At 46.4% G+C, this 139,720-nt stretch overlaps 9 protein-coding genes across 22 annotated transcripts; 5 read left to right on the forward strand and 4 right to left on the reverse strand.

The window, feature by feature from the left end:
* Positions 1–9,099: 9,099 nt before the first annotated feature.
* On the forward strand, positions 9,100–13,426 carry npy8br (neuropeptide Y receptor Y8b). Its single transcript, XM_046386692.1, has 3 exons — positions 9,100–9,375; positions 9,728–9,804; positions 11,119–13,426. The coding sequence occupies exon 3, from the start codon at positions 11,254–11,256 to the stop codon at positions 12,355–12,357; it is 1,104 nt and encodes a 367-aa protein (XP_046242648.1). The 5' UTR covers positions 9,100–9,375; positions 9,728–9,804; positions 11,119–11,253; the 3' UTR covers positions 12,358–13,426.
* Positions 13,427–19,911: 6,485 nt separating this feature from the next.
* On the reverse strand, positions 19,912–20,536 carry LOC124057964 (progonadoliberin-1-like). Its single transcript, XM_046386696.1, has 3 exons — positions 20,350–20,536; positions 20,071–20,172; positions 19,912–19,994 (listed from the first exon to the last, which is right to left on the reverse strand). The coding sequence occupies exons 1-3, from the start codon at positions 20,485–20,487 to the stop codon at positions 19,947–19,949; spliced, it is 288 nt and encodes a 95-aa protein (XP_046242652.1). The 5' UTR covers positions 20,488–20,536; the 3' UTR covers positions 19,912–19,946.
* A 1,042-nt stretch (positions 20,537–21,578) lies between these two features.
* On the reverse strand, positions 21,579–26,128 carry kctd9a (potassium channel tetramerization domain containing 9a). Its single transcript, XM_046386693.1, has 12 exons — positions 25,921–26,128; positions 25,554–25,675; positions 25,424–25,467; positions 25,232–25,328; positions 25,067–25,125; positions 24,858–24,986; positions 24,663–24,730; positions 24,471–24,566; positions 24,232–24,381; positions 23,988–24,093; positions 23,319–23,452; positions 21,579–22,921 (listed from the first exon to the last, which is right to left on the reverse strand). Exons 1-12 carry the CDS (start codon positions 25,966–25,968, stop codon positions 22,805–22,807), a joined length of 1,170 nt encoding a protein of 389 aa, XP_046242649.1. The 5' UTR covers positions 25,969–26,128; the 3' UTR covers positions 21,579–22,804.
* A 381-nt stretch (positions 26,129–26,509) lies between these two features.
* On the forward strand, positions 26,510–28,672 carry ankrd39 (ankyrin repeat domain 39). The gene is made up of 4 exons (XM_046386695.1): positions 26,510–26,922; positions 27,086–27,189; positions 27,283–27,486; positions 27,579–28,672. Exons 1-4 carry the CDS (start codon positions 26,829–26,831, stop codon positions 27,723–27,725), a joined length of 549 nt encoding a protein of 182 aa, XP_046242651.1. The 5' UTR covers positions 26,510–26,828; the 3' UTR covers positions 27,726–28,672.
* A 3,251-nt stretch (positions 28,673–31,923) lies between these two features.
* Positions 31,924–35,596, reverse strand: LOC124057962 (fibroblast growth factor receptor 1-A-like). The gene is made up of 8 exons (XM_046386694.1): positions 35,429–35,596; positions 34,994–35,144; positions 34,114–34,304; positions 33,800–33,944; positions 32,929–33,048; positions 32,472–32,662; positions 32,158–32,302; positions 31,924–32,032 (listed from the first exon to the last, which is right to left on the reverse strand). The coding sequence occupies exons 2-8, from the start codon at positions 35,079–35,081 to the stop codon at positions 32,010–32,012; spliced, it is 903 nt and encodes a 300-aa protein (XP_046242650.1). The 5' UTR covers positions 35,082–35,144; positions 35,429–35,596; the 3' UTR covers positions 31,924–32,009.
* A 10,399-nt stretch (positions 35,597–45,995) lies between these two features.
* On the forward strand, positions 45,996–69,150 carry LOC124057966 (fibroblast growth factor receptor 1-A-like). 4 transcript variants are annotated; one of them, XM_046386698.1, is made up of 18 exons: positions 45,996–46,660; positions 50,385–50,565; positions 55,693–55,935; positions 56,184–56,273; positions 57,041–57,213; positions 59,098–59,221; positions 60,520–60,710; positions 60,894–61,044; positions 63,781–63,971; positions 64,251–64,396; positions 64,509–64,630; positions 65,049–65,159; positions 65,913–66,103; positions 66,213–66,335; positions 66,483–66,553; positions 66,738–66,875; positions 67,677–67,782; positions 67,870–69,150. In XM_046386698.1, exons 2-18 carry the CDS (start codon positions 50,412–50,414, stop codon positions 68,044–68,046), a joined length of 2,502 nt encoding a protein of 833 aa, XP_046242654.1. In that variant the 5' UTR covers positions 45,996–46,660; positions 50,385–50,411; the 3' UTR covers positions 68,047–69,150. The 4 variants fall into 4 exon arrangements, with proteins under 4 accessions (XP_046242654.1, XP_046242653.1, XP_046242655.1 ...); XM_046386697.1 differs by having other exon boundaries at positions 45,997–46,660; positions 63,781–63,977; XM_046386699.1 differs by lacking the exon at positions 60,894–61,044 and adding an exon at positions 61,822–61,966 and having other exon boundaries at positions 46,001–46,660; positions 63,781–63,977.
* A 2,543-nt stretch (positions 69,151–71,693) lies between these two features.
* Positions 71,694–86,133, forward strand: lgi3 (leucine-rich repeat LGI family, member 3). Of its 9 annotated transcripts, none has more exons than XM_046386707.1 (12): positions 71,694–72,135; positions 73,033–73,186; positions 73,281–74,063; positions 79,493–80,015; positions 80,662–80,733; positions 81,701–81,772; positions 82,794–82,865; positions 82,994–83,065; positions 83,278–83,447; positions 83,529–83,693; positions 83,790–83,880; positions 84,454–86,133. In XM_046386707.1, exons 4-12 carry the CDS (start codon positions 79,819–79,821, stop codon positions 85,181–85,183), a joined length of 1,641 nt encoding a protein of 546 aa, XP_046242663.1. In that variant the 5' UTR covers positions 71,694–72,135; positions 73,033–73,186; positions 73,281–74,063; positions 79,493–79,818; the 3' UTR covers positions 85,184–86,133. The 9 variants fall into 9 exon arrangements, with proteins under 9 accessions (XP_046242663.1, XP_046242660.1, XP_046242665.1 ...); XM_046386704.1 differs by having other exon boundaries at positions 73,112–73,186; XM_046386709.1 differs by having other exon boundaries at positions 71,694–72,078; positions 73,112–73,186.
* Positions 86,134–86,553: 420 nt separating this feature from the next.
* chmp7 (charged multivesicular body protein 7) lies at positions 86,554–90,933 on the forward strand. The gene is made up of 10 exons (XM_046386712.1): positions 86,554–87,182; positions 87,262–87,433; positions 87,628–87,813; positions 87,924–88,057; positions 88,262–88,310; positions 88,396–88,515; positions 88,610–88,708; positions 89,369–89,426; positions 89,626–89,859; positions 89,948–90,933. Exons 1-10 carry the CDS (start codon positions 86,929–86,931, stop codon positions 89,983–89,985), a joined length of 1,344 nt encoding a protein of 447 aa, XP_046242668.1. The 5' UTR covers positions 86,554–86,928; the 3' UTR covers positions 89,986–90,933.
* Positions 90,934–91,570: 637 nt separating this feature from the next.
* On the reverse strand, positions 91,571–99,333 carry ccdc92 (coiled-coil domain containing 92). Of its 3 annotated transcripts, XM_046386713.1 has the most exons (5): positions 99,299–99,333; positions 99,030–99,207; positions 95,507–95,674; positions 94,821–94,862; positions 91,571–93,788 (listed from the first exon to the last, which is right to left on the reverse strand). In XM_046386713.1, exons 3-5 carry the CDS (start codon positions 95,640–95,642, stop codon positions 92,980–92,982), a joined length of 987 nt encoding a protein of 328 aa, XP_046242669.1. In that variant the 5' UTR covers positions 95,643–95,674; positions 99,030–99,207; positions 99,299–99,333; the 3' UTR covers positions 91,571–92,979. The 3 variants fall into 3 exon arrangements, with proteins under 3 accessions (XP_046242669.1, XP_046242670.1, XP_046242671.1); XM_046386714.1 differs by lacking the exon at positions 99,299–99,333 and having other exon boundaries at positions 98,911–99,044; XM_046386715.1 differs by lacking the exons at positions 99,030–99,207; positions 99,299–99,333 and adding an exon at positions 98,268–98,898.
* Positions 99,334–139,720: the final 40,387 nt, after the last annotated feature.

Consider the following 139,720-nt stretch of genomic DNA (forward strand, 5'->3'; position numbering starts at 1 on the left):
TGATTTATTTTCCAGTCTAATGTACACTGCTGTGTGGTGCCCAGGGGGGCTGAAGGAGGGAAGGCTCCCCGGGCTCTTTGTCTGGAGTACAGAAATGCCCTTTTCAGATAATAAGCAATAACTTCTGTCCCCTCCCACTCGTCGGCTGTATCCGTCATGTGGCTGAGCAAATGCCTCACAACAGTTCCTGCCACTAATGGAGCTCCTTGAACAGCAAACACAGACTGCATACGCACTGTGAGGCCATGAGATAATTTTAGGAAATTGTGATGGGCCTTTTTCATTATTTTACCGGACGATCAAATGGTTGACGAGAAAAATCATAATAATATAAAATAAAGTTGATTGTTAGTTGTAGCCTGAGTCACAACCTGTGCTTTGCAATCATCCATATGCTGAACAGTCTGGAGTCACAACCAAGAAAAATAAATGGCTCATTAGTCACACAATAAACTCTTAACATTTAATCAGTAAGTGATTCAGTTTTCACTTGTGGAAATGACATTTAAATCTGTAAAACAGTTTTCAGATGTTTTAATTACATGTACAGAAGGTGTCTGAGCCGTGAATGTCACACGCTCCACGTCACTGATTTTCACACATCACCTGCCGAATGGGCTGACGAAATCACAGGTGCACCGCGAGCGCTCCTGTTCTGATGTCCCAGAAGGTCAGAGTCTGACAGCAGGGTTTTAGCTGGACCTGAGAGGAGAGCATCCCGGTCCATCAGCAGCCGACCGTCTCCTCTCATCAGGAAAAAGCTGTGCAGCAGTCGCGCCGCAGACTGGAGGACGAGCTGACAAAGAAATGAGAACAAAGTGGGCTGCATTTACTGAATTACCTGTCAGTCTGCACTGCAAACAGACCTGAGACTCTGTTGGCTACGGCAGTTACTGAGACATGAAATAATTCTCAGTCTTGAGCTTTTATTAGAGTCACTGCTACACAAATCACTTAACCTTCATTCGGATAATTGCTGAAGGAGACCATCCCAGTGGCTTTGCTATGATGGGGAGAGCCGGTGAATAGTGAGGAGGGTTATGTGTGCTCTGGGCACAGTAGACTCCATCGAGGAACGTTGCAGTGCAGCAGGTTGCTGGAAAAAACCAGAATGCAGCAGCCATCGCCATCGGCAGACCAGAGGACAATACAAGTGATTAGTTTGGGACAGCAGAGCTCCAGCGCTGCCATTCATTCTGCACCCCATCTAAGGTGGTTTCCATGCCAACTACCCGCCATCTTTAGTGAGACACTGGAGATCTGACTGGCAAAGTTTGGCACCAAAAAGAAACTGTGCCGAAATCTAATTAACAACGTCTCTTCACACAATCATTTCTTCAGTTGATATATGGCTGTAGAGTGAGAGGCAGGCAGGCGTGTCAAAACTCAGAAGGTCAGTATCGTACGCACTTCCTGCTCTGTGATTCACATGTCGTGAAGTGACTGAGGTGCAGCCCTGGCAGGTGTAATTTTTGCTGAGGCTGCTCGCTGTGAAGCAAGTAATCAATTTTCCTCTGAACCAAAATCCTGTAACAAAACAACTTCCAGCACTGCTGTTTGGTGAAGCCTGCCAAATGATTCTCCTCAAACGATTAACAGCAGGGGTCATTTTCACGGCCACAGATCTGCCTCGGTATATTTAGCTGTGATCATGACTCATTTTGAATAGTCCACCACAGTGGGAAAATGCCTGTCTTCAATAAGGAACCAGGATAATTAAAATTACATGGGAAAATACTGACATTTATTGTTTGGCCGTAAAGAAAATTCCCCAGTCAGTGAAAGTGGTGTCTCTTTCTTGCCTGGGTTTGGATCCCACTGAGGTCAGAGTTGATGGTTACTGCTCGCCTGGGAGAAATCAAGAAAAAGTTACTGAAATATTTAAGCATCCACCAGTTTGTGCTGCACTACAGGATGCAAAGAAGAAAACATGAAGGAAAACTGTCAGGCTTGCGTATACAACATATAGAAGCGAGACGGAAGCTGAAGTGTCAAAAGCAGGTGAACAAATTCAGAAAACAGGAACAAAAACTAAAGGGCCAAACTCACAAGGCACAGAAGGTATAAAGACAAACTGACAAAAAGACTTTGCTGATTTTCAACCAGCTTTGTATCGTTACACTATACAGACAAAAGTATTGGGACACAGCTTTGCAGCTCTAACAGCTTCCACTCTTCTGTGAAGGCTTTCCACAACATGTTGGAGTGTTTCTGTGGGAATTTGTGCCCATTCATGCAGTAGAGCATTTGTGAGGTCACACACTGATGTTGGACCAAAAGGCCTGGCTCACAATCTCCGTTCCAGTTCATCCCAAAGGTGTTGGATGGGGTTGACGTCAGGGCTCTGTGTGGGCCAGTCAAGTTCTTCCACACCAAACTCATCCAACCATGTCTTTATGGAGCTTTGCTTTGTGCACTGGGGCACAGTCATGCTGGAATAGAAAAGGGCCTTCAACAAACTGTTGCCACAAAGTTGGAAGCATAGCATTGTCCAAAATGTCTTGGTATGCTGAAGCATTAAGATTTCCCTTCACTGGAAGTCAGGGGCCGAGCCCAAACCCTGAGGAACAGCCCCATAGAGAGGGGTGTCTGGATACTTTTGACCATGTAGTGTCTGTACAAATGAACACTGTTGAAGCCACACACAGAGCCTCAAGCACAAGCCTGCCAGGTGACGCGTTTACTTTTGCTGCATCTGTGGTTTGAAATACAGATTGTAAGTCTGCATTTTGACTTGTCCGCCTCCACAAACACAAGAAGTAACTACAGAAGATTTTAGTTTTCTGTTTAGCTTTAATGTGAGATAATTTCTTCCAGCCGACTGCCATCATGTTTCCAAAGCCAAGTTCTGGAATGTTTCTTGGCATTTTCTGTCTGTCGGTTATATAAAATATTTGTGTCCTTCTGCAGCCCAGACAGCCCAGTCGTATGCGAGCTCATCCTTCTTTATATTGACTCGGGAGGGAAGGCCAACGAGGAATAGACAAAACTATTCAGGGCAGTCATACACAATGACAGGAAGGGTCAAACAGAGCACAAACATGAGATAAAAACCTTTAGAATGAAGCACGAATCAATCGCACTAAAACCCACAGCAGGAACAAAAACCCAGTTTCAACAAGTTTTATCCATGCTTATGCAAGACTGATCTTTAAAAGGCTGGAAAACGACTTGATGGAGGGTGTATTGTCGTTTCTTCACCCTCACATGTTCCATATGTAGGAGGCTGGCATTTCCCAGAGGAAAGCGTTACACAAGGACCTCTCAGGCGGACTGACAGCTGCTCTGACAGGGGAAGTTTGGTCTGCATCTCATACAGTCTGCACTCACCGCTGATGTCAGAGGCGATGGAAATATCTTTATGTCCCTACTTTTACATCAGATGATTAATTTACACAAAGCTCCTCCAAGTCTGATCAGTTTCCTGTAAGCATTTCAGGAAAATAAAAACGTACAGTAACCGTGGTAACTGCCATCCTCTCCGACACTCGCAATGAGGTCAAGCGAGTTGGGACTGGGAGGTGGATCAAATTTTAATTGGGATAAAGCTAAACAGTGGCCAAGAGCCTGAGTGGGTGGTTGGTCATATCTGCCATGTGTCAGTCAGATCTGCACTCATATTGAACAAGGCCTCTGCGGATCAATAACAGCTCGCCGTCCTCCCTCTATCACGTTAAGCTGCCTCTGAATCCAGTTTTCACCTCTTGCTTTTGGGACGAGAGCTATTTTGGGGTGCGACATCCACCGTCTTATTCGCCGTGACAACGTTAGTGTAAAGTCTGCATCGTATGCCGACACAGAGGAGGACAGAAGTAAAAGCGAGGCAGGAGTGAGTGGAGCTGAGCAGAATACTTATGTGGCTTTGGAAAGCAGCAGGGACATGCAGAACATTTGTATGAATTAAAGGAGGGCGGGTCAGCAGGCCTGCTGCACACTGGATTGATTCTACCTATTGGTCTGCTAATGCAATTTTGTTTTAATAAACCCCAATCTCAGGCTCCTCTCCAGTCCATTTCTCACTCTCACTCTTTTCTTTCCTTCAAATTGCTAAACCTAATGTAATTCTTGAAGTAGCAAAAATGAAATCCGTTTATTTTTGGGTTTGTTTCATTTCATACTTGGCAGACTTTATGGTCTGAAAGCAGAAGTGCCTCGACGTTTTCATCCGTGTGTCTCCAGACTCGTGTAATAAACGTAGTGACTGATGGAGAGTTTTGTCACAAGGTGTAACAACAGTCTGTCAGTTATGATATTTCAGCCACTTTTTATAGCCCCAAATGACTAATTAAAACCAAACTGATCAGAAAAATGAACACTTAAACAAACACTGAGAACTACCTAAAATGACAGAAACCATGTTTGGTGAAGAAGGATTAGCTGACGTACTTGGAGTTTTTAGTTTGGCTCGTGCCTAATTACCTAATTATTACCACCTGTTCATAATGCCTCCCTATTTATCTGTACACAAGTAATTTACCACAAACTGCACTACTGATTAGATGATAAACCACATTTCGTTGCCCTGTATTGTGTAATGACAATGAAGTTGAATCTAACCTAATCTAATGTCTCATCTGCTAACATGGAGGGGGAGGAGTTTATGAGCTGTACTGCAGCCAGCCACCAGGGGGCGCCCAGATGTTTTGACTTCATTTTTGTTGAGTTCTCTCCAGTGTCTTTTTATAATGTCTTTATATTGTCCTCTAATTCCTGAATGAAATGCCTGGATCTTTAGCAGCTAGATGCTTCGCTGTGTTCGCCTGCTAGCTGTTAGCTTTGTCAGTAGCACGTCGTGCTGATGAGAGCTGTGAGACTGTGGGAGGCAAAACGTTGAGCTGAAACATGATGTAAACCCTGCCGGAGGGTTGGAGGGTGATCATTCTCTGTGGGTTTGTCACTCAGTACATGAACTGTGTTTTTCTGTAATACTCTGCAGTATGTGCTGCTCCCAAAAGTCACATTTAAACAGAAGAGCACCAGGGTGAGCCTCGGTGTCACATGTGATCTGTGAAACTGATGGGGGTTGTTTGTCATCCGCGAGTACCCGAGGCACTGTGGCATTTGTTCTTGGCCGGGGTTATTTAAAGCCTCAGGGGATTTATAGGACTGTGTTGCGGTGATGGTGTCAAGGATCACTTGAGCTTGGTTCTTGTTCTCTGGTACTGCAGAGGGAGATGGTCTGCCCGTCCTTCGCTCACTGAGTCACACAATGCGTATGGATTTAAGGTTGCTACGACAGAGGAGTTAAAGGAAAAATCAAAGCACATGATCAATACAGTTTGTGTGTTTGTTCTCGGATGATGAATTACACTTCATATTCAGATTTGTATTGTTAGCTTTTCTTCCTTGCACAAGATCATTGATACCAAACAGAATAAATATCACGTCACATAAATCGTAAATCACACGCACATTCACACCACAGTAAACGCCCATTTTTCAACATGTGCAAACACACTCCTGTAACATCACCGCCACGTGTGCAGCTTTTGATTGGTTTATTAGTTTGATTAATTAGTTCATCAATTATCTCACTCTCTGCTCCGTTCAGTCTGCATGTACAGTACATGCATGCATTAGGATCCTTATCGCAGCCTGACACGTGGGATTTACACGATCTAATATAAGGCCAGTGCTGAAAAGTGTCGGCACAGACTGACCTCCTCACAGCCGGAAGGTTCAGGTTCGTCCCTGTAAATCTTTGTTTTCACACTGGCAGCCCAGGGGAGCCGAAGACACGAGCATCCAGACACATCCTGTCCTGATCCCACTGTAACGCACTGGAAGTTTACATAGAAATGTGGCAGGCTGCGTTGTTGTTCACCTTACGCTGTAAAAACTCAGGAAGTAGTCCTTCTCTGCTCTCGTTATTGATAGAATTATTGTTACATAACTTAAATGCTCATCTCTATCCTACAGTCAGACATCTTTTATCTTTCATTACAGGACTAAGCTGATATTAGCACAATACCAAATTAACTACAAGTAACAAGAAGAACATCATTTATTTTAGCATAATTCATTCATGCAGCCTGGTTGTTATGTTGACTTTCTTCTGCCTCTTATTTTATTTCATGTCCTCTAGCTTTTGTTCAGGCCTCTGAATAATATAAATATGGCCAAAAAACGTTATCCAAGTGGCCCTGTTTTGTTCTGGTGATGTCATTTGGAGCCAGAGTCTGTGCAGTGTTGATTGGTGGGTGGACAGGTACATAAGTCCTGTAAATGATTCATTTCATAAACTGCCTGTTGAAGTCTTTCACACTGGATTTCATCTGCGTTCCTCACCATCAGGGCTAAAAGTTAAAAAGGTTCCATTTCTGACTCTGACTTCTTTCCACAACTCTTTATAAAAAATAATTTAGCAATTTTTGGGAAGCCTCAGACGTTCACACACCATAAAGTATTCATTTCAGCCAGGTTTAATAATGCACAAAAGCCAGTGTTTCTCGCGTGTCGTCTTTCTTTCTTTACTTCCTTTAAAACCCGACTTAACAAACTGTGAAGCTACAGCGAGTCACCGTTTCTTTCTTTGCTTTGGCTGGCGGGTCTTAAGATCCAATGTGAGGCCTTGCTGTCGCTCTCCAAACACTCAGCCTGCACATGTGGGGCTCCAGCAGGGGAACAATTCCTTGTTAATGGGGCACAGTACTGTATTGATTTACACTGGCAATGACACGTAAAATCGTTAACTATTTTCCCACAAGAACAAGCGCTTCTCTCTCAAAGTCTCTTTCCGAATCCAAATATGGAGACGCATATGAATGCGGTTACATTATATATTATTATATATTGTGTACATGGACGTGAGATGGGAGTCTAAACAGTTGATGGGGTGTGCTGTGATGAAGAAAAGCAGAGCGATTAAACATTTCGAGATAATGTTTCAGAAATGTTTGGAACATGTTATCTGGCCTTGTCCCACCTTATCACAAAACAAGAAGCGTCTGCTTTCTGTTTGCTTGTGCTCTTTAGAAATATTAGTTTTATCAGGCGTGTTCCCTTTTCCGCGACAGGATTCTTCCTTTCCAGATTGCACAAGCTCCTTTGGACGCTGACTTCACTGTGCTGAACGTCCTTGAGCCCAATAATAAGCTTGTCACTTATCAATCACGAATAAACGGCCGGACACGCTGTCAACAAAACAATTTCATGTCTCCACAGTGCTTTCTTGTCCACGCTTGCTGTAAGAAACGTTTTCCTCGCTCCCTCTGTCACAATGACGCCATGTTGAAAGAAAAATCAGAAGGTGTGTGACAGAAGTGGAGATTGCACAATAGGCAGAGGTACAAAAGCCATTCGATGTCTCGACAAATCGAATGGCCGCTCATGAGACGCAAGAAAAATGCAGTCCAGCAGCACAATGTCAGCATCCCTGCTTCTCTCTGAGAAACATGGACGTGGATTAATCGTCTTGAGTGACTTGACACCCGCGTGTCTGTGTCGAGTAAACACCCACAGAGCCGTTGTTGTTGGTGGCAAGTCGCTGCACCGTTCTGCCTCTCAGACAAACAGCTATTACTGTTCTCTCACACAGCCTCCGCCTGAAACAGGAGTGTGTGGGGACAGTGTGAAGAAGCAGTTAACAATCTGTTGTACAAGCCAGAGAGGTGCAAAAAATGGGTTTAAAATAGTGCTAGGTGTGATCTGCGGAGGGATCTGGGCAAGGATTTTCATCCTGATGATGTTTTAATTTGAGGAGAATTAGTCATGCTGCTCATACACAGAATAAGACACCTGTGATTTAGTCAGTCTGAGACACTTCAGTGCTGTGGTCTGCACTGTAGCATCACAGCAAGAAGGTCCTGGGTTCAAACCCTCCACTCTGCCAGGCCTTTCGGTGTCCTCATGTCTGTGTGGGTTTCCTCCTGGTGGTCCTACTTCCTCCCACAGTCCTTTGTTTGAACGGGTGACTTGTCCATGGAGAACACTTGTCCTTGTCCCCACCTCTCATCCAATGCGATGGATGAACGACACGGTTAATGGTAACAGACTTTATAACAGATAGAGAAGTCTGTTTATGGCCTTACTAAAATTCACATACATATTAATCAATAGCCGTCACCGTCCATCAATTTTCATTACTGAATTGTGCCAGCCAAATGGTTTTTATTTACTAATTCTAATGTTGGTTAATGGTTTCTAAATGTGATGTCACAGTGGTGCAGTGGTGCACTGTAGCATCGCAGCAAGTAGGCTCTGGGTTTGCATGTTCTCCCTCTGCCTGCATCGGTTCCCTCTGGGTCATTAGGACGTGGGTTCGGTCCCCTCTGGGTTATAACGATGTGGGTTCGGTTTCCTCTGGGTCATAATGACGTGGGTTCGGTTCTCTCTGGGTCGTTAGGACATAGGTTCGGTTCCCTCTGGGTCATAACGATGTGGATTCGGTTCCCTCTGGGTCATAACGATGTGGATTCGGTTCCCTCTTGGTGCACAGAGTTTTATGGTAAAACATGATCTTTTGTTATGAATTTTTTGTGCCTAAACTTGACCAGACCTCACACACACGTGAATCGTACAGTGTCAACATTATCCCTGATGTGCCGAGACGTGCCGTGCCAACATTTGTTCTGCAGACTGGGTTGCAGTTTTTTGGGTGAAAAGATGAAAGGAAGCAGGACCACCAGATGATGTCTGTCCCTCTGTAACTGACCGTCTGTGTTTGTTTGCACACACACACGCACACACACACACACACACACACACACGCACACACACACACACTATGAGTTCTTCACCCTCACACTTTGACAGGATGTGATAAAAAATCAGAGTCTGAATTCCTCTGAGCAGCATTGTTTGTGTTTATCACACTCACACTGCAGTCTCCGTTTGATAATGTTCCCCGCGTGGACACAGGAACACGGTACAATAGAGTTTACAGGCATCGTGCCGCGGCCACGCGAGCCCTATAGGAATTTTAAACATTTCAGCCCCAACACGCAGCATTATTAAATTACTGCGATATTACAGTGATTTCTCATGTGAAACTCGCCTCATTATGTGAACGCTCAGCACATCCGGGAGACTTCATCTAAGGTCACTATAAATACATCTCTGTGAAACAGACTAAATTTCAAAAAACTCTAATGTTCCCCCATTGGCCGCTCTGTGGGCGCGTGCCTGCGTGCGTGCGTGCGTGCGTGCGAGGCTCGGAGAGTTTATTATGTAACATGTTCCCAATCACATCCCAGCCGGAGTCTGAGGCATAAGGTCGCTTTAAGAGCTATCTGAGCTCCTATCAGTGATCCCGGCAGGACACCTCCTCTGGACACACTGCTACACCTCCTGCTACACCTCCTGCTACACCTCAAACTCTGCTGGGCTCACCTGATGCAAGGCAGGGCTCGGACCTCAGGAAAGAGGAACATTTCGGTAAGAAACCAGGGCTGATTTCACACACAGCCTCATTAAAACACGGCTCTTTGTTTTTCAGATGGAGGAGGTTTACCTGGAAGGAAGAAATTAGATTTTTCCTTTATGTTTTCTTGCTGACGTGCTAAGACAAGCTGTGTGATGTCTGTAATATTTCACTCTGACATTTCTTTTCCGGCTCTTTGAAGGCACGTGCAGTTGAGTTTTTAATTCGAGTTTCCTGTGCAGTCAGGAGCTTTAGATTTCACACACGAACACTTGTCTTCTTGTCTGTGGATTCAAAGTGTGAGTAGCGCCGTTTTTTCCGGGCTGGTCTTGAGGCTGACATGTGTGCTGGGTCTCCCACCCGCAGGAGGACGGAGGAGTCTGCTCCACCTGTCCGGAGCCGCAGACAGACGGTGGGTCCGGGTGAAGCTGCAGACTCACAAGGTAGGAACCACTCGCACTTTTCCTGTGTGTTCGTGTCTGTCATGTGTGTTGCGTGAATCCGGACTTGTGGCTGTTTTGTGAGATGATGTGAAGGATGGATTTTAAAAATGTATTTGCAAGTCACAGACGGATCAGTTCAGAGATAAATTCACGTGAACTGTGATTCATCCGGCTGGCCTCTCTGCAGGGACTTCACACTTCCTCCCATACAGTATATTTTTAATTTTTCTGCAGGACGTGTGGTGTGCAGATACTGTGTCTCTTATCAAATATGAATAATGACAGCATACAGAAAGCGTCGCTTTGAGTGTCCAGACTCTGCCACACATAATGAGCATCAAGGCTGCAGTGTGAGGCTGACACCCAGACTGTGCTGCAGGTACGAGTGTTCACTCTGGCTTTGTCAGTGGTCACCACTGATGAAGCGGCACATTATAAAAAGGAATTTCATGCTCACAGCAGAGGCGGCCACGAGCAATTAATGTGTCGGCGTTCATCCTCGTTCAGGAGTCCTCAGTTTAAACTGATTAGTCCTGTGAATCCTCTACGTTTGTTTTAGTTTAGCTGCGTTCCAAAACAGATTTCTTGGGAACTGAGCCGCAGGCCCAACATTCAGTTAATCAGTAATGTTTTCACTGCTGGGTGCATGCGTCCACACACACCGTTCAGATGTTCAGATGTTCAGATGTGCGTCTGCTCTGCCTTTTTCCCAGTACGCTCATTTGATTTAGGCGGCGAGGACCACATTAGAGTCGGAGCAGCTTTGTGGATGCTCAGTGACGACGAGGCGCGTCTGCTCCTCTGCACACAGAAACAGAATCAATTCCCGCTGTCAAACGGGGGGCGAACAGTGAGAGGGAGTGATTGTGTCTGAAGGAGCAGTCATTATCACCCTTATTGTGATGGAAATTTGAATCAGCATGCCATTATAGCGATGCCACCAAGTTTGGATCTTTTCTGGCGTCTTGATGATGTGCCATCAGCGCTTCATTTAGTCTTATAGCCGGTCCTCGAGGAGATGGAAAACGTGGCAGCAGCCTCACAGTATCTGCATGCCAACATTAATTACTCCCTTCGTAAACCTCTGCTGTTGTGGTGTTGAATCCAGTGTGTGCGAAGGTGAAGGTGGACCATTAGAATACGTCTCAGGGCGGACAATCAGTCTCTGCTACCTCATTTAACAGGAGCAGCACAGATTTGCTTTCATCAGAGCTACTTTTCAATTTGAGTAATAAAGCAATCACCTCTCAAAGAGTTCAGAACTTTAAAAATAAACTTTTCATAACCGGAAATTTCTTCTTCTCTTTTTTCCAGGGAGCACACGGAGAGTGCAGACAAGGGCTGAGGATGAGGGAGAGCAGTAAAATAATATTATTCATGAAGTAATCACAGCAGGTGAGACCCAACAAATTAGTTCAATTAGTCTCTCGGTCTTTGAAGTGAGCCGTCATGGAGCTGCAGCACAACACCAATCACAACCAGGCCCTGTGGAAGGAGATACCGTGGGATATCACCGAGGACTGCTCGCTCTCGGTCAGCGGCCCCACTTTTCTCATCGTGGCGTACAGCACGGTTATGGCAGTGGGTCTCATTGGGAACTCTTGCCTCGTGTTTGTCATCACACGGCAAAAGGAGATGCGTAACGTCACCAACATCTTCATCGCCAACCTGTCCTGCTCCGACATCCTCATGTGCATCGTGTGCCTGCCGGTCACTATTATCTACACGCTGATGGACCGCTGGATCCTCGGAGACGCCCTCTGCAAGCTCACGCCCTTCATCCAGTGCATATCAGTCACTGTGTCCATCTTCTCCCTCGTCCTCATCGCCATGGAGCGCTACCAGCTCATTGTCCACCCGACGGGATGGAAGCCTGTGGTGGGCCAGTCCTACTTGGCCGTGGCCGTCACCTGGGTCGTGGCCTGCTTGATCTCGGTGCCTTTCCTCTCGTACAGTGTGCTCACCTTGCCGTTCCAGAACCTGAGTGTCCCCTTCCCGGTCAGCGAGCACCTGGTTTGCATGGAGAGGTGGCCGTCGCTCCAGCAACGGCGCGCTTACACCACCTCGCTGCTCATCTTCCAGTATTTCCTTCCTCTCGCCCTCATCATGGTCTGCTACCTGCACATCTACCTGCGCCTCAGAAGGAGGAAGGACATGGTGGAGCGCGGCAGGAACGCCACTCAGAAGAAAAACAAGGGCACCACGAGGATCAACGTCATGTTAATCTCCATCGTGGTGGCTTTCGCTGTCTCCTGGCTCCCCCTCAACGTCTTCAACACGGTCTTTGACTGGAACCACGAGGCCATCCCGTCCTGCGGCCACGACATTATCTTCTCGTTCTGCCACCTCACGGCCATGGCGTCCACCTGCGTCAACCCCATCATCTACGGGTTCCTCAACAGCAACTTCCAGAAGCAGCTCAAGTCCACCCTGTTGCGATGTCGCTGCTGGGGGGTGGAAGAGAGGTACGAGAGCGTCCCGCTCTCCACCGTCAGCACCGAGGTCACCAAGGGGTCAATCCTGAGCAATGGATCTATCAGCGTCAACACTTAGATCCAAGCCTTTTCATTCAAAGACAAAGAAGCTATGGGGGCCTCTTCCGTCCTCATTGTGTCATCCTCTGGATCTTTTCTTGCTTCATTGCGTCCAAAAGCAAGGTTGACATTTACAAAGTTATAAAGCTCACAATAGCAGTCCAGAGGGAGTCAGTGAAGACACTTAACCAGCGTGGCGCTGTGCCCTCGATTCAATACGAGTTCACATGTAAGAGGAAGCAGATAGCAAACTGATGGTACAAAGGTTGGACAAGTTTAAGTGTTGTTGGGCGACTGAAGGCACTTTACATGAGCACTTTTGTAGTGTGGGTAGTAAATTCCCCGTGTGCTGTGGACACATGCTAACAAAGAGACAGCATTTAATCTGCTACACGTCTGTACTGTTTTCTGTCAAAAGCTACTCAGAAGCCACATTTAAATAGAGACGTTTAGTGTTTGCTTTGCACATGTTTACCTGTGAGCAGCAGAGCCACCAGGAGGTACAGAAAGGCTTTGGGGAGCTGCTTTTCACTTTTTGCTGTTTTATGACATTAGTGTTGATGAAAATATTATGGGACTGTGAACTGTGATGTGTTAATGATTATCAGCAGAGCAGCTCGTCACATACCTGAAAGGAGAGGACATTAAATGTGGCTCCAGGTGTTCATTCGGTCAATTTACTGGCATCTTCGTAATGTGTTTCTTATTACCTGAAGTCACCACAAACAACATAATGATCTTTTACAGAAAACCTTGGCAACAGCTGTGTACATTTCATGCTGCGTGCCAAGGTCTGCGCTTCAGTATATTGTGGGTGTGGGATGTTTTTTTTCTCATAAAATGTGCCATACAGTAACCATATATCAAGTGCCATAAAACAAAATAAAAGTGGCAGTAAAGGACTTTGTGAGAGCTGCTGTATATAACGTCACTAAATGCACGTACAGCCTGTAAAAGATGTGACACAGTTACAGTTTATGGTGTGGTGGGGAATGAAGAGCACCGTGTAGCATAGCAGATGTCTGTCGTGGGTCACTTTGTGCTATTGAACTGAATTAAAACATTTACACTATTGTGTTTAATGATAACGTCTGTTACTGCATTTTTTTGTTGAATCTTTATCGAGCCTCACTTCCCGGGCATGTGTTAAACCAACACACTTTACAGCAGTTTGTCCAATAGTCACAAAATATGATTTATAGGACTTGTGGACACAACAGTCTTTTGTGACTTGCAGCACGACCGTCTTTTCTGTGCCTGTACCACATTTCCTTGATGGATGAAATAAACTTGAGCTGAAGTCTGAGAGCGTCCGTCTGTGGGTGGGTTTAAAGGAATAGTTCACCCAAAAATGAAAATTCAGTCTTTATCTCCTCGCCCCTCGTGCTGATGGAAAGCCGGGTGAAGTTCCTGGAGCTTCACAGAAAGACAGCAGCAGTCTGCTGAACAAGCGAAGGAGCTGGGGACTTGTTTTAAAATAGAAAAACATAAAATGGCTCCATACAGTTTGTCTGGCGTGATCCAAGTCCCAAAAGCCCTGGGATCTCAAACCGAATCGAAAGATGTTACTTACAAGCGTTAGCATTTATTCTCAGTTCTCTTTATAAATATTCGTTTAGATGTTAATAAAAGAACAGTTTTTGTAGTATCACCAACATTTAATCGTTTGCATATGGACACAGATTTTCCATTTTTGGGTCTTGCTTCCTGTCACCAGTTTGTGCACATGTACACGACGCCTTTAGACTGAATTTCCTCACTGTGACACGAGCGCCGCCGCGTCGGTTATACTCAGAGTGTATGCCTCTCTGCCGTCCACATGCCTCTCAGCTTTTAACACATAATTGATTGGCCCCAAGTCTTCTGTTAGAGGCAAAATGGCACACTGAGACCAGACTGCACCACTTGAGGACACAGTGTGGGATCCTGATTCCACAGAGATTACAGCACTGATGTGTTTGAGTCAGCCAGCACGGCTGCAGTATGTGGGGAACAGGAAAAATCCCTCTTCTGAACAGAGAAGGTTTTAAAATCTGTCCGAGGTCAAATTCAGCGTGCTGCCTCTGTGTGTGCATTATTCAGGGGGAAGTCTGAGATCACAACACATTTTTGATGTGCTTGTAGCGTTGAATAAATCAGCGTTGTGTTTGGTGCCTCAGATGTTAAACAGCGTGGGGAAGGGGGAAGACTGTCATACTGTTCAGACCACGGGTTCGGTTAGAGAAGAAGTAAACCCACGAAGAGGGAAGACGAGGGCGAGGGTGTTGCTGCCGACGGCGTTTTGGCTGTGGCGATAATGTCGGGAGGTCAAGTGGGGCATGGTTTTACACCTCTCAGAGAGCCAGAGCTGTTTACGAGTCCGACAGCATCTCAGACAACACGCCACACTGTGCTCCAGCGGCGGTTCGGCCCTTCAGAGAGGTCCCTGTTGACATAAGTCCGGTTCCTTGGCCTGGGCCGACCCTTCACAGGCCATCTTCTCCTTTGTTTTCCTTCTTCTCGTCTGTCTTTTGTTTTAAAGCGTGGAGTGGCAGTGTTCACTTTGTTTGGGAGAAAGGCCTGAGATGACGGAGGTGCTGACGTACGCCAGCGCGACACTCGATGATGAGTGGAACTTAAATGGTGCCGCTTTAGAGCGTTAAGGGGCTGTGGGCACATTACTGCACTAGGAAATGAAGCTCAGCCAGAGACAAACGCTTGATGAGTACACAGGACCAGACTCTCCTTGTCTGTGGAGCCGTTCCAGAAAGATTTGCATCTTGGCTCTCTGCATTTTAATTTAGAGAGATTCTCATATAAGCACAGGAATCACAGGAACAACATGAACCTCGTAGTTGGCCAGAATATTCCCCAAGCTGTTGTTCTGAACATTTAAATTCCCTGTGGTCACATTTTCTGCCTGCCTCACTACTGTAAGAATAAGTCATAACTCATCCTGTTTCACTGATTTTTCGTGTTATTGGTTTCCTGCTGCTTTGTGGAAGAAAGTCGTCCTTCGGTGTGTGAATAATTCTCTTTTAAAGAGCAGGAGGCTGCAAAATGTTAAAAGATGCATGCAGGAGAGTAGGATCCATACTTCCATACTCACAATATAGACATGTTACAAGGTGGGTAGACAGTGATGTCAGACAAAGCCCCAATTGCTCCTTTGATCCCTCATGAGAAGGAAGTAATCGTTTTGTTTGGCAGATGAAAATGTCAGAGGGAGTCGGGCCGCCGCCTCTGGAATCTTAATCGTGGTGTTATACATGTACGAACATCTGTAGGACACGTCGAAAACAGACAGGTAGCTCATTCAAGGGTCAAACACACAGATCATCTCCGTCAATATTTCCTCGTTCTCTTATCTTTCTGCTGAATTGCCCTAATGGTTCAGATGAGGTGCTTCCTGATTCATCAGATCTGCGAGGTGCGGTTTGTTTTGCGCTTTTGTCTGTTCATTAGTTTGGATATCATAACAGCGTGAAGGCTGCGTCAGTACTGGGTTACGTACGCTCTGAGAGATGAATTCAAGGCAAAACAGTCCTGCAGAAATATCCAGGATATACTGCAAGATATTTCTAGGCCTCTATTTCCTCTGTGTCTTCTGTAGTATTAATAACACACACACACACACACACACACACACAGCAGTTTTGTCTTGCATAATACAAGCAGACTTGACAGCCGGGAATAGCAACCCCCTGATTGGTGTCGGCCAGTTTTTCCTCAGGATTGGTTTTGTTGCATGCGTGTGCAGGCTTCACAAAAAGGAAATGAGATTAGAAAGTAAGTGTAGCTGGCTAGAAAGATTTTTTACAACAGAAGACAAAGAAATTCTTTCAGCTCTCTTACCGTGCCCTGATAATTTAGGATGTGGCCTCTGCATCTGACCTTCCATTTTCTTTGGTCAGAAGAGAAAGAGGTAGACTACAGCCTGCTTTAGTTGCCTGGTTACAGTTTTCTCAGGGATTTCAATGGGTTTCCTTCAAGCTGACACAGAGCACAGAGCTATTAAAGGCACTTTATTAAACACTGACAGGGGAGCTACACCAGGGCGAAGCAGTTCCAATGGAACCAGCCCAGTCAGATGGTTCGCTCGAGCACGAAGGAGTGAGGCACAACATTAATTGATAACACATACAGTATGCGTCCGTTTTACTAAGAACACCAAGGTGGCATAATTGGAAGCAGTCACTCTAATAGTGATAGGAACTTTATTAAAGGAACAGTTAAACATGCAAAACATAGCTTATCTAATGTTAGATGGGAAGGCTGATGTCACTCATGTCTGTACAGCAGTAGTTTGGAGCCAGGAGATGTTAGTTTAGCAGAAAATCTGGGAAATAATAAGCTGCTAGCTGTTGCATCAAGCTGAAAGGAAGGGTTTGACTCTCTGAGAAATACAGAACATTTGTCTGCTTTTTTGCTTAGAGTTAGATAATAAGATCAACAGCACTCACATATGTATGGTAACCATAAGCCATCAAATGATTAGCTTAGCATAGAGACAGTTAGCCTAGCTTGGTCCTACTCACTGGATAAAGTAGGGCTAGCTAAGCTAACCAGCTGCTGCTGTAGCTTAATATTTATTGTACAGAAAAATTCTGGTTTGTTTTGTTGCTGAGAGTGAGAGAAGATCCATACCACTCTCAGAAAATATCAAACTACATCCAGAAGCTGTTAAGCTTAGCATAAATACTAAAAATGGGGTAAACAGATAGCTTTTTCAAAAGATTAGTGTACAAAGCTAGTTCAGCTAATCAGCTGCTAGCAGAAGCTTCATATTTATTCTACGGACAACACAGTGATGTGGAAAGGAAGACAGAGTTGACGGAGTTTCAGAGGATCATCACCGCTCTGGGTCTGCGTAGTAAATATAAAGTTACAGCCTTCAGCTGGTTAGCTTAGCATAGGAAGGGTTAGCCTGGCTTTATCCAAGGACCTGGGTTACCACCAGCTGACGTAGACGTAGTGACGTAGTAGACGTATCAGTCTACTTGTGCAAATCTCGATCTCGAAGCACATTTCCCAGAAATGTGGGGTTGTTCCTTAAATGTAATTAGCTACACCTGCTTTCCCTGATACGATAAGTCAGATTGTCTGTCGTTAAAAAGGCTCATTGTTGATTCATCCTCACAGGTTGACGAGGCTGCGTTAAACACACATGAACATTTATTTAGACTTATTTAGGCTTCCATCAACACTGAGATCCCGGCCTCATGTCCTCTTTCATTAGTTCAGTCAGTTTCAGACGGGTCTTAGTGAGACTAATTAGAGGTAACCTGGTAGACTTTGCAGCTGTGGGACTACAGGCTCAGCAGGGTCTGTGTTTCCAACGGGTATTTGCATGATTACAGCAGTGTTACAAACCATCAGGCCACTCTACTCTTCTCTAAATATTCTTTAATAATTGGGGCTGCTTTGATGTTTCCACTTTTAAAAAATGTAAATGCTGTTCCTCGCTCAAGTGTTTCTGATATGCGGTCTTTTCAAAAAGGAGGGCAGATGGGCACTGAGAGTTACTGTCCACTGTTATTGATCTTGAGTAAATATTTTATGTCCTTTTTCATATATTTATCCCTTATCAAATCACTTTCATTGAAGGACAATACTTGACCCATACAGCGTCAACAAAAGTCGTTTCAATCTCATCAACACGGTGAAACCATGAAACCCGCGGAAGTCCCATGTGTTTGCTGAGTAACAGCAGAGTGACAGACAGATTGACTGACTCTGGAAAACACACTTTCCACTGAAGATAAGAGCGTGACCACGGCGTTCGCCTGTCAGCAGGATATTACAGGCTGTTGTATCGCTGTCACATCTCCATGATAAATTAACTTCGATTTGTTATTCACTTTGTTTAAATTCCATACACTATTGGCAAACACACACCTGATCAAATAATTTTCATGTTGTCCATCCAGCCGTGAACAAGCACTTTCATAATCCGAAGGAGATTGTGGAGTGTACGTGAAACAAGCCGAGCAAGCTATTACAACACAATAAATTGGCTTCAGACACATGTTCTCATGGAGAACAAACACAGTAAAGTACAGTAAATTATAGTATTGACAGGATACTGTCGATGTTAAGTGACATGTCAGCAGCAGAGAGAGTGTGTAGCCTCTACAAAATGTATGTTTTATGTCAGATTGTTTTATGAATCAGACAGACATTAAAATACAATACAACAATGACACAGTGGTAACTTCAAGGAGGATGTTTTGTTGTTTTCTGGCGCCACCTGCTGGCTTAATGCTGAGCCTCAGATCATTTGTCATCAACATGTCATCAAGCACAGGTGTAATCAATAACATTGATTACAGGTGCGTTCCATTTCGCTGAGCTTGTTCCAGGCTCACTGGCGTGGTTAATGGATCAGAGCCATCGTTAATTTCATCTGTGTAACTTCAAAATGTCTTCTGCTAAATGTCTCCTGTAAGTAACCTACACACTCACTCTGTTGGTTGGTGTTGGACATGACAAGTGGTGGGAGAAGTATTCAGACCCTGATGTAAAATACATCAGGGTCTGAATACTTTATTCACAAGTATTCAATCTGCAGAGGATTCTGCATTCACTGAATGTAAATGAGATTTTTTTTTTATTTCTGAGTTGTAAGCTGGTCCTTCCAGACCATCAGTTTGATGTGGAACATTGTTTTAAAATGAAAATGAAAATATTTCTTTAAGTTGTTCAGACTTCAGACAGATGACAAAGTGTTGAGTGTTTTGCTTTGGTCACATGAGAAACCCTCATCATGTTTCTTCTGCTGTGTTTGCTGTAGAAATCACCTGAACACAGGTGGAGAACAGTGAAGCCTGAAGGAACAGGTGCCTGTGCAGCAGTTCCCCCTCAAGAGCTTCTCAAGGTCAAGGTGAGTTACCGGAATCTTAAACCGAGGAGCTTGTTTTCCGTTCGCCCGTGAACATCTCAGGAGCTGGTCGAGGGAGTTCCTTTAAACTTGGCACAAATGTCCACTCGAGCTCAAAGATGAACTGATGAAAATTTTATGATAAATGATGATAAATTTTATCCAAATGTCCGACCAGGATAAAATGATTAAGTGATTCAAAGGTCAGCTTCACTGCTTCACATCATGTCGACATTCAGCAGCAGAACTGAGGAACTGAACGGCACACTGGGACCAGATTCCACATGTGCTCACAGACTGAACTGGTGACTCTGATCTCAGGTGTCCACCTTCAAACTGTGCTGACTGTAGAGATCAGGAGCCTCCATGTTTCAGAGTCTGTAGCTTCTCTGCAGTAACGTCCAGATGTGAAGCTTTGTAGCCCACCACAAGTTCACAGGTTTGGTGGTGCTGAGGTTCAGGTGGTTGTTGTTGTGCACCAGGTAACGAAGGTTTCTGTCAGTCACTGTGGATGCAAACTGCAGCTCGACTGCATGGAGAATATAGCCGTTTAGCTTCTACACAGTTAATGTTTAGGTCGATGAAGGAGTGGAAACTTCAAGGTGGATGTTTTGTTGTTTTTGGCCGTCAGGAGGTTTGCGGGTTTAAATCCTCCACAACATTAAGGTGAACAGAGCAGTAAACGTGACACAGTAACCACAAACTTCTGATATGCTAACATTGTAATTTATTGTAGAATCAAAGAGTCATCATTTCTTATACGTTCTGCGTCCAGCGTCCCTGTCGGCGACTCGGTCCTACAAGACAACCAGAGATTAAATCTGTGAGAATGAAGTGAACCCAAGTGAGTAAAGCATCAAGAGGAAAACTCACTAGGAATCCTTTCATCCTGTACATTCTGGGGAGGGACGCGTCCTCTGCACAGCCCAGGACACTGCAGGGCGTCTCCACGTGTGGAAAGCCCTCATCTATCTGCTGAAGGAAAGAAATCACAGGCAGTTTGTGTCCACAAAACTGTCTAAACAACATCATCAAATTAAAGGAACAATCTGAAAACATGTTGTTCACACCCTCCTTCAGGTGTAAATAATCACACATATCTGAATCATGAATAACTGTTCACTGCGGAGCCACGAGGCTGACGGTGCTCACGTTTCCCAGTGAGTCTGAAAGGCCGTCCAGGTCCCTCTTCCCTCCTGGGCTCAGTCCGTAAGACCAGTGCTGACAGCAGCCCTGGGACAGCAGCGTCCCCAGCAGCAGCAGCCTCAGCGCCAGGCTCCACGCAGCCATTCTGAGGGGGACAAAAACCTTCAGACCGCACACAGAACCACATCACCGACCCCTGAAAACCTTCCTTTAGATTCACTTCAGCTCTGAGCCCTTCAGGACAGATTTTACAGGACGTTTTACCTTCAGTGCGGGCAGGCTTCTCTGCTGCGTTCTCGTCTGTGAGTCGTGCTGCCAACTGTTTTCCAGGGTTTATATAAGCCCCGGCTGCTTCCCTCTCAGCCCAAGTCTTCACTGCAGGGGCTCACAAAGTGGGATTAAGCAACACTTAGTGGTGACCTGCAGAGCTGTTTAAAAGATTACACCTGATGTGTGATTTCTGCCCAAAAGAGCAAGTTAGACTGCAAACACCTACAGATTCTACAGAAGGTGAACCGTGTGAAATCATCCAACAGGACGTTTGTTCTTACCAGGCACTTTTTAATGTTGGAGCTTTTCCAGCTGTTAGCCTTGAATCTTTGCAAGGTATTAGAGCTTGTTGCTGGAATTTTGTTTTAATGATTCTGAGCAACTTGATGCTTTAAATCAGAATTAGCAGGACTTTAAAGCTGTTTGAGAAGTAGTTCTGTTCATGTCGTGGTGATCAAAGTCAGAATGTTCATTTCAAGCATATTAACAACAGAAATGTGTGTAAAGATGGAGGCCATGATTTAGTACTTAGTATATTCCGGAGCATTCAGCCTAATTTTGAGCCGATCTTTTGAGTCACGTCCACAGATGGTAATGCAGCAGTGGTTGGCCGCGTCGCCTCGCTGTGAGGAGGTCGTGGGTGTCGGGTGTACGTGGTGACCCGTTCAGGGCGTAGCCGATTCTGAAATTTCCTCTTTGACCTTTTGGTCATCACTGCACCATTTTATCCTGTTAGATATTTATGTGAAATGTTGTGACCTTTGACCTCCAAAATCTGATCAGTTCATCTTTGAGTCCGAGTGGACGTTTGCGCTAAACTTGAAGAACTTTCCTCAAGACGTTCCTGAGATACGACGTTCATGACAAAGAGACGAACAAACGGAAACTCAACAGCAGTCAGGGCAGGACACCTTAGATTTCATGTACAAAACACCTGAGACACAACAAATGATTAACACAATCGCTTTTTCTTCTTCATAGCAGTTTATTTATAACAGTCATTTACGGAAAAAGATTTCCACGGTCGAGTGCAATAATCACAGACAGGGAGGCCTCGGCTGCTCCTCCGTCTCAAACACAAGCCGACTTTTGCTCCGTATTGCATTCGGTGAGATGCATCAAAATAAATAAGCGGAACTCGTCCATCGATTCCCACACTCAGTCGCACAGTATGATTGCCTTCATGGTTCGTCCTCACAGACTGGGTACCTAGTGTTGAACTGAGCGAACAGTATTGCATCAGAGCTGCAGCTCTTCACACATGCAGACGTCCAGCAGAGAGCTCAGGTGACAGCACCTGCCCGCTCTAACGACCATTCGTTTACAGAAGATTACGAGCACCAAACATTTTTGGTGATAAGGTATAAACAAGTTAACGTATGCTTGTGCAAATAAGTTCAAAGCACGATTAAGTGACATTACTTCGATACGTGGGAGTTACGCTGCCAGGCAAACCCGCTTCAACACGTGAAAATGGCTTCCTGTTAGAAGTCGGGGTCGGAGTGATGAGTAACACAGAAGCATTACGATAAAACGGGGCCACAGTCGCATGCATGTGGATCACTCTCACACAACAAAAGAGGTAGATTCACAGAAAAACAAGGGAAAGCTTTTGGAAGAAGACAATAATTCAGAGGAGGAAGGTCACAGCTGTGAATCCTGTATTGCATACCCCAGCTGTGTTTCAGACGAGCCTGTCGCATAGTTTTATGGTGCACTCGCAGCACTGCCTCACACTCTGTGCTGCTGTTATGGCTTTGGCTTGCATCACTTCCTTTGCAGGAGGTCGAATCCAGCAGAATTAAGTTCAAGAGTAACATAGAAGTTATTGGTAAGTGACCTTCTGTTTCTGCTACGGCAGCATTCAGCGAAGCTCTGAACTTTACTGCACACAGATCACCGACACATCAAGTCATTTGAATGGTGTCGAACACGAAACGAGTACAGTCATCTACAAACACTGAGAACATTGTGTTGTTTTGGTGATGTACGCAGATGAACATTTAAAATCAACCTACCGTACAAACATACAGAGACAACCCTGAATAAAGTCTAGTGCAAGGTAGTTAAAGCTAACATAATATCGGTGGAATGGCAGGGGTGTGCATACAGCTACCTGCACCGCAGACAGGTAAAGAGAGAGAGGAAGGAGGGGGAAACGCTGGAGGAGAAGAGCAACAGAGGAGCCGAGTTATCTGACGCTCTGCGACATGTGCAGAGGGGTCAGCATCTCTTCAAAAATGGCTCCCTTCACGTTGGAGCCTCTCAGGTTGGCTTCTTGAAGGTCGCAGCCGGACAGGTCACAGTTCTGCAAAAGACGCAGCAGCGACAAAAACCACAAGACGGGAGGATTAAAATGACTCGGGTGAAAACATTCACATCAAGGTGTGACATCAGGCTGCAGCTGACTGGGCCACACTGGTCCAGCAGGTGTCACCTTTGTGCTTTGGCTCATGTACAGTACAGAGAGGAACACAAACAACCAAAACCAGAGGAAACGTTAAGCTGCAGTCACTTGCTGTGCCCAACAAAACGCGGGGGTTCTGCCGCTGGGCTGTCAGCGATGAAGCCGATTTAGGACGCAGCAGTAATATTCAGCATGTTAATCTAGAAAGCTTTTGTTGGTCCTGCAGAGCTGCTGTAAATAAGTGTGCCAGCTGAGCCAACATGAAGGTCTTTAACCCCCCCCGACGGCCCTGACGCACCTCCAGATCGGTCCCTGCTAAAGTGGCTCCCCGCAGGTTGCAGTTCTTCAGCTTTGCATTCTTCAGAGTGGCCACCCGCAGGTTGATGCCCGTCATCTGGCTTCCTTCCATGTCGACTCCTTTCAGGTTAGCACCTGCTTACCAGAACGTTTGGTTAAAACACGACCACCATCACGTTTCAACATTTCTGTTGGCGTGACACGTCCACACGCTGAGTCCTTTACATCCTCACTTACAACCAGCCTGTCGACTCGTTTCACATCTCAGCGCAGTAAAACCTTCCAACGTTATGGATTTGGATCGGGATGGTTTGTTATTTTACTCGCACACAACACATTCGCTCTCATTTTGCATGTTTATTGTATAAATTTATCTGCTTTTCGCCTGAGGAGGAGCAGAGTGTGCTGCCCTCCGAACAGTCAGCCCCACACACACACACACACACACACACACACCTTTTTTACACCAAGTCTGATGAAAGCCGGACTGAACAGTTTAAGTTTACGGTTACAACAAACTAGTGCCAACAGAAAAATTGCCAAAGGTTTGATAGGGCAGACAGGCCCGTAGAACTGAGCTGAACGGACTGGACAGATCCAGCTATCCGAGTCCAGTCCGGACCAGCATCTAACATGGCACTACAGATTCTGAGCAGCTGTGGTGGATTACCTTCCAGGTTGGCCTTCAGTCCAGATGGATCTTCAAAATTGCACCCTTTTAGAGAAGCTCCCTCAGCATTGGAGCAGAGCATCTTCACCCCTTGCAGGTTAGCACCCTTCAAAGCACAAACATCAGAAGTATTCAGAACACTCTCGTAGGTTCACGCTGAGTGATGATTTACGAAGAAAACACCAAACTCCTCTCGTTGTGTCTTTAATGAGGCGAGTGTGACGGTGGATGCGTTCAAACTCACATCCAGGTTGGCTCCAGAGAGATCCGCCCGCTCCAGGTTGGAACAGCAAAGGTTGGCGTGTGTCAGATTGCAGCGGCTGAGATTGGCCATCTTGAAATTGATGTAACGCAAATCAAGTCGGGACAGATCTGCGCCACTGAAATTAAGACCCTAAGAACAGCGAGAGGAAAGAGAGTGAAAACGCTGACTTGATCCGCAGAACTGATGGAGCGGGCGGAAACGTTTTGGTGCAGCTGTACCTGACAGCGGAGCTCTGACTTGGTGGGCGTTGCCAGGAGAAAGCGAACAAACTCCTTGCGGGAAATGGGAGAGTGGTCCTCAGGCGGCTGCGTGTTCTGTTTCAACAGCGAGCCAGTGGTGAGTCGCGATGCGTTCATGGGTGTGATGGAATCATCAAATGCAACCTGCTTACCTTCCACAGTTCACATTACCTTTATTGCTACTTCCAGCTGCTCAGCAAGCTGCTCAATCCCAAAGAACCGAGCCTCCTCAAGGACACCTGAAAGACATTCAGGACAACGCTACCAAACCGTCCCTTTTTGTTTCAGCGGGAAACTGCTGCTGCGGGGATTTTAACAACCTGCCTCAAGTCCACATCGTTATTTGGGACTCGTCAAAAAGCTCACCTCGTATATTTATGCCTTCATTGATAATGAGCTGACCATGTCTCAGATAGTTGAGTATAGGCTCAAAGTATTCAGGGCTGCGGTCGATTAAGTAAGCTCCACGCTCGTCCCGCTTGTTCCCCCACACATCTGGAGCCAAACACGACAGGTCAACGACAAGAGCCATTCAAAAGGATGTCTCAAACGCTTACTGATTGGCTGTGACTCACCTTTCTCTCGAAACATGTGGGCAAGCATACTCTCAGGCTCTTTGCTGACCAGGGTGCTCCTGAACACAAAACAGACACGTTCAGCAGTGAAAGCAAAGCACAAAAATGGACTTAGGCTTGTGATCTGATTATTTCAGGTGAGAGCAGCATCAAGACCGCAGACACCTGGTGGTGGTGAAGGGACGACCGCCGATGTTGAGGGTCAGCCAGTCAGTGTGGGCTCCATGCTTCTCAGATGTGACCCTGGCTTCATTTTGAGGGTCTGTGAAATAAAAAGAGAGAAGAAGACGGAGCCTCTGAGACCGTGTTCACATTTCCACTGACGTGACATGAGACATGAGACACGGCAGCACTTACCAATGAATGGATCTCCCTCTGACACATACAGCACGTCGTCATCTCTGTCGGAAACGCAGACAGGTCACACAGTGAGCTCCGTGCTCTTAAAGCGCTCAGCAACACATGCATTATCACCGTGTGAGCTTACCTTATCAGGGCAATGTCGTCTATGAGACCACCCTTCCCATTGTACAAACAGGAGGCTTTGATTCCTAACTTATTGCTTGCTACGGACAGTAAGTCGGACAAAGTCCCGTACACTGCTACAACCTGGAGAGGATTGAACATCACTGGGTTGTTAGGGATTTAAAGGGAAATGGGTCACTCGTGTATAACGTGTTAAATGAGCCCCGGTGAGCAGCGTAAACGAGCTCCGGGAGTGGAAATGATGCCGTTAATTTCATCGGACTGCTGTTACTTAAACAAACAGTAGCCCGAGTTGGCTGTAATGACACAGTGGAAAAAGCCAGTCATTCTGCGGCCCGAGCTCCCCCACTCAACAACTTCATACTCACCTTGCCATTTCTGGAAGTCCCGTTAATAAATAAGGTAACTCTTCTCATTCTTTAGGCGCTTTGGCTGTAAGTACTTTGTTACAATTGCACCAATGATGTGGCGTTTGCCAGCTAACGCTTGCCTGCAGATTCAAGCTGGCTAGCTAGCAGTCTTAGCTGCATCAGACCACAACACGAGACAAAAGAGGCGTTCGATTGCTATCGGAAAACAAAGAGTTTGAAGATGCATATTTATACAGCACTCCCAAACTCAGTTATGAATAAAAGTGTGCTCTCGCGGCCACATTTACAATTACACTTTTATTTATTACTTAACTGTCAGGTACAAAATTTGTACTAATGGCAATGTTAAAGAAACGTCATACCGTCAATTAATAAAATGAAGAGTAGGTTTTTAGGATCAAATGTAAAAAATGGTCCATCGCAGCAGTGTAACAGCTATTCATCATCGTGCCGCTACAGCACAAAGTTTTGTGCTGTCTTTGTTTTCCCCAAATAAATCTGACACTACAAACTCAAAAAATCAGATAGTCCCTGAATGGCACACCCGGACTGCAGCCGTGCCATTGGCCGGAATGTTCATACGTAAGCACGTAACACGTTCGTTTAATCCGTCTGGTGGTTTGGCGCAAGCGTTTAGCCATCCTGAAGTTTCTTTCGTACTGACTAACACAAAGCAGCCTGTCGTCAGCTTGTACTTTAGTTATTAGACAACATACATTAGTCATTCGGTTAAACATTATCTGGATTCTTGTTTTTGTTATTTCTAGCATGTTTGTCTGGAAGCTAATCGAGCACCAAAGAAGAAGAAACACGGAAATGTCAGACAGCGTAATGTTGATTCATCTCCGTATCTCAAAAACTGCTGTCCAGTTTCCGGTCTGAATCGGTTTGCAGCTGTTAGCACGATGGCGTCTGATAGACAACATTGCTCGTGCTGCTCTCATCCTGTCTCGTCTCCCAGTGTTCACCAGACGCTGAATGAGATGGACTTTGAGCGAGGTTTGCATTAAAGTCTCAGCCATGTGGTGGTCCAGTTAAGCCATGATTCTAATTGAGTACTCCAAAATTCAAACTTTTGCATGTTTTATGTTTCATTTAAATGCCTTACGATGATTTTCCTGACGGGTCTGTCTGTGCTGTGTGGTGTCACTCTTCTTTGCAGGTATCTGGGCTGCTGCAATGGATGGGGACCTGGAGAAAGTCTCGTCTTTGGTCCAGAAGGGCACAGACCCTAACCTGAGAGACTCGGCTGGATACACAGCCCTGGTCAGTGTGCAGGCAGGGTGTTTGGCTGTGCACACCTCAGTGTAGTTCTCATGTATCTAAATTCCTCCGCCGTGTCTGTGTGTTTTGTCTCAGCACTATGCCAGTCGCAGTGGTCATCTTGCTGTGTGCACGTTTCTTCTTGAGAACGGCGCTTGTGCATCTCCCCAGACGCCAGGCGGAGCCACGCCGCTCCACCGATCAGCTTACTGTGGTCACGTGGATGTGGTCAGGCTCCTGCTGGGGCACAGCGCAGACCCGACGCTCTGTGATGATGACCGTGCCTCCCCTTTACATAAGGTACAGATTGTAGCAGCGGTGAGATACTGAAACCGTCCCAGAGAGACCGTTTGATCGCCATTTGACCATTTCTCTGTTAAATGCTTGGGCAGGCTGCAGAACGGGGTCATCAGGAGGTGTGTCGGCTGCTTCTGGAGCACAGTCCGGCCCTCTGCAGCCAGCAGAACAACAGGCTCCAGCTACCCTACCAGCTGGCCCCGCAGGGAGATCTGCAGGAGCTCTTAAAGCCACCTCAGTGAGAACAGACGCACTGCGTCTGGGCTTGACTTACTCGGTCACATCAAAACATCCTCGTTGAGGTTCACTTAAAACATTCTGGATTCATTACATCTGGCTGCTTGTTCCTTAAGAGCCGCTGAATCAAACGGGATGTACATTTTTTAGCTCCATAAAGTCAGCTCCATCAGTTATTAACAAACTGCAGAAATGTGTAAAACACCAGCGCTGCACTCTTATCAGGTAGCTGTGGAATAAATAAACATTCACTTCAATAAGTGGACGTGGCAACAGTTTCCGGTCTCCTCTGGAGTAACGTAGAGCCGAGTGGTGCCGTTTTCAGACTCGTGAAGCTGCACTGAGCTTTTGTTGATGGCTCCACTGTGGAATCAGCCTGGCAACCAGATTTCTCATTTCAATAGTTCTGCTGAGCTACGGACAGGAACGAGTCAAGCTCCTCTTCAACCTGCTATGTGAAGAAATTATTTGACTTTAAAAGGACAGAAAATGACACATGAATAATAATGTCCTCACAATAATTTGTGCAGCGTTTTGAGTCAGAAAGCTCCTTGTTAGTGGCTTTGGGGTGATGAGTTGGAGCTACTTTATGCACTGCAAACACCAGCATCTACTCTTTCTACTGCATTAATGACTGTTTGCTCTGAACATGTCTGACAAAGCAGTTTGTATTAACATTGGAGCTTTAAGTTAAAGCTCCTGTGAGGTGATCCTCCCTGGATGTCTGAATGTGTGGCAGCAGGGGGCGCTGCTGCCCTAAAATCTGCCTGTGTGTTTTTCTCTGTGCACCATTTAAATTATCTGGCAGCTTCCACACACTGACCTCATCTGATCATCCTGCAGGAGAGCTGAACAGGAAGAGAGAAAAGCGTCTGAGTAGCTGTTAGAGCTGGCAGAGAGACATCATGGACCGACGCCAACAAATCACTGCGGCAGATTAAATGAAGTTATTCTACGTTTGTATCATCGGACATGTTTCAGAGTTTGAATTACTTTATGAAAGTGGGCCTCAAAGTGCAGCCATCGTATGATTGAGGACTGTCCTCGTATCCCGAGTTCTTTACGCAGAAGTCTGTCCACAGACTGTTTTAAGTTTGATTACAGTCACACACAGGCAATAGCAAGAAACTTCATGGCCTTTAAATCCTGTCTGAACCTTTGAATCGTTTGAGATCTTCCACCAGTGGTCGTCTGCCTTCTCCAGAACCCACGCTGAAAGGCCACCCCTGACTCAGCCTGTTCTCAACAGGCCTCTACATCAACAAGCAGATCCTGAACTCATCAGAGCTGCGTGCTTATTTTATTTCGGGTTTTTTTGTGTAATAAGTGCTCCATGACTAAACCTCATCAGTGAGCTTTTCTTATCTAAAGCTTGTGTGCATATCAATGGCGGACGACAAGTGAACTTGTGCTGGAGCTCAGCTGCAGCGGCGCACACAGCTGATTAAAAGTTCCTCAGTGTGATTTCTAACAACAGTCTGGTATGATGGGACCTCAATATATGATCCCAAACGCTTAATTAATTGTCCTGTGACTCATATGGTTCAGCTTATGGGTTGTTTGTCTGGCTCTGCTTTTGAGAAGATTACATCTCCATAATCAATAAAAAGAAGTTCAACCATCCACCAGTGTCTGGAAGAAAGAAAACATCTGGGAAACTAAACTTTCCCTCTCAAATACAGCCACAATAACACAAAAATCACAGCATGTTCACGGAGCACAATTTCCTGGGGAAACTTTCACATGATTATGGTCGCTGGGACGTTGACGTACGTGGACGTTTTGACGCTGTCCAGATGTCTTAGTCTCATTTTAGTCCAAGTGTGGCTACAGGAAGCCAAATTCCACTGACATGTCTTCCATATCCAATATTAAAAAGGCTGGCTGATCTGTGATGATGTGTTTTTCAGCTATAAAGCTAACAAATGTGTTAATTACTCCCACAGAAACGTGTATCACGCCGTCCTGGATCAGCCGATGAGCCTGACATTCCCACCGTCACAGTGCTGATTGGCTGGCGGAGCTGAGCTGCAGCCTCTGGACTCTGGACTGGTTCTCGTCACCCGCCGACCTGGAGAGCAGGAGCGAAAGATCTGCAACATCACTTCAACCGGCAGACAACATGCTGCTTTGAAGTGGGAGTGGACCCAAATTGGATTATGCAGCATCTCCGCGGAGCAGCTCTCCTAGATTTGATTACCGCATGGCCCCCCCTCAGCCCACACCCACAATCCTGCCTCCCCCATGCAGATGAGATGACGTGAGGCCGCCTCCCCCCTTTGCAGAGTCTGGTGCCTCGCTTCTCAGTGTGCGCCCATCTGCCAGCCATTTACCTGATTACTCTGGGACGACCCAGACAGGTCGGGCTCTGCCAGGGTGGCATTAATGTTGTACAGGTGGACACAGGAAAGATAAGGAGCCTTTAATCTGGGAAAACAAGCATCCACATATCACCAAAATGGAGAGAATTAACATCTGCTGCAGTGGAATACAGTTGAGAGTTACATACTTTGTGGTGTGGAACTACAGCATTAATTCTACAGCTTAGACATAAGTGTCACCTGGGCGAATGCACAGAACGGACAAGCTGTGGTCTTCATCCACAGTCAGGCTAATGTTTAAAACCCCAAACTCTGACTGCAAATACTCCACGCAAGCATGGCACACAGACCACCTTCTATTTCTGAGGAAAATAACACGCAGTCCTGGTTTAACTTGGGCTCATTATGGTGGAAGTGGGTTCCAGGGCCAGGAAGTTTCATTGCTTTCCAAATAAATCTCACTAAACAGAGCAGGAATCCAAATTCCTCATCTTGTGGAGCCTTCGCATTACGAGGAGGCTCTCCAGAAAGCTCTCGGCCTAAAAATCACACCTCATCCTTCCAGATATCACTTGTTGTAACGTTTGCACCGACGGCACTGAGTTAAGTCGTGCAGTTAATGACCGAAAATGGTGGAAAATGTCTTCTCCTCTTAACAAAGCTGCTGATTTTCACCCAACAAAGGCCCGTTTCTGATTGTTGCCACATAAAGGGGCAAAGCAGCTCTCAAATTCAAACCAGCTCATGAGAAATTTTCAAAAAGACTGAGGCCCTTTAATATTGCTCTGGTTTGGCCACGTGACACAGAGGGTTTTCATTACCTCGCTCACTGCGAGCAAATTCAAGACGTCGGCTTTGATTGTGCTACATGGAACCTGGCAGGAGAACAATGGGAAGGTGCTGCGGGTGTGACGGCGTGGCTGCTCCGATTCAAACAGCATCGTGTGCTTTGTTGTGAGAGCGAACAGGGACGTCTTCTACCCAGTCAGCTCAGCGAGCAGTGAAAACAGGCTGAGAAAAGCCCTGCTATTACTGACATGTGGCGCTCAGAGCGGGCCATCCTCGTTCCAGCTCCTCAGCTGTGTGGAAGGAGGAACTCGTCACTAAACAGCCTGACTAAAACACCCCCACCCCACCACGCCTTCCCCCCGACACCCCATCTCCTTGTGCTGTGTGGCGTCAGCTGCAATGAGCTCCAGATGTGGCCTGGCACCCCTCCAGTCACGGCACTGGATGTGGTTTGAAGGTAGTTTGGAAACACCACCCACCAGCGGACCCAATGAAAGTTCTTCAGACTGCAGCGAGAGCTTTGCGAAATTCAAATGTTGCATGATGTCAACAAATCACATGCTGCCGTTCTTCTGACTGTCACTGCACAGCTGCTTTACAGCAAATGCTAAGTGAGGTTGTTTGCTGATAGCTTAGCCAGCTAGCAAGGACAAAAGCCTCCTTCTCAGTGGTGGAGTCATTTTTCTGATGGCAGTCAACTTCTTAGAGTATAAGTTCAGAATGTCGTAACGTGTTAAGAAGTAAAGTTTGATGAACAAAATCATGAGTTTACTAAACATCCCCTCCCCACATTTATGAAGGCATACAAAACATTCAGTAATGTGTGTCTGGCGTGGCGGCTAATCCTTCTACCTCACATCTCCTGCTTCACTCTTCAGGTTTCCACATCAACACAACTGGACCACGATTGGCTGCCAGACTGTTTGTGATGTCACAGATCACGCTCATTGGCTCCGCCTCTTAAAATCTGATTTTTGCTGAGCTTAGAGAAAATTTACACTTTCAACAATGTGTATAAAATCAGCCTTATGGTGTGTTTGTGCACAGATCATCATCATCATCAGAATCACAGTGAAGCTCAAACTTCCAACTGGAGGAAAACAAGACACAAACATTTCTGACAGGAGAAGAAAAACAAAGAATAAACAGAGTGGTTTGGACACCAGGTGTCATACATCATCACGGCTGCACCACTGGTTCAGCTGCAACCAAACAGAAGAGACAGACAGAGGGGGGTCAGTTCTTTGGACCTCCGCTGCTTGTAGAACAGGAAGTAGCAATCAAGGTTAAAAATGGAAATCCAGAAGAGAGACAGAACCACTGATACCTTCCAAAACGGTCAACCATGCAGACTGATAAGAGATCCCGATAGAATTGCCTGCCAAGCAGGTATACTCCCCGGCGTCATCAAAGGTCACATTTCTCAGTTGGAGGACTTCCATTTCCTTGTCCGTGGTGTTAAGGCCAGCGGTCTAGAAAAATAACAAAGGAAGCAGACCCAACAAGAGGCCCAAGAGGGGAAAAGAAACCATGAGTGAAGGACTCTGAAAGAAGAGGATGGAGGAGCGTTCTTCTCCGCCATCCAACACCACCTGCCCCCAAAAGTCCCACCGAGAGCCCCTGCAGAGGACGAGCTCCTACCTTGAGGACACGGACGTACGGTAACCCATCAGGGCCAACTCGGCTCCCGTTGACCTCGATGTGCTTCAGCCACTGGATGTGAGGCTGAGGGTCGCTGAACACCTTGCACTCAAACTCCACGTCGCTGCCCACCACCGCGGTGCAATCAGCTGGCAGTCCGGCCTGCATGATCGGCCTGTGGGGAGAGCGCTCTGCAGCACGGGAAGCAAACACCAGACCCAACATCAGAGACAACATCAGAGCCAGAATCAATATCAAACACATGCAGCGATTCAAGCTGACAAAGTAAACCTACAACTGGTCAAGGTTGTGTTACTGGAAACAGCCGATTGCTAACAAGGTCGCTTGTATAATGTGATGAAGAGGTCCTAGAGGGGAAAAATCCCTCCTCTCATCATGGATCCATCACCCAAGGAAACAGACTTAATCTATCAGTCTGTTTTAACCTGTGGCTCACCTGGTGGAGCCTTGTGTTGGGGTCTGGTCTTGGTCCTGGAGGCCCGACTTCGACCGCAGCTTTTGGCCCTTTGCCGCGTCTTGTCGTCTCTCCGGCTCCCCTGCCTACCCTGCCCGTCTCCTGGAGTCAATATACAAGTGAAGTAGAAATACCAAAAGCAAAAACCCTTTAGAAAAACTTTATTGTTCTTTTGAGATAAGGATCACCTTTGATTGATTGATCATATTTGTGAAATCAATCCAACACCAGAGCCTAATGAATGTTCATGATAATATAAACTGTAGAAGGTAAATGTGATTACTGCCTTAAATGCGTCGTGACTGATCTGACATTTTGTAGCCTCATGTCAGTGTGATGTTATTATGTAAAACTACCAAGGTGCCATGTGGACTGAGGTGTACCATCACACCCCGAACCAACACCAGCGACTCAAATGAGCTGCACTTGGCCGCTGCCCATTCCAGTCCTCAGGAATGAGACACGTCCACGACAGCGCAGATGATGTTTAAATTATGCCCACACACCATAAAATGTTGCCTCAGTAGTTTTCTTATTGTGCTTTTTTAAAGCATTGTTAGGTCGGCATTGTGGGCCACCACAATAAGAGTAGTCAGAATATGTTGATTAAGGAATGACATGATGTTCTCTGCAATTAGGTGGAAAAATATATGGGAATACTGGTGTCAGCAATCGACCAAAATGAGTTGGAAAATATCTTTAACTTCAGTATTGTGCATCCCAAGCTCACGATCAGCTGTTGTCACCAAAACTTTTATGTATTTCTTAGTGGAGCAAACCATATTTGGCACCAGACGTGGGGTTGGAAACTTGATAAAATGGAAATGTAGGCAAGAGACAGAACCACTGATACCTTCCAAAACGGTCAACCATGCAGACTGATGAGAGAACCCGATAGAATTGCCCGCCAAGCAGGTATACTCCCCAGCGTCATCAAAAGACACATTTCTCAGTTGGAGGACTTCCATTTCCTTGTCCGTGGTGTTAAGGCCAGCGGTCTAGAAAAATAACAAAGGAAGCAGACCCAACAAGAGGCCCAAGAGGGGAAAAGGAACCATGAGTGAAGGACTCTGAAAGAAGAGGATGGAGGAGCGTTCTCCTCCGCCATCCAACACCACCTGCCCCCAAAGGTCCCACCGAGAGCCCCTGCAGAGGACGAGCTCCTACCTTGAGGACACGGACGTACGGTAACCCATCAGGGCCAACTCGGCTCCCGTTGACCTCGATGTGCTTCAGCCACTGGATGTGAGGCTGAGGGTCGCTGAACACCTTGCACTCAAACTCCACGTCGCTGCCCACCACCGCGGTGCGATCAGCTGGCAGTCCGGCCTGCATGATCGGCCTGTGGGGAGAGCGCTCTGCAGCACGGGAAGCAAACACCAGACCCAACATCAGAGACAACATCAGAGCCAGAATCAATATCAAAGACAAACACACATGCAGCGTCAAGGTTGTGTTACTGGACACAGATGGCAAACAAGGACACTGATGATAGAAAAGAGAGGCAACATCACAGTGCAACTGATGACGTTTCCATCATAACAGGATTCTTTTTTCATTTCTGTCCTGTTTTCAGGAAATTTGTTAACAAATTAAGTGTGAATAAGGAAGTAAATAAAAGTAGAATTTAAAAAATAGCCAAACTATTTTCTGCAACCAGCTTCCTGTTGACACCAGCACGCACATGCCCAGTAGGGCTGCAACTAACCACTATTTTCATTCTCAGTTAGTCTGCTGATTATTTTCACAATCCATTAATGTTTAGTCTGTAAAATAATTTAATAAAGTGGAAAATCTTCTAAGACACTGGAACCAACAAATATTTGACATTTTTGCTTGAAGAACAACTGAATTAACTTATTATTAAAATAGTCCGCTATCAAACGGGCGGACGGAGACAGTTTTCACGGAGTTTCTAAAACAACTAAGATGATTTACGAAGATGTTAAGTATCGCTTGACCTGATGTTCTCCATCGGTACCTCAGGAAATCACCTGACCGTTTCTAAGATGGAACAGAAACAGAGTCGGTTTCTGAGTCATCTTACCTCCACCGACGTTGGCAGGCCGGCCCTGGGTCCTGAACACCTGGGCGAGTAAAGCCAGAGACAGAAGGACAGGTGGCCTCGTCAGCATCCTTCTGAGGGAGCTACAGCTGCGACTAGAAGTCCTTTCAGACCTTCAGTGAGAAGTTTGTCCCTTGATTTGAGAGAAACTTTACTGGTTATGTTTGGTAGTTCTGAGCCTGTGACACCTGAAACGGACTCTGGGGTCTCTGAAGACCGCAAAACACGTGAGTTTTCCAAGAACGTGTAATTATTTTCTGAAGGAAAACAGGATGTTGAATGTCAGGAGTGAAATACCTGCTTGAGCCAAAAAAAATCTTAAACATGACGTTCTTCGGTGAAATATAAATTATTTCATTTAGCAGTAAAAGCAGTGAAGAGAAGCTGAATCAATGAGTGAAGGAATAATAAACTCACCTTACAGGACAGGTAAGAAGACTCCCGAGCTGACTGGATGCAGAAAAACTTTCCAGATCCAAACCAGATTTCAAACGAAGCTCACTAATCCACACTGTCAACGTTTGGCCAATCCTAACTGAACTTCACCTGTTAACTCTGACCACGCGCATCTTCCGGACCAACGTCAAGGTGACGACGGTAACAGAGACAACTTCCGGTGTCCAATCTTTAAATAAAAGCTAGCATGAGCAACACCTAGCAAAACGAAATGTCACGATAAAGTTTCTTACGACTCACTAGTTAGTTGTACTTTGTGAATTCTTAAGATTGTGCTAACTCACGTATAAAACACGTTTTAGACGTAAGCCAAGGACAGAAAATGGAGCGAACATTATCTCTGTTGTGTTACCTGCTCCTCTAGACTGCAGTCGCATAAATTGTTTTCTTTATTTTACTTAATTTAACTCGAGTTTACGTTGGGATTCATTTGTCGTTTTCCAAAGTGTCCGCTCGTTAACCTCCCCTCTCATAGGAAGGCAGATAATGTTGATATATTTACACAGTATATCCCCCTCCATATTCGGTATATCATATTGTTTAATGTTATGTTTGTTGTTTGGGTCCGCAGCGCACCATATTTGCTGCACATAACGCAATGTTTTTTCCGTGTGACGAAAATGCTTTTATTCTGAATGTCACTTAGCCGGAAGTTCCACAGGATCAATGCTGTGACTTTCCGACTGGACGCAGGTTGAGCCGGGCTGGTGGAAACCTGGCTCCACCAGTCCTGCAGAGCTCCACCAGCTCTAAACACTGACATTAGAAATAATTATAGCATTACTGCCATAGTGGGTTCGACCAGGAGTACAAATAAAACGTTAAATAAACATGTGTTGTAGTGTTTAATGCTTTGTTTCATGCCAAGCATAACATTAAAATTAATCTGATCTAAAAGTCATAAGGTTTATTATAACTACACTAAATAGTCCAATAGTTCAAAATCGTAAAAACTAACAAAATTGCGCATACATTCCGTGTATACTACATACGAGGAGCGGACCGGTGATCAGCCTGACTCTCCCACTCCAAAAGCAGATGATCCTGCTGTTTACATCCGTCACTACTGTGAGGTGGTTTCCGCCGGGTTTTTGAATGTGTGGCACCAGGGGGCGCTGTTGTCTTAAAAGCTGCATCTTCAAAGCTGTTCATTCAGGGCACCATGTGAAATTGCTGGCAGCCTCCACAAAGTGACCTCATCCGATCCTCCTTCTGGAGAGCTGAACGGGGTTAGAGAGAAGCTGGGAGAGCTCACACTAAGACACTGTGGATGGATATCAGACAATCACTGCCACAGACTGAATGTTTGTAAAAGTAAATTTGGCACGTCTGTATATTTAGGCAAGTTTTATAATTTCACATAGTGTATATGGACACTCCTGCAACTGCTGTTTATGTCCAAGCGTTTTAGCTCATACTTACTTAGGACCCCTAGCTGTGTATAAAAATGGACAACATGAGAGCTCTCTTGAAGTGAAGTCAAAGCATCTGGACTGCCCCCTGGTGGCTGGCTGCAGTACAGCTCATAAACTCCTCCATGTTAGCAGATAGGACAAAAGACAAACTAAAAACTCAAAGCACATGTCCAATAAATTTTCCCCAAAGATGGTTTCTGTCACTTTAAGTAGTTCTTATCTTGCTTGAGTTCATGTGTTCATTTTTTGATAAGTTTGGTTTGGTTCGTTATTTGATGCTATAAAAAAGGGCTGAAATGTCATGATTGACAACTGAGAACTGCTCTTGACTGGTTCAGACGGGTGTATGGGTGGGAACTCGTTACTGTAGCTCCACCTCCCGATCACTGCTGCACAGATTCTGGCTCCAAATGACATCACCATAACAAGATGGCAGGGCTCATATCAGGGAAATTTGGATAAGTGGAGACGATTGCGATGGTTTTCGTCTTGCCCTGATAAGCTGTTGTTCCAAGTTCCTGTAAGAACGTTAGCTAGCTAGACTACACACTACAAATAAATAAAAAGTTCAGCCCACGTGTTTGTGAACTTGTACTTAGTTAAGAATAGCAACAAAGGATTTTTTTAAAATTCTATTTACATATGGGGATTAGCAGTTATTAGCTTTAGTCAAGCCACTCGTCTTTTTGTGAAGTCATCAAAGGCAGGGCACATCAGTGAGCGCTTTTGGAACCAGTATTTATATGCAAAGGGAACAAAGGATGGAAGCCTGTGGGTGAATAAAGGATGTTGATATTTCCATATCTACTGAAACAGATGGAAATACTTTCAACTGTTGTCTCATATACTCGCTTATTCAAAGCATGTTCAATAAGTAACACATGCACACACACACAAGAGGCTGAAACCTTTTCCTATTGGCCGTCCACACATGTACACAGCAGTACTGCACTCCAGTACTGCAGCCTGCGCGAGTACGAACCCGCGACGCAAAGCTCTCGCTGCAGTCTGAGGAACTTTCATTGGGTCCGCTGGTGGGTGGTGTTTCCAAACTACCTTCAAACCACATCCAGTGCCGTGACTGGAGGGGTGCCAGGCCACATCTGGAGCTCATTGCAGCTGACGCCACACAGCACAAGGAGATGGGGTGTCGGGGGGAAGGCGTGGTGGGGTGGGGGTGTTTTAGTCAGGCTGTTTAGTGACGAGTTCCTCCTTCCACACAGCTGAGGAGCTGGAACGAGGATGGCCCGCTCTGAGCGCCACATGTCAGTAATAGCAGGGCTTTTCTCAGCCTGTTTTCACTGCTCGCTGAGCTGACTGGGTAGAAGACGTCCCTGTTCGCTCTCACAACAAAGCACACGATGCTGTTTGAATCGGAGCAGCCACGCCGTCACACCCGCAGCACCTTCCCATTGTTCTCCTGCCAGGTTCCATGTAGCACAATCAAAGCCGACGTCTTGAATTTGCTCGCAGTGAGCGAGGTAATGAAAACCCTCTGTGTCACGTGGCCAAACCAGAGCAATATTAAAGGGCCTCAGTCTTTTTGAAAATTTCTCATGAGCTGGTTTGAATTTGAGAGCTGCTTTGCCCCTTTATGTGGCAACAATCAGAAACGGGCCTTTGTTGGGTGAAAATCAGCAGCTTTGTTAAGAGGAGAAGACATTTTCCACCATTTTCGGTCATTAACTGCACGACTTAACTCAGTGCCGTCGGTGCAAACGTTACAACAAGTGATATCTGGAAGGATGAGGTGTGATTTTTAGGCCGAGAGCTTTCTGGAGAGCCTCCTCGTAATGCGAAGGCTCCACAAGATGAGGAATTTGGATTCCTGCTCTGTTTAGTGAGATTTATTTGGAAAGCAATGAAACTTCCTGGCCCTGGAACCCACTTCCACCATAATGAGCCCAAGTTAAACCAGGACTGCGTGTTATTTTCCTCAGAAATAGAAGGTGGTCTGTGTGCCATGCTTGCGTGGAGTATTTGCAGTCAGAGTTTGGGGTTTTAAACATTAGCCTGACTGTGGATGAAGACCACAGCTTGTCCGTTCTGTGCATTCGCCCAGGTGACACTTATGTCTAAGCTGTAGAATTAATGCTGTAGTTCCACACCACAAAGTATGTAACTCTCAACTGTATTCCACTGCAGCAGATGTTAATTCTCTCCATTTTGGTGATATGTGGATGCTTGTTTTCCCAGATTAAAGGCTCCTTATCTTTCCTGTGTCCACCTGTACAACATTAATGCCACCCTGGCAGAGCCCGACCTGTCTGGGTCGTCCCAGAGTAATCAGGTAAATGGCTGGCAGATGGGCGCACACTGAGAAGCGAGGCACCAGACTCTGCAAAGGGGGGAGGCGGCCTCACGTCATCTCATCTGCATGGGGGAGGTAGGATTGTGGGTGTGGGCTGAGGGGGGGCCATGCGGTAATCAAATCTAGGAGAGCTGCTCCGTGGAGATGCTGCATAATCCAATTTGGGTCCACTCCCACTTCAAAGCAGCATGTTGTCTGCCGGTTGAAGTGATGTTGCAGATCTTTCGCTCCTGCTCTCCAGGTCGGCGGGTGACGAGAACCAGTCCAGAGTCCAGAGGCTGCAGCTCAGCTCCGCCAGCCAATCAGCACTGTGACGGTGGGAATGTCAGGCTCATCGGCTGATCCAGGACGGCGTGATACACACGTTTCTGTGGGAGTAATTAACACATTTGTTAGCTTTATAGCTGAAAAACACATCATCGCAGATCAGCCAGCCTTTTTAATATTGGATATGGAAGACATGTCAGTGGAATTTGGCTTCCTGTAGCCACACTTGGACTAAAATGAGACTAAGACATCTGGACAGCGTCAAAACGTCCACGTACGTCAACGTCCCAGCGACCATAATCATGTGAAAGTTTCCCCAGGAAATTGTGCTCCGTGAACATGCTGTGATTTTTGTGTTATTGTGGCTGCATTTGAGAGGGAAAGTTTAGTTTCCCAGATGTTTTCTTTCTTCCAGACACTGGTGGATGGTTGAACTTCTTTTTATTGATTATGGAGATGTAATCTTCTCAAAAGCAGAGCCAGACAAACAACCCATAAGCTGAACCATATGAGTCACAGGACAATTAATTAAGCGTTTGGGATCATATATTGAGGTCCCATCATACCAGACTGTTGTTAGAAATCACACTGAGGAACTTTTAATCAGCTGTGTGCGCCGCTGCAGCTGAGCTCCAAGTTTAGTTTTTCGGAAGAATTTTAGTTTGAAACACTTAAATATCAAATAATATGAAGAGGAGCTGAAGAAACGTCAGTGTTGATGTTATGTCTAACACGCCTGTGCTGTGTAGCAGAGATATCTACTGAAGTTAGCATGCTAACCAGGATGCTAACCAGCGACTGTTTAGAGGCCCTCATAGTTTCAGTGGAGACATGAATACATGAATACTACCAGACAGTTGGCTAAGTCTCACAAGCTCTTTTAGTGTTCAGTCAGATATGGAAACAATAAACACACTGGTTTTCCAACATCTTGGACATATAAAAACATAGGGATACGTACAGTATCCCTATGTTTTTATATGTGCTAATGAAAACACACAGTAGAAGTCCCATAAAACACTGAGCAACACCTTAAAATACATTATTTAAGCTAATTTTCCTTTTGTCACCACAGAATGCTGGTGTTTGGATATTCACTCCTGAGATACCAGCTGATTCCTTTATGAGGAGGTAAGTGCTCGGGATCGTGGTGTGAAGAACAGCGAGGGAACTTTGCTTGTGTATTTACATTTTTTATCCATACTTAGCACCACATTTCAGAGGGATATGTTCTACTTTCTACTCCACTGCATTGACAGTGTGGTTACTTACCAGGTTCCACGCATAACACGTGAGGCACTTCTATGGTTCAAACTATCAAATTCAAATGAGCTCCACGTCATCCAATTTAAACATTAAAATGTTACTTGCAGGTTAATGTTAGAGTGTGAGTAATAGCAACAATATGTAAGTTTTATAGTTTTTCATATATGTTACTGATAATTCCTGCTGCATTTATTGGGGATCTAACAAGAGAAAGTGAATATAAAATTCAAAATAATTTTTGATTGGTGTATAATCACCTGAAACAGTTACTTTAGAATGCATCTACAGACGGAGCAGCTCACCTTTCACAGAGTCTGTCATGCTTCTACGGTAGCCCAGAATGGACAAACCCAACACTGACTCTAGACAGGGGCTTTAGGGTTAGAGGAGGGGTGTGCAGTTGGTTACAAATCTGCAGTGTCACCTCTAGATGCCACTCAGTCCTACATGGTGGACCTTTAAACCTGCAGTGTAGAGCTTTTGTCTCCCCCTTCTGGCAGTGAGAGTAATTACACAAACACTATTGATATAAAAAAAGAAAGAAAAGAAAGTGACATATTTTGTCATTGGAGGGAACTCACTCCAACGAAATTTGTGCTCTGCATTTAACCCACCCAAGTGACGTGCACACACACACACAGCAAAACCGGGGCAGTGGGCGACCGCGTGCAGCGCCCGGGGAGCAGTGGGGGGGTTAGGTACCTTGCTCAAGGGTACCTCAGCTATGGACACCGGTACGGGGAATTGAACCAGCGATCCACCGGTTACGGGTCCGACACCCTAACCGCTGATCCACGACTGCCCACTAATGACACCATATGGCCTGTTAGGTCGTGCACGCTGCTTTGCACGACGCCACTGAAGTAAAAGGAAATGATATGTATAATAATAATAATAATAATAGGTCATCAGACAAAAACTTTGATCAGCTGGATAACAGTATGATCTGAACGTGATGTATATTCCTTGTCATACATGAAGTTTAAAAAGCAGGTGAAGACAAACTCTGATTCTTCAATCAGACAGCGCTGGAAACGTACCGGCGATGATTCAGTGTTGATTACTCACAGCTAAAACAATGCAGCTGACACCACATTTGTTAAGAGGGCTTCTACATCACCAGACAACAGCAGCGACAATTCCTCACCCCTGGAACACAACGCCGGGCTGCACGTGTAATTGAACAAGATGGTTACGCTCCCTCTGTCAGCAGGTGCCCGGCACACACTGGCCCATTCATATGCGCATTCCTGTCTCTCCACTCGCAGCCCAGCAGGTTCCTCCCCGGCCACTCAGGACAGGGGCTGACGCACACAAAAGGGTCTTCAATCTGCCTCAGACAACAGCCAGCATAAAGGCCCGGAAAGCCACAACAGCGTTATGTCAAAGAGTAGGCTGGGGGTGGTGAGCCGAGCTTGGGGGGCCCCGTGTAGACCAGGGGCACTGCTGACGGATGGATGAGGGCTGGGATGGGGCTACGTAATGGAGGGCCTGTCTGAGGTTTTCATGCATCTAAAAGAGGATATTTGTACTTGCCCAGTGACAATGGAATGCAAACACGACTAGCGAGGACAATAAAACACCACCTTGGGGCGATGAAGAAGCTGCTAGGGAAATCATCATGCAAAGCATCCCTGGGGGAGATATTGTTCACTCTGAGGGTTGCATGACTCTCTGTTTGTTCTCATGCTGATGTGTGGCTCAGCCTGCCTTCGGTTTGCCTTTGCATGAGGCTTTAACAGTGTCCGGCACATTTCCTTACGCTGAAAGGAAGCGAGGAGTGATCAGAAATGCCCCACCTCAGCTTAAAACAGATGGAGCTTTTTGTCTGAGCCAACTGACTTTAAAACCTACTGGTCCTCAGATCAGTTAACCACCTGAGCATATTTTTAGCATTTCCTCACAGGTGCAACATGACCGCAGTGTGTAAATATTCATCCAAATCACAGGCTTTGTGCCCCTCACTTTATCGCCGCTCTGTTAAGTCCTGTGGGTGAGCTTGCCTGTGTGTTTGTTGAGCTACTGTGGCATGTACACGTCACAGAGACAAGTTAATAATTAATGATGGAAGCCTTTTTAAATTAGCCTCACATACACCGAGCTTCGCTCTCCTGTGTGTCCCAGGAAAGAGAAAAATAGAAAGTCTGTCTCTTCTGTGTCTCTACAAACAACCAAAGACCATCTTTTATTGGCCTGCAATTACTTTTTTATTCTCCCTTGTCTGTTTACCACCCAAAGCCGTCGCTGCTCTGAAATATCTCTCACCTCCTATCAGCAGAAGGAAGCAATCAGCAACCAAAATGCATAAACAATCACCATATGTTTTGAGTTCTGCCAAGGCCTTCCCGTCCTGCACTGAAACGATCATTAACAGCTCGATGCACATCTAAACCAAACACCTCATCAGTGACACAAAAAAGAAAAAAGAAAAGTATATAAAATGTCTGCTTCCATACTGCTGTTGCATTTAAGATCTTCAGTCGCGTTTGGATGCACTGAAGCCGTCAGATGTGGCTGATGGCACATTTAACTCTCACTATTAGTTACCCTAATAAACATGCTTGCTGTTTCTCTGGTATGAATGTGGTTTTCAGATTCACACTCCATCTGCTGCAAAGTCAGCAGCTCTCTTTGAAGCTGCGAGTTAATTTAAGCCAAAAGTACATTTGCAAAGCAGTTTAGAAATGTTAAAAGCAAGAGACGTCTGACCAAAGACGGTATGTCCTTTGGCAGCGCTGTTACTCACTATAATTAATAGTCAACGTTTTGGGATAGAGCCAGCTAGCTTAGCACAAACATCCATCTAAGGCTTTCCTGGCTTTGTGTAACAATAACGAAATCTGCCTACCAGCAACTCTGAAGCTCACTAATTAATACTTCATGTCTTGTTTTTGAACACGTTGTTGGGTGTTATGTGTGCTGTGTGGTAACTATAACGGAAATGCAAGCAGCCAAGTTAGCTTAGCACAAAGACTGGAAACAGGAGTTTTTACTTCCTGGTGTCTATGCTAGTCGCCTGGCAATCTCACGGTGATTACAAAATTTGTTGTGAAGCCACTGCAGATACTGCAGTCACTAAGGTGAGGTCTTAAACTGTTGTTTACTATACAAAAGCAAAGACAAAATATCCCTTATATGAGCCTTGCTATCCTGTTCTGGTGATGTCATTTGGAGCCAGTGGAGCCACGGTATCGAGTTCCCGCCCATACATCCGCCGGAGCCAATCAGGAGCAGCACTCAGCTGTCACATTTCATCCCCTTTTTGTAGCATCAGTTTAAAATGTGAATTTTAGGTGGATACAGTATCAACACAGCTGAATGAGCCACCGTGGCCTAGAGGTTGGAGAAGCGGCTTGTGATCGGAAGGTCGCTGGTTTGATTCCCCCCACCGGACGGGCAGGAAAAATTTGAGTGTGGTGGAGTGATCATGTTCCCAGCCCCCATTAGCTGGCTGATGTGCCCTTGAGCAAGGCACTTAACCCCCCAATATGCTCCCCAGGAGCTTGATGCTGCCCACTGCTCCTGTGTGTGTTTCACTGCATGTTGCATGTGTGTGTGTTTCAATCAGTGATGGGTTAAATGCAGAGAAATAATTTCTCATCTTGGGATTAATAAAGTAACTTAAATTAAAAAAGCCTAAGAGGAGCTCAGTTTAGTGCTTGTGTTACAATCGGTAAGACATTATTTGCTTTCTCATTGGAAGACAGAGCACAAGTATCCTCATTTCTAACGCTGACCTTCTAAATACTGACTTTGGATCTCCAGTAAAGCGAACCAAATAATAAAGTCACCTCATCGGACGGTTAACAGCGCGTGGAAGATGAAAGCCGAGCAGACGTTGGAAAACAAATGTGTTTCTTTGTCGTGGCCTTCTTTAATCTAACTACCAAGCTGGGGTTCACGTGTCTCTGCAGCCTCGGTCGTCAATCATTTGTCAATTGTGTCATGAAATCAAAGACCATATGAGTGCTTCAGATATGAACGATGTGTTTGATCAGACAGAGCAAACTTTTTTGTTTTGTGCTGAGCTGGCAGATACATTTGAATTTCTGATGCTCTCTGAAATGCTGCCAAAGCATACGATCTTTGCGCCAGCGCAGTAAAGCTGTTTTATGGTTGCCCTGAAGGGGACGTTGATGAAAGTGCTTACTTTCTGACAGTGAATTTGTATTCGTGTTGGTTGAAAACAAATTTAGTTGCTTTACATGTCTGCTGTTAAACTTTGTCTTCTTCTCACATGGACCGGCAGCTTGTGCTGTCTCCGTATTCAGGCAACGTGTCAGGCTTTTAATTTGGAAAGTGAAGTTAGTGTTCAATCAGAGCTAAACCTCTTTGTAAAATACAGAAAGGATTGATGTTGTTGTTTTATGTCCATGTGGGGCTTTTCGAAGTGAAGTAAAAGTGTTCGTTTCACGATCATTTGACATTTCTTTTGCACTTTTGTGTGTGTATTTCAGGTGTTCGCAGTGAGTATGTGTTGAGTATAAACACGATGGAATGTAACGCAGCAGTACTATAATTATTTCTAATCACAGTATTAGCCGCTGTGTTGTGTACGTCTCCAATCCCACAATGCAAAGAGCGCGGTGTGGAGAGCTGGTGGAGCTCTGCAGGAGGGGTGCTGTGGATGGCAGGGGGAGCCAGGTTTCCACCAGCCCGGCTCAACCTACGTCGAGCTGCAAAGTAACAGCATGAATACTGTGGGACTTCCGGCTGGGTGGCATTCAGAATAATAGCCACACCTTCGTCACACACGCCAAACGTCTTTTGGAGCCAAACAAACAAAAAAAAGACAACAACATAAAATTAAACTATGTGATGCACTGAATATGGAGTGAATATACTGTGTCAAGATGAAGCACTTTTGAAAATCCCTGCCTTCATGATCCTCTCATTAACACACAGACATTCCTGTGTAAACTCGATTTCAACTAAGTCAAACAAGAAGAAAACATTTTTGTGACTACAGTTTATAGAAACAAAATCACAAAATAACTCTCCGTGTTTTGACTTTCTGTCTTCCATGTTGAATGGCCAAATAGTCAAAAAAAGTGTTTTAGACGTGAGGAAGCATCAAGTGTTAAAGAATGCGGGCTATACATAATGTTTAACAAGGCACAATTAATTAGTTAGTCATCTATAGTCGTTTCTGTCCAAAAAAATTATCGAGACAATTGTCCATTTTGCCAAGTGTTATTCACGTTAGCTTTTATTTTAGAACCAGGCACCGGAAGTTGTCTCTCTTACTGCCGCCATCTTGACGTTGGTCCGGAGGATGCGCATATTCTCAGATTTAAGGGGGGAGGTTTGGAGCAGCCCGGACTCTCTCGTTGTTTAAGCGTTTCTCCGCCAGGAATGATCCGAAGACTTTCAGGGATTCGTTTGAGTACCCGTCTTTTGTAAAAAATACAGCTCCCAGCGACATCTCGTTTTCGGATATTTTGTTAGGGCGAGTTGAAGAACTTTAGGACGCAGTTTTCGGAGGTGAGCGGACTTTCCATCGCGGTCGAGACGTTTTGGGATAAAGGGACTACCAGAAAGTAGCCTGCCGCACGGACTGCACTCGGACTCGCTTAGGTCAGCTAGGTGAGATACAAGGAGCCCGTCGAAAAGGAGAGACGAGAGCCCAACGTTAAAATAAAAAGCTAACTTTTCTTCTGTCCGCTCTTTTGATTTTTGGGGGTTTTTCGTCGTGGCGGACGCGCATTCTTCTTCTCCTCCTCAGCCTCACAAGTTTGGCAAAAAAAATGCGCAGACTTGTTAGCCAAACGCTGATAGCGTGGAGTGAGTGAGCTTCGTTAACGGGCCACACGTTGGAAATCTGGATTTACTGTTGTCCTTTTTTCCCCGGGACGTTTTTGTGCATCTAATCTCGGCTCAGGAGTCTTGTTATCTGGCCGTCTGTGGCTGCTTCACGGCCCCCCCGGCAGTAAGGTGAGATTACTATTCCTCCACTCTCTGATTCAGCTTCACCTCTCTGCGTGTTTACTGCTGACGGGCTCAGCTTTGATCCCAGCTTTAATGATTTTAGACCTCACTGATGAACATCATGTTTTAAGAATTTTGGCTCAAGCGGCTGTTTCACTTCTGACGTTCAACCACCTGTTTTTCTTTGAAAAATGTTTCTTCTGCTCTGTTATTTGTGGCTCTGTTTGCCTCCGTGTTTTGCTTTCTTTGGGGTGGGGGTGTTTGATGCGTATCAACACCTCCAGGAGGCCCCAAATGTTTCCTGCAGTCCTGTTAAAAACTGCTCCGGTTTTCTGTCCAGAGTCACAGCAGGCGCCTTTAATCAGATCAGATCATTAACTTGAATCAACTGCCCACATCAGAGTGAAGCCTGGCGGGGTTTTAAAGTGCACATGATGGCCTTAAACAGCGAGCTTTGGCTTCGTGGGTCCACAGCTTTCTCAGACCTTCTTTGTCGCCCCGTGATTCATGGTTGCAGTAGTGCTGTCAGTTGTGAAAAACGATCCTCGTCACCTTATCTGTCTGTACTTAATGTGTGCATGTCACGGGCTTAGACCCATCAAACATAACCAGCAGAGATTCTTTCAAATCAAGGGCCATGAAGGTCCGGGTCTGGACTCGTGTAAACCTCTAAATGTTATGATGGAGAGGAAGAGGGAGAAGATGGACGGCTCAGGTTAGGCGGCACATCCGCTGGGAGGTCACCAGGAGGAGGAAAGTTTCCCCCCTGAACCACATGAAGGGAAGTGAGTGTTGTGGATCCATCACGAAACGTGCTGTGGATTCAGATTCAGGTTCATCTTTAGTCTCTCAGCCGTCACATTGGTAGTTTACTGTAGGACGTGTGTGTTTGTGCTTTAACTGAAATCCAACGCTCTGAGCGTGTTGGACTCTCGCTCAGGAAACACGTTTGTGTGTACTCTGGATGTACGCGTCAGATGACTTTAGAAGGGTTTTCTTTACATCTGAGCCTCGTCTCATGATCCCTCTGCGGCGTGCTGGTGGTGGACCGCTGGCTCAGACGGCGAGGCTCTGATGAAGAGCCCAACAGAGTGTGTTTTTGTGAAAACAGTAGCCTTAGGGAAACGGTCTGATGCCCCGCACCGTGGACTGGGATGGGGGCTCCAGGATTTGGAAGCTGAGGAATTTTCTGCATGGATGGCAGTGAACAGTAATTATGGTGCAGGCCGTGTTATGGGTGAGGCCTGTAACCTTTTGTCTTTGTATAATGAGAGAAGCTAAATGTGTCTTTCGTGTTCTAATCTGTTTAGTTTAACCTTTTGCATTTGCCAGATTTTCAGTCAAGTGTCTCTTAAGAGCTTTAAAAAAAAAAAACAAGTTGGATTTGACCAAACATTTTTGTAATGCAGTAAGAATGTTTAAATCCTTTCAGATGCGCGTTTTCTTTTTTAATTTCTGAGCAGCTGCTGTCTATTAGCTGAGTCGCTTTCTGGATTTTCCTCAGAGCGTTTTGATCCTTTTAGTTTCATGCATTTATGAGCAGGATTGATTCCTGATAAATGTGACCTGCACAGGTCAGACTGTGTTTTCATGCTTTTCAAACATTCACCAACAAGTATTTAGTAATAAAGACTTTCACAGTGAAGTCAAGTCAGGTGAGTGTACTTGAAGGAGTAATGAAGCAGCAGATCTGTGGATGTGAGTCTTGCAGGTCTTACAGTTTGAGCTGAGACTTTCTGTCAGCCGGCTTGTCTGACCACCAGTCCAGTTTGAGGTGAACATAAACCATTTGATCCACCTGAACCGGTAACGTTTTAGCTGCTGATTGGCCACAACAGTGGACTGCAGGTGTGGAGAGCTCACAGGTGTGAGATGCTTCTGTAAAGCACGTCCTGAGGCAGGAAGTTGATACCTCGACACCGCCTCCCGATCACTACGTCACCACAACAAGATGGCGGTGCACGTATCAGGGGTATTTTGACTTGATTGTACACCGACAGGAAGCGGAGACACGTCGGACATCTTTATGTGTCAGCGATTGTAGCAGAGATACACCATAAAAACAAACTCTGTTTCCAAGTCAACTCAAACCTTGTTTGGCGTTCCTGTTCTGTCATTTCTCATTGCTTTCTGACCGTTCGGTATGTCTGCAGTGAGTTAACAGTAGATTGGCCCGTTTCAGAATCAGAATTCCTTTATTTATCCCAGAGGGGAAATTCTTTATTGTTTTTATTGTAAATTTGTTGCTGCAGCTCTCACAGTATTTACAAGTAAAATCTACACTCAAAATAAATCAATCAGGACATCAAATATGCTTTTCATGTACTCCACTTTCTTTAGCTGATACTAATATCTGATATGGTCCAGTAATATGGGCCTGCTAAAGCATTACTCACCCCGGTTCGAGATGAGTGTGTCCTGTGTGTGAATAAGACATACTGTATGCTTAACTCGTGCTCCCATGGGTGCAGGAGATGACAAAGTGTTGTATCATACTTGGAAGGAACCACTTCCTCCTCTCTCAGTTATGGCCACTCGTCGTGGTGACGAGGGCGAAGGGAACGCGGTCGGCCGCTCTCGGCGGCTCCTTCCGTGTGCCAACAGAAGCACTTTTCTTGGAGGCTTCCCAAACTCTGACTCAGTGCTTACAGAGCAGCGATGACCAAGCCTCTCCCCCCCTCCGGGACCCCTCTGACCCGACTCAGCTGCTGCAGCGCTGGACTGTTCTTGGAAAGTGAAATTGAATTGGTTTTGGGGGGAACACAGTGACTTTCAGCTCTTGAAGGAAACCACAGCTGCATCTGAACACGACTTTGGGCGGAAACGTAAACCAGGTTGGGGTTTCTTCGACCCAGACGTGATCCTGCTGCTGCTGCTGTTGTTGTTGTTGTTTTACAGAATGGACTTTGGGACAACTGATTGATTTTTAAAGATTGATGAGGCCTAAAAAAGCCTTAAACCAGCATTTGTTTGACTCTTCCTGGCAGCTCAGGGGAGCAAATGGCTGCAGGGGGGTCATTTTAGGCTCAGGGACCAAAACCAACTGTTAGGTGATAGATCTCTCAGGGTGGAAATGATGGTCTAGCGGTCTCTCTTTCCCTACAAGGGTGTCACATAACAGGCTGTAGTTTTTGGTCTTAAACAAATTCCTCAAGGAGGGGGTGGGGGGGTTAGGGGCAAGTGTTAATCTCTGTGGCCAGATGCTGCAGAGGCGATGATGCGAGCAGATGTTCATGTGAGGGTCACCGTGTTGGAGGGGATGCTAACAGTGGTGCGAGAGCACAATCCTAAGCTTGGTGATGAGTGCAGTAACTTCAGCTATGTTGAAGTAAGAAGCGAGCTGGATGTTTCCACTGTTTGTTTGTTCGAGCTATCGGAGCTCTGCACTTTCTTATCTGTGTTTTTGTACAAGCAGGCCTTCATGCTACAAGTACCCACCTTGAACCATTTGGACATACAGAATATTCTCTCCTTCTTTGACCACAGAGGAATTTCCATGTCAACAAACATGTAGATTGTAAATAAAACATCCACCCTACTGGAGAGTTTATTCTCCCGGTTTGAAGATTTTAAATGTCTTGCATATCAAAGTGGGTTTTCCAGCAGCACTGTCCAAGTGACTGGTTCTTTCTCACAAACCTGATTCTGACTGCTCGTCTTTTCTTCTCTCTCATTGCTCAAGTGATTGTGCTTTTCATTTGCTTTTATTCTCTTTTTGTTTACCTTGAAGTTCAGGGCTGTGGATGAGCCGCCGCTGATGCCCCAAAGGTCTGAATGGAGTTCGAGTGGCAGCGGAGCCAGCAGCTGTAGCTCCCTCAGCAGGATGCTGATGAGGCCAACCATCCTTCTGTCTCTGGCTTTACTCGCCCAGGTTGGAAGGACCCAGTGCCGGCCTGCCAACGCCGATGAAGGTAAGATGGCTCGGTGACTTAAAGCTGCTCCAACTTCACTTGTAGGCTGCTTTTGTTCCCAGTTGTGGGTGCGGTATTTTGTCTTGATAATCACAGCTTTGTTCTTAGCACAGGAATGTTACGCTAAACACACTCCTGTGTCCTTCCTAACTTCAGCATTTCCTCCAGCAGCCTGGCGTTGTTTCTGCATCAGACTCTCAGGGAAACCTTCCCTATTTGTTCAAATTCATATTCTTTGGTTTAATGATTTTATTTTGTTCCTAACTAGAATGGTGCTTTTTGTTTAAGATTATCTGTGAAGAATTTAGCTCGGCTGTCTGGCTATTGCATGAGTCAAGTTGTGCAAAAGGGGGAAAGAGGCACTGAAATCGAATCCTTAAAAATGTGTCTCTTGGACTGAGTCCAGCAGTGTAATAGCTGCCTGGGCTTGTGGGTAGATGGGTTTGGATGTTTACACTCTGCAGTCGGAAGTGGAGAGCAGCAAAAGAATATGATAAAGCTCTGCATTATAATTAGAGTAATTAAGCAAGAGGGTCTCTCTTGGGCTTGTAAGCCCTAAAATAAACTCGGTGCGGCTGTGTTTAAGCCGGCAGTGGGACAGGGAGGAGTAAATGACTCCCATCTGTAGCCCAAGGCAGCCCCACTACCCAGCAGGCCCTGCTTCTCTCCTCCTTTGTAATGAAAAGGTATTTGTTGTCACTGAGAGAGGAGTTAACTGCCAGGGAAACTATAAATTAGCCCATTTCTTTGAAAAGGGAGGGAGGGAGAGAGAAGATGCTACTTTGAGCCCTCCCTTATCCTCAAGGATAGAGTTTCTGAGGGGAATGTTTGTCTTCTAAGGTGAGCCATAAATTTCCACTGTGGTGGGTTGGGGGGGTCTGATGCATTTACTCTCCACCCAGTTCTTAATCACCAAATGGCCAGGTACTATCTATGCGCCTCTGTGCTTTTCCCCTCCCGCTCCCCCACTGATTTTTGTGCTTGGGAATGCTTCACTCCCCCCCCCCTCCGCTTCCCTGCTGGGTGACGGATGGCTTCAGCTGTCGACAAACAATCACAGCAGAAGCATTTGGTTGCAGTCCTTTTGTCCTGGTTGGGAAACAAAATATGGAAATAGTCAAGTCTTATTCGTGCTTAGCCTTGTGGCTTTTTGTTGTTGAGTGTTGTTCACATTTCACATAAGAAAAGAATATTCACGTCACTGAATTTCCTCAGGGCCATTCAGACCTGCTCAGACCCAGAAACTTGACTGAGTTTTTGTCTTAATTCTTTCAGTATTGCTGTGTGTTTTTGTGGCAGTGACAGTGAGATGTCAGTTTTTTACATGGTGTCCCCAGCGGGTTTGTTTGACTGGATGCTCTGCTGTCAGTCAGAGTAGACGAGCCAGTGACCCTTCGGTGGGGGGCTCTTCTGCCAAAGTCCTGAGAAAGACCCTTTCAGACAGTGACGGGGGCCCAGAGGAGCGTCGGTCAGCTGACGCTCTGAGAGCAGAAAAGACGAGTGGGCCGTCTGAAAGGATAACGCCACAAGCTACTTGCCGTTCGTTTCCACTCATTCAAGATGTCTGACGGTCTTCACATTATAAGCAGGTCATTGAATTGATGGAAAATGTGCTGTGTTTTTATGTGAATTGTTATCTGGATATGAAATGAGATTTTGGTTATTTGTGTGTGAGGACAAATCGGGCTGAACAGGACAGCAGAGCCTGTGTTGTGTTGGGTCACTTCAGTCAGCGCAGCAACATGTGTTAGCAAAGCATTTTTAATGATGCGAGCCTGCAGCAGAGCAGGCAGTAGTGGTGATCGTAGTAATGGAGCCAGATCCACATCTTCCTGATTGGCCATTAAAGCCTTAATGAAAGTCTAAATGTACCTGAAGTCATTTGAATGACACTGGAGCAGCTTTGCACTGCACAGCAGTCCTTGTAGCTCCTGAGTGTTAATCCTCGCTGGTTGTCAGCGCCTCATTTAGGAATGAAAAGCTCCTCCACTGGAGGGCTTTCAGGAGGGACACTCGCTCACTGGACTTTTATTTTTTGGCTTGCTAATAGGCATTGTCCCGTTCCCTTGCTTCCTGCCGGCCCTGCCTTTTGTCTCTTATCAGTCCACCCCTTCTCTCGGCTGCACTCAAATCAGCAGACTCGCCTCAGTCATGTTCTGTCTGTGTGCCGTCACAGGGCCTCAACCAGCCCTGCTTTTACTGCATTCAACCATCACTCCAGCGAGAGCAGGAAATCCCACAAGTCATTCAGGCTGCATATTGCTTCCTATCTTGTGGCCAGAGAAGGTTTCATCGACTGGTGCCAAGTTTTTCTTTTAGCTGGTCCTGACTTTGCAGACTGGTGAGCCCCCTCCCCTGGTTTAAAACCCCTCGGTGCTTTCTTCTCCACAAAATTCCTTTCACGATTTCTGTAATTAGGCTGATTTTAAACTACGTCAATCAATTTTTCCAAATGGTTGGAAGTGCACACTAAACACTGTTCCATAGTGGGCCGCTTTCCGAAAATAATCCATCCTAATCCAACCAGAGCAGCAGGAGGATTAATTGAGATGGAACATCCTCAAAGTCAAAGGAAGTGCTGGAAACCTGGCGCCTTCGTCAGCGTGAAGAGTTGAAAATAAACTTACTGTGGCTGTTTGTTATTTGTGCTGACTTGATCAGTATAATAGCAGCTCTGTTCTCCAGTAAGGCTGATTCGACCACTCTGCGTCACCTCTCACTCCGGTTTGAAGTAAGTTTTCGCAGGAGCCCAAATGGTGCTGCCTGTGGTCTACAATAAAGCAACCAGCACATTTTACAGCTTTTACGGGCGTTTTATGATGTCTGCAGCCAGATTAACAGCTGGGATGTTGACACAGTCTTATCAGTGGCATCTCCATGTGGCGGGACAGACACACAGAGTGCAGAGGGAGCTGCTGTTTAAGTCTGTGTGCAGGTTGGTTAGCTGCAGCCCGTCGCTAAATGCCTCCTCTGCTTTCTGCCCTTTGGTTTTGTTTTTGAGGAGAAAGTTGATCCTACCCCCTGGCCCCCTTTTCCTGCTGGGATTAAGGGCCTGTCAGACATATGTGATCCAGGAAATACCTTTACTAGGCCCAAGTGGGGTCACCATGGCAACTGGCACTCGAACCTGCCGCTGCAGGCCCTCTCCGGCTCGCTCCTGTGCACATGCTCACTGGGCCGCTCTCCCTGCTCCCTCTTCTCCTTTTATTGTTCGGAGGCCTTTGTTGTGATGGTGGGAGGGATTAGTCAGTTCTGTATAGATGTGCTTCCTGTTGTGAGGAAGTGCGTTCACAAACGCACAGTGTGCTCTGAGAACAGTTGGGAATAATCTTATCTTGGAGGATCACTCGGTGCTACAGCATTTGATTATCTTGAGTTCAGTTTCTCTTGCTGTAAAGCTGAAGGGAGGTTGAGTGAAACGGCTCAGATTTGACATTGCAGGGCTGCCACAGGGGATTTTTTTGTGAAATACGTCAACCAACGCTGGAACTCTTAATCAGTCCAGTAACAAAACAATAATCAGCAACCATTTTGATAATCGATTTAAGCATTTGAGTAATTTTTTGTCTCAAAACATTGGGTTTCAGCTGCTCAGATGTCAGGCCCTGGGTAAAACTGAAATTTTTCACAATTTTTTTTGACATTTCATAGCTAAAGAATTGAGAAAAGAACCAGTATGAATCATTGCTGAAGGTAATCGGCAGACTTTGGACCTCAGTGTCGTTTCTGGCAAGAATGTCAAGCGAGTTAGCAAGTGACGATCTTTACCTTTGTAACTAGACAAACAAACACCATTGTGATGGACAACGTGTCAGCATAATTGGGTTACCCCCTCCCCGTGGTGGACTATGCAGTCATTTAGAACAGGAGGGCTCAGGTGTCTCGCTCCCTGACGCCTCCCCTCTCTTCAATCCACTAATTGAATTTTCCAAGTAGCTCCTTGCCTGCCTGACGATGGGACCTTAACTAATTTGGGATGTGATTTAATTTGGGTGGAGGTCAGGCAGGCGGTTTGCCGGGAGGAAATCAAGGAAGGACCTTTCTGCTGAGCCTGTTGTATGATTGGAGGACTTTTTGATGTGTCTGCAGCGCAGATACAACCTCGTTTTGTGCGAACCGTTTAGACATTCTGTTCCCCCTCAGTCACTGTTTATTATTAGTCAGTGATACTGTGGGCTTTGAGTGGAATCAGTCCTGGTGGGGATCCTGTTGTGAACGAATTCCAGTATGAACCGTAAAGCGTGTTGAATATTAGCTACGTCCTTTTCATGGTGTTCAGAAACCGCACTGCGCCGTGTTCACGGGGTGTCACTCCGTGAAACTCCCCCCATATGCCAGTGCAGAGTCACTTTCTATGTGTGTTACCATGGTAACGTCAACATGTGGGATACCTGTCTCTGCTGCTGTGGAAGTTTTACAATACTGAAGTAAAATATTGAATAAATTAGCACTGACAACTTGGGAATGTTTGCTTTAATTTACACTTAATGTAGACTCAGTTGTGTTGAGGGCAGTGGCTGATGGGTAATCAGGTGGAGTTAAACAGGTGTGCAGTGCCTCCCACTTTGCAGGGACCTACCAGGCAATCTGAGTGCACCTTGTAACTTGACAGTGTGTTCGTGGAGCCACTCCGGCACCAGGCAAACAGCACCAAAGCTGTTTGGTCCTAATCAGACATCAGTGGACTTTTTGGCTCTCATATATTTATGTGCTCCGGCTTTTGCAACTGTTCGTATGCATATGTGATCATGAGTATTTCTGATTCTGATTTGTTATGGAAAAACCAAAGCTGAAACTATGCTTTCCACATTCATAAGTACACTAGAGTCCGCTACGCTGTGACGAACCACGAGACATGTCCTCCAACTGGACTCCACAAAGTATCACAAATTGAAGCGGTGTGTGTCCATGCTTTCAGTGCATGCGTCGGTTTGGGAGAATTTAGACTTTTTAGGCTTGTAAGTCTTCCACAGGCCAAAGGAAAACACTGCTCTCTTGTGTTGATAATTACACTGAGTGTTATTAACAATTGAATTTCCCCATTGTGGATCAATAAAGTTCATCTTATCTTATCTTATCCCGCTGAGCTGCTGAAGTAGAACCACGTCTTGCTGTTTATTTTTGCAGTCTCTGTGGAAACGGCAGTAGAGCAGTTCACGCTCTATCTCGGGGACCGTCTGGATCTGAGCTGCTCTGCCAGGGACTCCCCCCACGCCGTCAACTGGACCAAAGACCACGTGGCCGTAGTGGATGGAGAGCACACGCGCATCCGCAACGGCCAGCTGGAGATCGAGAGCGTGGAGCTGACGGACTCGGGCCTGTACAGCTGCACCACCTTCGCCAACCACACCGTCTTCTTCAACGTCACAGGTACGGTCGTGGACACAGCTCAGAGGAATCTGCAGTTGGTCTTTTTCAGGTCACGTTCTGTTGCTCTTTGTAAAAGTGAATGATTCAGATGAAATGGCCTCAAAACGCCTCCATCACAAATGAAAAGTGAGCAGAGGAAATGCGTGTGTGTTCATGTATGCTGTCAGACAGTCCCACTGAGATGTTGCTGTCTTAAAGATGCTGTATGACTGACACAATGCTGATGAAATCACTTTTTGTTTCACTAGTTGATACCCTGGCCTCATCCGAGGACGATGATGAAGATGAAGAGTCTTCGTCAGAGGAAGCCAAACTTTTGGGCAGTCAAAAACTGATTCGTAAGTGTGCTGCTCTCCTCGTGTTCCTGATGCTTCTGCAACACATGGTCATTAGTCATTACTCACTCAGAGTCACATGGCGAGGAATCGCTGTCACGGTTGATGATTTGAGAGCTTTATGATTAGGTTATGGGCCTGCCGTGTGTGTGTGTGTGTGTGAGTGAGAGTGATTTCACTCTGAATCAGAAGGTTTTCACTGCCTCACTGACAGCTTTTACGCGAGGAATGTCCCTGTGGTGACTCGCCGTGGTCAACCTTAGATGTCCTCCAATTTGTCTCAGGATCAGTTAAGACACTTTGTCATCTGGCTACTTCTGCCCACAAAGAATCCAGCGGCCGACACACACGACTCTCAGAGCTCCTTCTCCCCCTGAAACTTACACAATGTGACTTCACTGAGGCAATTTCAAAGCCACAGCATTTAAAAAAAACGTGATTTTATTTCAAGAACCTTGGGACTTTAACCGCCCAGTGCAGCCAAGTCCTGCGACTGTAATTTCGAAATCTTTTTTTGGGTGGACATGCATTATGTAATCCAAAAGTCCAAACGATTTCCAGCACTTATCAGAGGTTTAGTCGTGATGGCAGCAGGCTAAACAGACGCCCCTTTAGCAAAATTCTCACCTGTAAATCACTGCAGCGTCTGGCCACACTTTTAATGTTTCAGAATTACTGTGTCCACTGCTGACAGGGTTGACGTTACTTAGTTTCAAAAACACTCAAGTGTTGTTATCAAACCCCTAATTGACTTTTCTTTCTGTCTTTAGCAATGGCTCCACAGTGGGCTCATCCAGAAAAAATGGAGAAGAAGCTTCACGCCGTCCCAGCCAGTAAGACCGTGAAGTTTCGATGCCAGGCCAGCGGCAACCCAACTCCCACTCTGAAATGGTACAAGAATGGAAAGGAGTTCAAGAGGGACCATCGCATCGGAGGCTTCAAGGTTATACATAAAAATCTTCTTCTGTGTGACCCGACACCCCGCTCAGCTCATGTCCACATTAGCTCATGGCCTCCCTGCCCTGCGGTAAGGAACACTTCCTGCAGGTGAAAAGCAGGAAGGTTCACATGTGACCCGAGAAACGATGCGAGATGAAACCCACAGTGCCACAAAAGGAACGCTGTGTCGTAGTAATAATACCTGCAGGTGGGCAGTCCTACCTGAGGGAAACGCTGGCTGTCCTCATTCTGGGTGTCAGACTTTTCTGTAATTACATCCACGCAGCAGAACATTTACCATCACTGCTGTCTTATCTGTGATTTATGACATGTGGTGTGACTGCTCCTTTGGTCAACGGTTTCCCTTTTCCAGGCAGGCTGAATTCATATGTGACGCTAACGACTGATAACCTGTGAGGTTATGGTGGCTGATAAGACAGTTTACTGCAGCATCTGGATTTACTTAGCCGAGGGGTGTGGACCGGATCTGTGATGTACCAGGTTTATTTAATGAAAATGGACCCCTGAGAACACAATTAATCTGTTTTTAAGATTTAGTCTCAGCCGTCAATTAATGCCATCAATCATTTCCTGCTGGGCACGAGGAAGTTATGAAAGCCAGTCAGCCCACGGCCTGATCAGCCAACATAATGAGGTCTTTATTTCTGAGGAGGCTGTAAATATTGTGCTTCATATTGGCTTGCCTCTCTGTGAGTAGCTGCCTTCAGTTGCGTTGCAGGTGTGGGGGGTGTATGTGCACGTTCACCCTCCTCCGTCCCTGCATCTGCTCTTCCCATCAAGGTAGACTCTAGTCCAGCCTTGTCTCGTGCTTCCCCAGTCTATCTCCCTCCCAGCTGGGACATATTTAGGAGTTTCCTCTCAGCTGCCTGCTCCAAGTCCTCCACCCAGCCCGGCGGGCGGGCGAGCAGGCAGGCAGGGAGGGCACTTCACCATCTGGCTGCTGTTTTTTTTGTCTTTTCTGATTCAAGGTGCAAAGGCCTGCATCAACGTCTCTCATCCCTCCCACACTCCCTGCCTTTGTGGCCGGGCTTCTATTGTTCATGTCGTCTGCGTGGAGACGTGCAGGAGGGAGGGAATAATGCAGACCACATGTATATGAAGCCATGCACAGCACATCTGGCAGCAGGCAGCTGCACTCCCTCATCACGTTTTTAGCTAAATGAGGGACACCGTATGGCTCAGTCTGCATGTATATGCATGTTTGATGTTGCTGTTGCCTCAGAGGTCCGTTGGTTAATCACACACTGCCGGTCTTGGCAGATTTATGGAAGAAAAACTATAATATGTCTCGGAAAAAAGAGCCAGACGTCGGTTGGTGCTAATAAGACGGGTTGGGGCAGATGTTTATAAAACATGTACCCCACTTTCCTGTGGTCTCAGGACAAAGATCTGCTGATTAAAACACTGGGTGGTGTCGCAGGAAGAGGGCGTAGTCTGTTATCTTGTTATCATCACATGACACATCATCGACCTTGTTAGCTATTGCTTTAAAATGAAGAAAATTAAGTTTATGATGATTCATATTGAGAAAAAACAGACGGAGAAGGAATTCTGTCAGGGTTTTGCCGTTAAACGCAGAATCGTTGGTTGTCTGTCACTACGAAGGGCTCCCTGCTGGCCTCCTTCATGTTAATGACATTTGATTAAAAGCATCTTAGCTTTAACTTCGCAAGTCCAAAAAGAGATCTTAAGTGTTGTTGTGCTTATTCCTGCCATTTGTGTTGTGGACTGGAGCTTAACTGAGCAAACACAACATATTTGACCGTGAGCAGAGGTTCCATCTGGACGGAGTTGTTTTCATTGTTGGTTATAACATCCTGTTTGGCACACCAGCTCCTGTAACTCTGGCTTCTTCCCAAACTTTTAGGTCCGTGAACATGTGTGGACCATCATCATGGAGTCTGTGGTCCCCTCTGACAAGGGGAACTATACCTGTGTGGTGGAAAACGAGTACGGCAGCATCAATCACACGTACCAGCTCGACGTAGTCGGTAAGTGTCGGTATCAGATGTTCTGATACCATTTGATCCTTCCTGATCCTGACACCTGTACATGTACCGATCTGATAACGCCGCCATGAAAAGTTAAACAACAATAAACTGTGGTGGGTGAAACTGCTCTAAAGTTTTTGTCACTTTTGTCTCAGCGTTTCAACCCCAATGGATACACAAAAGACAAAAGTAAATTTTCTGACATGTGCTGCACAAACTAATACCACTAATACCACACTGTACAAGTACTCTTTCACAAGTAAAAGTCCTGCATGTAGAATGTTACATAAAAGTATGTGAGCATAATTGGGAAAATATACTTAAAGTATTCAGAGTACTGCGGTAAAGTGTCCCCTGTGACTGTGGTCCTGCTCTGTCTGACCTCAGATCAGCTGAATGTCACTCCTGCATTGATGTACAGCAGCAGGATTTTACTGTTGGAGTTGGTTGAGCTCAGGACTGAAGCTAATGATTATTATTCATTCTGGATTGTTCTGCTTATTACTAAAAATAAAATGAAATAATTCAAGGGAAAAGCAGCACAATACTGGACTGGGAACAGACTTCGGTGTGTTTTAAGTACCTTTTTATAAGGAATCTTGCCTGCCTGATGAATATTCATGAGTCTCTAGCTGAATCACTTGTGCCGTGTCGGATCAATTTTACAAATCTCTCCCTCCAGAACGGCTGGTAAATCGATCAAATGTGATCCTGAAAGCACAGTGTTGGTGCAGGGTGAACTGGGTCTTACTGTCAGCCATCTGATAGATTAATCCTGTGTGTCTGGAGTGATGGATCCATGCAGAGGACAGGAGTGATTACTCCTCTGTGACTCACTCTAACGCCGCTGCGTCTATAAATCACAGTCCCACTTCCTCCGTCACTGTTGTCCCCTGAGCCTCACCTGACCTCAGCAGAGGTCTGGACCCTCGTGAGCAGTGAGGGGAGACTTTAGTCCCCGCTGACGTCTTGGTCAGAAAAGTTTGGACAGTTCTGCCAGATGCTTGGCTTGTAAACTTAATTCAGAGCGCTTTCAGTCCTCCAACTGGAGCTGCAGAAGATTGTATTTCACAGTGACGGCTCCAGGTCGAACGCCTCGCCCAGCTTTTGTGGCTAATAATAATCCTGTGAGCAGAATAGAGTTGCTTTAGTTCTCCATAAGTGAAATTATAGTCCGTAACTAGTGAGATTACAGTGTCAGATCACATTATACAAATTCTAAGTTCTATATTATAACAAAACCATGACTTGTTGTAGGTTTTGCCTTTGATATTGTGTGTTTGCTTCCCGTGCTGCAGAGCGCTCTCCCCACAGGCCGATCCTGCAGGCCGGCCTGCCAGCTAATCGCACCGCGGTGGTGGGCAGCGACGTGGAGTTTGAGTGCAAGGTGTTCAGCGACCCTCAGCCTCACATCCAGTGGCTGAAGCACATCGAGGTCAACGGGAGCCGAGTTGGCCCTGATGGGTTACCGTACGTCCGCGTCCTCAAGGTAGGAGCTCGCTGTGACCAATCCTGTTGCAACAACAACATAAAAATCCTTCTGGAATGATGAAGAGGAAAACGTAAAACATTACTTTGTTGTCATATCTCTGATGAACGTAACCCTCAGTTGCTTATCGTGACTTCTCCTGCTCTTGTTTCTGTGCTGCACATGACGTCTTTTTATTTCCAGCATTCTGGGGTCAATAGCTCGGACGCTCAGGTGCTGACCCTCTACAATGTGACTGAGGAGGAGAGCGGAGAGTATATATGTAAAGTGTCCAATTATATAGGAGAGGCCAATCAGTCGGCCTGGCTGACTGTCACCAGATATGAGCCCACAGGTAACCACCACGCAGCAGTAACGGCGACAGCACAGTGGAGGCGCTTCTAGGACCACCGGGAAAAACTAGGGCCGTTTGGCTCGAGACAACTTCAGCTGTTTCTCTCCTCCCTCCCTCCGTTTCTCCCTCCCTCTCTCCTGCCTCAGTGCTCCTGACTGTAAATGACGCTATGGAAAATTCCCAGCAGAACAGTTGAAAGTGTTTAGTCTCTGGTTTATGTCGGACCCATTCTCGTTCCTGCCCCATGCCTGTGCTGTGCCCTCCTAATAAGGGCCTCTCTTGCCATCTTCTTCTATTACTCTCGCTCCTTTGCCCTTCAAAGTCCTCCATGCACGCCTCACAGGCTCTCCCTCTCCTCTTTGTTTTTTTCCAGCTGTCCTCCTCCTGCTTACCTACGTTCCCCAGACCTCCTGCTGTTTGTCTAATGCCCACATAGTTTGTGTGAGAGTGAGTGTGTCCTGTTCTGCTGTGGCGTTTTCCATGTTGCCCATCTCCTGCATGCAGAGATGAGACAGGTATCTGATGTGGTGATGGGGTGGCCCAGTGTGGGGTCCAGCAGTGCAGACTCAACCTAACCAGCTCCTCCACTAACAGAAACTGGAGGCTCTTTGTGACAGAGTCCTCTGCAGGGGCTCTTGGTGGGACTTTTGGGGGCAGGTGGTGTTGGATGGCGGAGGAGAACGCTCCTCCATCCTCTTCTTTCAGAGTCCTTCACTCATGGTTCCTTTTCCCCTCTTGGGCCTCTTGTTGGGTCTGCTTCCTTTGTTATTTTTCTAGACCGCTGGCCTTAACACCACGGACAAGGAAATGGAAGTCCTCCAACTGAGAAATGTGTCTTTTGATGACGCTGGGGAGTATACCTGCTTGGCGGGCAATTCTATCGGGTTCTCTCATCACTCTGCATGGTTGACCGTTTTTGAAGGTATCAGTGGTTCTGTCTCTTGCCTACATTTCCCTTTCTCCAGTTTCCAACCCCACGCCTGGTTGTCCACCCTCACATTTGCCAGAAAAGGGTCTTTTCTGACTCTAGTTCTGCTGAAAAATGTGAGAGGAAGCCGAGGCAAGTTACAAGTACTAAAACTCTCCCTGTCTGCGCTCAGCATGGCTCCTGCTCCATCTCGACTCTCTGGATGGGAGAGCGAGGGCCATGCTCTGCTGTTTCTAAAATGAAATCCAGAAATGCCAAACAACCTGAAGAGCTGTGTGCTCATGGCGAAGAAGATGAAAACAGGCCAGTAGCATTTTGAAAACTCATGAAAGTGTACGTAATGGCCTCAGCCAGGTGGAACTTCACATTCACAGACGGGTTGTTTGGCAGCTCTGATCAGATTTCACTTTGAACTCTCTCTGCCTCTCTGCTCTTTATCTGCTGTTTGCGTTTGATTTGGTGTAAAGCTGATCTTCTCTGACGAGCGCTTACAAATGACACGTATTCCTGGTGTCATTTCCTGCTGTGAGCACAGCGGCTGGCTTTGATAATTGGCTCGTCGTAGTGGACGTGTCTCATTCCTGAGGGCTGGAATCGGCATTTGTCCAATTATCAAGCTGCTTGTCAGTCAGCCTCTTCACACAAGTGCGGCTCACTTGTGTTGCTGGTGTTGGTTAGGGGCGTAACGGCACACGTCGGGCTCTGCGGCAGCTCGGTTTGGGATGAAATGTTCTACATCTGGTGTTTCCAGCACAGCGTCACAGTTCTGTCTTGAGAGAAATTGAAAAGCAGTTCTCGACATTGCGATGACCTGTGACAGCTTTGTGACATCCAGGCTGAGCGTCCGTTACAGCAGGACCAACTGGATGGTAAAACTTGACGAATGGAAACGTGTGTGTCGCGTTCACGGAACAGTGATAATGATAATGTAGTTTACCCAACCAGCACACAGACTCTTAGGTTCAGATTTGGGAGCTGGATGTCCTGACTGATGGCTGCATGTGAGAAAAGATAAAGGAAGAAAATTCATCGGTTTATGTTAATGACCACAAATTCGCTGCGTTTTAAAAGTAGCCAGTAGTCACCCAGTGAGAAAGAAATGCACCAGCTATGGAAGTTAATTCATAATCAAGTCATTTCATAATCCTGTAGCAGATTCAGTCGCCGCACTGACGCCACATCCCAAGCAGAGGTCTGCGCAGAGCTTTCGATTTCCGTTACGCCTCTACGATTGGTATGAATTGAATGTTGGTGTTTTCACTGAATGGGAGGAAAAAAACAAGATCTGAATTGGATTTTTTTTTTTTTTTTTTTTTTTAACACATAAATATGTTCTTCTCCTAAAAAACGAAACAAAAAAACAAGCAAAAATGTATTACCAGCACCAACACACAACCTGTTAAAAATTACATTTGAAATAGTCAGAATTTGGTATTATGTTGATGCACTGAGCTCATGCTTTGTCGTGTGCCGCTTGTTTCCACGCCTACAGGCAGACGTGTTGGATGTGAGAAATGATGTGTTGCTGCTCAGTCTAAAAGTCAGATCCTTTGGCTGCTGTTACACTCTGATAACATGCTGTATTTACTGCTTTTACAACAAAAATCTGGATTATCTGAAACAAGCAATTTGTTAAATGTAGAGTGAAACCTGTTGTTTCAGTCCGTCTGTCAAAGGCTCTGGTTTTTAGGTGTGTGTTTGCGTGACCACTTTGTGTGACTGAAAGCATGTTTGGTGTGTTTGGGTCTAAAAATCAGACGTGCTGTGGTAGTTTAATTTCACCCCTCCCCCCGCCTTCCTCCATCCAGCTGTCCCACACTATCCTCCAGCCAACCACATCTACCTGGAGGTTGTCATCTACTGCGTGGGCTTCTTCTTCATCGCTGTCATGATCGCCATCGCAATCATCGTGAAGATTCGCACCTCCTCCAAGAAGAGCGACTTCAACAGTCAGCTGGCCGTCCACAAGCTGGCCAAAAGCATCCCCCTGCGCAGACAGGTAACAGAAAGTAGATAGGGGGTTTGGAATATTTATACCTTTTCATCTCGTCAGCCGCTCTCTCTCCACATTTGATTCGCTGTAAAGTCAAAGATCTGCAGTGTATTTGGCTCCACAGAGTTCACTCTAACAGAACTAAAAGCATGCGGACAGGTAAGCGTGAATGTGTGGGTTTTCCCTCACACCTGAGAGGTGTTGCTGCTTTCTGTCCTGTGAGGTCACTGTTAACTGGTGTCTGTTCCACTATGAGGGGAGTAATGTCAGTCCTCCTTACCTCAGGTGTCCGTGGACTCGAGCTCCTCTATCCACTCTGGAGTGATGCTGGTTCGTCCCTCCCGCCTCTCCTCCAGCGGATCTCCAATGCTTTCCGGGGTGTCTGAGTATGAACTGCCCCAGGATCCCCGCTGGGAGCTTCCCCGGGACAGGTAACATCCTGCACTTTGTTCCTTATTAAAGGGAACAAGGTCACACCACACAGAGATTATACAGAGTTAACCCCCACTGAGTGTTGACCTCACGTATCTCCTCCCCTCGCAGGCTTGTTCTTGGGAAGCCGCTGGGCGAAGGCTGCTTCGGTCAGGTGGTGATGGGAGAGGCGCTGGGGCTCGACAAGGAGAAGCCAAACCGGGTCACCAAGGTTGCGGTGAAAATGTTGAAATGTAAGTTGGCTCTTCTTTTGTCGTGCTTACAGTAGACTTTCAGGAAAGCAGTGATGGATTCAGGAGCAGCCTGCAGTCCAGGCTTCAGGGACAAGAAAACCTGCGATGAGCAGATATTAAGAGACACCATTGGATCCCAGCCACCGTTCAAAAAGGAGAGCAGAGTAAAAATTTATGAGAACCCCAGACATCCCATATAAAACAATGTTCATTAAACTGCACGGAGGAGTGAGGATGTGGGGAAAGCAGCATTTATTGTCTCATACTTTAAGTGCCTTTCCCTGGGGAGCGTTCGCCAAGACAAATGCCAGCCTGACTCCACACTGTGCAAGGTGTTGACGGTGAGGCCTTTTGGGCCCTTTCACCAACAGAACTTGGACTAATTGCCTTAATATGATCTGTTTGACTTGCCCTGTAGCTGACGCCACAGAGAAAGACCTGTCGGACCTGATTTCAGAGATGGAGATGATGAAGATCATCGGGAAGCACAAGAACATCATTAATCTGCTGGGAGCCTGCACACAGGATGGTAAGACCTGACAGATGGGGCTCTGCTACTGACCTGCCACACACACACACACACACACACACACACACACACACACACTGTCTGTTGTCTCTGACTCTGAAAGGTGTGTAGAACTGCATGAATAAACGATTCTGACAGCAGCTTCCGAGCTCACAGTTTGGCTGCTGCCTTTTCTGTCCGATCACTCCTGACGGAAAACCAAAAGATGCCAGCGTGAGCTGACCCTGCAGCTTCCGCACTGAAACACTGAGCTCTTTGTTCGCTTTATTCACCACCTCGTTTGGATTTATCTGTCAACCTCAAAGCATTTCTAGCATCTCTCTGCCAGTTTGTTCATTTACTTGGTTATCACTGTTGGATCTATGTGCCATACTGTGCTTTTGTACTTTGCTGTTATTGGAAAACCCCTGCGATTGACTGGTAACCAGTCCAGGGTGAACCCCGCCTCTCGCCCGTAGTCAGTCAGTCATAGGCTCCAGCCCCCCCGCGACCCTGACGGACAAGCGGTGTAGAAAATGGATGGATGGGTGCTATTGGAAAACCTCTTCATCAGACTGACAACACCTTAGAGAAACGTGCTGTAAATACAGAACACGACAACAGAAGTGGTCGTTTTGTTGCCGTTCTTTTTCTTTAGTCGTTTCTGTCCTGCAGTCTTTTGTGTTTGTAAAACAATCCTCAGGTGTCAGTTTAAAATGTTCTGCTCCAGGTCAGGTATTTAATACTGAAGATTCTTCTGTGTGTTCCCTTTAGGTCCTCTGTATGTGATAGTAGAGTACGCCTCCAAGGGTAACCTGCGGGAGTACCTGCGAGCCCGGCGCCCACCAGGCATGGAGTACTGCTACAATCCAGACCAGGTTCCCGTGGAGAACATGTCGATCAAAGACCTGGTGTCTTGTGCTTTCCAGGTGGCCCGAGGCATGGAGTATCTGGCCTCCAAAAAGGTAACCACAGCCGCCCAGCTGCTTATGACCACGTTACTGAATGTTCTCAACAAGTTAGGTCTTGTGTTTGTGGACTTTGGTTCAGTGACATCCGTTTATATTCTTCCAGTGCATCCACAGAGATCTCGCCGCTCGAAATGTATTGGTAACGGAGGACAACGTGATGAAAATAGCCGACTTTGGCCTGGCGAGAGATATCCACCACATTGATTACTATAAGAAGACCACAAACGTGAGTGTTCTCGTCATATGTTTGACGATATTCACACATGAGAGAACATGTAGGGAATCTGATGTGTCAAACTGCAGCTGGCCAGGGAGCGTCTGAGGAGGAGGAGGAGCTCTAGCACAGTTGCTAACATGCAATCCTTTTCCTCAGGGTCGGTTACCCGTTAAGTGGATGGCTCCCGAGGCCCTGTTTGACCGGATATACACGCACCAGAGCGATGTGTGAGTATCACGTGTTGTTTCTTTTCCCGACCAGCCTTGATGTAATGCGACGAGAGCATTTGGTGTTGGTTAAATTCAGTATGTGTATGTAAAAATATATATACTGCTAATAAAAAATAAAAAGTTGATCAAAAGGTTGGAAAAAAAAGAAACTGGAGACACTCCTGTCTGTTTGTGTGTGCAGCTGGTCATTCGGGGTGCTGCTTTGGGAGATCTTCACCCTGGGAGGCTCTCCGTATCCCGGCGTCCCGGTGGAAGAGCTGTTCAAGCTGCTGAAGGAAGGTCACCGGATGGACAAGCCCTCGACGTGCACTCACGAGCTGTAAGGAAACTTTGTCGCTGCCTGAACTGATGACATGGGACAACATGACCGCATGCTTTGTAGTCGTCTTTAAGATGTCCTCATGAAATCAGTTTTTGTAGCAAGTTTTGTGAGACTGTGAAATGAAACCAGTGATTCTGCTTCTCTTTGTTCTAACGGTGCTGAATGTCTAACGTGTGAAGCTAGTTAAAGGGGAAGTCCAGTACTTGTAAACCTGGACCATGTGTTTACATATTTCTTATGACTTACCGTTCATACCAGCATGTTTGGGAATCAGTCCAGTAGATCACCTCCGGCCGTGTTCTCCTGCTCCTGTGCTGCAGATGTGATGCTGAGAGTCCACATGTTGATGCGGATCCTCATCAACTGAAGAAAAGTCCTCTCTGTGATTTTCTGTTTTTGGTCACATCTGAACCAGATGTTGCTTGTGTCAGTGGCAGAACTTTTGAGAAAGGACAGGAAGTGGAGCTCTCGCTTTCTGATTGGACTGGTTGTTTAGCTCACTTTGTAAAGATGTTTGTAGCCTGTGTACACACAGTGAAAGTATTTGGTACTAAAGAAAAGCTCTTCAGTCTGTCAGTCGCTGCTGTACCTCATGTCTCAGTCTGCATTAATATTTACTTTACCCGCGATGTTGTGTGTCAGGAAAATTCCATGTGTGATGAAATGAGACTCTGAGAGGCTGAGGGACCTTCCAGCTGCAGCAGACTTCTCCCCACTCAGTAGTTTTTAGGAGTGACTTCTCAGAGGTTTGACTGCATAATCTCGAGCGCTCATCTGTGATTCTCCTCACCTCTGCAGGTATATGATGATGAGGGACTGCTGGCACGCTGTGCCCTCTCAGAGGCCCACGTTCAAACAGCTGGTAGAGGATCTAGATCGCTGTCTGGCCATGACGTCCAACCAGGTCAGTCCTCTCCTCATCGCACATGGAGGAAGCACACGTTTGCTTTGGAAGTGAAATGTTGATTTTTCTCCCCCCCTGTGCCCACAGGAGTATCTGGAGCTGTCAGTGCCTCTGGATCAATATTCCCCGAGCTACCCCGACACCCGCAGCTCCACCTGCTCCTCGGGCGAGGACTCGGTCTTCTCCCATGATGCCGGAGCTGAAGAGCCCTGTCTGCCAAAGTTCCCTCCCCACTCCAACGGGGCAGCCATTAAGAAACGCTGATACCTCGCCTCTGTTCGAACATTGGACGCTTCCTCGGCTCCCTGCCTCACGGGGTTGGACTCGTCCTCACATTCCCAGAGATGAAGCTAAAGGACACTGGTGCTCTGTGAGAAAGGAGGACATCTCGTAGAACTTGTCGGATCACGTGGACTGAAGTTTCCCGGTTCTTGGTGGTGACGATGTTTGTGGGGCACTTTGTATTAACAGGAGTGGCAGAAAAAAGAGCAGACTTCCACTCTTCTTCTTTCCAGTTTGGGCATTTCACGTTTCAGGAGAACCAAAAGGACTGACGGCGGTTCTGTCGGGTTTCTGTTTGTTCCGTTTGTCCCTCCAGCGTTTTCCGACCAAATCTATACTGCCAAGGGACATGCAGCACCGTGATCCACTGCATCATCTTCTTGTAAATACAGTTAGAAAATTATAAATATGAATATATATTTACATCGTACTCTTATTTTTATTACCATTGATTTATTTTCTTTTGTACAAGGATGGTTTTGTTTGATCCATTTTTTTTAATATAGTCTGTAGGGGCAGTTGTTACACGAGAATATCTTTAAAATTGCTGAGGATTACGTGGCCAGTTGTTTTCGCTGTATCACAGCTTTGATTCCCCTAAATTTACTGCATAATCATCAGTGGAAAATATATATACTGGGTTCTTCTGTTTTTTAACTGTAAAATGCTTTTCATAACACAACCTGCAGAACAGTGTAACTCAGTGTTTGGGGTTTCTCTCCGTCAAAAGAAATGGATTCATGAAAATGTTAGAAGTGTGTGTGTGTGTGTGTGTGTGGGTGGATGCTGTGTGTGTGTGTGTGTGTGTGTGTGTGTGTGTGTGTGTGTATGTGTGTATGGAAAGTTTTATCTCATTCTGTTCATCTCCTTCCAGGATGTTCTCACACTTGTAAATATACCTGGTTGTACACCGAGCTTCAGTCAACATCATGCACTTGACTGTGCGTGCCTTCCATGTGATGAACTTATCTCCTGCTGTAAATGCTTTAACAGGAGTTGCTGCCATATAACTTTTGACGAAGGGTCGCAGAACACGTATGTCATCGTTAAAGGATTACATTAAATAAAATGCTATCGAAAAACAAACCCCTGAAGCTTTCAGCGTTTGAACCCGACTCCATGAAGGGGTCTATAAATATCGATATTTTAGTTTGTGTTGTAAATCTTGTTTACAGAGATGGAACGATGGCTACTTCAATCCCCCGGCCATTTAACATGGGTTGCTGGGGGCTGATTAGATATGAAAATGTGTTGCTGACATCAGAAGAAATGTTGGCGAGCGCAGGGAGCCACAGCCGGCAGTAAACATGAAATTTATGGCCGTGTGGGAATGGCTTGGCAAGTGCTGGTGCTACACCTCCATCCATCAGCCACACCAACCTTGATGCCCGTGTCTGGCTCTGGCTTCCTGCCACTGGCTGATGCATCGCCTGGACTGCAGTCTCCACGCAACAGGCTAAAATGAGCCACCGAGTGCGACTGGCTCTCGACCTTTTTTAAAAGATGGCTCTTACAGCTCAGGTCAGAGCAGTTAGCCTTCTGTGCATACTGTATTACAGCAGAGGTAATTTGTTAATAGGCAGAAGATCCGTGTTACTCTCTGAACAGTTATATGAATTCAAGCTGCTGGGATTTGTAAGTGAACACCAACATATGCACAGATACAAGGTCATGTCTTGCCTTACCTGCAGACTTCCACCAGCACATGATTTTATTGTTTTGGGGAGAAAATATCACCCACTCCTGGAAACGGGAGGGTAATAAAAAAGTCTCATCTGTGCTGTGGTTGAGGTGATGATGAAGAGCTCTGTTTCAGGATAGAAAGGACAGGTGAGGCCTCGCTTTATAACCTGCTAATGGAGCGGAGGTGTCATTAGGTGGAAGCTGTTATCACTTCTGACAGATGGCACGAGAAGAGTTGGGCGAAGCAAAGCTGTCGTCCAGCAGAGCAACAGTTAAGCCGTCAGTCCTCCGCTGGTGTCTTTATGTTGCTCTGACACGGACACACAGGGGAAGGTGTCTGTTGTGGGCTGTTATGACTGGGCAATGTGACGGTGCCTAGTTAAATGTTTTCTCATCACTGAGATGAAAGAAGAAGGAGCCACTAAGGCCTGTTTTTGTCAGAGAAATTACTGTCTAATGACTGATGGGAGAATGTAAATTGATGTGGGAATACTGGAATTTTAGCCAATCCGAGCATTACTCAGTAACTGGGACATCGCCGTTGCTTAGTTCTTGTCAGAACTGAGCAACGGTTTGCAGAAAATAGACAGATTATCAACAAAGGTGTGTTCTTGTTATTACTGCTGTAATTGATGTAGGTGATAATAGATTTATAACAATTGTTTATGAGGTACGGAAGCCCAGAACAACTATTGGTCAACCATAAATTACTTATTGAGTAATCTTAAGGTAATGTGGTGAACATGGTAACCAAAATAACTGCTAAACATTAGCATGTTAGCATGTTAATACTAAACTGACAAGTTGAACATGATAATCATCTTACCTGCTGAACATTAGCATGTTAGCATGTGAACGCAATAAAACAAGGGTTCTCAACCTTCCAAACAAACGCCCCCTCACCTCATCATGACCCTCCTGCCGCCCCTCCAAAAAAAGGGCGGGGAGGGGGGGTATTCATATGCTGAAGACGTTAATGGTATAATGGTAGCATGATGATGACATTATTATTATTATTATCCTCATTATTGTTATCATTATTACAGCAATACTAAATCGCGGTCGTGTAAGTGTTGGAAGTGTTTATCAGTAGCCTAAAGGCTATGTTTGAGCAAAGGCCTCAAGTGCTGAAATTCTGCCGGGACTATGGAACATGGAACATTGTCTATGGTCAAATTCATTGTAAAATTCACTTCAGTCAAACCACAATTAAAAGCAATGAGAGAAAAAATATATAACACTTGGAGGTGGTTTGAAACTGTATTGAAAATGCATTTGCACATTGAGACAACTTAAGACGCACAAATCACGTGAACAACATGCCAATTTATAAAACCTATATATAATCCGAAATTTTAAATTAACTGCTATTTAACTGACGGAAGGAACAAGACGGCAGCAGCAGCCTGTCGGCAATTTAAAGTAGCCCGACAAATCAGCAACTTCAAGCAAAGAAGAACTTAGGCTGATAAAAAGGGTCAAATTAGTGTGAACCCTGTGCTTGGTGACTCGCTGGCAGCTTTTTAACTGCTGGACACAGAGATGTCACTTTCGGTCTGAGTGCACCGCAGTCTTGGCGTGGCTGAATCCCTGCGGGACGAGGCAGGACGTGGGAAAGTTTAACCCGCGAAGCTCAGTTAGGCTGCTGTCAGCCTTCAGGAGCCGTAAACCTGCTATAAAAATCTATTTATTTATGAACATATTGAGTATTCTTTATTTGTACAACATATATGTACATTATATTCTCAGCTCGCTTTTCGGAAGGAAGTCGGTGTCGTGGTTGTTATGAACAGTAAGAAAACGCCGCTCCACAGGTGCCTTCTTCGGACGAGCAACGATGGACTGGCAGATAAGTCAAACGCACTTCGACATTATGATAAAAAAGTCTTTCCCCCCATTCCGTATTGAAATGGTAGATTTTTGACTTTTTAGTTGGTCCAGCTCCCCCACTCATTTTTATATCCTTTCTTGAATTTAGAAGAAATAAATTGAAGGCTAACTACGCCACTCGGTAGCTAGCTAGCTAGCAAGCAAGCACTTTATGCGCATGCGTGATTACCCAGGTGTCAGAAAAGGTCAGATGTCAGACTGGCTGCCCTGTATGTCAATCAAGTGACAAATTGCATAGTGAGGATGGATGATAGGCTGACGTCTATTTTTTTTAATACCATGTGATCAACGCACGTTCGGTCGCTTAGCAACTCGCGCCACGACGCGCGCGAGCTTTGTACCCTGTACCCTGCGGTGGGCGCAGCGCAGACCACGTTCAGTGTGAAACGGTACCGCCCCCGTTGAGAAACCCTGCACTAAACTGACAAGTTGAACAAGGTGGTCATTATTCATACTAATTCGTTAGCATTTTAACACTAAGCTCATATGCTGAACAAGGTAAGCATTATACCTGCTAAACTTAGCATGTTAGCATGTTAACGCACTAAGCTGACATGTTGAACATGCATTCTGGGTGCATACTGCACCACCCTTGTGGACGATAGTGTATTAGCTGTCACCAATCATTTGTCATCTGTCAGTTGTTCAGCATCAGATGCGTATAAATGATGCTTGAAAGACAAATGCTAATGAGAAGAGAGTTTTGTCAGTGACAAAACTGAGGTTAGTTAATGGAAGGATTAGCTATGCTACCTGAATGCTAACAAAACGTTGGCTGATCATGCACAATTAATCGAAACAACGTCTATTCTGATCTAATTTTTGTTTTTGTTGTTGATCGCATGACTGGCTGTTACAGTCCAGCATACAACAACGTTTACTGAGCTACACACTGAACGGGTTGAGGCCAACAGGCTGAATGGGTGGTGACAGGTGATGGCTGGTTTCCTCTAAATATGGCCAATGTGCTGTTAATGATGTCATAATAACATTGCCATTGTGCAAGTTAGCATGCTGAGGCTAGCACTTAGCCCAAACAGCAGCTAGCGTGGTCATAGACATGTTTAAATTTGTCTCTTGTGAGACCCCCAACTTAAGCAGTTGATTAAATGTGATTCATTTTACAGTATACATCTATTATTATCTACGTTTGGTGTTAATTTTAATATTTCAGTTGATTTCCATACCATTACAAAAATCATTTGCCTTCCATGAGCATTAATGCAGTCATGTCTTGCAGATATAAATAATTAAAAACCTATCATCTGCAAACTCAACATCTTGTCTAAATGTCAGTGAAGTGCACAGGATGAGGCTCCTGCTCGTTTCCTTGGTGGCCTGTTAGATGAATTGCTTCGTGTTCTTGTTTACCAGAGATGGTTTGATTCATTCCAGTTTGGGCTGATCATCTCCAGGTCTGGAGAGGAGACTGAGCCTCATCTCATTAATCTCCACCATGTGTGTTTCCTGTCAGCGGTGACAGATGACCTGCCCTTCAACTCTCTGCCGCCCTGTGGAGGAGATGCGCCGTCAATCAGAGACCATTTCGGTTAGGAAAGATGAAGCTGTGGAGGGTGACGCCACTGCTGATGACGGCGCTGGTGATGGTGTTTGTGTGTGATTCTGCTTATTTCTGCCTCCAGGAAACATGAAGCGGTGACATCAGCCTGTTGTTGAGCACCTCTGTCTCCTCACAAATGAGCTGATAATTTATGGGAGCGAGAGAGCAGGGTTTGGTGGAGGGGAGCATTACAGCAGTGCAGTACTGGAACTCATGAATATCATTCTGGCCAGCGTCCATGTGCAAGGTGAAGGAGACGTGTCTCTTGTCCTGGCATTCCTCTCCATGTCGAGTGCATAAAAACCTCGGACGGTTCAGACTCCTCGGCATGTGGGCGATTGCAGCAGACGGGCTGATTTCAACACAGACGGGGAACTTTAATTTTCTGTTGTTTGCTCTCCCTGTGACAGATTCTCCTCCCTCGTTACAAATAGTTAAGATGATGAACAGCTGTTGTGTGTCTGTGTGTGGCCACAGTGGTTTTGGGTGTAGCTCGCTCAATATGTAATACTTTTAATGGTTATTTATTTTGTCATGTCTCGGGACTGAACCCTCTGTTGGCCTCCTGAAGTAGAAGCGACAGACGAGGGCGGTTGGCGTCCCCTCCACGTCTGCGCTCTTTGGTTGTTGATGCGTCTGTGCCGGGCCCCTGTTTGTGAGATATGACAGGCCCCCGGTGCCCTGGCCCCCCTGTGGGACAGACATAACCGAAGGGGTGAGCCTGGGCTAAGGCCCGTCACTCACCGATTGTCTCACTGCTGTCTGAGAGTTGCTGCCCTTTTCCTTCTTTTCTCCACAAACACTGTGAGAAGACAAGTTTATGGGCAAACATCCGTTCCCTCCATTCTGCAGCAGAGGGATTTGAGTAAGTCACACTTTTTATTACAACCCACTAATTACAGTGTAATTATTTACTCATTACTTTATGAAATTACAGTGTTTAAAGACCTAAAATATGGACTAGACATGACACAAACATTTACTGGAAAAGATGCTTCATAAAGAAAAATGCGAGGAGGTACTCATAAGTTTAACAAGTTGATGGACTTTTTTAAATGTAGATCACTACAATCAGGACAAACCACTGAAAATCTATTTCTACCCATAGAAAGTGTCCTTATGACTGGGTTAAAAGGCTGGAGCAAAAAGTAGTCCTTTGTCCTCCACCACTTCAGCCCAGTCACCAGATTAAATTTACGATTCTGCAAGCAAGACATACATTAAACATAAAAATGTCTGGCACGTCTCCACTTCCTACCACTGAAACCACATCATCAGGAGCGGCACTCAGCTGTCAATCATGATGTTTTAGCTGTTTTTATAGCCACAAATAACTCATTAAAAACAAACTGATCAGAAAAATGAACACTTGAATGCACATCAGTGTGGTCAGAACGTCCTGAAATGACAGAAACCATCTTTGGGAAAATTTATTTGACGTGTTCTTTGAGTTTTCAGTTTGTCTCATGTCCCATCTGCTAACATGCAGGGGGAGGGACTTATGAGCTGCACTGCATCCAGCCACCAGGGGGCGATCCAGGTGTTTTGGCGTTATGTCATTCATCTTTACATATGGTGATTGGTCGTGACCCTGCTGTGCTTTATGTCTTGTTAGGTTTTGGCACAAAAACCACCTGGTCAGAATGAAGAAAAGATTGTGTCTGTCCTGGTTGCGTCCCGGACGTGTAGTTCATAAGCCCAGTGGTGGCTGAAGTTACCTGGTTTGTTGATTGGTCTCTTGCTTGACAGTCGTCTCATGCAGGTGTCACACCACCTCCTGATGGGCAAGTCAGCTCCTACGCCTGTAATCTGAACGTGATGCGACACATCACGTATAATATTATATTTAATTAAATTATTAAATGTATTAATTATTTAATTATATTATACATAATAATATATGTATAATAATGCTGATGTTGTCGGAAACGTGCAAAACAAGCATGTCACCGTCTAACTCTGGCAACTGTGTTGCCTACTTCACTTTAGTTATAGTGTAGCTGGTTTGGTTTGGTAACCAACATGTGCAAATATAAATATACACTAAGAAACAAACAAACAAACAAACAAGAACATTTAATCGTTAAGTCAGAGAGTCAACAACACAAACACGTTGCTTGTAGTTTTTCCTGTCTGACTGCTGATATTTCCAGTAAGTATTTCTACGTGTCTGTAAAATAACACGTTAATCTGTGTACTCTAATATAAGGTTTTTCCAAAAAAAGGAATCAAAGGTAAAAAGGGAAATAAGTTTCTGCATGGTGACTGGTAGCAAAACCCCGGCATGATTTATGGTCAGAGTATTTATGGCGTCTGGAGGCACGGGTGTGGTCAGGTAAATGAGATGGATGAGGCTGTTTGTTTGGTGTCGAGCTAGCAGGGAGGGCGGGTGGAGAGGGGGTGGTGGTATCTGCCCCGACAAGGTGTGTGTTGGCGTCCATACAACAACTGACGCCTACAGGCACGGCCCCGCCTCTTTCCCACCAGATCGACTTTCTTCAGTGCAGCAATGAGACACAGACACCTCCTCCAGGCTGAGACATATAATCTGGGCCTGTCAGGGCCTTTATCAAACAGGATCAACTGGTGTGCTGGGCCTTTCTCCACAGTCCCCACAGGCAGCAGGATACCTGCCCACGCATTCCTTCGACACATCCCTGTCCCAAGAGGCGTATCACCTGTCTTTTATGGCAGCTCAGCTCAAGGATTTGGGGAGGGCTGAGGCGGAGTTGCTGCTCAGCTTTGTCCCCATTGAAAACCAGGATAGCAGGAGGATATTCCTGATCCCCCGAGTCTCAGAATGTCAGAATGCTGATCAACAGGAAAGGAAAAAACAGATTTTGTGTTTTGTGCATGTTGGGTGGCTGCAGCTGGTCGTCGTATGACAATAGATAACATGACCTGCTGATTGTGAGAGTTTGGTTCAGGAGGCCTTTAATCCTCCCTTGAGGATCCTGCAGGCCAGCTGAGGGAGCCCTCCTCGGCTCAGTTGGTTCTCTGAGAGTGACCAGATAAGAGAGGGTATGAATCAAAGTTGCAGCGTCGTCGTGCACAGGGCTCTAATCATATCACTCGCCACTGAGCCGTATGTCTTTGTACTCTCTTTAATTGAATTGAGGCTGGGATGAGATTGGCTGACATACCTTCCAGTGACTGAGCCGCTCTGGCTGCGAGGCGAGGAATAAGAGCAGTTTGGGATGGCTGTTTTCTTGGTATAAAACCCTAAAGGTAGTCTTCATTTTGCGGGTTTCATTCCTGTTAATAGACTTGCCCAAGGCCTCTACATTTATTGTCTAATAAGATATAACAATGAATTTTATTGGCATGTTTGCAACCCTCAGATTGCTCCCATCATCAAACGTGAGAGATTTGTGCTCAGCAGGGTCTGTTGTGACAAACACTTACCTTATTGAATTTCTCAGTCACGTGTGGATGCATTATTTGCTCCTGACTCACCGTGGAGGACATCTGACGTCAACTTGTCCCCGGACTTGACCAACTGCATCCATCAGCCAGTGGTCTTACGAAGACACATGAAGACGAAGTTACTGATTTAAAGGCTCAGAATCGCCTGTTTATTTGAGCCCTTGTCCACCTCTGTTAATCACTTTGGGGAAAGAATTGCAGAGGAGGTGCAGCCAGGCTGCAGTACAGGATGTGTAGACTATAGAAACTGCATGACGTGTGCGTACATGTCTGATTCAGGTCTGAACACCTTTGTGCGTCCTGTGTGCAGCAAACAGCCCGGAGCGGCTGGGATTTTCCCTGAAAAGAACTGAGGTGAAACAAATTTTGTCTTTCTTCCTATTTTGTTTTTCCTGCTTCCTGTGCAGCCAGGAGGCTAAACCGTGAAAAGCAAACAGAAATGGAAACAGGCAGACAGAGAGCTCTTTTCAGGCTGCTTGGCCCATAATCAGAACGGGATGTGGGTTTGAAGCTGAACTGAGCAGTGTCAAACGGGGCTGTGACGTAGAGGTAAAGTTAGCCGCTGAAGCGGGGCTGGCCGGCGAGGAGTTCTGGTTTTAGACCAGACAGCACAGGACGTAACGAGGTGGTGAGAGTCTGGCGCAGCAAGCAGGAACACTCTGTGATGCTCGATGACTAATTTTTGCCAAACTCAGCACAGCCAAGTGCTCCTTCTAACGCTGAGCTCTCAGAGTGAGTGGGAGCTTGGCTGAACTTTTCTTTATCACTTGAAAAGTTGATATGAAACAAGCAGCTCAAGAGGCTCAGCTGTTAATGCTGCCCGGAGCCTGAGAGACGACAAAACCCTCAGCGTCTGTCCTGCTGTGGCTCGCAGTCTGATGGGTTTCAGTGACTCATCACTCTTATTCTGTCACGCTTCAAAAAACATTGAAATTACAGCATTTCTTTGCCTTAAATGCTCACATAGTGTCGTTTTAGCGGTTTGAAAGCTGACTGGACAGCAGCAGCAGTGGACGTAGTGAGGCATTTAGCAGCTACACAGCAGATATTTTCCTCAGGAGACCAAAAGCAGAGCTGAAAGCCTGATAATGCTGCAAAATCATTTGTTCTGTCTTGTGCCAAACTGCTTTAAGTCACACACCACTTTTTTCCAGAACTGCGATTTCGTCCTCGTATGGGGAGAATTCTGTGGATTAATCTCAGCAGCATTTCAGATTCCCCGACCTCACACAGGCCATGTCGGGCTTTCCAGCTGCTGTTTCATGCTCTGTTCTCGATGCCATGCAATTATGCTGGTTCCCACCGGAGGTTTGGATTGGGTGGAGCTCAGCAAGGAGTAAGCTCAGGCATTAAGTGCTCCTCAATGAGCATAACTTACACGAATCCACAGCGAGAACAAAACAGCAAAACGTCAAGGCGCACGCAAACACGCCACGGCAAAGCACAAAAGAAAATAAAGCATTAAAATAGCTGCTATTCAGGAAATGGCATTCCTTAAGTGCAGACGCCACCCTTAACTCCGTCAGTGATTCACAGGAGGATTGGCTGTGAGAAGGTCTGTTAGGTACAGCGAGCCTTCACACATTCCTGCTGGAACAGAGCAGAACTCTTTCGGTGATAAACATCAAACTGTCCCACGGCAAAGAAAACATCATTTCAGCAGATTCCAAATGAGGCCCCTGAAGACGTTCTGAGTGTTTCCTCTCCCATCCATCAGATGATGCATTTAAGTTCATTTCATGTCCTGCAGCAGGCTGACGGCAGACTGAAAGAAAGACACGATATTAAAGGAGAAACAAAATCAAACGTTTCATTCAGGGCTTATGTGTTGTATTACGATTATCATCTGTTTTAAGCTCAACATGAGAAGCTGCAGCTCTGGACCAGATGTTGAGATCCACATGTCCCTGGTGCCGGTCCCCGTTGGGGACGGTGTGCTGAGACCTGGACGGACAGCAGGTCGTTGGTGACAACAGAGTTGTTGTGTTGGCAGGCTGGTGACGCCTGGCACTGAGGCTGCAGCCCTGCCAACAGGCCCTCAGACTCTCTGCACCGCCGCCCACCACGGACGGACTTTGTTTTGTAGCCAACAGCGCCCCCTGGTGTCAGTGGGCAGAGCTGCTGTCTCTCAGGGCAGCATCTGTTTCATACCTGTTGTTTGTGCTTGAAAGCACAGTGTGGTGAAACTGATTTCCACTTCAGTGAGGATCAGTGATGATAATGACCTCTGTGGGTCCGATGGAGGTTTTTGAAACTAGGAAAAATGACCCTGATGATGTGTTCAGACTTTCATTTTTAATCAATACATAAAGATAATTAATTACTAGAAAGCTTGTGTTGCATATTGGAGGCCAAGTTTCATACTTGTTTGGCAGGGAGAGTTGCATTGTGGGAATTGTATGATCCAGTGGAGCCTAAACTGAACTACAATCTGAAAGTCAGGAAATCTCAGCTTCTGCTGCTTTGGTCGCGACCCTTTCAATATATTTAGAAAGCACACAGAAGCACAACAGTAAAACAGTGAAGTGTGCATTTAAAGATGTTGTTCATCATCTCTTTTTCTACATCTTCGTCTTCCTCTTCTTCTTGGGTGTGTGTGTGTGCCGTCGTGCTTTGAGAAAGACTATCAGCGCTGCTTGCTGTGAGAGTGTAAACACCCTCCCACACACACATGAATGCATGCACACACACACTTCCCTGCATCCCCCCCATGCTCTCGTGGCTCCAGCAGCTGGACACGACTTCACACCTGATAAGAGCTCCACTCAGACGTGGCTGTGTGAGCTTCCTCGCTGATCCCTGCTGTTGTTTTAAGGTTTTCTGCGTGTGCACTTTTGAATAATTGATTGTCAGTGATGCTGCCTGCAGGTCCTAAAGCAGAGAGAGGCAGCCTGGCTCGTCATCCCTGCAGTGTGCACTCTGGCAGCAGCTCCTCGCAGAGACAGGGAGAAAGATTGCAGCGCACCCACACCCACCGAGGACACACAGGACTACCCTTACTCCCCCTCCTCCCTCCCCTCCTGCCTGCCTTCCTCCCTCCCTCCCTCCCTCTTTCTCATGCTGTCTCTCTTAACTCTGCGCTCAGCGTTATCACAAGTGCTGGGGTTGTAGTCAGGCTGACGGTCGCCTCTCATCGGAGCCCCTGAGGAGAAACTTCAAGAATCTCGTCCCCACGGCTTCCCTCCTGCACAAGGATGCTGGAGCTCGGACCGAGATGGCTGATCTGCTTGTCGGTTCTGTGTGTGTGTCTCTGCCTGCCGAGGGAGTCGAACGCCAGGAGAGCCCCCAAGATTCCCCGCTGTCCGGCGACCTGCTCCTGCACCAAAGACAGCGCCTTCTGTGTGGACACCAAGGCCATCCCCAAGAGCTTCCCCCCTGGAATCATCTCCCTGTGAGTTCAGCATTCGTGTGTCTGACTGCCGCTCGTCTCAGTGTGCATGCTGGCACAGATCACTGATGTCACCCTGCATTATGTAATGACGCATGAATCCCTACTTTTCTCCTAATCACCTAAAAGTGACCACGGGTATGTTTCTTATTGGTGTTTTCCTGCTACTGGCAGAGAGATGAACACAACACAGAATTAAATAATAATAATAATAATTTACTGTACCATATGCTGAACTTGAGCACAGCAGTGCAGTCCTGTCGAGCTCCAGGGAGCGACACTAACAATAGATTCCCCATCTGACTGCAGGAGACCTGCTTCTCCTCTGAGAGATTAAATCTTGAAGAGGGTGCACAGATAAATGGAGCGCGAATAATGAAATGGGAGGCTTGAGGCTTATTGGGAGGAAGGTTTTGTGTTGCTGAGAGGGTTACAAGGTTCTCCCTCCCATGTGATATTGACCTCCATCGCCCGTGGATTGAATATCCACATTCAACAGTCGAGGGACTTCTGGAGCTCGGGCTGGTGGAGGTGCCCTCGATTTACAACGGAGAAGAAGTAAAGAAGAAGGAAGTCGTGTGTCCCAGTTTTTAATGGATTTCACTCATTCATACAAACTGCCTGACTGGTCTGATGTTTGTGTCGACAGGACGATGGTGAACGCAGCCTTTACAACGATCCCAGAGGGGGCTTTCTCGCACCTTCACCTGCTGCAGTTCCTGTGAGTGTCCCGACACACAGCAGAGTTTTAAACATCATAAACTCTTAAAGGAACAGTCCACCCAAACATGTAAATTCAGCCGTTATCTCCTCACCTCCATGTCGATGGAAAGTCTGGTGAATTAAATCTAAAATCATTTCTGGAGCTTCACAGCAAAATGACTTTCCAGCTTTCTGTTAAACAACTGAAGAAGTTGGGGACTTGATTTAAAACATTAAAAACAACATAACATGGTTCCATACAGCTCGTCCAGTGACCGAAAGGGACCTAAACAAGGGTGTAAATCACATCTTTCAAATCACTTTGGTGTGTCAGACCTCGCAGAGTCTCTGATTACACTGAACAAGCCACATGGATCCATTTTAGGTGTTAGGTTTTAGCTATTTTTCAGCTTCTTTGATTGTTTAGTTGAATGCTGCAAAAGCATTTCTAGAGCAAAACAGGCTCTAGAAATGCTTTGTTGATGAAGAAACTTCAGCTGACTTTCCATCAGCCTGTGGGTGAGGAAAGAATGACCCAGTTTTCATTTCTGGATGAACTGCTCCTTTAAGTTCTCTCTGGCAGTTTTAGAAACCACACGTATGTTTTCACTCAAGCCCGTTCTGCGACACGTGCAGACATCTTTTGTTTCTCCGTGACAATGGACGGACTTCAGCCACTGGAAATGAATGGTTATTGAAAGCAGTGGTGACATAGCAGTAATAAGAGTAGAGTGGCTCTGTATCAGTGTCATCACCAATCACTGAGGGCCTTCAGTCCTGCTCTGCCAGACAAAGAGCCGTTTATCCACTCAGCTGCAATCATGAGAGTGTGTGTGTTTGTGTGTGTTTTCACATTAGCTTAAATACTGTGTGTGTGTTTCTCTGATTGAGACCAGAAGTGTGTCAGGAATACGTTTTTGTTTAAAAAGCTAAAGGTGTCCGTTCAACTTGAAACATGACTCGATTGTGTCACCTCCTTCCTGCAGGCTCTTGAACTCCAACACGTTCACTGTGATCGCTGATGACGCCTTCGCTGGTCTGTCTCACCTGCAGTACCTGTGAGTGTCTGACTTAAATGTGAGCTTCAGCTTCTGTGAAAATTACTGTGACTGGTCCTTTAACTTTAGCTCTGTTTTTATGACAAATGTTAAGTTGAATTCATATGCGGTGAAACATGGGGTTTTAGCTGCTAAGGTCTCCCCTGTGGTCTGAGGTCGCGGTCTGCAGTCCGGGTCGCTGTAGGGCCAGCAGCTCCGTGGTTACCTGAGCTCGCTGTAGCTATAGCTGCAGCTGAAGATGACCACAGCAAACAGTCTCTCTGATGCTGTGCTGCTACCTGGATTTCTGGAGCTACGCTTGAATCCCAGCCATGTTTTACAAGTTAGTCCTTGAAAGCAAAGTTTTGAGCAGATTTTCAGTTGTGCACTTCTGTCACAAAAAGGAAACCGTCATGTGTGGTTTCCTTTTGATGGTGATTGTCATGGTAGGTTAACCTGACTCAAGGCTGCACTGTAAGATTTCAGGAGTAATGCCAAAAGTAAAGCTAAAATAAATCCTCCCACGCCAGCGAGCGTGCTGCCTCTGTGCTTTTATGGAGCTGAATATGCTGCTCTGTGGATTGATGGGCTTTGGAAAGTCGTTAGCTGATGGCTTGGAGTGTGCAGCTCCGCCTGATGGCCTCAGGCTGCAGTCCAGCCATCAGGCCTCACTGCGTCACCGCCACGACCGTCGCTACCTGCTGTGCATACTAATAAAGCCACGTTTTAATATCCAGCCACCCCCAGAGATTCTGCACATGCTGTTTGTCCTCAGCTCTCGACAGACAAAACAAAGAGAGGACAGGATCAAATGACGCCGACGCGCAGAGCTCTGAATCACACACTGCACTCGGTGTCGTTTTATCACGTTAAGGCGTGAAGAGTTTCTTCTTTTTAACACGCTGAATGTCAATAGGATCGGTTCATCACAAAAACGTAAAAATGACAAAAACGTAAAACAGAATACTGCATCGTTACTGTTCTTGTCATTATTGTAGCCTAACACAACCTCCTGTCCAAACAAGGTTTGTTCTGTCCTCAGGTTCATCGAGAATAATGACATCCAGGCTCTGTCAAAGTACACGTTCAGAGGACTCAAATCCCTGACTCATCTGTAAGTATTTGCGTGAGTTTGCACAGCTGACTGAACTATCTGATGAAGCTGAACGACAACATTTGAGAAAGACTACAGACTATACAAGCAAGATGTATTGATCGGTTTCTTCTTCTGGGGTTTTTCAGATCCCTCTCAAACAACAATCTGCAGCAGCTGCCGAGAGATCTCTTCAAACATCTCGACATCCTCACAGATTTGTAAGTCTGCACTGAAATCAAAACTGAGCCTGTGACCCTCCAGTCCCTGGGGTTTGCTGGGGTCCCTGAGGGTTTAGTGGACTCCCACGTCGTGGCTGATAAACTGTGTGTTTCATGTTCTGTATCAGACTCAAGGCAGACTTCTTTGTGTCTTGTTTCTCATTCCTGTCATCTTTGGAAGATTGATGTTTGACATACTGTCTGTGATTCAGAGACCTGCGGGGGAACTCCTTCCGCTGTGACTGTAAAATCAAGTGGCTGGTAGACTGGATGGAGAAGACCAATACTTCTGTTCCAGCCATCTACTGTGCCAGCCCCTTTGAGTTCCAGGGGCGGCGAATCCAGGATCTGGCACCGCGAGATTTCAACTGCATCAGCGCAGGTTTCTCCTCGTCTCCTTTGGCCAAATGTGGTGTTGTGTCCTGGTTAATAAGTGCTGTGATTCTGTGTCGTCCTCCCGTAGATTTTGCGGTTTATGAGACCTTCCCGTTCCACTCTGTGTCAGTGGAGTCCTATGAGTTCAGTGGGGATCAGTTTGTGACGTTTGCTCAGCCTGATTCAGGGTACTGCACCTTGTATGTGTGGGATCATGTGGAGATGGTCTTCAGGAGGTTTCATAACATCACCTGTGAGTTTCCAGCTGTGAACGCATGAATGTCGTGCTGTTCTACGCTTTGAAGATGAATGCTCACGGCATTTTGACTTCTGTGTGTCTCTCTTGCAGCTCGCTCTGCTGTGTACTGCAAGCCGGTGGTCATAAATGACAGTCTCTACATGGTCGTGGCTCAGCTTTTCGGTGGATCTCATATCTACAAGTAAGGCTTGTGATTTAATGTCTGCCAACAGCCGGAGACCTGATGTCTAAAGATAACCAGACCTTCTTTGTGTATTTTGTTGAGTTGTGTATTTACATCATCCCAAATGTTTCCAGCAGAGTTCAAACCCAGGGAAACCTGTAATAGTACCCGTAGTACTTGCACCTGTACCTGTAATATTCAAGCTAACGGTGGCTTTCATTCCCAGGAAAGAGTCGGCGAGAGAGTCCACAAAAGTCAAATGATTCAGCCTTTCTTTTCGTGTCAGACCATTTCTTGGCCAGGACCCTGAGTCTCTACTGGTTGCCTGGCAACTGCCTCTCATCAAGAACCAGTTGCACATAACATCCCATAAAATGACAGACTGTTATTTTTACCTTTCTGTATTTGTATAGCTAAAACAAATAAATTACAACATGTTAATTAATCCCCTTTAGAGCCAATGGTAGGTAGAGAGTGCTTGTTGTTTCTCCTTGTTTTCAGTGTTTGTGCTAAGCTAAGCTAACCGGCTATAGCTTCATATTTGCTGTGCAGATGTGAGAGTGTTTTCAGACGAACTTTTTTCTGTCCCAGGTGGGAAGAGGACCCGCAGCGCTTTGTAAAGATCCAAGACATCGACACCACTCGCGTGAGGAAGCCCAACTTCGTGGACACCTTCCAGCTGGATGGGGAGTGGTACTTTGTGGTAGCAGACAGCTCCAAGGCAGGCTCCACCAGCATTTATCGCTGGAACAGCAATGGGTTCTACTCCCACCAGTCCCTTCATCCCTGGCATCGGGACACCCACGTGGAGTTCCTAGACGTGGGGGGAAAGCCTCACCTCATCCTGTCCAGCGCCTCTCAGCCGCCGGTGGTCTACCAGTGGAACCGAAGCCAGAAGCAGTTTGCTTTCTTCTCGCAAATCACGGAGCTGGCTGATGTGCAGATGGTCAAGCATTTTTTGGTGAGAAAGGTTCTTTACCTTTGCCTCACACGCTTCATTGGTGACTCCAAGATCCTCCGCTGGGAGGGGCAGCGTTTCATTGAGATCCAGACCCTCCCCTCTCGGGGCTCCATGGCAGTGTACCCTTTCACGGTGGGCCTCCGCCAGTACCTCATTCTAGGAAGCGATTTCTCCTTCTCCAGAGTTTACCTGTGGGATGACCTCACTCAGCGCTTTCAGCCATTCCAGGAGCTGAATATGAGGGCGCCGCGGGCGTTCAGCTTGGTATCTGTCGACAACAAGGACGTTCTGCTGGCTGCCAGCTTCAAAGGCAACACTCTGGCCTACCAGCACCTGGTGGTGGATCTCAGCGCCAAGTAGACATGTTGGAGCCAGAGCGACGGGAGGAGATTGTGAGCATTTATCAACATGTGCCAAATAAATGAGAGACTGCAAAGTGTTTAAGCCATGTAACTAAAGGTCTGCTGGTTCACCTGATGTTTCGAGCAAGGCGACTAATTAAATTATTTATCTATTTTTATGCACTATGTCTTAACGTCAGAATGAAATGACGGGATGAAACACAGCGTCACTAACAAGCCAACATCAGTGTCAGATCAGTGCTGCATCACTGCTTCGGTTCTGCCAACCAAACATGCATCCCAGTTAGTTTTCCGAGGTATTATACTGCATACTTTAACAATGTCAGAACGATGTGCATGTGCATCTGCTGAATTATTCACTGGATCAGAGAGGATGTTGTAACTGACTGTAAAGCTATGATCGTTTTGTAATTTGCACAGTGTGATTTTTATCTGTGACGTTTTGCATGACACAGTACAAACGATAAACCTGTGGAAACTAAGCAATACTTCAAACCCTTGATTATGTTTATCTTTATATATGAACCTATTTTAGATTTAATGTTCATTCTGCTATAATAACATGGAATCAGAGCTGGCCTGAGATGTGAGCAAAACTAAGCAAGGGGCCCCAAAATGTGAACTTTTTGTTATAATTTAAGTTTTTGAAAACATATTCCTTGGTTTTGTTATGGTGCCCACCACTGAAATGTCCCTTCACTTCACAAGGTGGAAAATTACAAAATATGTGATGGCACCTTAACACATGTGGGGTTTATGTGTAATTCTTTGTTTGAGCTATAACAAGGTGAGAGAATGTATATTAAAGTTATTTTTTAAAAAAAACTTCTAATGCCATCTTGTTTTTAATGTACTGTCACAAACTGTAGTATTTCGTTGTTGTTATGAACATTTGCACATGAAAACGTGGTGGGGAAGCAGGCGAAATAAAAGCTTATGACCTCTAAATGCTTTGTGTCCTGTCTTGTGTAGTTACACTTGCTTTTCAAAACTCGCAAACCCAAAATGCAACTCCTGCAGCCGCTAGACGTTTCTCCCGTGTTACAGTAGGCTACAAATGAGTCCAATAATGAATATACAGAAAAAGAGTAAATAAATATATATAGAAATAAATAAACAAATACATTCAAACGTTGTTACTATTAATTCTTAATAATTCTTCTTCTTATTTTTAGTTATTTTCCCTCTTTTACTGTTTCATTCTTCTATATATTTATTCTTTTTAAGGCACTTATGAAGAGCTCAAAGCGCTTGCGCAGTGATGCGTATAACGGACGCAAACTGAACGTTCGCGAACAGAACTCTGGGAGCGCTTGCTCTCCGTATCAGAGTCTTCCTGAGGATAGAGTTAGCGCATTCGCTCCTCTGGATGCGTATCGCCGCCTTTTCGCGCGGTCCTGAGTTCTACAACGCGCGCGCTCATATGTTGTTGTTGGTATGTGAAACGATAGTTGGTGTTAGCCACTTTTTAATGCATCATGGTGAAGTGACGGTTTGCCTTGATACGTGGTAGCCACAAGAGACTCGCGGCTCTGAATTTTCCTCTAACAGGCGGTACGTTAGCTTGCTAGTTCCTTACATCAAGTGGAGATTTTTGTCCCTGGTGAAACTGAGGGTAAGGACTGGGTGTTGGGAGCTAGCCTGACTTGGTTCTAGAGCTGGCTAATGTTAGCTGCGTGAGCTGTCTGCTTGGAACAGCGTCGGTAAACGGGTGTAGCTAAAGTTTAGACCTGGGTATTACAAATGTCTCTCTCCACCCTGACGCCGGAATGGGACGACGACGAGCGGATGGAGTTTATGTTCTCCGACTTCAAGGAGAACCGAGATGTCAACACGACGGACTGGGACAGTAAGATGGACTTCTGGACGTCCCTGGTGTCAAAGAGCTGCAAGCAGCGCGGCACCGTGTGCGTCAGCCTGCAGGAGCTGAACAAGACCTTCAGGAGGAAAGACAGATCACCGCTGGGCTTGGCTACTGTCCTCCAGTCCATGGCCAGGTAAGTGTCTCTGGGTCAGCTCGGTCCCCGCCTCCCCGGGCCACTCTGGTTACACTGCCTGTATTTTAACTTGTGACAGGTGTGGGAAGATCCAGAGGGAGTCCGAGTTTGCTGCCAATGTGGACTGTGGCTGGCTGTCCTGGGGTGTGGGACTGCTGCTGGTGAAGCCTCTGAAGTGGACCTTCTCCACCCTTCTGGGAAGCAGCCGAGTGCCTTTGGAGGAGTCCTTTGTTGTCATTGAACTAGTGAAGGTTTACAATACATTATTATCATGATGTCGGGGCCACCTGGGTTTGTGTAGTGGTCTTCTTTGTTTTGATTCCATCACATTGGCTTAAATGGGCTTCCATACTTTCCCCATGTGTGGTATTTATTTTAATTAGACCGTCAGTATTGTTACGGCAGTTGTTGGCTATGACGTCGGCATCTTTCTTCTGTTTTCCAGGAGAAAGCAGCAGAGTTACTCAGGGTGTACCGGAGCAGTGAATTTGCGAGCAGCCCCATCCTGTCCTTTCAGGAGCTCTGTACTCTGTCCTCCGACGTCTGTGCTGACGAGAGCACGCTGTGCATGGCCCTGCTGCAGCTGCAGAGGGACAAACAGGTGACGGTGACCGTGCTCGAAGGCGAGAAGGTAAAGTTGAATCTGCCGCTGGAGGCGTTTTTAGTTATGTGTCAGGACAAAGCCTGCGGAGAGATCGTCTTTTCCCCTCTGACTGCTGTCTTTCTGTGTCTCCTGTACAGATAGTGAAGTTCTGTCAGCCTGGGCAGGATCGGGTCTCGCCTGTCACCGATGTGGACGTCGGCATCTACCAGCTGCAGCGCAGTGAGAAGCTGCTGGGAGAGCGGGTGGAGAAGCTGGGCCTTGAGGCTGACAAGTACACCAACTCAGATATGAACTTTTATTTCCGACATGTGATTTAGTCAGGATTAACTTGTTCCGTTTGTGCGATTACCAGTGCTATGTGATGAAGCCGTCTTTATTCCCAGGTGACGGACTAACCGTCGACACCGGTTTTAAGTGCCTTTGAAAGTCGGACTTTGTGGTCACAGACAAACTGCTGTGTTTTGTCTAAGTGCAGATGCAGAGAGGAAGCGAGGATGCTGCTGCGAGAGGGGAAGAAATCCCAGGTACCAATAACATGTCACGCATTTCCTCACAAATGTGATGTGATGGCGCTGTGATCAGCGGTAACGCTCGCCGTCCATCCCGCAGGCCCTGAGGTGCTTAAGAGGCCGCAGAAGGGTGGAAAAGAGAGCGGACAACTTGTTTGCTAAGCTGGAGTCCATCAGAGGGATCCTGGACAGAATCGCTCAGTCACAGACTGATAAGATGGTGAGTAGCGGGACGAACATCGACGCTCTTTTGTCGTCTGTGATCGGGGTCGTTGTCGGTTGTTGTGTTAAGTGTGTGCTGAACACGTTTGTAGGTCATGCAAGCGTATCAGGCCGGAGTGGCAGCGCTGAGACTCTCTCTGAAGGATGTGACTGTGGAACGTGCTGAGAACCTGGTGGATCAAATCCAGGAGGTAGCTGTTTATTTTAAGGCCACAAACTGGTGATTTTATTTTAAAGGCACAGTTCACCCCCGAATCAGAACCACATAATTTTCCTGGTACCTGAAGTGCTGATTGTCCATCCAGATAGCTTTGGTGTGAGCTGCAGAGTTTTGCAGATGTCAGCTGTAGAGACGTCTGCCTTCTCTGTGTAATGATGAGTAGATGACACAAAAATACATTTGATAAACTCAACAGTGGTAACTCAGGATAATCCATAGAGCTCTTTGCGAGCAGGAACTATTTTCTTTCGGTATCACGGCGCAGAAGGAGGCGTGAATGCACTCATGGCTGAGAGGCTAGCTAAGCTAAGCTCAGCCAAACATCATTAATGTTTACATCCCATCCGGTCTCGTCCAGGAGCAGATTCACGTTTCCTTCTGTGCTGTGATGCTGTGTAGTTCAGTGGATGGACAGGTAGCATCTCAGGTGAGAGGAAATTGATTCATAACTAATGTTTGGCAACAGTAGAAGTGAATTCTTTAAAAATACATCAACATGTTTTTGTAAAAAATAAATCTGTGCATGTTTCACTGAAGTGCAGACTGTTTTGGCCAGCAGGGGGCGCTGTCGTTCACACTGACCACATAGTTAACATTCAGCATCTTATTGTTTCTTTTCTGATTCAACCAGCTTTGTGACACTCAAGATGCGGTGAACCAGACTATATCCAGTGGTGTGACCAGCGCAGGTATCTCATGCTCTCACTGCCATCTCTTTAGTCGTGTATATGAATATTAAGATTGACGAAGGAAGATGTGGATTTTTTTCCACTAAAGCTGCTTCTGATGACGAATTCAGAGAAGAAAACCGATACATAACCTGTTTGGGAATTATTATGGCACATCGTGCTTCCGTGCAGATCTTGAAGTTTGTCATGTTTTTCACAGATGAAGACATGAACGAGTTGGAGGAAGAACTGAAATCTTTGCTGGACGAGTCAAAGCCGGATTCTGTATCAGGTTTACCCGAAGTTCCGGCGAGTGACGTCCGAGCGTCCGGGGAGCCGAGCCTCCCGGGCGGCGAGCTGCTCGGCTGCCTGCCTGCTGTACCGCACAGCCGCGTCAGCGTGTCCGCCGGCCCGCTGCAGGAAGAACTGACTCGGTTGACTCTGACAGACTCAGGTTTGCACGTTCAGCTCTCTCAGTTCCTTTCAGCGTCGCGCCGGAGTGGAAATGTTGTGAAGTAACACGTGGTCGCCTCTCTGTCCAGGCTCCGAACAGAAGAAGAGATTAGAGACGACGCAGTGAAGGCAAGTGAGACGCCCTGCACCAACACGTCACGCTGTACCTCTGGCGGGTTTTCTGTGAGCTGCGGGGTCAGGGTGCTCCGGTCAGGACTGTTTGGGGCTGATTAACTGCTGCTGGAAGTCATCTAAAAATATTGAGAAAATAAGTAATGCTGTTTACTTTTCCCGATTCAAATAAATAGGTTTATCACAAAATGAAAATCACGACACCGATGTAAAGTATCCGTAACTCCTAAGTACTTTTACCTCCAGACTGCGCTCAGCTCGAGTACTTTAATACGTGTATTTGTTGTGAACTTGTTGTGTAGTCATGTTCCCCTGAACAGAAACTCTCCGCCCTGCTGCGTGCTGAGCTCCGTTAGCCGTTAGCTCTGTTAGCCAATCACACTGCAGCGCTCGGCTAACAGCTAAGCGGCTCCCCTCCTGCTGATCTCAGCGCAGGTTTGTCCTCTTCTGATCGGCATCCATAGGGACCAGTGATCAGGTATCAGCCGGCAGCCATCGATGGCTCATCAATCGGAGCACTTAAATCACGAAACTAAACAAGTTGTGCGATCGCAATCAAAATTGTTGTGATGTCAAGACGAAAATGAGGCACTTTTTCTCGATCTTTAACGTGTTTTTCTTTTCGATCTGCTCCTCCGTCAGTCAAGTCGAACATTTTAAGCTTTGGTCCATCACCACTAGAAATGCTTTTAATTTTGTGGTATTTTCATAGCGCGTGAACAGGTGTGTTTGTCATTTGAAGCCTGCTGTGATGTCTTCACTCGCAGTCCTGTAAAGTGGCCTTTTGAACTGTAAATATGAAGCCTAAAGTAAAGAGAATATTACACCAAATGATTTCACAACCTCGAGTGTATTTAGCCTCCACATGAGGGCTGAGATGTCTGCCTTCAGTGAGTTTAACCAAATATTATGTTTCTCAAAATAAAATTTATTTTAATCACTAGTCGGTGGTGGCGTTTGTATGTCGGTGTCTCACCCAGTCCAGCCGAGGAGCTTCATGTAGCGGCACCCCGGAAACGGCGGCAGCCTGGAGCAGGCAAAAGACTCTTCAGAGGTTTTTTAACACACACACACACACACACACACACACACACACACACACGTCCTGATGACCACTAATGGAAAACCAGCAGTCCAGGTGTTGCTGCAGTGTGTACACACTGTGGCCACCAGGGGTCACTGTCACTCATACTGACACGTTGGGGTCTACCAGATTCATTAACTCTGATTTGCTTTTAAACGGATGTAAATTAATTTCAGCGATTTCGTGCACAGCCTTTTTATGTCTTTATCTAACCTTTGAAACATGTAAACAGTTCTGCTGCTGAACCGTGTAAGACCAGAATTAACACTACTTTTGTACTCACTCAGCGTTTTACTGTTATTCAATGAGGACGCCTAGTGGTCGAAGGTTTGAACTGCAGGCATGTTGGTCAGTCAGTGTGACGTCCATCGCTGTACACTAACAGTCATGAGCTATAACCAGCCTGAACCACAGGAGGCTAAGAACCGACGTGTTCATCTCTTCTGTTGGTTTGTAGCCTTGAAGGTGTTGTGGAGGCTCATAAGAAGTAACCAAACCAAAACAAAGCATTGCTTTATTGTACTCATTTATGTTTCCAGGACAGGTGATATTAACGTGGACAGCAGGTTATTATAATAATTACCATCGTGTTGGTGCTGCAGTAACTTCCTTCAGTATCTGAGGTACTTCTCTATTAAACAATAACTTAAAAAAAAGAATTCATTACAAATTTACAGCCTTTATAAAGTCTAGTTAATAATATCACAAAATCATATTACAGCAGTATTTTCAAAAATGCCTTTGTGTCACAAAGAAAATCAGTAGATATTGTTTAAGCCAAAACTTAAAGGAGAATTCTGGTGTTTTCAAACGTGGGCCCCTCTGATTACACGTCGCTGTGACGTTTCCTCACCCAGACTGACAGCCTCGACTCTGGACATAAATTCTTGCTGGCAGGTCCTCTCGGTGAACTCCTAACTCTGACTCGCGAGATGTCAGAGTGAGACGTGTGTTTCGAGTTTAACGACAAAGCGGTCTTTAACAAAAAGGTCTCTCTGTCATGTAGTCGGACTCTCAGAGGAACAACCTCAGGCTGCGAGTGGCTCCAAAAGCACTTTCAGTGGATGAAGCTTGTGACGGTCGTGTTGCTGTGTGAGCTGATCCACTGGACCATCGCTGACACACCACAGCATGTGAACACGGGGCCCAGGTTTAAAACCACCAGAATTCCTTTTTAATTCTCTCTTCTTCATTCACTGCCACACACACACACACACACACACACACACACACACACTCTCACCTGCTCACCATCATTTCATACTGCAGTCATATGTGTGCCACTGCTGCAACAAAAGAAAGGTGAGACTGCAGCTCCTCCACCTTTCACCAGCAGATTTCAGCTGCACGCTCCTGCAGCTAACGCGATTATACTGATACAGAAGAAGATGACAGACGTTCAGGGGCTACGGGTTTAATAATCTGAACCCCACCTATGCAGCCGCGGGCGTGGCGTGGCGTGGCGTTACGTGGTCTGCTGATATGTCCGAGTGCTGAGCAGCTGGAGCAGGCGGACGTGAGCCGTGACTACACTACACAGCTTGTGTTTGGGTGAACTGCTCAAGCAGGCACTGATGCAGATTATTTGGCTGAGACTTTGTTGTGCGCACCACGTCAGACAGAATGAAGTGAAAGTCAGGATGTGTATAATACGATACGTCACCGTGTGGCGAGTGAGAAACGTTTGGCATGCTGTGTGGTCGTCCTCTGATGGACGGGAAGAAAAACGAGTCTTTATGGACGAGCAAACTGATAACGCATTTTTTTTTTATATTGCAGTGAAAAAGCAGGCTATGCAGTGGATTGGGCTTCTTCCTGCTCTTGCAGTGTAGTGTGTGTGTATACAGTAGATACGCGTGTATGTGTGTTTATGTTTATGTTTATGTGCGTGGTAGTGTTGCAGTGTTAAACTGTCCTGTCGGCTCCCGAGCGCTTTCGCACAACCTTCTCGTCACTGACCTGGTCCACTGCGAGTGTCTCCAGCTCTGCCTGCGGCGGGGCCAGGGGAGGCGTGTCGTGCGGGATGCGGTGTGCCACGCCCACGTGAGCCCTGTACTGACGGTCCCGGGCGGGGCTGTGACGAGGGCTGGCCATAGCGCCGAGGGGAGCGACGGGGGAGCGCTCAGAGGCGATAGGAGGGATAACGGCTGGCCGTTCTCGCACCACCTGCGGTTCAGGGGACTCTCTCCCAGCCTGCAGGAAGGGTGTGGGGTCGGGCATGGCGTCTACGGGCTCCCGCAGAACCAGCCGTCGGCCGTCCGGGCCGAGCCGATACACCTCCGTCAGCTCTGGGTGAAGAGGCTGGGAGAGGCTCTTCTTCATGCGGCGCCGCGGGGTCTCGGGCTGCCTGTCCTTGGCCGGAGGAGGCGTGGGCTTGTACGAGGTCACCGGACTGACGTTGGGGCTGGCCTCAGACGAACTGCCGGCGAGCAGCTTCTTCTTGGTGGCGTGAAGCTGAGAGGTGAGGTAAGCGATGGTGCTCGCTCTCTGCTCCAGCTCCCCGGACAGAACAGCCAGCTTGTGGCTCTTCATCTTCAGCTCCTCCAGGTACTTCTTCTCCCTCTCCTTGATGGTGTTTTCCAGGACGGAGATCATGGCGTTCTTCTGCTCCAGGTCCCTGAGCAGCTCTGTGTTCTCCTCCTCCTTCTTCTTCAGCTGAGCCTCCAGCTCCTCGCACCTCCTCTGCAGCTCCCTGCATCGGGCCTCGCCGCTGTCTGCACACACAGTAACACTCAGTTAACAGCAGCCGTGATACGTATACACAGACGCATGCGGGTAAACAGCACACATACATGAGCACACACCCAGACTGGACCGGCCTTTGCTTAAATGAAGCACAGACACGACCATCGACAGCCTGTCAGCTGACAGTGTGATCCTATGGAGACTCCTCTGCAGTCGGCTCCAGTGTCACATTACAGCTCTGCTTTCCTCTGACCTTCACCCAGGCAGCCGAGACAACCATGTGTAACAAAACTGTGGAGTACGGCCTCCATGTCTGCTTTACGTCTTCCTCCTCTCAGACTGAGGGACGCTCAGGAAGATGCTTTCCCTTCATGTTTGTGAGGTTTGTGAGTTCTGGGGGTGGAGCAGCTGAGCTGCACTGAGCAGGTTGTCGCCGTGCATTAGCGCTATGACAGATAATCTCATTTCCTGCACTCCGGTCTCTGAGAACACTAACATGATAGCGTCTGTGTGTGGAGGCCCTGATCAGATCTGGACCAGACGCGTTCAAAAGCCTGCAGCAGAGTGATGGCGGTGAGATCACTTCAGTAAACAGCCTGCCAGGGGCCTCCCTCACTGTAACCACGACGAAGTCTGAATCAGTCCAGTGTTGAGACTCCATGTCATGGCCGTGGTAACGTGGGGGGAGGGGGCGGTTGGCAGTGAGCAGAGAGAGCTCTAATGAACAGCAGGGAGTCCCACAATGCAATGCTTCCTGGGTGGGACTTCGTTACTAGGAAACAGGCCGAGCCCTCTGCACTGACTTTCAGCAGAAAGCAGCTTTATGGCCTTTGCTGTGGCACAGTTTGTCTGAATCTGAATCCATTTTAAAACCTAAAACTGCATCCTTCTAGGATGTGGATTTTGAAGTCAATCTGAGTCTTCTGACACGTATTCCAGATGAAACCACACACAGAGGACTCACAAACCCACGGCTGGTGTGTCATGTTTGTCACCAGTGATCACATTCTGCTACAAACGACATGCAATGCCAGTGGTGAAGTAACGTGTGATCTGCTCACCTGAGGGGTCGGAGCTTCTCACGGTGAGCTCATACGTCAGGTCTGTGGGGAACAAAAACACGGTTACTCACATGTCAGCATCAATTCAATTTTATTTATATAGCACTTTATACAATCAAAATTGTCTCTAGATGCTTTCCAGAGACCCAGAGCCCGAACCCCAGAGCAAGCAGACAGTGGCAAGGAAAAAGTCCCTTTTAACAGGAAGAAACTCTGAGCAGGACCCGACTCACAAGGGAGAACCATCCTGCACATCACATGAGGTTGCAGCTGCAGACTAACTAGCGTGTTTGGGGAAGACATGACGGTGTCTTCCGTGTGGCGGAGAGTTCATTTAACAGGATTAGTGAGAGGTTACGGGGTAGCCGAGGATACGGGAACAGTGTCCCGTTTTCCTGGCAGACCATCCTAATATCCCTCCCTCTGTGGAAGATTACACCTAATACTGAGTCTGCGCTCAGTGCAGGTTTTGCTTGTGCTGCAGGCCGAGTGCATTTCCCATAAGTGCTCTCTAAAAGGTTCAATAGTGGCGTCGTGTTTACTTTTGCTCCCAGATTTCCATTTAGGTTGTCCGTCTGTCTCAGTTATGAATTTGAGTGATTTTTATTGACATTTTCTGTTTGCTCTCAGTCTCTTAAGACGCCGTGTACCGTGCTGACTTCCTGGCTACCTGTGGCCGCGCTCACCTGTGCACTGCTGCTGTAGTCTGCGGATCTCTGCGTGCAGCCCCTTCAGCGTGTTGGCGTGGTCCTGCTGCAGGAAGAGGAGGTTCTTCTGCGCGCTGTGCAGCTGGTTCTCCAGTGTTACATTCGCTGAGGCCATGGCTGATTATGATCGCACAGGGGCCTTACAACCTCCACACACAGAACACAAAGAGAGGCGACAAACGACAGTCAGTCCGCCAGGCAAACATGCTGTTAATTCTCACGCTTTTCACTCGTAAACATCTGCGCTTTCAGGATGTGCTCCAGCTCTGCTCGGTCTGCCAACTCACCAAGACGGTCTGACAGATCGAACTAATCACTGACGGGTAATACCATCGAATCCTATCACAACAGTGTTCATTTGGCACTTCAGCTAACTGGGGCTGATTATATTCATTATTGATTAAAGGAACAATTCTCCCAGAATGGCCTACTCATCGCCATAAACCGTCCATCCATTTTCTGTACCGCTTTTGGCCGTCAGGGTCGTGGGAGTTCTGCAGCCAATCCCAGCTGACTACGGGCAAGAGGTTCACCCTGGACTGGTTAACAGTCAATCACAGGGCCCACACACAAAGACAGACAACCACACACTCACACCTCGGGCAATGGAGAGCAGCCAGTTAACCTGATGTGCATGTTTTGGGGATTGTGGGAGGAACCTGGAGAAAAGCCACGCAGACACAGGGAGAACATCCCAGACCGGGATTTGAACCTAGAACCCTCTTGCTGTCAGTGTGACAGTGCTAACTGCTGCACCACCACCCCCCACATTTTGTATTTTTGATCCAGAAATGTTTTGTCACGACTTTCCATCAGCCTGCCGGTGAGTAGATAATGACTGACTTTTCATTTTTGGGTGAACTGTTCCTTTAACCTGCCAATTAAATTGTTCAGCCCAAAGTGGTGTCAGGTTTCTTATTTTGTCCAAGCACCAGTCCAAATCCCAGAGACCCTTCACTTGGGTGTCTTCATTTATAAATGACAAAGAAAAACAGAAAAAATGTCAGCATTTTAAGAAGCTGGAAGCAGCAAACGTCTCACTGAAAGATTCACTGATTATCAAAACAGTCTGCAACTGATTCTCTTTCAGTCGACAAATCTTTGCAGCTCTACAGCTAACCAAAACCTGTGGCCCTGTGCGTTGATAAAAAGAGCTGCAAGCGGAGCGAGCGTGCAGGTTATCATCGCTAATGCTGCTGGGTCGGTGAGGAGCCACGAACAGGCTCAGTCTGTTTGGCTTGCTGTAATTAGACAGCAATCACTGGAATGAAGATATTGATTGAGAAGCTGAGAGTGAACAGCGCCGGCCTTCAACTCAGACACTAATCTAATATACGCTAATGTCATCTACACTGTATAATTTCATTAGGACCTACAGTGGAAATACTTTCCTCAGCAGCTCAGGATGGGCAGGAAAATTAAGTCGGATTCTTATACTGCAACTTCAGTGGAGACACGGGAATGGTGTCTCTTTCAGCTGTGAAATATTATTTTTCATTTCAATAATAATTAACTGATGAATCTTCAAACTGCTCCTTTAGCACAACCAACAGTCCAAAACAAAGAACGCAAAGAAGCTGGAAAGAGCAAACGTTTGTAATGACTGAACAATTAATCCACTTAGGAAAACAGTTGCCAACTAATTTCCATCGACTAATCGACTCTAAACTAAAGGCCAACCGTACACATTGACAGCCACGGCAGTGACACTGGGCGTGGCACGATGACACGTCCTTGTCTCCAGAGAGAGACACACTGGCTCAGTCCCATCGTGTCCACCCAGCACGCTGATCTTCACCGCTCCTGAGTGCAGTGAAAGCCGCTCCCTGCTTCAATAAAACATCCGCAAGCTTCTCACTCTTACATCACCAGCTCACCAACATGAATAATAAATCCCCTGACGCCTCGTGCAGCTCCCCGGCTTCACGAGCTCACTTTCTGGTTTTCTTTGGTGAGAAATGAAGCCGCGTGGTGACCAAAACACAGCGTGGTGATCACAAACAGAGCCGGCGGTGTGTCATAAAGGCTGAAGGGATAATCGATTATTGATGAGTAATGTGGAGTCCTTCCAGTAAACTCTGAGCTGCACAGCATATCTCATCCCAGAATAGCTCAGATAGCTCTCCATTTGCAAAGACATGACCTCAGCCGACTCCAGCACACGACAGAGCAGCCCGGGAACATGAAACTTCAATAAATCCAACAGAGGAGTTCAGATCTTTCAGTCCGGAGACAGTGTAAATCTATCAGTAACTGTGTTTTAAAGTACAGAGGCCAGTGTAAGCCAATTATGCCTTTTCCTTTTCCTGTACACAAGCCTCACAACAGCGCTTCACCATACAGACAACATAAATAATCAATGAACTGCAGCAGCATGAAACATTAGCCAGCAGCTACAATCCTTAGCCTTAGCAGTCCCTGTTCTTCCTCCCCTTTCTCCACACTTTTGTTTCCTTCACTCTTCGTATATTTTATCGATAGTTTTCTTTAGGGCACAACACAATCGAAACACGCAGTAATAATCAACACGCGTATGCCTGACAGTGAATACAAGGTTAGAGGCATTAACAGCACGGACTGAATGTGGTTCTAACAGGACATAAGCTAACGGTTAGCCGGCTTCGTACTTTCCACGGCACTTTCTGTTTCAGCACCTGCATTGCGGACAGCACCCCAAACCCACAGCTCACAACGAACCGCCGCCGGTCCGAGCAGAAGCCGTCAGAGGGTCGTTACTTACACACGGCGGTACCGTTCAGGACGTGACCTTCTTCATCACCGAACACAACAAAACGCGAGTGGACGTAAACCTGGCGCCCGTGAACGCCTTCCAAACACCCCGCTCTCCACGTTGTTTTATGACCTGGTGTGCTGCTGTGGACGCCCAGCTGCATTCCGTTACGGTCATCACAAAGGCTGTCCTTGCAGTTGATGCTACGAGCTGCTGTTTGTCCAGGGAGGAGCTGTCCAGTCTCTGGAACCGCAAACAAGCTAGCTCCGAAACGTAACACCAAACTCCCTTTACAAAGCGCCACTCAAATAACAGCCTGCTATGCACACCAGGAAACGTACCAATCTTAGGACATGAACAAAGTGTTTTGGCATTGTCAAGGTGTTCTGGTAAATTCGGCGTACGTTGAAGCCGCCAATTTGGTCTTAATTTCGATAAAAGTTCGGGGGTTTACTAAAATTGGGCACATAAGACGTTATTTATGATTTTTCCGACGACGAGCTCCCAATCCATTGTAAGGTTTAAATGTCAATGCAGTCCGTCTGCTCGGATGAATACCCAGCTGAAAACATATCTGTCAAAATACGCAAAGAACAAGCCGCACTGCGTCTGAAGAAAAGCAAGGTCATATCAAAATAGTGGGATTTCCAACCTGTCCGTGAATGAAATAAAGTGCCCATGCAGGGGAAGTACGTCCGAGGCTTTAATTGGGCTAACCTAGCTGAACAGCTAACGAGGCTACAGCGGCACATCCCCCCGTGAACAGCTTACCTTGTGGCTAAAAATACGCGGCCGTCGAATATCTTGCAAACGGTTGAGAACTGGCGTTGAACAGACGCCGTTTAAGTGCGTTCTGCGTTGCGGGGCATGTCGGTGATGCTGTCAGGGGCTCGCCTCGGTCGGGTGAGAGGGGAGGGTGGCTGTGTCAGTTTCCTATCATCTCCCTGAGCTACTAGACAAAATAAAGCGATGCATCATGGGAAAGCAAGGGAGACTTTACCTAGACAATTCAACTGTCACTCATAACTTCTCATCGTCACCATCAACATTAACGGTTCGATTTACGGCTTAGATTCCAAACAGCACAACATAAGACGCGATACTAACCTTGTATGACTCGAAACGTTTGTCAGGGGCCTGCTACAGTTTTCAGTCACCAGGCAGCGTCGTCACCATAGCAACAGAGTCTGTCACCTGCTCCACGGTGATGCGTTCACGCCATCTAGTGACAGCAGCGGAAAATAGCAATACTGCAATAAGTGAGGCGTCTGATCTGTTCGTAGTGCTTTCTGCTCTGTGTGTCAGTGTTGGGTGTGACGTCCGTCATGTGCCAAACTGCCAGTGTGCAAATTAATGAAAATAAATGAAAGCCACTTCAGCTGGTGGACTGCAGAGGGGGCTGTTGTCCTTCAGCGGGAAGCTGTGATCACTCGTTTACATGTTCACTGTGACTGGTCTTATTTTCATCTCCAGGTAGGTAGGTAGGTAGGTGTGTATGTATATCAGTATGAAGGCATGTGTGTATGTGTGGAGGTATGTATATATGTCCATATGAAGATAAGTAGGCAGATGTACTTATCATGTCCCTATGAAGTTATGTTTGTATTTATGCACGTATGTCCACATGTATGAATGTATGTCCCTATAACATTATGTAGAATGTATGTAGGTATGTGTGTATGTATATGTATGTATGTCCCTATGAAGTTATGTTTATGTGAATTGTATGTATTTATGCATGTAGGTATATATATATATATATATATATATGTGTCATATTTGTTATATTTATACATATGTTATATTTGTATGTATGTTGTTTGGTATGTATGCATATGTGTATGTGTGTAGGTAGGTATGTATGTGCGTATGCATGTATGCAGGTTGATATGTTTTCTATGCAGGTATGTATGTATTTATGAATGTTATGCATGTAGGTATGTATGTCCACATGTATTTTCCTATGAAGTAATGTTTGTATGAATGTATGTATTTATGCATATGTATTGTATATGTATGTATGTATGTATGTATGTATGTATGTATGTACATACATGTCCTTATGAAGGTATGTAAGTATGAATGTATATACATAGGTGTGTGTGTGTGTATGTAGGTTGGTAGGTAAGCAGGAGTGAATCAGAATCAGAATCAGGCTTTATTGGCCAACTATGTTGGTACATACAAGGAATTATAGACAATACAATATACACTCAGTTTACATCATACATACAACAAAACACTGTACATGTTGTAGTAGGCATGTTATCTACAAATAAGGCAGTTTACACAGAATAAATGAAGTGAACTATGTGTGTATGCCCACATTAACGTACACACACGTGTTGGTCAGTATGTTTTTATGTATGTAGGCGAGCATGTGTCAGTCAAAATTTATTTAGCTTTTCATACAAGAACTGTGCGGCTCAAAGTGCTTTACACAATGGAATTCTATTCATGTCACAATTTTGAGCTCACAAAAATACATTTTGCAAGCACACCACTTGTATTTTGAGGAAAAATTAAAATCGTGCGCACAAAACTTATGGTTGAGCAGACAAAAATCGATTCTGCGCTCAAAGAAAAGAAACTGACTTCCGCTCCGCAGTCTGGAGGCTAAACAATCTTTACATCATTAACAATAACGAGTCTTGTTAAGCTAACAGCAGAAAGGACGCGGCTACGTATACGCACTGTTTAGAATCCATTTGGCCCAATTCAGAGGACTTTCGGCTGTTTTTCTTTAACCGTAACGTTGAATGAAAACATGGAGGCAGCCATGTTGCCGTGCTGTTGACGTAAAGCGAGGACTCTATTGGCGTAACACGATCACGTGATGAACTCTGAAGGCGCTGCTTCTGCGTTACGTACCTCCACTAAGAGAATCGACTGGATTTTTAGCGACGCTAACTTTTAGCTGTTAGCTTGACAAGGCTCGTTACCTTGCGGTCTTAGTAAAACTCCATGGGGCTCGAAAAAGCACGTGATCTCGCAATGCATTGTGTGCCGCGGTCGCCATGTTTGTGGGCAAGAGTTTTTTGTTTACATCACTTCACGTTAGCTACGGTGAGAGAGAGAGACCGTACCGAGACGAGCTGGACCCGGTTCCAAAGGCTCGGTTCCTCCAAAGAATTAGTCAGATCGGTGCAATCGATCCATATGAGCACGTGCAGTGATATTTATCTGGGTGTGAACATTGGATTTTCATTTGTTACCTCATTTGCGGTGTTATTTATCTGTTTGCACGTTGTATTTTATTATCTGCACTGTCACTGAAGCTGTAACAGCGTCACTGCACCGCACAGGAATGTCTGTAACAAACTGAAAAGACTGAAACAAGACGCGTTCACACGTTATTGCTTGAGTAAACGGCACCTGGTGTCACAGAGGACTTCTTACGGCTGAATTAAAGTAGTTGGAATATAGTTTCATCTATTGCTGCTGAACTACAGTATTTATTATCAGCATCAGGCGAAGTTTTATTAACTTTCTTTAAGTGCGGACCTGCAGTGTTTGTCGTCATATGAGCAGGTAACAGGTGAGGAGGATTTCCTGTGTCTGACATATCAATGACATGTTAACGATAACAGAAATAAGCAGAGGAAGATGAGCAGCCGTTCACTTTATGTTCAGAAACCCACAGAAAGTGAAAACACATGAATAAGATCCAGTTCACAGTCTGTTTTATTCACTGCACTCACTCAGTTCCTCAGTCACTATGTGGTGTCGCAGGGCCTCACACGCTGAGGTGTGATCCTTGTTGCGTTCCAAACCTGTAACTCCTGCCACGTGGACCCTCAGGTGAGCTGTCTCGGGTCCAGCACGTCCTCTTGTGAAGCCCGGGCTTTGCACCTCGGCACACATCAGTCCAGCTTCATCCCCGATGTTAAATCCACGGTCTGCCAAAACCAGATCTCCCGGTAAGCGTTTACTGAGGATGGCACACCGCGCGGTCACGTGCTTGTCGCTTACACGCGCTCCCCGCGCTTTAGACGTGAACGATCTCAGCCCATCGTTTGTTTACAGAAGCGATCACGTGAACGATTGCGGCAGTGAACGACACGGCACGTTTGCACCACGTTTTAACTTGTTTAAATAAAACAACAGGACACGAGAGCAGCGTCACGCCGGCGTAAAACACTTTCAATTGCCGGTGAATCCCACAATGCATTGCGGTTTCCCCACTCCGCTGCGATGTGATGTCACAAATTTTCTCCATCCAAGTGCTCTGATTGGTTGACCTTTGTGGCACATTTATAACGTGCAAAACTTGGAGGAAGATTTTCTTTGAGCACAGACAACTCGATTTTAATGTTTCCTTAAAATACAAGTTGTGAGCTTGCATGTATTTTTGTGCGCTCAGAATTGTAGAATTCCATACGTCCACACACGCTATGAGTGTATTTCTGTTAGAAACAAACAAAGAACTCAATGAAAGAACAGAAAGTGAGGAAACGCCAGGAGTTTTACAACGTGTGTGTGTGAATGTACGGCAACAACAACAACAACTCTGTTTATGTCAGATGTCAGGCTGAAACATGAACATTTGTCACATGTGTAAAACAATATAAGCAACATACAGATATTAATGTGAAATGATGTGAGACGTCTCCACAGAGTGCTGCCTGTCCGCGAGGCTGCGGCTCACGATGAACCACAGGGTGAGACACTGAAAGCCTCATCAAGCACAACCTTATGGGAGGCATATTTTGTCAGGAAAGCATCAAAGTGTACCTGCAAACGCTGCTGCTGCTGCGTTAACAGTGAGAGGTACCTTAAAATACCCCAGCTGACTGGTGCTTTTTGTAATAATTAATCTGGTAAATGTGTGTTCTGTGTGTATGTTTGGGTGTTGATTTGATTGGGTAGGAGATGCAGTTTTTCAGAGGAACGATCAAACTTCATGTGATCTGCAGAGATATCAGCACTTATGATTCTGAGTTTCCCCGTCTGAGCTGTGTGAAAACCAGGGAAACAGTAGCCTTTTCATACCGACTCATAATATCATTTTAAATTATTTCTGGCAAGAGAAACTCCTCAGTGACTCGGCTACTGCGTAAAACGATACAAACCGAAAACAAAAGCATCGATTTTTATTCCTAACCCGAGAACGAGTCTCACATGCAGAAAGAAAACATCTTGTGGTATAAATGGAATTATTGTCCACCTCTGGAAGTGTTATTTTTTTGGAAGCAGCCTTTAATCTCCCCCTGGCTTTACCATGTTTGCGATAGGGATTAAATTCTTCTCATTTCTTTATTTTTAGTGTTTCTGGCACACTTCCCAGCTGCCTGCAGAAAGCAGCCAGTTGGGGAGAAGGTAAGTAATCCTCAGCCGGGTGAAAAATAGGTCCCCAGCAGAGACTCCCACCTTCGCTGTGATTAGTCGTGCTCGCACCCTGCAGCACACCTTCATTTATCATAACAGGTAGTAAAGCAGGCAGCACTGACTCTGGACTCCTCCTGTGACTCTAACCGGCTTACAGTCACTGTTTCTTTGGCCTTTGCTGCTGGGAAGGATCCAGCTGAGAAATGTCATTCGCAGGCTGACCTCTGGGGTTTCCTTTAGCAGCCCGACAGGCCTCATAAATGTGTCTGTGATTTACAGCCTGGAGCCTGTGCAGATTGATTTTGTGTTCTTCTTGAGGAGAGTGAGGAAACACATTCAGGTGATGCCACACAGTCGGCGGCGAGGACGTGCTGGACATGCGCCGTCTGGAATGTCTTAAATGAGTGTCAGAATTTCTGCCATCCTTGAACGTGTCCCATCGGTGCGACTTGTTGGATTGTGAACAGATAAGGTCGGCTCTTGCCTAATTCGTGGAATAACAGATGAAATGTAGGCACATGGCAGCCACTCTCACATGGCACCGTTTTACTGCCCCTGCACTGACAGGCTGCCAACACCAACACTTCTCAGGTTGTAATAGTTTTACAGTTATTATATTGAGGTTGGCAAGGAGAAATGCCTCTAAAACTCTGAAAACCTAATTTAATTTTCCAAGAGCTTTTTTTTTTATTTGTCTGTCCAAAGAAAGTTATAATCGCTCGACTGTTGAACTGAATGTGTCGTTTATGTGAGAACATCAAAGTGAGCCGCTGACAGTGCAGCAGCATTTCAGCTTTATGATACTGTATTTAACACTGGATACTACAGTCAGACAACAGTTCCATCTGAGCTGAGGAAAATCTGCCACCATAAGAGTCTCTGAAATCTGTAGCCATCACAGGCAGCCCGTGCAAAACAGAGCCGTTCTCGCTGGGCCGCTCGGCATGTTTTGGACAGATGTTGAGTCTGTAGCAGACATCTGAACCTTCTCTTCTTCTGGATTAATATTCCTGCTGCATTCATGTGTCTGTCTGGATGTTGGCTGCTTTAATCTCCAGCAGAGCATCAGATTCTCTCAGATCATCATCACGTGTTTGGAGCCCGGCTGTCCTGGGAGAACAGCCTGTTTTCAGCTCATCCCAGAGGCTTTTCAAAGAGTTAATGAGCTGAAGAAGGAGGAGAATTTTCCCAACACATAAAGGAAGGTTCCTCAGTTTATCACAGACACTCAGGGTTTTCATTTGGACACGAGCTGAAGCTGGCAGACTGATGGAGTGCAGTGAAAAGTACATCATCTGCCTGTGAGATGTAGTGTATGGTATAAATTTGTACTCAAGTGCAGTACTTCAGTATATGCACTTCCTGGCATTCCCTTCACAGTATGTGCAGTCTGAATGCCAGAAGCATCTGGACTTCATACTGAATATGTGAAATGAGCACTTAAAGAAAATGTTATTCCAACAGCAATCAGCTTCTCCGACACAGTTTCTGCACCTCCCAATTAATTTGTGACAAATTTACGAGCTGACAAAACATAGGTGAGCACAGAGAGGAAACTGTGGCCAGCATGTTGCATAGGGCCCACATGGAAAGCCCTGCTATGGAATCAACGCTCTGCCAACTGTTGAGCTGCCTTTATTCTGGTAATGAGGGTGGACTGCAGGAAGCCAGTTTTCTGTGCTTTCTGTGCAGCCTTTCCTCATGGTCCAGAGACAGCAGCTCACTCGATGCCATTTAAAGTGACACTTTAATTACTGGCGGTTAATGGACCACTAAGACCAGACTTTGAAGTGGCTATAAGTTAAGGTGGCCGCACAACCAGCCTCAGCAGGAAGAACGTGTGCAGGGTGCAATCGTCCCACACACACGATAAGTCACATGACTCCGTTTAAATGAGCTAATGAAAGAGAAAACATGAGGACAAATCAAAAGAAAGAAATTATGGCAACAAACTTTGTGCATTGGTCGTGAAAGTGTTTTCCAACTGAAATAAAAAGCCTGTCATCGGTCTTTCTTTGACTTCAGAGGCTCATGTAAGTCTGTGAATCCACGTGACATTAAAGAAAAAATAACAACTGATGTGCTTCACTGACTTAACTTACATGAGACATAACTGTTCCTGTTTGAGGGACTGTCCCTGAAGCACAGCTGTGTGACAGGATAGCAGTAAACATAAATGAGGGTCATTTGGTTACAGTGGTTCCATCCGTACAGACGAATACATTTCTGATTTGTCTAAAAAAAAAAAGACCATTTTTGAAATGTTTCTTAAAATTAAGACTTAGCTCCAGACGTTTGAATGCACCACTGTGCAGCCACAAGTACAATATTATTCTGATTCAAATTCATGCTTCAGGCTAACTTGTGTGAGGTTATGTACAAACCCGTCAGTGGTTTGCGGCGGACGCTCTCTTCTTGGATTATCGCACTTTGGTCGACGACCAGAAGAGAAGCAGAAGCAGACATGCCAGTTCTGGATCCAGAGCAGTCATAAAATCCTCCAGGCTCCTATTTCAGCCACCTCAGCCGTCCACCGTGCACCACCACAAGCACTGATCTGAGACAGAGCTCAAACAATCTCTGTTTTTCCAGAGAAATAAAAGCCTGGTTGTAGGTTTTCCCTGATGCCAGTAGGAATATTTCCTCCGTGTTTAGTCACAAAGAGGATGAGCATTCGGTTGTCTTCCTCATGTCATGGGCCCATGTTTATCTGTCTTCAAACTGCTGGTTTAATATGTAAAGGAAAAGCACTCTTAGAACACTTGGTGCTCAACTAAAGCACCAAGAGCTCGTCTCTGAAGTATAATCCATGGACCCAGACTGTGCAGACTTCCTAACCCTCATGTAAATGTAGTCCATGAAAAGGTTACAGGAGCTCCAAAGCACCTGACTGGTCAGTGACAGAGTGTGTTTGTGGCTGTGGCCTTGCTTACACAGACCTGAGATGTGTGGCTGGGACTCCCACAGTGCTGTGGCAGAGTAACGTCTTACAAACCACTGTAAGCATGATGTGTAACTCTGTGTCTTTAAAAAGCGTACTGAGAGGGCTGGGATTTGGCATTTTTTCCTACTGGGGGTCTGAGGAGTCACAGTTAAATTCTGTGAGTGATGAAGGCCTCTAAACCGAACGCTAACCCAGCACTAAAACACCCATCGTTAAACTGCCCCACTTACACTGCAAAAGGTGAAGAAGTCCAAATGCTCACTGGGGACCCACTAAATACGTTCCCAACACCTCAAGAGTAATTTGACATTTTGGGAAGTTCACTTACTAGTCTTATTTCCAGAGCTGGATGAGAAGATTTGTAAGACTACTACAACTAGCAATGGTTAGCTTAAGCCTTAGCTTAGCACAAGCCAGCACAGCTAGCTACCAGCACCTCTAAAGATTATGAAACATGATATCTCGTTTTTTAATCCAAATCCAGTCTTCATGCTAGGCTAAGCTAACCAGCTGCTGGCTGCAGCTTTATGATTAGCATGTGAGAGTTGTGTCAGTCTTCTAATCTGATGCACAGATTCAGGCAGGTGGTCATCAGCAAGCCGGATCTCATTTTAGTAGCTGGTAAAACATCGGAATATTCTAACTTTTTATCATCTTCCATGACAGAATTTACAACAAGAGGAAAGGAGAAAAGATGGATGCCATTATTAGAATTAGTAATTTGAATATATTTTATTCCACCCAGAAGGTTTTGTTCGTCTGCCTGAACTCCTTGCAATAAAGTCAATATGCACATTTGCCAAAATCTCAAACTATGCCTTTAATCTACATGGACACAGAGATCAGGATGAACCTCCATGATGTCCTTAGTTGCTGTAATCTCAAAATCTGAACTGAAATATTTTTAAACGATATTTTGCACAGGATATTAAAATTGCATTGACAGAAATGTTTGTGTGAGTTTGTGCTGTATGTTGCTGCTGCACCGACCCGTACCAGGTACGTTAGCCTCCGGCTCCTCTTTCCAGAGTGTGGAGCTAGCGAGCATTGAGTACATGCTGAAGGATCAAATGCTGTAAATAAACACTGGCTGCTGTTTATACATCTCACATATGGATTTTAGTGCCTGTGTGATCTCCAAAGGCCTTGGGCCTGCTCCAGTCAAACTGGGCGACTCATCCTTTAGCGCAGGACTCCAAATAAAACAGAGCTGCCTCGCCAAGGAAAACCCACTACACAGCTATTTTCCACCATCTGTGTGGCCAGACAAAATACAAGGAAACCATTTCAGCCCTGAGGCCTTTCCAGATCAAGGAACACTAGATCAGTCAGACTGACGAAAAGGCCCAATCAACACACTGTCAAGGCCCTTCCTAAAGTTGTCCACTTCCTCTGTGGGGGTAAGTGCAAAGCTTCACCCAACCCCGCGCCTTCCCAGCAGGAGGGCCGCTTCACAAATTCAACGCACCCCACCCTGTCTGAGCAACCTGCCTGACCTGAAAACATTTGCTTTAAAACCAGTGTCTTTTATTTCACCCACACTGACAGCCTCCTGAGTTCCCACATTGGTTCTGGACCAGATACTCTTCCTGCACTCTGGGGGTGTGTTCACCTGTTGCCAGGGTCTCCCAGAGTGCTCCAGCTGCTCTCTGTCGGCCCGTCGTCTCCTCAGACGTCCGCAACAGGACCCTGCCTCTCCTCGGTGTGGCAGGATCCTCGGGGCCTCACGGAGAGACTCGACTCGACTATCCTCTTTCAAAGAGGAGGGCCACAAAACTCTCCAGCCCAGCTGCTTGGATGGAAACCCAACACCAGCTGGGCTCAGTGGGACCAGTCAGCACAGGAAAGCCATGGATTATGGCCTCCACTGCCACACCGTCTTCTTTAAGGCCGCTGTCCTGATTGGCTGCCGGTCCAACCTTCGACTGGACAAAAGTCATAACCTTTCAAAGTCTCAAATGGAAGAAACTAAATAACTGTAAAGAGGAAAACCAATACTGTATAATGTTGTTCCTTTTCCCAACTTTGATCGTTGGGCTACTATTCTATAATTTTCAAGAGCTGCTTTTAACAAGACAGTCCAGCCCAAGACTCTTGGATGATTCCTCCAGTGCACATTCTGCTGTTTAGTGGCAAAAGCGATTGAGTTTCATTTCAGGAAATTCTTTCCATGCTGTATTTTCAGTCAGGCAGGGGCACAGCTCTGCTCCAGTGCCCCACAGTGTGCAGTGAAAAGAGTCTTTATCTGCCACTCACTCACACTCGTTACCCTGAATGACACCTCGCCAGAGTCACTTTGACTTCCTGTTTCTCAAAAAGACAATCAGCAGTGTGAATGGGGCTTGAATCCACCTGCGGCACTGACAAAACACACACACCTTTGCTTGTATAATACACAACCTTTTCTTTCTTATTTTTTGTGCATTTTCATCAGTCAGACCAGACTGTGATTTTAAATCAAGTCACACATTTCATAGTTCCACAGAGGCTGTAATTTTAAAGTACCATTTTATATTTCCTGGAGCAATAACTCCGATAAACACATCTTAACATAAATCGCTCCTTTGACTGTTTTGTTTTCGCTCCTGGAGGAACGCCGGCTTTAATGAATGAAGTGCTCTGCAGTGCGCACAGTCACAGTGGTTTGAACTGCACCACCCAACACCCTGCAGTAACCTCATAAATGCAACACAACAGTGTAGCTGGGTGACGTCGGTGTACCGACAAGTCCAAAAAGGTCGAGATGACACCTGGTGCGAGGACACCTTATGGCGTGAAGCAGCACTGTGAGACAAACTGAGGACCGGACAAAGCTGCCCTCATCTGGGACCAGACGTCCACTGCTGCAGCGTGTGATGAAGGAAGTTACACTGACGAGGGCGACGTGCATGAAACACATTACACAAACCTGATGGAGGGAAAAACTGGAGCTGTGGGTTTTGTAAACCGAGCTGCTGTCTGCACCGTGGACTCACTGCTGAGCGAGCAGCTGGTGAGCCGTCACGGCGAAGCGAGCGGGACAGGAACAGCAACATGCGGCCATCACTGATGTCCCCAAAATTGTAATTATGGTGAAGGGGAACAAGGCTGGACCTACAGTTTGGTTTGCACATCTCATACGTTTATGATATGCTGTTCATATAGAATTTCTCTCAAGTGGCTAACAAGAGGAGCTTTTTTAAAGCTATCATTGACTACATTTAGTACGTTAAGGAAAAGCGCTGCTTTTAGCACTCACACGAGACCGACTTTTCACGTTCTCAGCTATTGACTCTTCTGGCCAACCAAAATTCTACATATAATTAAAAATAAAATAAAGTAATGAAAAGAAAAGCATGAAAGATGACTTCAGCGGTTATCAAAATAGCTGCCAATCACTTTTCTGTCGACTTATGTAATCATAAACTTTCTGTAAACTTCAAATCCATTGAAAGATTTCAGTGGATTTGTGCTTAACTCAGGTAGTACTTCACGTCCACTGTGAACTACTAATTCACTTTGTTCCTGTCCTGCTGACACTCTCGTGTCAGAAAGCTTAGCTTAGCACAAAGACTGTGTGAAGGCAGGTTTACCAGCACAGCTAAAGTTCACTGTTTTCATGTTACGTCTTGTTTATTTAACCTGGAAACACTGACGTGTAAAAATGACACTTTGTCACCTGGTGCCACATCGTCCAACCCCGTAAAATAACAGATCTTTACTGTTTACTGTGTGCATTAAACATGGAGTGATAAAACTCTTTAATTGATGAGCTTTTGAGCTGCTTGTAGGTGGATTTTGTTACTGTGGGGGGAAGCCAGACTTGTGTTTATGCTAATCAGACTAACATGTTTAGCACACAGGTCAGTCATCTCATTTTACTCTTGACAAGAAAGTGAATAAGATCCCAAGATGTCAAACTATTCCTTAAAGGCATTTTGGTAAAAATCAATCAATAAATAAATCAAACATAAATGTCAATTATCAAAGCGATACTGGCACAAAATATTTGCATTCAGCAGTTTTAAAAAAGTGGAAGCGTGTGCAGGCTGCAGGTGAGGCGGCACACAGAGAAAATGGCGGCACAGATGACACTCGGCGCTGAGGCTAAATGAGAGCTGGTGTGTTTGTGCACATTCCTGGAAACCACAGCTCCTGTTGGCAGTTTGTCCTCCTCCTGAGCCTGTTCGCTCTCCCGACTCCTCATGTTTATGTCTTGGGTTCCTCTCCTTCGCCCTCCCCTCTCCAAATATTTTCTAATGCCACTGAAGAATGTTCGAATGTTGTTGAAGAAGTGGAGCAGTCGTACCCAGTGAGCTGCCAAACCGCCTTCTCCTGCTAATCCCACCGACAATAATCAAGTGTTTGAGTGAGGATTCGCTCTGATTGTCTCGATCAGCAAATGTGAGGCGGTGCAGTAAAGGTAAATAAATGTCACGATTTGTTTCGATAACTCCCTTTGCTTCTGGATTAACTTGAATGACTTCTTTGTTGCGCTGAAGAGTCTTGGCTAAAAATAAAGCTGTGGTGTAATGGAGGGTTTCTGTGGCCTCGTCGGTTCTCCTGCCGGTGGGCTCAGAGTGGGTCTGCTCTCACTCTCTGGTTCAGCCCACATACACTCATGTGTTTTCCATACATAAATAAACAGAAACCACACGGTCTGGCCGCGACGTGACAGCGAAGGTGTAAACTACACGACCGCGATGCGGGGACCGAACCTCGCGGGGGTCCCAGGTGTCCCTCCAAGAAGCTTGATTCCACTCTCACGTCTGTGATGTTAAGTACGGTGCTGAGGCCTGGAGGCAAATAGCTTAGCTTAGCATGACAACTGGAAGCATAAAAAACAGCTGGCCTGCTTCTGTCCAAAGCATGGACTCCTGAAGTCTGTCATCAAAGTAAGCCTCAATGTCAAACAATTCCTTTGCAGGCTGGTGACTGGTTAGCTGTAGGCTAACTCGTGTGTCATTTAGGTTAAATATTAAGCTAGTTAGCTTGTCTTAGCAAAAAGACTGGAAAACAGTCAGACCATCTCTGTCCAAAGGTAACAAAACGAGGCTGCAGGCAGCTCTAAAGCTCAATAATTAACACATGATTGCTTTAACGACTGCTAACTGCTAACGACTGCCTTTGGTGTTTGTGTGTGGCACTGCGATGTTTTGTCTTTCTGGAGTCTCTTCTCACCATCTGACATCGAGGGTGTGCAAGCACCGCCACAGCGACAAAGTGTGCGAACAAAGTAAAAACAAAGTAAATTATTAATTAGAGTACACCAAAGATAGAATTAAAGCTCAGCTCACACACAACGCTGTGTGGAACATCTAGCAACGCCTTCGTCCTGCGTGTGTGTGGACAGATCAGACCGTCTGTCATCTGTGGCACATGCGGGTTTTTAAAAACTTTGCTGTATATAACAATAACTCTAGAGGTACATTAACTACCTCAGGAAAATAAGAAAAAAATACACGAGGAAGTTTAATATTTTATAAAACAAAACAGATTCTAAATTCATTTGTAGTTTTCTGCAGGCGAGAAGTTCTCAAACATCTGAAATATGTGGGATTTGTTGAATGTCTTCTCAAGGCTGCATTGTAAAGACATCAGGGGCAGAGAGGACACATCTGCTGCAGCTGTGCAGGCGCAGCGCAGATGATTACTGCAGGTAAACTCACTTATTACTGCGCTGAAAATGACGGGCTGCAGCTGCCAGCGGGGACAACAATCCTTGCCGGGTGTACACGCCGCACGCTCGCTTCAACGTTCTGATAAACAAGGCATAAACACTTCAGCAGGACACCATATTTAAGACCTGTGGAAGCACACAAACAGTGGAGTTGTGTGTTCAGCTGGCAATTAAAGTATATTTAGATGTTCATATTTGGCAGATCGCAGCGAGCAGCTCTGGGATTGAAGGGTGCCTGCACTGGACTGTTTCAGCGTCCCAGCGTCAGATGTTTACTTTTCACTCTGAAACTGGGGAAGGGGGAGCCACCACAACCTGTGTATTCAGCAGCTGTTTGCTCAGGTGAACCACCCCCTAATTGGGCTTTTTCTGCTTATTCAGTCACACAACGATCATCCTTTAAAAGCTGGGATTCAGAGTTAACAGCTCACACAAAACAGACCCTGCAGAGAAAATCATAGCTCGCTATGTGCTGTGGATGTTGGACATATTTGATGGCTCCAACTCTTAGTCTCTGACTGACCCCTTATTAGCATGCAAAGTGGACTGCAGCCATCCTTTGTTGACCATAACGATCTATATTTTTTAAAATAAAAGCTCCGTAATCAACTGGCAGTTATAAACTCTTTTAATGAACCACTTTACAGGAGTTTCTCTTTACAAGTTTCCCTCGGTGAAAAGAGATGTTGAGTCTGGCCTATACGTCCAACTGGGGAAAAAAATCCCACAGAAATGAAGAAATGTTTTATGGGAACAAGTAGATTCATCACAGGCGAGCTAACGGGGACATTTTCCACCCTAAATATGAGCCACGCGGGAAAGTGCAAATGAGCAACAAAACAGCTGTTAGAGTTTAAAGGCCTGCAGCGAGTTATTCATACATGAAAAGAGCAGAACTCTAAGTGACGAAGTTGTTTACTTGAGGTCCTGCACGATGTGGGAATAAGACGGACGTGGGAGCAGCCACCTTTTCATATCTGAGATCACAAACTTTCAGACAATGTGAGTAAACTTGTAAAAACATTTACACACTGAGGTAAAGTGGTTAAATTCCCAACAAACTTGTGCCAATCAAGACGCTGGCAGACAAACTCAGACGAAGCTCGGACTGACTCAGGTTTCTTTCCACGTTGGCTCTTTGAAAAACAGAGCGCAGACGGATGAAGCGTGTTACCCCCGAGTCACAGAAGTGCAATTATTTACCAAAGAAAAACAGATCATCTGAAGTTAAAATATATGGAAGACCATTTCCGCCAGAGCCACGAGAGAAAGATCCTGTGACTCACTCGTCATCATCACTGATAAAACTTTCTCAAGGTAATGACTGAGCATCCCATGTCAACACAGTGAGAAATGTTCTCCGCATAACCGAGAAACTCACTCGTTATATTGACAAAAGTGACATCATTTTCAGAAAGTCTCTCACCAGTCACATTGGCACAAATGGGCTTCCATAGCAAGAGAAGCCTGCAGCTCAGAGAAACACGTAGCTTCCGTGAATGTGGAGACCTTTGGCCTAAAATAACTCCCTGCTCCCTCCAGACGTGCCTCCACACACTCGCAAAACCCGCCGGGCTTTGGCATCGCTTTGTCTGAGCTGCTGACTGCTGAGTCACAGAGCTATAGGCTCTGAGCTATAAAGACCTATAGCTGACAACATAAACTGCTGCATGCAAATAAGGTCGTAAAATAAACTGCCTCTGCGGTCTTGACTTTGTCGCAGGCGAGAGTCCTCGTTCTGCGTCAGCCGCCGCAGACACGTTCAGCACCCACGGATTACAAAATCCTCCTCGTGCGGTCTTCACATTCAGCCATGCGTGTCATAAGTCCATCTGCAGCATCTGAACGTTCACTGCTTCACCTCGACGTTCTCTGTGGAGGACATGACAATCCATTAAGCTGAAATACTGCACAACACTTTGCACAGCGCACACACACACGTACGCACACACACACTGGCATAATAAATCTGCATTAAACTCACATGTTTACATGAACACCAAACATACACAGACAGACAGATAGACAGATAGACAGATAGACAGACAGATAGACAGATACTTTATTGATCCAGAGGGAAATTCAAGCACCAGTAGCCCATTACAGCAGCAAACATGAACGTGTTTGGAACCCGTGGAGATGATGGATCTCCAGGAGAACCTGGGTAAGCACTTGGCTGTGCAAACACTGCAGAGAAAACTCAAAAACGTATTCTACATGTCCTTCCATTTAAATCTAACAAGTGACCCAAGTCTTCCACCACACCCTCCTGTCTGTCCTCCCACCCGTCCCACAGACCTGAGCTCTCAGCTCCCCATTTCTCGTTTATTCCTGCGTCCATCTTTTCCCTCTCAAGTATCAAGTAGTTTGTGTGTAACAGTTAAAGAATTTCTTGAAAATCCAGAAATTCAGACTGTGTGTAATTTGCTGTACGGTACGCCGACTTACAGAGAATTTTTTGTGCATAAAAAGTGGATGAACGTCCAAGTTTAAACTGCGGTTTGGAGGGTGACGCCATGCCGGCCCTCCTCCCCCTCCTGCTGCATGTTTGTCCAGGTGCACGCGTGATGTGTGTGTTACAGCCACTGTGTGACTGAGCTCTGACCCACTTCCACCGCTCGGCACTGCTGCAGTCCTGACCCAAGAGACCGCGAGGCTCGAGCCACAAACAGCCCTCTGTCACCGGGAAGGAGCCGGGCTCAGTTCCAACTCAGCTCGGCCTCTTTGATTCACTGAAACTCACGATTATTCACAATTATTCCTCACGAGCGTGTTTACAGTATACATACTATATATATACTGTACCGTACATGTCCACGTAGAACCGACCCCACGTGAGGAATGTGCACACTTGGACTGTAATGGTTCTATAGTTCACTTTGGCTCTGCTGCTGACCCACCACCACCTTAAACCAAGCGAGAAGTTAGTGAAAACACAGCCAGAGTAATGGAGGGTGGCAGGAACAGTCAGCGCGGCAGCCATCAGGCTGAGGGGGGGCAGGAGCGTAATTAAAACTGAACTTTGGAGTCCGCTTACGTTAGCTCCTGTGCCAATTCAAGCGTATTAAAGTCGTCAGCGTCAACAGGCGAGCGCGACCCCCATGTGGTCCTCACGCTGACTCCTGGACCCTCAGAGCGGGCCTCCCCTGCCACGCTGGACTGTTGTGATTGGAGTTAACAGGAGGGAGGCGCCAGACATCAGCACAATTTAGAAATCTGAAACAACAACATTATCATTCAAATAATAATATCAAGAGAAGGGAAGAGAAACCCCATTTTCTGTGCAACTTTAACTTTTAACTTTTGACTTTAAAGTGTTATTGTCCTATAATCTGTTACTTCTCTGCACCACAGTCCAGGCAGACCACTAGGTGTCTCCTGTCACTGCGTACAAACAGGCTGTCTGTATCCCTTCAGCTCTGTGCTCACACTGAGTGCAGGATGAGCTCCTCTGCAGTGTTCAGTGTTACCATCAGTGTGTGCCAAGCACTGCAGCAAACAGCCAAAGGCAGCAGATACGCCTCCACATGCAGGTAATATTTTTAACTGGAAAAGTTGGTAATGATAGTCAACTCTGAAACAAGTTGTCATCACCATAACAAAAAAAATGCCTTGACAGCCATGTGAAGCAGGCATCCCATAAACCCATGAAAACCCATAAACAGCAGTGGAAGATAAAACGGCTTCATAATTTTCTGGCTGCCTTCCTTCATTTTTCACTTTTTGTCCATATCTCACTGGCAGCAGGAGCTCTTTGCTGCAGGGAGGCTATTTTAAGGCCCATAAGTAGACTTTATGAGCCTTGGGCCACAAATTCAGTCACACAGAGCCAACGAAAAGGATCCGAGAGTCAGACAGCAGCTGAAACCTGCTGACGTGCTCGAGAGACAAGAACAAAACAGACTGAAGCATGAAGCAGACAGAAATGCACATCGCACACACTGATTTATTAGCCGAGTGAACGAGTCCGGTTGGCCAGGCCGCCTCTCTGCCCTGCTTGGCCGTTTGAATCTTCTGTGCCGCAGCTCAGGCCTCGGTTCTACATCTCAGTGGTCTAAATTACAGCGCTGCGTTTGAGGGCTGCCTGGCAGACAGAAGCTTCCCACACCTGAAAGCTGACAGGGCAGCGAGGCTGATTGCTGCTGGCAGGAGGTTGGACTACCGCTGCTGGACAGGGAACAGTCATTTCAGCCGTGGCTGTGGAGTTATTCTGTTCACGGCCACAACCCCCCCCTCCTCCTCCACACACACACACACACACACACACACACACACACACACACACACTCTTTCTGGGAGGAGGCCAAGCATTCTGGGTGTGCGCCTGTTTTCACGGCACTGAAAAGCAATATTCTGACAGGCCGACATGCCTGTCCAAAAACAAGGGAAGGTTGAACGTCAGAAAGGTTTGGTGGGGCGCTGCAGGTCTCGGGCTGACTCCCTTTGACCTCAAACTGCAGGCGGATGGGAAAGCAGGCGCGGTGCCACATCAGGGACTAAACAGACGACTTCAGCAAGTGGCTGCGACGCTGGGCGGCGGTGAAGGGTGAGGCTGCAGTATATCAAATTTAGCAGTAAAATCTAAATACATGTCAACATTAAAAATAAAGTCTCCTTTAAATAAAGCTTGAGAGAACCCAGCTCCTTTTCTTGACTTACAGCAGACGTTGCATTTCCTGGGCCATGAGTCAACAGACTGGGAGGTCAGTGGAGGGAGGGAAAGCGACCGAGCGACTCTCCTCCCTCCATCAACAGCCTCCACTGAGGTGCACTAAATTCTTTTGTTACATGCGGAGTTTGACTTGGCCGCGATGGCGTGGAGAGCACATGTTGACAGCCGCACACTCGCTCAGCTGATCCTGACTGTGCATTCGTATGAGCTGAAGAAAAGCTCTGAAAAGGACCAAATTCCTGATCTGCATGCGGTTTATCAGCGCAGCAACCAAAACCACCACTAGCTCTGCATCAGATGGAGGTCTGGCCTGTTTTCACTGAAGCCTGGGCGAGTCTGTCCAAAAGAGGCTCAGGCAAATTGGTGTCAGCTGTTGAGATCCTCACAGACTTGAGATGCGCCTCCAACAACTGACTTTTCTTTACTCTAACGTTTCTTGGGATGAAGTGGAGCTGCTTCACTCTGATAAGAACGTGTTCACTGTTCTTTCTGTTCCGCCGCAGAGCAACATTTCTGCTGCTGGACGTCTTCTGAGCAGAGTAAAGGTTTGCTGGAGGCTGCTGGAGTGCAGATTTTGTGTCTGGGGCTTGGAGCAGGGCTCCTTCCTGTCTCTCACAGGATGTGGGGTATCCTGTCTGGCAGCAGCAAAGAGGGGCTTCAAAGGCAGGAGGAAGTGGTCAGGGGATGGAGGCAGGACAGGGGGAGGAGGCAAACAAGGCCAGAGACTGAGCCCTGCAGCGCTGAATGGCCTCTTAAGTTTCTTCAGCACAACAATAAGCACGCAGTATTAAGTAAGTTGCTCAAGAGCTGGTTCTGGACAGATTTTGTGCTTTTGTTTCACTACACTGAAATGAGACATAAGTGATAACCACTCTGACATCTCAGATAGTCAACAAACAGAAGAACAGTACTGTTCAGCGCTGCTAACAGATCCACAACGCTCCGCAGCGGAGCCCAGTCAGACCCTTGTTGTTCTGTTTCAAAGTGAGGGGGCTCTCTGAGAGACGTTTGCAAATCTTGACTTCGAAAATATGTGCAGTTGGCAGTGGGAGACGCACCCTGTTCCACTGGCATCTGAGTCATGCCTCTGTCAGTGTCAAGAGGCATGTATGCTGCACACACACACACACACACACACACACACACACACAGCAAACAATCGGGAGAGAAACAAGCGTCAAAGAATAGATGATAGAAGCAGCAAAGGAGGGATGAAAGAGGGAACAAGGCAGGGACAGAGAGATTCCCTAATTACACATGTAACAGTAAAGTATGGGGCTTTTAAACTCATTACACTCTCCTGTAATTTCATGCTCGTCTCGCAGGCCGACTCGCAGGAGATCAAAGGCTAACGCTGAGAGAAGCAGAGCAGGATTCGAGTAATTATCACTGAAAAGATGAAGCGTCGTTGCTCGCCTTCCCTCTAAGCCCTTTCCTCTCCACATGTGTTTGACATTAGCTGTCCTGTGCCCTACATTGGTAGAGACATTTTGAGACCACTAAGAGGGCCTGACTAAAAGGAGGCCTGAGGCACAAGGAAGCCTATTTATAGACCCGCTCACGACAAGCTGCCACTAATTAATCAGGTTCATCACGGAGCGGGAAATGTAGTGAAACTCTGACTGTAAAGGAGTCACATGTGGTTGTTGTGAATATGAATTTAAGTTTTAAAGGCACAAAAGACATTTCTGTTGAAAATTCAACCTGCTAACCTGCAAATTCTCAGTATGTCGTTGATCTAAAATGACCTGCTTTACATTCATGAGCAACAAGATTGTGAGAAACTGCAAGGTCAAGTCTGACAGGAAGGTGTCGATAAAGCAGAACCCGACCAAGTTTGCGTTTTAAAATATGTTAGGGCCAGTTATTACTGCCTTTGTTGGCAGCTCTATAGCCCACTGGACCACAACCTTGGAGTCACCATGGCAACAGCGTTCAGCTCAACTGGGCTCTGCTAATTCAGGTAATGTTTTAATAAAGTATTTGTTATCACACATTCATAGTAAGTTGTGTGTTTTTTTAAGTTGGGCATTGGAAAAACTGCAATATCTGTATTGCAATGAACTGTGGGTAATTATATCAGTGAAGTCTGGACATTTGGATTCAGAACAAACATCTCCAACTGAGCTGTCGACAGTTGAGTTGCATTGTGGGTAATGTAGACACCAAGTTGTGACAATAAACTGTGAGTCAAACAGCATGACGGGAGCGCAGAAGAAAAGGTGAAAGAAGAAGAAAATATCATCACTTAATAAAATGTATTAAGCAGGTGTGACTGTAAGTGTAAATGTGCTAATTTCTGTGACTGTGCAGAGTATCGTACCCTTTTGCCCAATGCATGCTGGGAATTCCACATCTTCAGTTGTCTGCACACAGCAGAGATTTGCGCTGCAGTCAAACCTTTAAGCATAAATGCGAAAATACATGAGGCAGTGAACCCGACCGAGGCAGAAAAGTAATAATATATGTCCGTTTGTGTACAGATCCAAAATCCACTAATGCTGCATGTGGTGCGACTGAAATACTTGGCTGACTTCTTATTTGGTCTGTGGCTCTGAGACGGGGGAGTCACTCCTCACAAGAGGAGAAACGTTGGAATAACAAAATGCTCCCGATGCCAGAACCTCCTCATAGATCCCGCCTGGGTGTCAACATGCCCTGCAAGAATGTGCTGAGCTTCACTCTGGCCGAGGGTCAGTCGAGTGTGTGTATGTACGCACGTGTGTGTGTGTGTGTGTGTGTGCTCACGTATGTGTATGTTCATGTGTGTGTGTGTTTCTAACTGCCTGTATGTGTGTAGGCGTGGGTGAGTCAGCTGAAGCGCTCAGGTTAAGGACACCGTTGACCAAAAACAATCCAGCTGCTCTAACTGCAGTGCGCCGCAGCTTGACCAATGACAGCAGGTTCACGCCACTGTGTCAGCACGCACTCGTCCCGCCGAAGTGTCCTTGAGAAAAACACCAGGTGCTTTTCGTTATGCTAACACCCCTCTCTCCAGTGCAGTGAGTATGAGTCATATTGGGGTGGCACAAGCCCCAGAATTGCTCAAAAATGCACCCCCCAGACTCCCGGTTGGCAGCTCTGGATCATCGGTCCAGATATGACTCAGCCTCAGTTTAGCTCCACACTGAATCCTCTCAGTCCACATGCCCGTTGTGGAATTCATAAAGAACTTTGAGTCGGACCAGCAGTCAAAGCCTGGAGGTCCGTCTGCACTGCAGAAGCTGTGCTCAGTTAACATCTCCTCTTGTTCCTGTTCTGGATATCCCAAACTTTCTGCCAAGCTGTCAAGACTGAAGCTGTAAAGTGTGCTTCAGCCAGGGGATAACAAAGCTACTGGAGATTTATTCAGCGGCCAGACTTTACTTTCCTTCCAGAAGCTACAGCGGCGATGGGCCTGACATCATCACTGAAGACACCACATCAACATCCAACAGTCTTGTCGTCTTGTCAAGTATCCAAATATCGCGTTTGTGTATTTTTACAGAGACCTGAACTCCTACTCAGCCCGGTCTTCTCAGGCCACTCATGCTGTTGCTCTGGTTACTGACACTGACTGGCTGCTCAGTGAGAGGGCGACGAACAATAAGAGGACAGTGACGGTGACGCCGTCCAACCTGTCCCCTCAGCTACAGACGGCTTGCTGGCAGGAGCTCGCTGATGTGTTGTACTGGTTAAACCACGAGGGCAAATCTGAAATCAGCGTTGAAATCAGCAGCTAGTTAGTCAGGACACGACTGAGACTGAGACGCTGAATATTTAACTAATTCTGTCTCGGTTTGCGGCTAACTTTTTGTTCTCTCTCACATCCTCCATGGGACGAGCTGAGAAGCGAGTGACAAAAGTGAGGAGACACGTTAGTGCAACGAAAAGCTCCCACTGACTCCCCAATGTTTCAAATCCTTATCAGAAAAGATATTTTTCCAATTCCATTTACTGAGGAATTTTAGTGAATCCAACATTATGAGCCCTCAATCACACGTACACACATGCGATACATGAATATGCTGCAGCGAGGTGCAGAATGTAAATCTCAGTCCTGCTCCTGGGAACTGGGAGAGGAATTTTTCAGCTCCATTTTGTTGAGCAGCTGTTGTGAAGAGCAGCAGTCGTCCCTGCCTGCCTGCCTGCGGCGCCTCGGCGGGCCAACTCAGCCCACACACTGCGGGGATGAAAAGTGGCACAGCGAGAGTCACAGGACTATCCCATAATCCCCCCTGGTAGCAGAGATCTGTCACAGTAGATTGGAAAAAGGTAGGGAATGACCTCTGTTCCCATAGCTGGTGCCCATTTTTCTGTCTGTGATGTGCACACGGGTCCCCATTGGTGCACACTCTCACTTCGTCCGGCGTACTGGGCCGAAGCTGCTTTCACTCAGGTGGAAAGGCAAACCAGGTCAGTGTTTGGAACAAGGGGATATCCAGTAACTGCTGTGAAGGATGCTGCTCTGCACAAAGACTGATTCACAGGGCTGATGGGAACATGTGCGCAACACATGTTGAAGCTCGAACAGAGCGAGAGCCACAGGCTGGAGAGGCCCATGGAGAGCTGGCTACAAACAACCTCCACACATCGCTCGCTCACACAAACACCCATGTTCTTTATTCCCCGCTTTTACAGCGGGTTCGAGCTTCACACTATTAGTTCCCAGGTAGAGCCCGAGCGTGTGTGACTGGGATGTGGTGATGAGGGATATCCGGTGGAGTGCCAGCGTGTGAAAGTGTCTTAGAACACCCAGAGAGCTCAGAGAGTTGATTATAGCTAATTGCCTCGATGAAGCACAACAGCTGGAAGTGCCTGGATGCCAGTCAAAGACAGACACAGCCCCTCCTGCACACCACTGACCCCCCCTCGTTTTTACTTGCTCCCTCTCTGCACCTCACTCCTCATTCCTCTGGCTCTCCAGCTCTTGGCAGGGGTAGATCTATAGCTCAGAGAGCTCCACGAGATGACTGAGAGCTTGCTGATATGAGCTGGCCCCGAATCAGACTGCTGAGGCTGCTTTTTTCGGCTGTGGGGTTTCCCCCCTCGCTGTGGTATTGATGGAATCCTAAAGATGCTTGCAGCCAGATGTCTCAAAGAAGGACGGGGAGAGAAAGTGTGCAACATGCGTGAGCTCTCTTCAGACTATCTGCAACCACCCAAAAATAAGCTGGAGCTTATTTGCATGTATAATATTAAAACATGCTTGTGAGACGTAAAAGACGCGTAGGCGCGTTGAATTCCAAGCAGAACTAGGATTCAGTTGTTTGCTCTGAAAGACAAACACGAATCCGACCACTAATTCTTCAGAAGTCAAATCTGCTTCAGTTGTTTGAGCAGAAATAAATGCTGGAGAGGACTTGGGCTCCGTTCAAGGCAAAAGGATGAAACCGGTTGTTGTTTCTAGGAGGTCCAGTAAGGGAAAAGACGAAGAGAGCGAGTTTGTTTATAGCAGCTTCACCAGACTGTCTTAAAAAGGTGATTACTGATGACATTCCTGTCCTCTGTCTTACCTCCATTTTTTTACTTTTCACCCACACACATATCCTCTTTCCACATTTTTTTCTGCCTCATCTATCTTTTCTTTCCATCTCCCTGACCCTCTTTCCTGTCGATCCTCTGTTCTTTCTCCCAGAGACTAGCTTGTGTGGACAGGAAGTGTGGCCTCTGCTGGGTTTGGGCTCATCAGTGTGGTGTTTATTGTCCTAACCTCAGAGAATTAGCACTGAAGACAAAGTCAAGGGCATCAGAGACGGTGGAGGTCGCAGGGGACGGAGAGGAAGCAAAACAGGACCAGCTTGGAGTGTATATTTGTTTAGTGTGGAGGAGGGGGTGGGACTGCCAACAGGAGAGGGTTGGTTGGGGTCATGTGATTGGTGCAGAGCTGCACCTATTCCTCCAATTGTGCCTTGTGCACCTCCTCATGCTTCTCCCATAATAACTCTCTTCCTCCACCACAGAAATGACCTGATTAGATACAGTGGGTGTCTCCACGTCTCATTATGAAAAATATTCAGCTCAAATTCTATACAGCTCAGCCCTGAATTCTCTTAACCACTTTACCATATGTGTAAAATAGTCAGCGGACACGGACAATGAAAACGCCTGCACATGGCACCTTTCTCTCCTGGCTACTTCAGGGCAATAAAAGGGGAAGTTAACGGCTGAAAGTGTGTGTTCCTCCTTTGTAAAATGCCATGCAGAGCAGTTAAAGTTCCCCTCCTCTGCAGCAGCAGCAGGGAACAGGAGGCTGCAGGAATGTGCACCATTCACACAGAGGGAAGTAAGAAATATTTATTAGAGCTTTGGAAGAGAGTAGCGAGGAGCTGCCAACTCCCAGCGACACGCAGGGTTGAGAGGACGTACCTGAGCTCAGCTTACACACCTTCTACAGCTGTAGTTTCTTTGTTGCTGTCTAAATAGGAAACATGCATTTTGTACAACAACCACAGCAAAGCTGGACTCTCTTCAAAGGTTAAACTATCTCTTATTAGTTCCTGCACCATATATTTTTTTAACTGAATCAAACACTGCATTTCCAAATTTTCAGCTGTTTGCCATTTTATTTACTATCTGATTAATAATAATCAGCATATTATTTACCAAATCAGCATATTAGTTACCGGAAATAGTTGATAGTTGCAGCTCTGTGAACAATTCTCCAAAATGGGCTTTGGGATAAAAAAGTAGGCCTACAGGTGATTATTACAACCAAATTTATCACATAGAATAACAATAGTGTAATAAAATGTTTACCTGTAGTGAACCTCAGATCAGGACTGTGAAGAGAAACTGGACCGAATCATCAGTATAAAACAGTATCGTCTGCATAAAGATGAATTTTGCACTCACAGCATTTCTTGGTTGGCTCTAAGCTGTGAGTTTTCTGTAACCACAAGGCCACCGTGGTCAAAATAATTCATATAAACCTTTGCTTAGTGTTAAATGCACTGCTTTCCCATATGTCAAACATATGGAGGCTCCTTTTTGTAAAGTTGACTCAAAGAACAGAAAGAAACACAGAAAATTCTATAATACTTTGTAAACCAAGTCAAACGTCAATGACTGATGCAGTTAAAGCTAATTCCCATGGTTTGTGGTATTATAAAATGCCAAAAGCATGAAGCCAAAGGTGGCTGGTGAGAAAGAGTACCCATATTCAGCACGGGCCAAGAAATTATCTGTCTCATTAGGAGAAGAAAACCGTTTCAGTTGGTGTTGTTAGTGAGCGAGCGCAGTAAAAACTAAGAGGACTGAAGTCCTGCCATTGCTCTGTTTCTCTCCTCTGAAATGAAAGACATTTTTCTTCTTCAGAAAATGCAAAGGGAGGGAAAGTGACAGAGTGCAGAAGCAGAACACCAGTCGGATTAATCACACTGCGGGTAGCCAGAAAGAGTTGGACGTGACTACGACAGCTTAACATAATAAGAGTTAGTAGATTACAAACAAAATAAAAGGGGTAATGAGTCCCTTTTTGCCTTTAAGGGAACTAACTTGTGTTTGCTTGCCTTTGTTAAGCACCACAGAGAACAGTAGAACATCTACGTACCAAAGTCCTTCAGTGGGCTGTCGTCCAACTCAGATGTTACACAGAATTTCACGCTTGTGCCTCTGAATGTGCCAGCACAGAGAAAAAAAAATCACAGGAGGCCACACAGCTCCAGTTTAATGAAACTTTAAGAACACAGTGTGACATTGGCAGAGACTTTTTCAAGGAGGATTAGAGTCGAAAAGTTGTTGTTTTGCTCCTGGTTAGGACCAGAGCTGAGCGAGCCATGCATGACAAATCCTATAGATGTAAACGATGGGAGGCTGTGAGGATTTAGCAGTACACAGGCTGAAGGCCCGGCACTGTGAAAAGGCCATTTTATTCTCTGAGCTCTGTGACACTAATCAGGAAAATCTCCCTGAAGTCGAAAACTTGAGATGAAACCACAAAATGTCTGGAAGGAGTTGACTCCAGGGGGAAAGCTGGGGTAAGGTAAGATATGGCAGTCGGGCCTGGGCTTAATCTTGAGTGCTCTAACGGTTATGAGGAACTGCCCCAGATAGAGGCAGTGATTATGGTTAATGTAGGCTCCAGTGTAATGAATCAGCCCGCCTGGCTACCAAAACAAGGTACTGAGCATGGGAAAAAGAGAAAGATGGTGAGCTGTGGTGGCCAGGATAACTCAGGACCTGTGCATGTGTGTGTCCACAGCCCTGACTGCAGCTGTCCTGCCACTCTCAAATCTCTGTGAATTTTGGCCGTCGGGTTGAACTGGAACAGGAATGCTTTCATGTTGCTGCTTAGGAACTGGAATGGAAGTATTAAAGCGATCCAAAACATGACCCTAATTTATTAAAAGTCATCTGTTTCCTATAAGCGAGTGCTAATTAACGGCCACAGCCGGCGGGGAGGCGGTGAGAGGCTGCACAGATGAGAGAAAGGGAAGTGGAGAAAAAATTTGTGTGGGTTGGAGAATTAGAGGACCCAGAGATGCTATACATTACTTACTGTCACGTTTGAAATGGGATCAGTGCTCGAGTTAGACAAGTGGGCCGCGTTCGAAAATCATTTGCACTTTCACAATGTTTTGATTAAGATCAATTTGCTGCGTTTGTTTGGCGACTGGAAGAGCGAAGTAAACAAAAAAGAGGGCGAGTTTCCTCTGTGTTTACTTTGACATGGAAGAAGCAGCAGCATGTGTCTATGCACCAGTCAAGACAGCAATTTTCTCAGTTCCTACGAGACGCATGGAAATTATTAAAGGAAAAATGTGCACACTCTGGTGGTCACAGTTATTCTGGCAATCAGCAGGAGGAAAACGATGCCTTGATGTTTTTATTCCAGCACCTGGACTCCTGATCAATATAGAAGGAAATCATTTTCATAAATCAGTGAATTTTTCTCTTCATGCTTACTTAACATTTCAATAATCAGATCCAACTGGGGTCAGTGGATATGAACAACTGCAGACTGCAGAGGCTCAGCTCAGAATAAGGAGACTGAAACAACCGTCAGCCAGCTGTCAGACTGGCAGGAAGACGTCTTGTCTTCTGTAGAGTCTAGATTAAATCAGTGTCTGCAGTCTGCACGGCAGACAGCGTCAGGTAGCAAAGAGAAATCCTCTTCCTCTGGTCTGCAGACTTTCGAACATCCATCTGCCGCAGATGACCTGCTGGAATCCATGTTTGCACAGCTGCTGCTTTCTCAGTTGTTCTTCATATCTATGTAACCAATTCTCAACTCTCCCACTATAAGAGAATAACATCACAGAAGCCCCCCAGGTACCAAAGCTTCTGCTCGGCAGTGGAAGACACGTAATGGAGCCCCTGGATGACCACGGCATGACCGGCCCGCCGGACGTCCGCTCTCACGGTCGGACCGGATGAGCCGGTGTTGACAGAGAAACATGAGGACGTCTTTGCTGGAAACGCACTCACTTTTCCCCTCCAATCTAATAAAGGGCTCACATTCCCAGAAAAGCACTCAGTCTTGGTTGACTACATAACTGTCATCGGCACTTGATTTCTTGCTGCTCACCAGTTCAGGCAGTATATCTTTACATCAGTCGAACTGTGGTGAAGGACTGTAATGTAGTTGTTTTGGTGCACCTCTTTTTCTAGTAGGAAGGTTAAACATTTGGGTTAAAAATGTAGTCCAACACAGTTTTGCTTTGTGTCTGTACTTACGTTTAAAATTTGGATTATACCCCCTAGTGTCAACCCAAGGAAATGCATTTCTTTGCAGATGGACAGAAATGCCACTGCAGTCATGGAGAAAAGCTCATGTTGTATGGCCAGTTGTTAGGAATGTGCATATGGAGGACATGAGACGTGTGACCTGCTACCCAGGTGCTATTACCCAGCTGGCAAGCTACCAATGTTAGCTAAATACGGCATCAAACTTTTCACTTTATGCTAACATCCTGTGGTACACAGTGCATATGATCTGTCTCAATCCGGAAAATCAGAGACGGTTATGTCCACATCTTTATAGAGACCCGTCTCACCACAACACCCTGGATAAAGACGTTCAAGACCAACAGAGCACAGGACCCCAGCAGAACTCCAGCAGAACTCCATCAGGACTATGGCAGGACTCCAGCAGGACTCCAGCAGGACTCCAGTCGGACTCCAGCAGGACTCCAGCAGGACTCCAGCAGGACTCCAGCAGGACCCCAGCAGGACTCCAGGAGGATTCTGGCAGGACTCCAACAGGACCCCAGTAGGACCCCGGCAGGACTCCAGCAGGATTCTGGCAGGACTCCAACAGGACCCCAGTAGGACCCCAGTAGGACCCCGGCAGGACTCCAGCAGGACGCGGGGAGGTGGACTCTGTGTTTACATTAAAAATGTTTGGTGCTCAAACAGGCGAAGCTGATGGACAATTTTTCCCAGATGTCAAACGTTAAATGAAAAGATGCCGACCACATTGTCGTCACTATCGGGTTGCTGCTGTTTACATTCACCCAGATGTAACCTGCTCAGGATTATCCTGGTTGTATATGTGTACATGTGTATAACTGTGTAGACTGTTCATGTAGCATGAAGGAGACAAACAAACTTTCAGCGTTTCAGCAGGAGGAATTAATTACTGTGATTCCATTTGAGAAAACTTCAGTTCATAGATGCATTCACACGTGCTGTTGTTCTTCATTGTCTTCACACAACTATGTTTAAATTAACTTTGAGTCGGTCTAAATTCACGAGTCGATGATAAGAATCTTGAAAGCTATTCTTTTACTGCAGATTTTCAAGGTCCCCCTGAGTTTTCCTTTGGTGGCACCAGCAGGTCAGATTTATCCCTTTTCCTGTAAAATTCTCCATCCTTGCTTGATAGATTGGCACAGACACTCTTTGACTCCCAGATGATAAATTCCACTGATCTTGGAGATCCTCTGACTGTTTCTGTGGGTGGTGCTTCCCCTTTTGTCTTCCTATTCTGCTTCTTATTGCAAACATGCTGCTGTCAGAAATCCAAGTGGCAGCAGCGCCTGCATGAAAGAGGATCAATCTGTGCATCTGAACTTCACATAAACTCATGCAAACTGCCTTGAATCAAGTCCTGCAGCTGCATGGTTCAGCAGAGCACCTCGAGCCTCACAGCTGAGACAGCAGGATCTTCTGATGCAAAAAGCATCACTTAAGAAAACTAAATGTTGAATCGGTTCACCCGAAGGAGAAGATCCCTTTGTGCATGTGACACAATAGAAACACTGTGGAGTGTGACGCAGATCCACAACAGAAATGTTTATATAAAATGCTGCACAGGTTCAACATGAGATTAGTTCCCCTTTCACTCTGTCGATAAGAACTTTGGTAAACATAAACACACTTTCACTCGGGGTTGGAAGAAACTACTTCCTGTGTCCACGCTGACAGCCGGCCTGACACCCAGTTCGGGATATTTTTAGATGAACTCCCTCTCAGCATTTTGTTTGTGTTGTATTTTTAACGGACATGTTCCACTCTTACTTTCTGTAGTCATCTCACGCCGTCCGGCAGTCGGCCACAGCCTGCAGCTCTGGCTCGGCTGCAGGCGCAGAAACGCATGAGTCTGGGAAGGAGGCGGCAGCAGCGCTGACAGCGAAGGGTGTGGTAACAAATGTCCAAAATTCATGGCAGGCTGGGAGTTAAGTTTAGTCCACATGAACTGGCAACTTCGGGGGAGGCCCAGCAACAAACGAGGGGGGGAGTGAAGGGAGGAGGGTGACAGACAGAAATGTCCCTGTGTGAGAGACACAGCCTTGTCATATAATCTGCATCGCGCTGCCGCGTCCCTCTCTTTCTCTTTGCTGTTTATAAATGGTACATGATGTTACTAACACTTATACCGCCGTGTCCACCGTCTCTAGAGACACACGGGAGCAGAATGTCCTGTGTCTGTCTGTGATTCATTTGTGCTCAGTGCAGACACAATTCAAGTATCTGAATGATGGCTGAGCTGCTGGCCGTCCAGCAGTCTGCGGGACGGTGATGTCAGTCAGTCAGTCAGTCTGTCTGTCTGCCTGTCCGTCGGCACCTTTGGTCCAAACTTAACCTCAACAGCTACTGACTGTTGGATTATTGTACAGACATTCATGGTTCCCAAAGGACGAACTGCGCTGATGTTTGTGATGCTCGGCTCTACAACACGAGGTTGTACCACAAAATGCAAGCTCTTGGTATGCTGAAGCATTAAGATTTCCCTTCACTGGAAGTCAGGGGCCGAACCCAAACCCTGACAAACGGCCCCATACCACACCTGAAGTCATTACTAAAGAGGTGTGTCCCAAATACTTTTGTCTGTACCTCTGTAAGGTGAACAGACTGGGCGTGTCTTTTACTATGCTCTGCAGACTAACCTCACCTTACTGATATCTCTGATCCATTCATTTGAAACTGAACCCAGGTATCAAAGAGCACATCACCCTGACACCCAATAAACACATCATACTGATTTCTACTCATTACAGCCCAGCAGACGACCACTACATGTTCTCCGTTCTCTCAAACAAACCAGCTCCTCTGCCAGATTCCCAGGATGACAATAGAAAATGTGGGTGAGGAGTTCATTCCTATCATTCCTGCTTGGCAGCTGGGAGTGGATTCACCTTGAGTGTTTGGATCTACCTGTTGGAACTCAGATCTTTTATCTTTACTATCCCTAAAGATACAGAGAAGATCTGGCAGTAAAGTCGATGATAAATCTCGAATGACAGAAAAAACATCAGTGTTCCGCTGATCGTGGCAACATCTGCCATCTATCAAGACTCTCATAATGAAATAACTTTATTCCATCATGGCATCGCGGCGTAGTTACTGCTGATGAAGGTGCCAGTTGTACAACCAAGTGCAAACAGTTAAGATTTTATCCGTACAGCAGCTGAACCCAAGCCTGTGTGGTGAAAATGTTTGCTCAGAGCCAATATTTAATAACAAGTTATGCACCAAATCGAAATAAATAAAATCTGTGGATTTAGTGCCAGAAACCCAAAAAATGAAGCGTTCCCTCAGTGTTTGGGTTTGTGGGCTGTCAGTAGTGGTGAGGACACAAACTCTCTGGTGGAACACATTCATACCCAGCATGCATAGCAGCGGTGTGGGTGTTTATGAAGCTGCTGCCTCTCTCTCTTTTAACTCCGACAGCGGCAGTACATGGCCTCCGCTTCTCACTTTGTAGGTCGGGTTGAAACCCAACACTGGCACCAGGGGTCACCTTCCAGGCATGACTCGAATGCCCTCCACCATCCCCGTATCCCCGTGCCCTGCAGTCACAAGACATGAGGGGTGGGGTGGTGAGTCCGGGGTGGAAGGCGGACCACTGATGCTTACATAACTTCAGAACTTGTCCGAGTACCTTCGGGCACACGATCAAAGCACATCTCCATCTGTTTGATCAGCGATGGGGCCACACTGTTAGGTGGGCTCCACCGTGACCTTCCATAAACCTGCGTCACCTCCCCCAAGCGCTCTGCTCGCTCTCCCGCTCCCGTTCTGAGGATTTGGTTTCAGTGGTGCCATGCGGCGGATTCCCGTTATACACACAGGGACAAATTAGAGAAGCAGTGAGTGAGAGAAGAGGAATGGTTGCAATGAAGGAGTGGGTGACTCTGAAGTAAAACCGCCTAAATAGAGGGATGAGGTGGCAGTGAAGACAGCACACAAATGGATCGGTGGGTGCGTGTCCTGGCTGTCGGTGGCTCAGAGGGGGAGATTGATGGTCATTAGGTGTGTGTGTACTGTCGGTAAAGGCACTGTTGCGTGTGGACAGAAGGCGTCCGCTGACTTTGCATGAGGACATAAGCAGGAGAGAACCTGAGCCCTGCTGGGACCACCTGCATCGCCTCCAGCCTGACAGAGCGGTCAGGCCCTTAACAGAGTCACATTGCCTCAGATGGTCACGGTTAACGCTGCCGCTGCGTCCACGCTTGTCTCCGAGCTCCGAACTCCGTCTTACATCGTGGGTATTATTGTCTCCACACCATAAAACCACCGTAATCAAAAATAGTCAGGAAGGGAACTTGCTGATGGGACGTCAGGTGATCAGGCAGGTTACAAACAAACCAGCAGCCTCAGCAGCAGCTTTTCCACGCCAAAAGGCATCGTCTGACCCCCTGCTGCCATCATCATCAGGCTGCAGGCGGTCAACCTGCAGCCTGATGATGATGTCAGCTTACACACATCAGATCCTTCAAGGTAAACCAATGCTGTGCAGCAACGCTGACAGTTAGAAAAGGAGAGGAGTGCAAGCAAAAGGGCAGACCTCCTCCTCCTGATCCTCCTCCTCCTCATCATCCTCCTCCTCTTTCCCCTCCTTCCCCTCATCCTGCTCCTCCTCCTCGTCCTCTTCCTCCTCCCTCATCATGTAATTTAAGTTTGCAGGTAATTCTGGGTTGGAGAATTGTGAAAAGTCCGTTACTGAGCACAGATGACATGGCAGTTTCTGTATTAACTCTGATTATTAAAGGAATTGCAATCTAATCTGAATACAAACACTGAAAACGTTGCACCTTTCACTGATGCAGCCACACAAAAGTTCTTCTTTCTCTTGAAGCACCTCAAAGAGTTTTCAGAGCCAATTCACTCTGCACATTCAGCATTCACAGTCGGTCAAATCAGACTGGCCCTCCAAAAACAGCACTGACTTAAAGTCCAGGCGTCCTGTGTGTCCTCGACCTTCATGCTGCTCTTTCAGTTTAATCATCAAGTTCATCCTTAAACAACAAATTAGTTAAGTCAACAAAACTGTCAGGCCGAGAGGAGGAGTTTACTGTGATATGCTGCTAAACGCAGTCGTGAAAAATGTTTCGTAGTGTTAAAACTGCCATATCTTAAAGACCAGAAATGTAAGCGAGTAACCTTGACTGTAGCTGACTGCAGTTACAGGAATCTGTTACTGCGTTCCTGATTACAGCGTAATCCCCGTCCTGGTCCTAAGCAACAGAAACACTTAACGACATATTTGTGTTTGTGTTCCTGAGCTGCCACACACTCGTTGAACTGTCCTCTTGTCTTTTCACTGCGTTATGGAAAATCCCTCCGATGTGGCAGCCGTGTGGAATAAAACGCCGAATCTGCTGAGGGCTTCTGACTGACGGCTGCGGCCGCCTCTCCTTCGGGCTGTGTATTCAGCACATAGCTGCGAGATTAAAAAAATGACGTGAGGCTGACTTACTGTTGTTGTTCATCTAATCTGGGAGGAAGAATGTTAAAGCAGGTGGTTTGATTTGGAGTTTTCACGGCTTGTTTTTGCTCGCTCTGGGTTTAGGAACATTTTGCCTGCCGATGGCCTCACACATTGTGTTGGTGAATCTGGAGATAATGTGACATAGTGGCCAAAGCGCGTAATTACACACCACGCGGTGATGGAGGCCGGCTGGTGCGTCGCCTCACCTGTCGACCAACACGTCTCATTTCTGATCGCAGTCACATTCTGTCTCGCTCTGTTTTGGTTTCCACCAACCCCTGAGGAAGATCTGAGGCTCTGTAACTGCTCCACCATGTTGACCAGCTGGTCACCAATGCTGTCAGGTTGCCGTGTGGTGCAGGGTTCACCAGGACTCTTCAGGTGCAAACAGTCAGCCAAACTACGAGACACTAAAGCTCCCTGCACGGCTCAGCAACCTGCAGTCGTGTGTTAATGTGAAAATGAGTGGTGCACTTTAAAGCCAAACTGAGCTGCTTTCTCTGTTGGTTGTTGTAACTGAACTGCTACCCAAAGCTTCTGGCAGTCTGCTTTGTTTGTTATGTTTGGCGAATGACCTCTGGACACGCAGGACTTTTTCACGCAGATTTTTCCCTGCTTTCTCTATATTCTTTGACTGTTGCCTGAGCTCATATTACACTCAGTTATAATCTTATATGTTTTATAAGATTTATATGTGTCCTGAAAAGAATGTGTATAAAAGGAAACAAAAAGCTCGTTTGTCTGTCTAGACGGAGAGAAAACAAAGACAGAGCGAGATGGGAGGACAGACAGACAGAGACGGAGACGCGAGCGGCCCGGCCTGCCGTCCCGGGTGGATCGAGTGTCGAGGTGTTGAAATGGCCCATCGAGCCAGCATGTCAGCTCGATGTGTCCGCAGCTTACGGCCGCCGCGCTGCTCTCCACCGCCGCCGACACCTCAGGGCGAGTGGAGACCTTCCCACTGCACACACACACACACACACACACACACACACACAATGCATACTTCAGCCAAGCGCACAGACGTCAGCCTGCGAGCACGCTTTAACCTGAGCGAGTACCCGTACGGTTTTCTCTCTGCAAGTCTGAAAATGAGCCCACTTTGCGCGCATTCTGACACAGGAAGTCCACCGCCGTTGTGAAGGAACTCAAAGGAATCTGCTTCTCTCAAGTGCCACGTTCTTAACAGAAAACGCATGGAAAGCCTTCACAAGGCCAACATTGTTCCTCAGGCCCGTTAAAACGCACACGGAGACGCTGCCGAAGGAAAAAGGCCGAGTGTGGCACCGTGGGAGAGAAGCCAGCCGGCAGCCGGATCACATCTTCAGAAGTGGGTGAACAAAGGTCTGCCCTGTTATTTATGACGTATGGTGTCAGTGTGAAATGCAGTGCCACAGTGGGACTGTGTTTGGATTGGAGGAAGAAAAGTTAGCAAATGCAATATTTGGTTCACACTGACAATCGCAAAGATCCAAAAGTATAATAAAACCCAAAAGTACAGAAAAAGCAAAGCAGTAGGAGGAATTCAACAGGAAGATCAAACACCTGATAAGACAAGAACACACGCTGAGCAGCTCAGAGCGCTCACACATTAGTCAGCTTAACACCCAAAGTTGTGCAAGAAGCAAAACATCCGAGGGGGGAACGAATGCAAAGCCAGAAATCGACGGTCTGTTCAGCATTAACTCCTCACAAGTTTGTAACGTATTTCCAGGAGGAACAGACATGACTGACTGACTGACTGACTGACTGACTGACCGGTCTCAGGACTCGGCAGGCCGTCAGCTCGGACTCTCTGTGGACGATGAAGATCTCCTCTAAGGTCTCTGCTGCTACACTGCAGGTCGGCGCTGCGACGTGTCGATGATGAAGCTCGCGCTAAAGCGCCAGCTAATTAAAAGCCACCATCCTCGCTGCAAGGATGGAGCCAAAATAACCTCCAGACCCGACCTGAAAGAGCCAATCATGGCTGCCTACGGGGGTCGTTAGAGAGAGGAAGAGAGGAAGAAGGAAACGTTTGTCTTTCGGTTCTGCGTGACGACGAAGCTGATCAGTCCTGAGAAGCTATCATGACGTTCTGGAGGCGTGTTGCTCATCATCTGTTCTTCTCTGTTCCTGTGTTCCCTGTCAAAACACTCGTATTCAAGAAAATACCTAAAACAAAGCGGCAAGTGTTGAAGAAAAGTCTGAGTAATCCCACTGATTAACAATAATCATTTGACAGTGTAGAACATAAGCTTATGAAACATGAGGATTTAACTTCCCAACAGACTGAACCGAGGAGTTAAAATATTAAAATGCTGACTGCAATACATAGAAAATATTCATCAAAAAGTTGTTAGTTTGGTCCTGTTCTTGTCTAATAGTAATACATTCAATTTTAACTGTGTCTTCTTTATTTACTAAAATATAGAAAATGACAGCATGGGGCCAAATGTGAAATGATGAGACAAATAATAACAATAACGAGACAAATCCCCCGCGTTCCCGTGTCTTCCGGCCTGTTGTCTCGGATCGCAGTGAGCTAAATGCAGTTTGAGGACACCTTGATGACACGCGCTTCACTGCGTCTCTGACTTGGATTTCCGATTTCACATTGTGGATCTGAACGTGTCTCCTGCCACTGATCACAGGTGAGGACGGAGGAGCTGGCAGCCGTTTGTAGGCGTGTCTTTCAGCTCATCGGAGCCCAGCGTGCCCCGGACATGTCAGCAGAGCTCGCCTCCAGCCCAGCGCACGGCGGAGCAAACCCAGAAACCACATCAAAGCGGCCGAGCCAGGCCACAGAGCCCCCGTGCACTGGTTTGTTATGCCCCCACAAAGGTTAATTACAGTGGGGCTTCAGAAGGCCGACGGGCCATCTGCAAGGAGTTTGTAGGCTGAAGTTTGAGATTCCTGCCAGGCCGAACGGAAAAATAAACAGACCAATCAATCAGTACGCTGCTAAATCACACACTCTGTGGTCTGCGGGGGCTAACGGCGAGTTAATGTCTCACTCAGAAAGGGGCTTTCTGACCGCCACTCTCACGATCCGAGCAGCAGCGAGGCTCACGTGACGAGGTTACGTGAGGGCACGCCACCGTGACAACACACAGCCGCCATTTAACGTGCTGCTGGAGAACCTCCCCGTGGCAGCGCACGGCGGCAGAGCGAAGGTTCGTCTGAGGGAGGACCACGGGCCGCAGACAGAGAAGAAGACGACAAAAGAGAAAAGACGAGGCAGAGGAGAAGTCACGCAGGGATCCGTTCACACCTCCAGCTCTTCGCTCAGCCGTGGTTTCAAAGCCTGAGCCATAACTCTACAAGTGGCGACAGTGCATTTCAAGGCCTGCTGGTGTCCCTGGCAGCTCTCGTTGGTGCTATGAATAGTCGGCTATTTGTGTTTGTGCAACCGAATCCTGTTCTTTTTATGACTGTTTACCATGGAGGGAATCTCGCTCAGAGCTCCCCACACTATTGGGTGTCACAGATAAATGATATCCACTGCCAGAGCTGGGTCAAACAGTAGTTCACATAAGCATTTGTTTTGCCCTCATGAGTGGGATTTATTGTCTCAGCACATTTAAAATAGAGTGTGCTCAGTCACAGCAGAGCACAGCACATTGACTTTTAAATATACCACGCGCTTGTTGTCTAAACTTTCTCACACTGATTGCGCCGCTCCGTGTGGTGAACTTGTATAAACTGGCGCCGTGGTAAGTTTAAACAAAGCACGAGAAACGTATGTGAGAACTGGCCGAGCTCACGGCTCTGTTTGCAAACCACTTCTGTTTATTCTAATGAGGCTCAGGGACAGAGAGGCATTAAGCAGGTATGTTCCCCTCGCTCTCTATTTATTATTCCAGTGTGGAGGACAGGCGTGTCTGATGGCCTGAGCAGGTACGTGTGTGTGTGTGTGTGTGTGTGTGTGTGTGTGTGTGTGTGTGTGTGTGTGTTGCCTGTAGTACACAGGCTGAATTGAGATGTGGGTCCCTTGCAGAGCGGCACAGCCAGCCTCACATGGTTTTAATGCTTCCTGCTTGTTGTTTTATGTGTCTACATTAAATGGATCCACATGCTATCAATAGACGTCCGCACACGTGCAGGAAATATTCAGCGGGGCCCATTTAGTGCGACACACGACTGGGGAAATCGATAAATGAATCAATGGAAATGTAAGCCATTAAATGCTCCTAAAAGCGCCGCCAGCCTGAGAGCTCGGTCTGCTCCTTGAGGGGTTGACTGGCAGGCTTCGTCTGCAGTGTGGACGTCAGAAGAGGAGTCTTTGCGTAAGCAGGGTGTGGTTCAGCGACATGTGACGGCCTGGACGCTGCAGCTGTCACGCTCGTTGTGTGAGTCACAGTCTGCATCCACGAAGCCACCGAAGCCCAGGTGTGTGTGTGTGTGTGTGTGTGTGTATCGACCATCCACCAAAACCATCAGACCTGCTCAGCCATCGCACTCCCTTCCTGCCTGTGCCAGCACGTGTGAGTGCGCACACACACGCCATCGGATGCGAGGCGAAGAGCAGCAGCCCCGCCGACCTGCGGATGACGGCTCAGCGTCACATGAGAGGCGTCGGTCCTGTCAGAGCAAGAGCAAACACACGCCGCAAAAATGAATGTTTACTTTATCTGAAAGCAGTTTAGCCGGGAAACAGACACGCTGGACGTGTTTAGACCAGCTTAGCTCTAAACCAGAATAAGGCCAAAACAGCACTTCACTAAGAGGAAGGTTTCTTTCTGTTTGTGCTGTAAAGCTGTCACTTTGCTGAGTCTGTCATGCAGGATGCAGAGAAGAGCAATAAAAAGTGAATTATGTACTGCAGATAAACCTGCAGAAGACAAAAAGCAGGTTGTGTGCATAAAGAAAAGACGAGTGAAGCGTCTGCAGGAGCAGGTCGATCTCTTATCAATCATCACGTCGTCAATTCAGTCCTGATAAATCACAGCTCTCACCTGAACCCCGAGGACGAGACGTCAGCGGAGGAGGGACGGCCTTAAACGTTTCCATCAGCAGCATCAGCAGTAAATCTTCATCATGTTTACGGCCTCGCAGTGCTGAGGGAGGAGCGGGACAAGACCGAGTTCTTCACCAGTTTCCTGCCAACGTCTCCCTCAGTCCATCCTGCGAAGGCAAACACCGACAAATTAAAATGCAAAGTACAAGCTTTGAGAAGGACAGCGTGAACCATGTTGTGAAATAAACATGCTGGGGTCCCCTCGGGGATAAATAAAGGAATTCTGATTCTGATTAATGTGAGACTGGAGCCAGGAGGCTGTTAGCTTAGCTTAGCATTCCAGGAAATCACTGCTCCCAGCACAGAACACGACGCTGTTTCTTCAAGCCACGGATGTGTTGAGACTTCATGTTTGCTACGTTCAAACGCTTCATTCACTTTCACGTTGCCACGACGCTGTGCTTCAGGTCTGGTTAGATTTAAACAAAAACCTCCCAGTTCCTTTTGGCTTAAAATCTGCCATTTTGTCTCAACTAGTTTTTTGTCGCAGCCTGACGTTTGCTGAGTTTAAGAGGCTGACGTGGTCTCATCTTGATGTGACACAAGCTGTAGAAATGTACACTGAACATCCCATAAAACCACCATCTGATGCTTTAACACTTCAGTTTTTATATCAATAAATAAACACAGTGTGACATTTTGATTGGTGAGATTTCGAGCTGCCGCAGGTGGATTGGATGACCTTTGGACAGGCTGGTTGTTTCTAAACTAACCATCTGCTGGTTCCAGCTTCATATTTAACAGACAAAAATAAAACTGGTTTCCATTTTTACTCTTGGCTTCAGGTTAGATGAAAACTAATAATTAAAGTAGACAATAGTGTGAGTGTGACATGCAACATGTTTGCAGGAGTTTAAGACCCTACAACACATGAGACTCTGGGACTGAGGTGAGACCACCGCTGGAGATAAGTGCCACCACTTCCCTGACTGCCGTCCACAAAAATGTTCGTAATTACACAGAGGATGCAAACGAAATGCAAACTCCAGGCAGTCTGAACGCTCTGCGTCGTGTTTAAAACCTCTCGCATCACACAGGATATGGAAACAGGACGCAGGCTGAGAGTCTGTCCACAGGTACAAACAGGACGGCAAAATTAGACAAACTGTGCCAATCTGAGGCCTCAAACTTGTCTTTTCCATCACGACGCAACTCGCCCGACTCAGAAAAGCCTTGAAGATAAGTTTTTAACGAAAAGAATGTTTCTCCAGGAGGAAAAATGCTGTGTAGTCTTGTGGAAATGAAGGCAGGAATGTGCTGACTACACGAAGCTCTCATCGCAAACCTCGGCTGCCATGATAAGTCTCAGTGCGTCCGCCAGCAGCCTGCAGGGCTGCACTCCGAAGGATCTTCAAGTCACAACTGAAAAGCAATATTTCACCGGCAACACAATACGTTCAACAAGACGGTAAACACAGTTCAATAGAGCCGTGACGCAAATGAGGGGAACTAAGAGTCAAAATAAGACGCCCACAGGACAAAACAGCCCCGGCCGTAAATCACTCCTACTTTTCAGTCGGTCAAAGCAGAAAAATGAACATCCCGTGCCAGCGAGCGCACATTAAACTCATTAACAGAGTCCCTACAGTAGGGCAGTGCACACAGAGTGGCATTTAAAAAGTCATTTCTAATTCCATTGAACATAAAACTTGAGCTGTCGTTTGAACTCCGCCCCGTCCCATTTTCTTTGCGGTATTCGGGCTTTGTGAGGGATAAAAGCGGCCTGTGAAAATGGATCGGGGATAATGGACCAGTTGGCTCACGGCGCAGAGCGGCGAATAGAAACACATCGTTCCAAATCCTTCCTCTCCAACTCAAATAGGGCCCCCGGTTTAACGGCAGAGTTGCACTTGCCACAACATTCGAGGCTCTTTATAGCTTACATATGTGCCAGTCTTATTATGACCTCCCTCTCTGGATGCTCAGGGGCTGATGGGTACGGGCGACGTGAAGATACCGCCATCATGGAGGGAAGTGACCCGTGAGGACGCAGCTTTCTCTCCTGTCGGACGGCGCTGAGGGAGGCAGCAGCTGTACGTTCTGGCTGCCTGTTACAGGTCAGTCGGGGTCAGCGCGGACTGGTGGGACGGCGGTTAGGACGTGACCTCAGTCCAGCCCCACACAGCTGAACAGACTCGCTGCCAAAACCAGGCTGAAGCTCGAGCTCGAACCCTCATACCCTGAGTAAAGACGGGCCACAGTAGCATCTCCCACTCCCTTAATCGCTGCAGGATGAATTCTAGGAAACTAAATTGCAGCGGTTAGTCTAGACGGGGCACCAGAGGATCGAGTTCCAGCCAGGTTAAATAATATTTCCAGAATATTCTTGGCTCTTTTAAGTTGGTGTACCAGATGGTTTGTGTGTACGCTGTAATAAGTACCAGGAAGGGGCAGAAAATCACGCAAAAATATTTGAAAACCAACTCAGCATGCTTGTCCATGACTCACATGTCTCTGTACCCGTGGAGGCGACTCCACCTACCTGCTGTCACCAGCAGATCGAATTAAAGATAACAAATATGTTGTTTCCCCTGTGAGTCACGGGTCACTAAGCTCAAGTTAGCCGTCGGGACTTGCAGTGCACGACAAGAAAACAAACGGCTGCACTCAGCGATTTCCTCGCTTTACTGTGTCCTGTGGTGCCACCTGAGGTGTGAACTCGAGTCACAAATTTGATGACTTTGACATGACAAAAACAACTTGCAACTGGACCTCTGGACCACT

This window comes from Scatophagus argus, chromosome 4 (genome assembly GCF_020382885.2).
Source record: "Scatophagus argus isolate fScaArg1 chromosome 4, fScaArg1.pri, whole genome shotgun sequence".
NCBI classification, from domain to species: domain Eukaryota; kingdom Metazoa; phylum Chordata; class Actinopteri; family Scatophagidae; genus Scatophagus; species Scatophagus argus.

Bases quoted from the DNA above. Each gene is read 5' to 3' on its own strand.
- npy8br (XM_046386692.1), top strand. From the start codon at position 11,254: ATGGAGCTGCAGCACAACACCAATCACAACCAGGCCCTGTGGAAGGAG.
- LOC124057964 (XM_046386696.1), bottom strand. From the start codon at position 20,487: ATGGCTGCGTGGAGCCTGGCGCTGAGGCTGCTGCTGCTGGGGACGCTG. The intron at 20,173-20,349 runs GTGAGCACCGTC...TCTTTCCTTCAG, and splicing joins TTTCAGACTCACTGGGAAAC to CAGATAGATGAGGGCTTTCC. The intron at 19,995-20,070 runs GTGAGTTTTCCT...GTTGTCTTGTAG, and splicing joins ACAGGATGAAAGGATTCCTA to GACCGAGTCGCCGACAGGGA.
- kctd9a (XM_046386693.1), bottom strand. From the start codon at position 25,968: ATGAGAAGAGTTACCTTATTTATTAACGGGACTTCCAGAAATGGCAAG. The intron at 24,094-24,231 runs GTGAGTTTGAAC...TGTGCTTTGAAG, and splicing joins TCTCTGGAGCCAACCTGGAT to GGTGCTAACCTGCAAGGGGT. The intron at 22,922-23,318 runs GTGCGTCAGGGC...CGTCTTTTGCAG, and splicing joins TAGCAGGGACCGATCTGGAG to AACTGTGACCTGTCCGGCTG.
- ankrd39 (XM_046386695.1), top strand. From the start codon at position 26,829: ATGGCGTCTGATAGACAACATTGCTCGTGCTGCTCTCATCCTGTCTCG. The intron at 26,923-27,085 runs GTTTGCATTAAA...TCTTCTTTGCAG, and splicing joins TGAGATGGACTTTGAGCGAG to GTATCTGGGCTGCTGCAATG. The intron at 27,487-27,578 runs GTACAGATTGTA...ATGCTTGGGCAG, and splicing joins GTGCCTCCCCTTTACATAAG to GCTGCAGAACGGGGTCATCA.
- LOC124057962 (XM_046386694.1), bottom strand. From the start codon at position 35,081: ATGCTGACGAGGCCACCTGTCCTTCTGTCTCTGGCTTTACTCGCCCAG. The intron at 34,305-34,993 runs GTAAGATGACTC...CCCGTGCTGCAG, and splicing joins GCCTGCCAACGTCGGTGGAG to AGCGCTCTCCCCACAGGCCG. The intron at 33,945-34,113 runs GTAGGAGCTCGT...TTATTTTTCTAG, and splicing joins CGTACGTCCGTGTCCTCAAG to ACCGCTGGCCTTAACACCAC.
- LOC124057966 (XM_046386697.1), top strand. From the start codon at position 50,412: ATGCCCCAAAGGTCTGAATGGAGTTCGAGTGGCAGCGGAGCCAGCAGC. The intron at 59,222-60,519 runs GTAAGTGTCGGT...CCCGTGCTGCAG, and splicing joins GTACCAGCTCGACGTAGTCG to AGCGCTCTCCCCACAGGCCG. The intron at 66,104-66,212 runs GTAACCACAGCC...ATATTCTTCCAG, and splicing joins AGTATCTGGCCTCCAAAAAG to TGCATCCACAGAGATCTCGC.
- lgi3 (XM_046386703.1), top strand. From the start codon at position 79,819: ATGCTGGAGCTCGGACCGAGATGGCTGATCTGCTTGTCGGTTCTGTGT. The intron at 83,694-83,789 runs GTGAGTTTCCAG...TCTCTCTTGCAG, and splicing joins GAGGTTTCATAACATCACCT to CTCGCTCTGCTGTGTACTGC. The intron at 83,881-84,453 runs GTAAGGCTTGTG...TTTCTGTCCCAG, and splicing joins GGTGGATCTCATATCTACAA to GTGGGAAGAGGACCCGCAGC.
- chmp7 (XM_046386712.1), top strand. From the start codon at position 86,929: ATGTCTCTCTCCACCCTGACGCCGGAATGGGACGACGACGAGCGGATG. The intron at 88,709-89,368 runs GTAGCTGTTTAT...TGATTCAACCAG, and splicing joins TGGTGGATCAAATCCAGGAG to CTTTGTGACACTCAAGATGC. The intron at 89,860-89,947 runs GTTTGCACGTTC...CTCTCTGTCCAG, and splicing joins GTTGACTCTGACAGACTCAG to GCTCCGAACAGAAGAAGAGA.
- ccdc92 (XM_046386713.1), bottom strand. From the start codon at position 95,642: ATGGCCTCAGCGAATGTAACACTGGAGAACCAGCTGCACAGCGCGCAG. The intron at 94,863-95,506 runs GTGAGCGCGGCC...TGTTCCCCACAG, and splicing joins ACTACAGCAGCAGTGCACAG to ACCTGACGTATGAGCTCACC. The intron at 93,789-94,820 runs GTGAGCAGATCA...CTGTGTGTGCAG, and splicing joins GAGAAGCTCCGACCCCTCAG to ACAGCGGCGAGGCCCGATGC.